Genomic DNA, 137,295 nt, shown 5'->3' on the forward strand with positions numbered 1-137,295 from the left:
TTTTATTTTAGTAGTAGTAATTCTTAATGACTTGTATTGGATTTCTTTATTTAATAAACAAAGCCTTCAATAAAAGACAATTTTATTCAACATATTCCATACATCAAACAAAACATAATTAAAATCAAAACAAAAACTACAAACAAGGCACAATAATAAATAAAAAAACAACACAACCAAACCATAAGCAATACTAAACAACACAACCAAAACATAAGGCCTAAAACATAACCAAAGCATCTATGCTCCATCATTCATCTTCATTCCCTTTCACCGTCCATAAATGCTCTATCAAGTCAAGTTGACGGCTTTCATGAATATACGAAGATTGCATCTCTGTATATCGATCTATCATCCGGGTCATCATACGATCGTCCCTCACCAACGGTTCCGGCTCAAACGGTTCTCCATTTGGCCCCATGGGCCTTTCATAAATCCGGGTCAAGGCCGTGTTTATTGGATCCGGTTCATAGACCTCTCCAGCATCATAATCGTACTCATCCTCCACAATCATATTATGGAGGATGATGCAAGTCATCATAATGCTCGGAGGATCTCCTCATCAAACATACGGGCCGCACCTCGAACAATCAACCATCGAGCTTGAAGGATGCCAAAACACCTTTCGACATCTTTCTTGTATCCTTCTTGATAAGTAGCAAATAATTTTTGCTTTCGGATCGGGGATTGAATGGATTTGACAAATGTGGTCCACCTTGGGTAGATACCGTCAGCTAGATAATACCTCGTCGTAGACTGTATTGTTGACTTCATAGGTAATATTGGGGCCTTGACCGCTCAAAACATCGTTGAAGACCGGAGATTGACCCAGGACGTTGAGGTCATTTTAGGCTCCGGCAACTCCAAAGAAAGCATGCCAAACCCATGTGTCGAAGCCAGCAACGGCTTCAGGATGATACTTTTTGTGCCTTTCCTATTTCCGTAATCACCTTGCCAGGCAGTTGGGCAATTCTTCCATTGCCAAGGCATGCAGTCGATGCTACCAATCATTCCGAAATCCTCGAGCTTCGGCTTTTTGTAGAAGCCGTTGGAGGTCCCGGGAGTAGGTCTACGCAGGTAGTCCCTAGTGTACAGATTTTCAACTGCATCACAAAATCTTACCAAAGCCTCCAACGTAGTGGACTTCCCCATTCGGGCAACCTCATCCACCTGATCAGAGATGCTCCATACGCCAACATGCGTATAATTGTAAGCTTTTGCTCAAAGAAGGCCCAAAACCCCAGTAGCATCACACTTTTGAACAAAGTATGCATCATAATTGCAAATATCATGCATGATTTTATTGAACAAGTAGGGTTGCATTCTAAATCGCCTTCGAAAATCAACATCAGAGTACAAAGCAGTTGGGATAAAATAATTTTCCAAAAGATTCTTACCCGAGAATGCTTATGTCATCCACATTCCGGCGACGGCCGACTTGTGAACCACGGCGGCGACCTTGGTTCTCTTCCTCTTCCATTGCCACTGCTATGAGAACTTGTTCATCAACTTGCCTCTGCAACTCATTGATTTCATCGGCTCTACGGTTTCTCTCCTTTCTTTCTCTCTCATGCCTCTCCAAGCATCTCCTATATTCTTCCATTGAGAATGAATGGAGTATGAATTCTAAACTCTAATAAATGAAATATTGAAAGATGTGGTGTGAGAGGTATGAGGTGAGCCTTTGGTTTTATAGAAAAATTTGGCAAGGTAAAGATGCCACGTGGCTTGATTTGATTGGATGAAAATCTTATCTGAAATTTGAAATTCATCCGAAATTTGAACCTAAATGTATCTGAAATTTGATTTTTGAAATTCATCCGAAATTTGAATTTTGAAATTCATTCGAAATTTGAACCCAAAAATTTATCTGAAATTTGAATTTTGAAATTCATCCGAAATTTGAACAAAAAATCTTATCCCGAAATTTTATCCGATTATGAATAGTCTTGACACGTAGGAACCCGTAAATCTTATCCGAAAATATTATCCAAAATTAATTATTGAGGTAAATAAAATTGTGAATAAAACAAAAAAATGAATAGTAACTGCCCTTAGCTAGGCAATGGGTGGAAACCCAAAATTCTGATTTTAAGGGCAACCACTATTCACGTGAATAGTGGCTGCCCTAGCTCCCCCCCTGCCATGGCTAAGGGCAAATTGGTGGAATTTCTCTAAGGAGGGGCCTTGTGAAGGATCGTGAATTCTTTTGACTACCTCAGTGACCAATTTTTCAAAAGCCATATGTCCGGTAGTCTCATTGATTTCGCTTCTGCCTGAAGCAGTACAGTCAATTTTCCAACATAAAGTAGTTCCTATGCCTAAAAAACATATTTATATATATGCACAAAAAGTATTTAAAATCCTCAAATAAATGTTGTTTTTAAGCAAAATGCTTAACCGTAGGAAGTAAGCTAACCTCTGCAAGACAGTTGCTTAAGAGTTTTACCTTTTCAAGCAATATTAAGAAAAAAAGAATGTGGTGGTGCCACTATTGTTATATTTTAAAAAATAGCGAGTTGTCATTGATTACTTTAAATAAGAGATGTTATAAATGGCCCACTACTGTAATGGTTTGGAACAATTATTCTCCCAGGAAAGATCTTAACATCCGTGTGTAGTGTGTGTGACTTTAATATACTATCTCACCTCTCAATAGAAAATGTTTTCTTAAAAAAGTAAGAGAGAGGTTAGACTACATTTAATTGAGAGTTGTCTTGATTCCTTTTGTAGCAGATTTGGTTGAAGTATGCAATATGTAACCGTCCAACATGACACATAGCAGTGAGTAGTTGTCCTCAATCCAAAACCTAAAAATTCAATCATAAGGTAAATCTAACTCATTTCATTTTGAAAGTTTGAGTCCATCCATGTATAAAACGGAAAATCACTATATCACATTAGGCCAAATCTGACATAAATAAATATTGGATTTATGAATATCTATAGTCCTACATTTTTTTAGGCTTATCTATTGATATGTCCCCTGTGCTTTGCTTATCATCTCACTATGCCCCATGAACTTTCAACTTACTCAATTTCCACCCTATACTTACATTTTGTCTCACGTTACCTCATTTCGTTAATTTCTTTAGTAAAATTGTTAAGTCGTGGACATCGCGTGGACATTTTTGTAATTTGAGCTATTATAACATTTTAAATTCTTATTATAAAAATAAAATTGGTATAGTACCTAGTTTTTTTAAATCCACAAATTCATCAAAACTTTTGTTAAAATTGGTCACATGACAACCTAAAAGGGGTATATTTATTAAAAGAGTAATGTTAGCTTATTATTACAATTGTACCACCTCTCTAATAGAGGTGGAGCCCACCAATACAATGAGGCTCACCTCTATTAGAGAGGTGGTACAATTGTGGTATGAAAAATGTTAAACCTAGCATTTTCCTTATTAAAACATAATTCATCCACCCAAGAGACATAATAAAACTCACGTCTTTTGCTCAACAGTGTTAATGCTTTATATTTACGATTTCACATTGGGATTCCATCATCAAGGGGATCAAATGGCCTTATTGAACAAAAGACAGTATCTTTATTTTGTCTCTTAGGTTGATAGGTTGTATTTTGAAAAGAAAAAAAATGTCTTTAAAGTTGGTCACATGACCAAATTGATGTGAGGTGATTGATTGATTTAAAGGTTTTTTTTTTTTTTGTCGGAATTAAGTTTCATGAAATAAAAGGTCAAAGCTAGTTATACCAAAATGAACTCAAAAAATTGAGTTCACACTAAATGCAACACAAACATGCATCGAACCCACTACAGTCATAAAACTTACAAAATGCATAAGCACACATAAAGGCATAAAACCCACATAAAGGCAAAAAGCCCATAAAAGACAATGGCCCAAAAAACACATTAGGGAATCGTAACACAAATAACATATATGTGTCGCACAATCCAACAGCCACAAGCCGTGCCACCAAAGCAAGTCGACAACCACCAAAGAGAAACCGGTAACCAACAAAAAATGGTTGTGGGCAAGCCACCCATGCTACAACCAATAGCGCTACTATAATCCAAGCAATAAGTGCCATTTGCACTTTAAGTGCATCCCAACTCCATAAGTGCTGTTGAAGGTAAACGACAGACGAGACATCCGTGAAGTCAGGAGCCGATGATAGTGGTTGAGACTAGACGAGGAGAAAATGCATAGCAAAAACCTGTAAACACACCACCAGTAATTTAAAATAAATAAAATAAATAAATTAAAAAACCGATGCCTTTGCCTAAAAGAGGAAGCAAGTGAAAATCCCTTCTTGTATCTCTAAGATTTATAAATTTCATTTTCCTTATAATTTTATGTAAGTGTTAAATACCTCCCTTGAGGAGAAGAACAAATATCATAAAATGATATTCCAACTTAAACTTTCTGCATGGCATCAGAGTGAGGTTGCCATAGAAAATTTTACAATCTTGTTTCTCACTACTACTGTTGTCATCAGCTAAACCCATCTGCCAGCTTTCCCTACCCTCTGGCTCATCATTGTTCGGTTGGTCTTACCTTCTTTCTTGACGTAATCTACTGTTTTTCCTCTACCTTAGTTGTTTTTTCTTACCGTAATCTTAAACTACTATTTCGATGCCCACTTGCTATAAATTGACAATATTACCTCAGATTACCCATGTTCTATAGATCAAATCTAACTGAAAGTACCCATATTCGTAACGAAACATCATCCCAGAAGATACTTTTATCTACCAAAGTTCTTGCCCATACTTAACCCCCCAAACTTTGGCTATTTTCCATGTCCTATTTCATTTGAACTTCAGACGATAAGCAACAACAACGATCATAAGGTTATATTCTCCCACTAATTCTTCCCTCAACCATCTGCAACTGATCCTGCATATTCGTAGGAGTATTGCTTGGCTCCTTAAAACTGAGGAGGAACTCTTCCTCACAACAAATAGGATTTTAACACATGTTAAATTCCAAAAGACAAGAGTTAAAAGATTAAAAAGAGAAAAAAAAGTTAAAAGAATTACATGTGTCCAAACTTGTTTTGAGGAGCCAAGTTTTTTCCTATTCGAAGTAAGTGGTGCAACCGTAACCCCTACTGTAGTAGGTTCTTTGCTTTCCACCTTGAACTGCTAAGGATGTTTGGGATGATGTAGCCCGAACATTTTTTTTTCTTGAGCAGATAGCCCAAACATAGTGTGATGGAACCAATCCTTCTCTGATTGTGATTCGATCCATTTGATTTGGTTTCATGGTTTTGTTGAGCTTTGAATAACGTCTCTGGTCTTAATATTGGTTGGTTTCCCCGCTTGCTTGGTTTGGTTTTCTCCTGGTGTTTGCTAAGCCTGTTGAGTTTGTTCTCTTGTTCCCTATACCTTTCGGCTTTGGTGTACTTGCCTTTGCTCCTCTGTTTTGGGTTAGTAAACTCCTTTATTCACCAAAACAAAAATATGATGTTAATAATTATATTTTACATGACAGTACTTCGAACACATAAGCAGAGACATTTCTAACAAGTTATCACAGTCAAATAAGCTATAAACAAAAGTCAAACAGATCTTCCTCAGTTCCTACTTTAAGAAAACAACCCTTCTACACAAAGGTCTGATTACCCCATCATGCAAAGCCTTTATGTCCATCAGCAAAGCATGCACACAATACCCATTCAAGGTGGCAACTAGAAAATCAGACACTTGAAGCCTAAGAAGGTTTTCATGAACAACCAGATTTTATTTCCGAGCACGGGTTAACTTGGTTCATCCAACTTCTGTCTGGGACCTGTGGTTGACACTTCAGCCTGTGGCTCCTCCCTCTCCCTCATGCTTTCCTGCAAAACCTTGTTGATGTTCCAGCCAAAAGAAAAGAAAGAAACTCGTTGAGATGTTTTAATCAGCGTCCATGTCTGCAATAACGTTAACTACTAAATTGCTTAATGAGAATGTTAAAGATTGGTTTTACCTGCAACAGCTCAGACATTTTGCCATTTCTACTGTCCTCCAGTGGTTTTGAAACTGGTGTAGAGTGGCCTTTCGGCTGTATGGCTTGCAGAGGCTCAATTACGAGGGGTTGATCCATATCGTTCTCCATCTCATTGCCAGTTGACTTGCTACCCTCAATGTGAATCTCAGTTGATTGTAAGGTGGCTTGTGAGGGGTTATCAATCCTTTTAACTACCTCAGTAACCAATTTTTCAAAAGGTATATCTGGGAGTCTCATTGATTTGGCTTCTTCCTGAATTAGCGTCTCTGTTGGTGGTTGATTACAAGTACCATCATCATTTTGTTCACCTTTGAACACTGAAGACTGATTTCCAACTATTGGCATCTGGTTGGAGGGTATCGACCCATTTGATGGAGGAACTGACGGAACCTGTTTAACTCTTGAAGTTGCCAGATCTGCAGCTTGGGGTGCGACAGAAGTTGGCTCACTGGTGAGTGGCACCTGGTTAGTGGGTATCGACTCATTTTTCGGAGGAGCAACAGAAGTTGATGAATTGGTGAGTGGTACCCCATTAGATATATTACGAGGTTGCAGTATAACAGGCAACAAGTTTCCTCTGGACAATAGTGGATTAACAGTTTGGGCTGCCACAGGGGGCACATGTTTGCCTTTTGAAGCCACGTGATGAACAGAGCGGATGACATCTCTAGAACGAGATTTCTGACCATGTGCATGAGAGTAAATCTCAGCTGGAATGGGAATTGCATTTCGCCTGATCATTTGAACATCTGGGGCCACATCATTCTCTGCTGAGACAGAAGTGTAACGTCCAGGCTTGAAGACAACGCCCCTCAAAGTGGTGTGAGAGTTGCCAACCCTAACACTAAGTAAATATCCTCCATCAAAAGCTCCATCAATGACACCAGAAACTACTGTTCCCACCATGACATCAGTTGTACTATTATTTGGAGCTGCATGATGGGACTGGTATTCGTTCCTCCCATCAAATCCAGGAGGAACAGGAGGAATACCAATACCAGCATTCACACGTGAGTTCAGATTCTGAGCATTTGGCACACGAGTATCCTCTTCCAGATTTAGTTTTGGATATTTCCGTGGACGGCCACGTTTGCGCTTCACATGGATGTTTGACGAGGCATCAGGGTTGTTCCCTTGATCAGCTTGGCTCATCTTCAGGTACTTTTAGAAAACTCTCTTGCTCTTCCCACAAATTCTACCAAAACTCCCCTCCCTACAGCAAGAGTAAGGCTTTCTAGTGAGTTTTAAAAAGAAAATTGATGCCAAACATGATAGAATTTAAATTACATATCAAACTTCTGTGCTTTTTAAAGTTTAAATAATAAGACTTAGCAAGTATATCCTGTACAGAAGCCTCAATATATTGATTTCTACCTTTAAATAACAAACTTTTACCCATACAAAAACAAAAAAATTCTGGACAACAAATGAAAAATCCACTAATTATGTAATAGTGCATTACTTGCAACATTGAGCCCAAGAATGAATACTAACTGAAAATTGAAGAAAAAGGAATGTTTTACAAGTAAATCTTGGATAATGAGTAGTTTTTCATGGGCTGATTTTCTTGCTGAATATTCTGTGGGTTTCGGGAGAAGCAGAGCTAGGACATCAAATACAACATTTTTCAAGAAGGGCAATACACACGATTCAATTATTTTCTCGAGCTGACTTTGGTGTCGTCTATCTTAACACTTCTCTACCAAGTGGTGAATAACAAGTAATCAGAACCTCAAGGGAACCCACTCTGGGACCACTTGTTAGGACTTACAAGTGCAAACTGAGATTCAAAAGAATGACCACTCAACGGTTCCTAATGGAAAGAAATAGATGAATGAGAAAGAAGTTTGTAAGCACAATATGTATGTGATATGGAAAATTCGTGTCCACGTCCACCAGATATACATATTATTCACTAAATTGTAACTGTATAACTTGTATAAAACATAGTTGAGTTAAAATCACATAACACAAATACAAAGAAAACCCTTGAACACCAACTAAAGAGAATGAAAATTGCACCACAAGATTTATGTAATTCACAAAATTCTTGTCTACATATATAAATAGTAGAAGACACAATAGAGTTAAATCACACAGCACAAACACAAACACAAAGAAAACCCTTGTACAGCCACTATCTCAATATCCCAAAGAAAACGTTATATAACACAGTCATGTAAGAAGTACCCATTATTCTCATGGTGTGGTTTAACTTCAATTGTTCCCTCACAAGGCTCCCATTATGTGAACACTACTAAATTGATAAATCGCCTAAGAATACAGGCTAGCCTCTGCTATAAACTCAGTATGAGCAACCAAGTTATCAGAATGCTCTGGGGACACTGCAGAAGCAAGTCAGACGACAGTATACCCCACTTATGATTTTCTCACAAACCCAATTCCTAATCATCAAAAAGTGACTGCTTCAAAAGCAGAAAATCACTCAAATGGATAAGCATGATTGCTAACTGTCAACAAAAAGACAACAAAAGAAATAGGAAAAAGCAGTGTAAGCTACAACAGATGCTAGTGAACCAAAATGCACAATGATAGTGACACTGATTGTACACAAGTAACTGAACTTAGCGGCTGCACTAATGGAAATAAAAAAGACACCAACAAACAAATTAAAACTCAGGCACTAGATAGTTCCGGCTTACAAGTAAAGCAGAAACCTGAATAGCAGCAGGCAATGGAATTGTATCACAATCGCCATACAGAACCAAAAATAATCTTACGCATTTAAAACCAAAGTTCATAAAAACCATACTTTAAAATATAAATAATAAATAAATAAATAAACCCTAAATTTCCACCTGGTTGCTGAGAAATACTAATAATTTTTTTTAGAAAATAAAAAGTGCATAGAAAGAAATTAGAAGAAGTTTAAAACTTTTCCATAAATAAACATTAATTCCACTTCACCTCAGCGAACCACAGTTTCTTCTTTATTCGTTGTATCTTTTTTTTCAAACATAACAGAAACTGCGGAACAAAAAACAACATAACAAGCAGTAATTGAGAAGATAGACCAACAAAAGAAAAAAAGTTCAAATTTTTACTTGTACCCAACAAAAAAAAGTAAATATTTACTATCAATTAAACCCAAGGAAAGTTTCTGAACTCTGATGAAAGCTAAGTAAGCGAAGACAAGAGAGATGCATATATTGAACAAAGAACAAAGATGAGCTAGGGATTGTGAGAAATTGGGGAAGAAAGTGGCAGTACCTTCTCTTAGTGCTCCGACGACGTCGTCTAGCAGTGAATAAAAAGCTTCAGTGGTTGGGAACTCGGAATTGCTTTTAGGTGCTGTGAAAAAAATTTGATGCTACTGTTTTCGGTTTTCGCGTTTCGGGTTTTGGGTTTTGGGTTTCGGGTTCTGGGTTTTTTTGGGTGGAAGGGACGAGGTGGGAAGGAAGGAGTTCGGAAGTAGAGAATCAGAAAATGGAGCGTGCTTTTCACTGCTGAGTTATAAACTACTGTGTAGAGACACTTGACATGTTTACTTGCTTTAAAGGCATGCAACAGTTTGGTGACACATAGTCATCATGATTATTTTTTTTCGATAAGGTCATGGGTTGTTACTTGTTCTTATCTTTTGTTAATAAAAGTGATAGTTGAAATTACTCTAATTTAATAAAATGGAGATTAGAACTTGTATGCAAGGAACGAGCTTACTATTCTGACCAAATAACCTAATTAATGTCTTCTACCTTTCGATCGAGGGGTTTACCTCAGTAGTGAGGTCCCTTTCCCTCCCTCCCTTGGTCACCACTTTAAATCTCAGGAAAAGTGCCCCCAACCCACATGCCTGCATTCCACACACACACACCAAAAAAAAAAAAACAGGCAAAAAAAAAAGGTCTACTACCTTTCATACTTTTCACCTCTAACAAAAATCAACCCATAAATGTTTTCCCCAAAACAAAAACAAAAAAAAACCCATAAATAATATCATGCAAATAAATGTTTGTGAGTTTTATCATTATTATTTAGGAGACCTCAAAGATGTGAAGTATCGCTAAATTTTCTATTAAATAAAAGGCCAAATTATATTTTTCTTCTTTGAAAAGTTGACTTGTTTTAAATTTGGTTCATGCCATTTTGATTTTCACATTTTAGTCATTTATATTGATTTAGTTTGCAATCAAGTCCAAACCATCAACTTTGTCAAATTAATAAGTGACATTCGATGTGGCAATATGCAACAACGACATATGAGGTTACTTTTGTCTCTCCAAAACAAGTGCAATCTCGTCAATTTTTCTTAACAATTTTAGACGTGTAGGACTTGATTGTTAACTAAAGAAAATGATGAGACCACAATTGCAAACATTAAAATAACAAGGACCAAAGTGAAAATTAGCTGAACCACAAGAACCAACGAAGTGATTTGACCTAAATAAAATAACTCTAATTTTAGGTGGTCATGTCCATTAAAGTGCAAAGTTACACTTTTAACATAAGTCTTTTCTTTTAATATAAACAAGGCCAAAGGTCATGTCCATGAAAGTGAATTGTAAGAATTTAGTTTTGCTTGGGGTCAGCCACCAATTTACCCAAATTGGTGGTGCTCAATTTCAATGTGCCAATTTGCATGCATCCGTTGGTCTCTTTGCCTTTCAGTGCTCATGTCAAGAGGATCAAATCAAACTGTTACACAACACAACTGAGTTATTGTCACCTTTGCAGGTTCTCTTGATCTTCTGCTTCTCTCTCTAGTAACAATGTTAGCTTACATTTGCTGCTTGAGATGCTTCCGAAGGTCTCTTATGTTCTCTCTTAGATGGGCAGCAGTCACGATCCATTTATTTTCTCAGGGTGCCTTTGGTGTTGTCTGTCTTTACACTTGTCTACCCAAATGGTGAATAACAAGTAATCTGAACCTCAAGGGAACACACTCTTGAGACCACTTGTTAAGACTTACAAGTGCACAACAGTATCTATGCGACATGTAAAATTCTTGTCCACCACCACCACCAGAGATATTTATTCTTCACTAAGTGTAACTGTGTAACTGTGTAACTTGTATGAGACATAGTTGAGTTAAAATCACATGACACAAATAAAAAGAAAAAACTTGAACACCCACTCAATTCATAGTGGAAATAAATAGATGAACAAGAAAGAACATTTTCATCCACAAGTAGAAGACAGAGTTGAGTTAAACCACAGAGCACAAACACAAACGCAAACACAAGTTGGATGAAGAACAATCAGTATTACACTAATAATTTAATTTAATAATTAAATTAAACAATAAATAAAATTACGAAATTAAACAAGGCAGTAAAATAAAAACTGACTGGTTTTTCAAATAGAGGCTTGCAGATTGCAATGTTCTTGAAACATAATTTCACCCTTACTCAATGCTTGTAGTATACAACTATCTAAAATCAAAGTCCTAGCACTAGTACAGGACCAATAAATATTAATTCCACTTCTTCTTTTGTTCATTCATTAGGGAGGGAGGGGGAAGGGTAAGTATTATATTGGGTTGCCTCAAGAGTCTCCAATGTGAATCGAACCCGAATGCACTTGAGAAAAAGGAAAAGTTTCACTCACTTTTCCGTTGTGGTGCCGCATGTGCAAATATTAATTCCACTTCACCTACGTTTTATCTTTTTTATTTCAAACATAACATAAAGTAAAACTGCGGAACAAAAAGAAAAGACAACATAACAGCAGCAACTGAGAAGACGGACAGCCAAAAGTGAAAAGTTCAAATTTTTACTTGTACCCAACAACAACAACAAAAAAGTAGATATTTACTATGAGTTAAACCCAAGGAAAGTCTTTTGAACTCTGATGAAAGTTAAGTAACCGAAGACAAGAGTACATACTGAACAAAGAACAAAGATGAGATAGGGATTGATTGGGGAAGAAAGTGGCAGTACCTTCTCAAAATGTTCCTACGACTTCGTATAGCACCGTGTGGTTTTCACTGCTTCTGAGTTTCATTCCATACACCTTTCTCTGTCTCTCTCATCACATGCACACATGCGAGACGTCCTTTTACTGTCGAAATCCTTCTCAAGGTTACTTTTCTAATCAAATCTTTTCTTCAAGTTAACAGGTCCAATAAGATTTGGGCCTAGTTCAAGTAAGGAAAGTGAATGCATTGTTAAGAATTATGACAATACATTTTTATATAAAATAAATAAAAAAGTAATTTAACGAGTCAATTTCAAAGTACACAATAATCATATTAAAACAATATTTTTGTTCAAGCATAGCCATGCAGCTATAGCAGAAGATGAATAGATTATTTTCTTATGTAAATGAATAAATTTATAAGAGAAACTATCAACACAAACAAGATTGACATGATTAAAGAATTGACAAACTCTTCTCCACTTGTTGATTACAAAAAACAGAAACAAGATTGATATGATTATGAACTCACAAACTACCGCGTTAGTTTCTTATCGCTAAGCAAAGGCTAACCAAAGATCCTACTTTTAGGCATAATCAAGAACGTTTAAATTTTTGAAATAAGATGAAGACTAGAGTAGTGTTATTCACTAATTAAAAACGTGTAGATGATCTAATGGTAAAGGTATCATCTGAAGACGGTCTCCAAATTGGGACACATCTAAAGTATGTATCAATGAGATAGGAAGGGCTAAGATTAGACCAACCACATCTTTATATCCCAAAACTTTAAAACCCCAATCAAGACAAACATGTTCATCCGAAGTTATTATTACATTAAGCGGTGTATGTCGATTTGAAACTAATACAATTTAGTCAATTCATATCCGATTCAATATAGATTGGATTGCGATTTTTTCAATTTGATCCAATCATATTAGATATTTAAATCCTATCAGATTCAATCCAATTGATATTGGATTGGATTGTATGATCCATTTGATAATGGAAAAATACAATAATGAAATATTAAACATTTATCCTTATGTTTAATCTAATCAAACATATTAATAGACATAAATGTAAAATATAAATGAAATAAAAGATAAAATTGTTTTGATTATATAATATATTAAACATAATTTCATTAAATGATTTAAAATATTGACAATCTTTTCAACTACAAATACCTACAAGAGCAAAATAAGCATAAAAATAATTTCATTTGATTTGATGGGATTGTCATAAGCAAATCCATCATCCGATCTAATCATGTCGGTTTTGAAATTTTACGGATCCAATTTAATCCGCCAAATCATCAAAATTGATTGAAATTGAATTAAATCAGTCAATTTGGACGGATTGAATTGGATCTTGTGCTATTAACAAAGCGGCTCCCTTGTAATTGTTTAAAGAAAAACAAATTGGAAAAAGAGAAGAAGGAAAACAACGAAGCCACACATTTATGGTGCCCTTTTTTTTTTTTTACAAATTTATAAATAAACTCAATCCTACATATGTATTTATAAAAAAAACTCAAGCACTATTTAAAAATATAAACACACTCAAAATCAACCTCAAAGTCAACTTTTTGGGTGTGTTTATAAATGGGTTTTGAGTGTATGTAATGATGGGTTTTTGGTGTGTTTATATGTTTAAATAATACTTCGATTTTTTTATAATTTCAACTCCCATTTTGAGTGTTTTAGTGAAACTCCATTTTTTTTTTTTGGTCAATAGATGGAAGATTTTATTGAGGACGTAAATCAATGTTTACATCAAAAGCCAAAATGTTAAAGAGCCATTCAGGCCACGGCAAATCCCATAAATGGGTGCTTTTTTTTTTAGAAAAGAAAAAAGGAAAAAAGAAGAAGAAATGGCGTTGCTGCAAATAATATTTGCAATATTTGCAATCAGACCCTCGTAAATTGAATAAATTGAAGAAATTTATCAAGGAGAATATGATGTTGTATATTCTGCATTGCGAGCAAAGGGCAGAGTTTTTCTCTTGACCAGTCTCTTCCTCCCTTTGTAATTTTTAATTTTCATGGTTTTCTTTTTCAACTTCTTTTCGGAGCGTCGTTTCTCAAACAGGTAATTCGATCACTTTCCCCAGCCTGCTGAATTCATCATTTTTGTTGAGATTTTGTTAAAGGAATGTGCGGATTTGATTTTGAAATGTTGAACATTTGCGATTTGTTTGGTTTCAGAGAAAATTCAAGACAAGTAAATTTCTGTTTGAAGGTTGAGTTTGAGTTTCTGGGTCTTCTTGTTTTGGTTCCTAAGCGCTGAAAATGTCAGATTGAAATGTACTGATGGCAAAATTTAAGCTTAGCTGGGTTATGAATTCGATTAACGTATAACAACAATTATTTGAAATTGTTTTTTGTCTTATGTTTTCAGCAATTAACTTTGTTAGTGTTAGTGGAGAAAACAATCAGATAAAGCTTGTTTAAACTACATACAATTCACCTTTTTTTTTTTTTTTAAAAATAAATTTAATTCTGTTCAATTTTGGGGTTGAATTATAGGTTTTGTGCAACAACTTGAGGAACTTGGTGGAAATTTAATTGGTGTCCTCAGTTTGGTGCTGAAATTTTGTTAAATATGAGTGTGGTGGGGTTTGATATTGGAAATGAGAATTGTGTAATTGCGGTGGTGAAGCAACGGGGTGTTGATGTTTTGTTAAATGATGAATCAAAACGTGAAACACCAGCTGTGGTTTGTTTTGGTGAGAAGCAGCGGTTTTTGGGGTCCGCTGGTGCTGCTTCTGCAATGATGAACCCAAAATCAACAGTGTCTCAGGTGAAGAGACTGATTGGTAGAAAATTTTCAGAGCCTGATGTTCAACGTGACCTTCGAATGTTACCCTTTCAAACTTCTGAAGCCCCAGATGGTGGCATTTTGATTCATTTGAAATACTTGAGTGAGACTCATACATTTACGCCGGTTCAGGTTACAGCAATGCTTTTTGCACATTTGAAAGATTTAATAGAGAAGAATCAGGAAATCCCCATTTCAGATTGTGTGATTGGTATTCCATCATACTTTACAGACTTACAGAGACGTGCATACTTGGATGCTGCAACAGTTGCTGGGTTGAAGCCTTTGAGATTGATGCATGACTGTACTGCAACTGCTCTTAGTTATGGGATTTACAAAACAGATTTCCCCAGTTCCGGTCCAACTTATGTGGCATTTGTTGACATTGGTCATTGTGATACACAGGTCACTATTGCATCATTTGAGGCTGGGCAAATGAAAATACTGTCTCATACTTTTGAAAGAAGCTTGGGAGGTAGAGACTTTGATGAGGTCTTGTTTGGTCATTTTGCTGCAGAGTTCAAGGAGCAATACAGAATTGATGTGTACTCTAATGTCAAGGCAAGTATCAGGCTACGGGCAGCTTGTGAGAAGCTCAAGAAAGTTTTGAGTGCGAATGCGGAGGCACCACTTAATATTGAGTGTTTAATGGATGAGAAAGATGTTAAGGGTTTTATTAAAAGGGAAGACTTTGAGACGTTGTCTTCAGGTCTGTTGGAGAGGATTGGTGTTCCTTGTAGCAAAGCTTTAGCTGATGCAGGTTTGACTGCTGAGAAGATTCATTCTGTGGAGCTTGTTGGGTCGGGGTCTAGGATCCCAGCTGTTGGTAGAGTTTTAACTTCTGTATTCAGGAAAGAACCTCGCCGGACACTGAATGCGAGTGAGTGTGTAGCACGTGGATGCGCTCTTCAATGTGCAATGCTAAGTCCAGTTTTTCGAGTCAGAGAATATGAGGTTTGTATTCTGAAACAAATTATCATTTCTTGGTTTAAAAAATTCACTACTTTTGTGTCACTTGAGAATGCCATGATTTATTTGTTCATACGCAAGGCAACACAATGCTGTTATATGCAATGTACCATGTATAGCTAGCTACATATCCTCTCTTTTTTGGCTCTGTTTTTTGAAATTTTGAGAAGTATGGGTGCCTCTCACAAAGCATAAGCTTAGGGACTATAAACAACCTTAAAGAAGCATTTATTTCCAGTTCTAAGCGTAGCAGCACTTAAGCAGGCAAGAAAGCACAAAATCTGTGATGGATGCTTGCTTGATTATATGATTTTATTGTTTAAAGGTAACAACCTCTTACTTGCTCTGGATATGCTCTACATTTCAAAAATCCCTCCTCCTAGACTCGAAGAATCAAAGCACTAACTTTATAGCTTTAATTTTCACAATGTAGAGACATTCTTTGTTATCTGGATAGTTGCCACAATGAAAGTAATGGTTTTCCTGGATCTATATGCAGGTTCAAGATTCAATTCCTTTCTCTATAGGATTCTTATTGGATGAAGCTCCAATTTGCACAGGGTCAAATGGCATCCTGTTTCCAAAAGGCCAACCCATTCCAAGTGTTAAAGTATTGACATTTCGACGAAGCAGTTCATTTCATCTGGAAGCATTCTATGCTAATCCCAGTGAAGTGCCTGCTGGTGTATCTTCTAAAATTAGTTGTTTTAAGGTAATATATTTTGCTCTTTGTTCTCTTTTTTTGGTGGGCTAAAGGGAGGAGAACATGTGGCACACACAATTTTGTCAGTGAGGATGCAAGAAAATAAAGTCAATAAAGGATGCCTACATGAGAGAAGTAATTGAAATCAAAGGCAATCATGTTGCCACTGAAGACTGCAAAGCTCAATGTCTAATCTTTGCAGCGTTGGTAATAATCCAGGATCATGGAAATTGCTTTTGGTTAGACGGATTATAGAACACTTGGGGAGACAGCTTCAGTTTACTATCTGCTCAATGCAAATGTCATTTTGATCCTCTCTATGCTTACTTTCTAAAAATGAGCTGCTGTTTATGTAGATTGGCCCTTTCCAATGCTCCCATAGTGAAAAGGCAAGGGTTAAAGTTAAAATTCAATTAGACCTCAACGGTGTTGTCTTTGTTGAATCAGCTATGGTAAGTTAGAAGTCTGATCTTCTTTCTTTTATGGCACCATAATAACTTTGTCATTTACTCATTGACTAGGATCATGTTTTTGTGGTATAAATCTTGTAATGGCATTAGGTGATTGAAGAACATGGAGATGACTCTTCTACAAGGGGTGTTGCTGATTCAATGGACCCAATGGACATTGATTGTGTAACTGCTTCTGGTTCTTCTGAGGCAGTTGCAGATGGATTTCAAGAAAGTAGTAGTATGCAGTCCAAGTCTTCACATGCTAGTGTAAGTTTGCTTTCAACTTCATTAGTTGCAGATTTGTAAATTTAGTTATTTATTTATTTGTATTGTTCATATTTCATGTCAGAAGAACTAGATATGAATCTGGAATTTGGATATATGCAATAATTCCCTTATAATTTATTTATAGTAATTGTGTCGTTTATATTTAATGTGCAATTTATAATGGTTAGACTTATTTTGTTTTGCAAAGATTTAAATTCTGTTCCTGTCAATTTATTTAGTTTGTGGAGTAGATTGAGAATCATTTAAAGATATGCACTTTTCCAGGGTGATGGGAAAAGAGACAATAAATCCACCAGGAGGCTAGAGATACCCGTTACTGAAAATATATATGGTGGAATGACCAAGGCTGAACTTTCAGAAGCTCAAGAAAAAGAACTCCAGTTAGGTCAGCAGGACAGAATTATGGAACAAACGAAAGACAAAAAGAATGCCTTGGAATCTTATGTATATGATATGCGTAATAAGGTATAACCTGTATTATCTTTCCATCATGTTTGCTTTGGTTTTGTGATTCAACCAGCTCAAATAATTAGATTTAGCATTGATTTGAAATACGCATTTTTCCAAGCAGTATAAGGACTTAAGACTAACATTCCACTTATAATATTGGAGTTTGTATTTGTTTATGAGGCCAGTTTTTTTTACCCCCTAAATGGCCTGAGAGTAAAATATCATCAACTCAACTGATGTAGATTTGATGCTGTTTGTGATAACGGTCGAAATGTATAATGGTGTATACTGCTGTCTAGTAATATCAGGATTTAGGATGTATGACTACTCTGTATTAGCTTTAACCCAACAATTCTTTTAATTGTCTTATAGTATGGGATGATCACCAGTTCTATATATATTTGGCAAAAGATCAGTCCCTTATTGCGGTCCCTCTGTTCATCTCATTATCCATACCTGAGCTTGCTTGACTATAACTTAGTCATACTCTTGTAGATCTTTTAGTTCATGCTCATTTGCTGCCATAGGCTGGCTTTTAACATAAGGACATGCATGTGAATAGCTCTTCAACACATATCGAAGCTTTGCAAGTGATGAAGAGAGGGAGGGAATCTCCAGGAGCCTACAGCAGACTGAGGATTGGCTTTATGATGATGGAGAAGATGAAACTGAAAATGCATATACTTCAAAGCTGGAAGATCTTAAGAAGGTTCTCTCCACTTTTTGAAATTTGACAATTTAAGTTCCTATTATCTTTCTCCTACCTTGATGTCTATTGGATAATTACAGATGGTGGATCCAATTGAGAACCGATATAAAGACGAGGAAGCAAGATTGCAAGCTACAAGAGATCTATTAAAGTGCATTGGGGATTACCGGATGGCTGTGAATTCACTTCCACCCATGGATAGGGAATCGGTATGACAATACAGCTAGTTACTTATGCCGCATATAAATGTGACTATAATTTTTCCTATGATTGACTTTCGGTGTCTCAGATTGTCAATGAGTGCTATAAGGTGGAGCAGTGGCTTAGAGAGAAAAACCAACTACAAGACTCATTGCCAAAGAATGTTGACCCAGTCTTATGGTCAAGTGATATTAAGAGCAGGGCTGAGGAATTGAACTTGTAATACTCTTCCACTTATTAGATTGCAACTTACTTTTTTCTTTTAAAAAAAAAGTTTGCAACTTACTTGCCTAGAAATGTAATGCTCAATTTTTGTTAATATGCTTTTAATGATGTCAACATTGTATGTGACCTCTTAAAGTTTAGGACTGCAAGATTAATAACCGTTTGCCCAAATCAATGCCCTTCTATATTTTTTTATCTAACCTTGTAGTGGTATCTGATATATCACATTGATGGGTTAAATTAGAAACAGATGATATTAGGAGAATTTATGATTGTGGGGTAACTCTTTCCTTAGCAAATGCACTACAGTAATTTTTACTCGTTTCCCTAGTTTCCTGAAGGGTTATCCATTCACTTGCTTCCTTCTGTAGTTACTGTAATATTTGATTTTCAATCTCTACAGTTAATCATGCTACACTAATCATTGCAGGAGATGCAAACACATATTTAGATCCAGGACTTCTAATCGAGAGGACTCCAAGGGTTCTAACCAGCAGGACACTTCTGATCACAAATGAGTGGAATTATGCAGGGTGCGTACAAAAAAGATTTTAAGGCTTAGGTGTCTTGTTTGTTCTGACATCTATATATCTTTTGCGGTCGCCTTTTTTTCTCGTTGAATAGATGGGTAGCAGGTACTTATCAAGCACATATTACTCAAAATTGGCCCCGTTTTTTTCTTCTTCCACCGAAGACCTATGACATGATATTGTCTTTGAGCAAACTGTTTGACATCTCATGAAGCGTGTGAAGGAGTCATTTGAACATTTTATTGCTAACATAATCCATGGTTTTTGCAAGTCCTGGCCATGCTGGAGAATGCTTTTTGTTTTAGAAGAGCATAAAATGTTGTATAAGAGGTTTTACTTCAAGGGCTACTTGTTTTTTGGTTGGTTTTAATTTTGAGGGGGAGAGTATTCCCAAAGAAAAAACCAAAAGTTGCTATCCCTTTTATCCAATGAATTGTTTTCTTATGTGCTTTTGTTATGCAGCAAATAAACTACAATGTACCTACGTGATTGGCAAATTAGGATGCTTGAACATAGAACGATTGTTGCTTTATTTGACAGCCTCTCACATTTAGTTGTAGTCTAGTAACCAGATCATTCACATAATTCGCTTTGAATTGCTTCAAAACCTTGAAGGGCATTCATCTACTTGGGCTCTTGACACTACATCTTGAAAGTTAACTAGGTTTTGAGGTGTAAAGAAATAAGCACGGCATGCCAGTTTTTTTTTTTATCGGACTGATTTGAGGGTTGCAACAGGTTTTCTTCTGACCAAGTGAGAGAACAATAAAAAGATTGGATTTTTCAGCAAGTGCAGCCTAGTACAGACTGAGATATGCATATATTTTTTTTTTAACAATAATCTATGAGGAGGGTGATTCGAACTTAAGTGCAAATGGTTGGTTGCCAATTACTCTAATCAACTGCAAACTTATCTTCATTGTTATAGTCAGAATCATGGTCTTGGTCGTAGCACCCAAATACGGAAAAGAAATAACTATCTTTGTATTATTTCAAGGAATAAATTCTCTCGAAAAGTTGGTCAACATTATGACGACCATATTACATGGGGAAAAAAAAATCTAAAACGGTGAAATTATCGACAAGAAATGTTACAGAAATACTTTGGTACATGGCAATGGCATCAACTCTCAGCCTCACCTCTTCTTGGAACCTTTTTCTTTTTTTCCTCTCGTTTTTCTGGCTTTGACAGACCGTGCTCCACTTTCCTGTCCACGACAAAGGTAAAAAATGAGCAAGCTGCACAAAGAGAACGAAACATTGAAAAGTATGGATTTACATGTACCTTCCGATACAGTCTGTATGCTGTTGAGCCTGTCATTTCCTGCCCAGTTTTACTTACATAAACCTGATGATAAAAACTAAAAGCATTACAACCTGTACATGATCAAGGCAAGGAGAGATATATGCATGCAGCAATAATGTCAAAGACATTACAGAAAATTTAGAACTACAACGCCAACCAAGTCACTTATATCCATGTGACCGCGGATAAGAATGCCTGCATAGGGTCAAATGAAATCTCACCAGCAATATCAAATTCTAGTTTCCTATTACTAGAAGGAAGATTCAAGATGAATCACAAATTAACAGATGCTTGCAACCAAAATAAAGTATCACACTATCTCACTTGATCGCTATCTACAGAAGGAAAATTTACACTAGACAATGTATAACGTTATTCAAACCGGACAAACATTATAACCAAGGATCCAGCAATTTTTGCAGAAACTCTATCACTCCGCTTCTTTTGTAAAGTAACAATAAGATAATATAGGATTTAGTACACTTTTACTTTAGAGATTGTAAGCATAATAGCATAATTCATTAACAATGCAGTCAGTTTTTAGAACCTTTTATACTGTCCACATTTGCTATCTATCAAGTACAAAAAGGACCGGCTAATAGCCATTAACATAAGATCTATACAATAAAATCATCAAAATGAAGTGTCTTAACATACCTTCCTTCCACCAGGGCCAGTATACCAATGACCAAGCAGCTTGCCCACTTACACTGAGCGTAGACCATTGACCAGAAGGTTGTGCATTTGCTTGAATCCGCTTTGTACTGGCATTGCTTCTGGGTTCCACCCAGTTTCCAGAAGTATCCTCGACATTTCCAAAATTTGATTTGGCTGACCTATTTCTTCCCTTTCTTGAGCTCTTATTGACACTACCTTTCTGTGCTGCTTTACCTTTTGGATTCATCCAGCCTCCTGAAGCATGTAAGCCTTCTTCAACATTTGATATGTTTGATTTATTTCTCCTCTTAGAGCTTTGGTCAAGGTGAATTTTTAGATTCACTTTCTGCTTTGAAGCTTCTCCATTGCTAAATTGACCCCTGAAGTGACAATGTGAAACATGTCATGACATAACACTCAAAATGAAAGTTTATAAAAACCAGAAACAACCGGGAAAAAAAAGTGTTTACATGTAGTCAATAACTGATGAACCATTCTGTTGATTTCCTCTGATGTTAATGACGAGTGGAAAAAAATTGGGTAAGCGACTGCAGACTAATTTCCGAATATTTGGATCGTCATGGAAAAAGTAATGATGAGCAGGTGGAAGGGGATCAGCCACATTCCAGAGTTGTTCAACATCTTGGACGCAACATGTCGTTTCTTGAAAAACTTCATTCGTATGTAGACACGAATCCCTCTCCAATTTCTGAGTAGTCTTATCCTTCGCGAATTGGAGAAATTCTTGACATACCTCATCCAAAGCAGGTGTTGGAATGCTAAACTTCTTGATTGGACTGAAATCTTTCCACAGATCCACATCACCTGCATCTTGAGGCACTGATAGTCTTCTTTGTTTCTTTGCAGAATGGCCGGAATTGAAGTGTTGCTTCTTTGAGGATGGATCAATGTTGCAAGTAACCCTGCTCCCATTTCCACTGACTGAAGGATCATCAGAATCAGAATCAATTAACTGGAACCTTCGAAGAGGACTGGTAGTCAACTTTGGAAACATCAATCCTTGGCGGTTCATCTCCATACCCACAGAAGCTGAGACGTCTGAAGCAGGTTTCCTTTTCCTTCCCATGCTATGGCAGGATGATTGAGAGGTTAAAACCCCACTTCCATGTAATGGGATCTTTGAACTACTGGAAACAGTTTGGTATTGTGTTGGCCGATATGCATCTGCTACAAATTTTGGCAACCATTAATCTAAACACATAACCAATAGGGTAGACCCACACACACACAAGGAAGAGAGAAAGCACACTATCTGAAAATGAGTCAGATGAAAGATTATGTGCAAAGCAGACCTTCCTAGCAAAAAATCTAAAAATGATTATATTAACTTACTGAGAAAGTTCTCCTAATAGTACTACAAATCAAAGGACACAAAACTTCGTTATTCAATGTGCTTGCTTATGCTTCTTGCATATAGCTTACAATTTTTGCCACTATTTATCAACCCCCAGATTTAAGAACCAACCCCATTGCTCAAACCAATTAACTTACCAAATAAAGTCCCAACTAGTACTGCTACTCCTAAAAGGCATTTCAATTTTCAACCATACCTACCCATTTTCCCATCTCAAATTTTCACCTTTTGCATAACCCTAATCCCCCAAATCACAAAAACCATTAGTTTTATAAATTAAAAAATTCATTACATTGACATCTGCAAATCTAACAAAAATGCTACTTTCTTCTACTTAACAACTTACATCGAAATATACTTTAGAATTACTTCCCTTCCCCAAACCATCTGCAAACAATGTATTATTATATATTTTTCTTTTTTTAAATGGAGATAATCAACTCCACCACATTTCCCCCATTTTATTTCCCAATTTCATCAAAGACAACATAAAATAAATCAACTTTTTCAACTCCCATTTTCACTAAACCATAAATAAACAAAATTACTAAAACAAAAAAAATGAAAAATCTGTACAATACCTCGAATAATATCTTCCGGAGAAGAGAACTCTTCGATATCATCGTCAATATTACGAATCGGCGTCGCGGGCTCCCGCTTCAGAGCCAGTCCTCGCTTGAGCCGCTTGAGAGGCCGAACTGGTTGGGGCCCGATTTCTGGATCCGGACCAGTGATTTGAGGCCCGATCTCTTCATCTACGTCAAAGGGTTTAAGGGCATCCGAACCGCGCGAAGGGTCTGGAGCTGGTGCGGGAGTGGAGTGATCCGTGTCAGCTGTTTGGAGCTCCGAATCGAAACCCAGATCGAACCCAAGAGAGAACGAGGGAGGCTCGTAGTCGGCCATGGAGAGAAACAGAGCAACTAGTTTTGGGACTTGAAATTGGAGGGAGAGGGAAAATGGGGGGGAGAGAGAGTGGCTTTTATAGGGTCATATTTGAATTTGGAAAAATTGGAGGGATTCCAAAATAAAAAGTCTCCTTTTTATTCATATTAGATATTTCTCTCTCGCATTTCCATTTTTTCTTCGTTTTTGGCGGGCTCAGAAGTTCGATTTCGTGCGGCGTAGTGGAGAAGAGTCAGAAGATAGTTTTGAGCATGGGCTTGGGCTCTGGCGGGATTCATAGATTTGGTCCTGAGGACATGTCTTAAAAGCCTTTGAGGCCCAATACCCCTATGAACCTACCCCATTCTAGGCGAGACTATAATGACGGGGTACTTAATTGTCATCCCGTCAATAAAAATGTTTAAGTTCAATAATTTCTTTATGTTCAGTCATTTCTTTATAGTATTAGACGGTTGAATTGAACCCTTCAATAAAAATGTTTAAGTTCAATAACTTCTTATAGTTTTGGACTTATAGTCAATACACCTCCTCAACATTTGGACGATTGGATTGAACCCGTCAATACACCTCCTCAACATATAGCCCTTGTTATAGAAGCTTCCACCCACCGCTTCTTGGACCGGTGGGTTTGTACTCTTTTTCCGGTTTACTGTAACATGTTTTGGTGAACATTATCACATTATGTAAATGGTCACTGCCACCTGCTCTTGTAGCCAAGTTAGTTGTTAGGTTAGGTCCCTTTTTTAAGAGTAGGTCTCCCCCTCCCCTCCTTGTACCACCAAAAAGAGCACCACTTTTTTTGAATTATATATATATATATATATATATGTATATATGAGAGAGAGAGAGAGAGAGAGAGAGAGAGAGAGAGAGAGATTGGCAAATTTGAGGCTTTTGTGTTGAACTCTAAAGTATATAATGTACAAAATTAAACAAAATGTTTACAAGGGTTTTATGACCCCTTTGATATTCCCTTTGCAACTACAATAACAGCTTCACATATACAAAAAGGCAAAATTAAGGGATTGAGATCACCACCACAATCACCACTAATCATATCACTAATCACCTGATTAGTTAATTAACCTCAGGAATACTTTGAAGGGCAGGCCTCCAAGACCGTTGATGGGCCTCATATCGATCACCAAAGCTAATCAGCTTAGCCAAAACCTGTTGCACTGACATTTGCTTCAAATCCACCCTACCCAGCAACTCCTCCAGCTGCTTCTTTGTGATCTTGATCTTCACCTCTGTGGCTCCACCAAGTTTCTTAGCCAACCCAGCTGCTCCCAAATCTTCAAAACCCCTCTGGCCCTCCTCCATCTTGATCTTCTTCTTCTTCTTCATGATCTCCTCCATGTCCTCTTCATGATCATCTACACCATTTGCCATGCAACCCCAATCATCCCCTCCCCATTGCATAGACGGCTCATGCCTTATACAATTCCCCATATTTTTTTCTTTTTCTTCTTCTTTTTTTGGGTTTTGGGTTTTGAGTTTTTAATGAAGAAAATATTTGAGCAAAGGTTTGGGTGCTGTTTTGGAAATGGAAATGGAAATGGAAATGAAGAGGTATGCTTGTGTGCTTTGTGTTTTATATATAGAGGATTGGAGAGAGGGAAATTAATAAAGAACTGGTGAGAGAGAATATGGTGAGGAAATGGGAGAGAGAAAAAGTTTATGAGAGGAAGAGTCAAACCTAATTTGTTGCCACGTTTGATGACATGCTGTCCTACGTGGCTGGTGGTGGGAGTTTTGACCTCTTCACCCCCAACCTAAAGCTATATTGATGACAACATCACCATATGCGCAAAGCTGATCAGCTTCACTAGTTAAGCAATAAAAAAAAATATTTTACTTACAAGAAAAAAAGAGGTCAAAATTGTGATGCCAATCCATTTGGCTTTATCAATATGTACTGACAAGGTAGGTTTTGTAGCTTTTTAGCTCAAGTGGTAAAAAAAGCATTCATTCATATCTATGATTAGAGTTCTCATGTAAGCACAACAATAAGATTAATTATATTAATTAAGTGACCTATCTTGCAGTCGTGTGATCCCACTATTAGAAATCTTGTCGTAATTAATCAGTTAAACTTCTTTAATATTAACGAAAACGAAATATTCAGAACATGTAAAGAGTATATTCGACATTCAAATTCGTGACGTAATGAATAAAAGAAACTATATCAAAACACTGAATAAGGAGCCAGATCATATCTAAAATGTACTTCTTCTTCTCGAACAAAAAAAATTGACATGTTATCGTAACGTATTGGTTAAATTGAAATCATTGATTAGGTAAGTTTATTGACCATTAACTAACAAGGGTTACCAGAGTATTTAAACGGCACCAACTAGAGAGTAGATAAGACTCAAAAGCGGCAAGTCAGGTGTGAAAAGGGTTTAGAATGGAATCTTTTGTCCCTTAATAAAGTAGGTGTGAATGTGAACACAAATTAGCAAGGGGAATCTTTCATCTAGGTCTCATTGCTCTACCACGTGCGCTTGCACTTTCATTTTCATCATTACCCAATTATTCTGATTATCTTATCCGTCACCCTTCATCTCCTTCACATGCAGGGAATTCAAAACTCGAATGCTACCTATAATTTTTTCACACTCCACCTTTTCTTTTTCAAATCATTTTCATTTCTTTAACATGCAACCTTTAAAATAAATTTTTATTTTGATTCTGGAGATCGAACTAGGGTGCCATGGGAGGAAAGGGAAAGCCACCGCCACCGATGTGGTGGTGTGGAACCCATTGGCTGCTAGGTTACCTTTTGACCATGCCCTAATAAAGAAAATTTTCAGGTAATTTTTTATTATAAAATAATTATGGATATGCTTGTTGTGAAAATGAGGTCACCCTTTTTTCTTTTTCTTTTTTTAAATTCCCAATTACTGTACTGTACACCTAGATTAAGTCAATTCAAATTAGTCATTCATTACTTGTCAACCTGAGGATTTAAATAATACTTTAAAACATTGATATAATCAAAAGCTAAGACCAATTATTTTCTATTTTGGGAAGAAAAGTCTAGGAGGGATTGGCTACTCTCACTACCAGTGCTAGAGCAAACCCACAATTTTAAGACATAAGGACTTACGCTAGTATTCAATCACGCCACTTATATGGATTTATGTAGAAAATTACAGCACCAATAAAGATTCTGGTAACGAGACTCAAACACTAATAGAGCTACATACAATGCAATGAGCTTATCAATTGAATCAACCCTCTCATTGACAAGACCAATTATTATTTCAAACATGATAAAACGTTGATATAATCATAAGCTAAGACCATGCCCTCATGAGACCAAGTTGAGCTGGAGAAGCAAATTCTTTTGGGCAAAAAAAATATTTATAATTAATTAAAAAGCTTCGCTTTTCGTGTATGGCAGTATGGGAGTAGTAACATATAATATATAATGTGGTTGGTGGCGAGTCTAAATTTGGCTTCGTCTTCTTCTTCACCGACCTTCACGTTCAAAAAACAAACTCTTCGATTATTCGATCTCGTCTGTCGTCTCCATGCTACGTTCCAAAACCATAAAAAAACCTCAGTGCCTCGACGACGAACCACTCACATGATTCTTCGGGTCTTTACACGTCACAAGCAATTTTGATGGTTGAGAAGAGAGCTAATATAGTCAAGAGACTATTTTAGTCACCGCTTAGTGCATTTTCGAATTGTTGAGATTAATTTCCGGGAATTTCAAACGTGGACAAACTCGTTCTAATATCATAATCATGAAACATGCTATAGTGGTGGGTGCAACTACTAGCACACTTCCAATTTTTTGGCCCTTTTTTGTTTTTCAGTGGCTTTAATTGACCAAAGTAATGATGTTACGGCTTTGGAATGTGGCATGTGATATAATGTCTAGTAATTGATAGTTGATGCAGCTTGTTTTAGCTTGTTTGTATTTTGGGTGTACAGGAGATGGTTGGTTTGATGATGCTTGCCTGTTCGAGGCCGTCTTGTTTCGTTTTGTATTGTTCTACTTTTTTGGCTTAGTCTTTGTGGAATTTGAATATTTTGATGGTGATGTGGCAAACTTCAAAATAAGTTGGAAATATTTTTGCGCACCACTTTATGAGATAGAGATGACAAGTTGCACGTAAATTTCTCTTCCATTTAGGGCCCTTATGATTGGCCCAGAAAATGGAAGTTTAGCATTGGAAATAGATAGGATCTAGGAAATGCAAGATCTTATTATATATTCATATTGGGTAACACAATATGATTGGACCATTCATCCCAAAAGCAATAGGGAATAAATGTTGTGGCCTAAAGTCTACTAAAATATGAGAACCATGAGAGAATATTTGTTTATAGAAATTTTCTGGACATTCTTCTCCTTGTAGGAGGTCATATTTATAATACAACGGAGACTTAGTGCTCAAGTAAATAATAAATACAAATTTAGTTATATACCCAATCTTAGACATAGTCTTATAAAGAAACCTTATACCATTTAAAAACTACAAACACATCCAAAAAAAGAAACCCAAAAATCAACAGTTGTCAATTTTTTTCAATTTAATAGCTATTTTTTAGTTTATTTGTGTGTGTAAAATACCTATATTGCCTTGTACTATGGATTTGAGAGAGAAAAATCATATATGCCAAAAAACCAAAGCAGATCTGCTAAAAAACCAAATCTGTCAAAAACCAAATCTGCCAAAAAACCAAATCAGATTCATTTTCTCCTTTCTTGCTAGTGCTTTCTCGGTGTTTGAGTAAGAGGAGCTTCCATTGAAGCTCAGTCTTAGGTTCAACTACATTCTTCATCTATGATCTACAATTTTCAATATTTCACCTTTGATTTCTTGTTCAAATATTGTGCTTCTATCCATATTTTTTTTCCAGATTGTTTGGAACCTCGAACATATGCTCTTAGCTCTACTCCTCTTTCGCCACATCGTTGTAGTCATTGTCGTCATCATCGTTATTGTTGTTGTCGTCGTTTGGTTTGAACTTGAGATTTTTGATCTTTTGCTTCAATTAATTATGTGTTTCTTTTCAGATTTTAGTTGATTTTCATAATGTATTTTAAGCTTTGATGATCAATTTATCTTTTGTTACTATTTCAGTTATGGATCTCATTTTTGTTTAAAAAAAAAATGTACTTATATGACAGAGTATTAACAATATACTTCTATGACATAATAGTATTAATAATCTTGTCGGTTTGTTTGAGTTGGTCTGGTTTGTTCTTTCTTCATCTTTTCTTTGGTGGGCATGTATTAGAAATAGCAACATGACAAGCATTAATCAACATGACATCAAACTAGCAGTGTTATTACCCTAGACTAGAACATTAGATGGGTAGATATGCACTAGAAATAGGATGTCATAGTAAACTAGCAGTATTATTACCCTAGACTGGAACATTACAGGGGTAGACGTGCATTATAAATAGGATGTCATAGGAAACTAGTAGTGTTATTACCATAGACTGGAATATTACAAGAGGTAAACATGCATTAGAAATAGGATGCAATATGAAACTAGTAGTGTTATTATCCTAGACTGGAACATTATAGCCATTAATCAATATGACAATAAACTAGCAGTGTTATTACCCTAGACTGGAACACTACATCCATTAATCAACATGATAGTAAACAAGCAATGTTATTACCCTAAACTGAAACATTACAGGGGTAGACATGCATTAGAAATATGATGTTATAGGAAACTAGCAGTATTATTACTCTAGACTGGAACATTACAGGGGTAGACATGCATTAGAAATAAGATGTTATAAGAAACTAGCAGTGTTATTACCTTAAACTGGAATATTACATAGGTAGACATGCATTAGAAATAGGATGACATAGAAAATTAGTAGTGTTATTACTTTAGACTGGAACATTACAAAGGTAGACCTACATTAGAAATAGAATGTCATAGGAAACTAGCAGTGTTATTACCCTAGACTGGAACATTACAGTCATTAATCAACATGACAGCAAATTAGTAGTGTTATTACCTTGACTGGAACATGACAACCATTAATCAATATGACAGTAAAAGTGTGGAACATTAACATTAATCAGTCATTAATCAACATAATGCATTAATGAATTGTTTGGGGGTTTTTTTTATTTATAAAATTGGGCTGGGCTTGTTTTGTGTGCTTTTTAAATTTTTTGTGTTGAGCTTCTTTTAAGTTGATCAATGGCAGTCACATAATTTATAGGAACTTCAATACCAATTTCTTATATAGTAAATGAGTTTTGGGTGTGTTTCTAAAGTGCATTCCATGTGGGGTTTTTTTTTAAAAAAAAAAATAATTCAGCCCCTATTTTGGGTATATTAGTGAAAATCCCAATAATAAATTCATATTTTTATTTACAGTAGGAAATCAGGAATAAAAGTAAATCAAATACAATTATAATGAGAATCCTTAGTGTGTAAGGAAAGACAATCAATGATTACAAATCACGTTAACAAAGTCATATCCCAACGTAAAACTCTCAACAAACATGACCAACAATATTGAGAGAAAAGTAATGTGCAAAATTCTTGATTGACATATACACTTTAACATTCAAGGTGCTACATGCAAGGAAACTCTAGGTAATATTTTCATTACTGAACAATTATAACCAAATAGGACATGCGAGGAAACTTTAGGTAATATATAAATATATTGGTGTCGTGAGTTTTCGAACCTGAAATCACTGGATTAAAAATCAAGATCATTTTTTACTAGGCTAAACTTGGTTGGCAAACTCTAGGTAATATTAACCAAGTATAGGTTTTTCATTCTTCTTGCATTTTTGATGTGGTTTATTAATCATATATGTAAGTGGGGTATAGGTCAATTGGTTATAAATGACTTCATTTAAAAGCAAAGTAAATAAAGAACATCGAGGATCCTCTACCATAAATAATGTTATACTTAAGCTAGTTGGTACTTAGACTTGAAAGTTAATGAATATAACATATGGATTTGTTAGTTAGGCCGACCAATATATAATTAGATATTTGAACTTTGGAACGTTTGCAGCACATGACTTTGCATATTTCGGTTGCTTTTAAATAATTAAAAGTGCTCGTGACAACATTTCGTATAAAATCTTTAAAGTGTATCTAGATTATAAAATATTGTGCTTCTAATAAAAGTTTTTCTATGAGCCGAAGTATTTGCTATAGAAGCATTCTTAGTAAGAATTGGATTATAGAATAACTTTAATTGAGTCGAGGCTAGTATTGAACACTCTCTAAAGAACACTCTTTGTAAAAGAAGCACTGCAATTCACAAGAAAGTTTCAACCAAATTATATTACCTATAGTATAAAAAAAACAAACAAAAACAAAAAACTTGGGTCACCAACGTGACATGTTATTTGTTTTGGCTACAACTTGTTGTCCACTAATGGCTTCACCAAGAGTTGGCCTCCTACTACCAATGGTGGAAAGCTCAACTACAGTGTGCGACAGAGTTCCCAACATGTTTCTTGAGTCATGGTACCTCACATGTATATATGGACCACACTACCCAACTTTAGCTAGCTTCCACTGAAAAACTGGCTCATCATACCTTGCCACAAGCTTTTGATTTCTGCCAAAATGTTCACATGAGATTATGATCTCTTCTTTTGACCACCATATTGTTTCATTGCACCACACAAAAAAACGTGGCAATGGCCATTATTATTTGGTGATATTTATTGGAGTGACTAAAGCCTTTAGTTCGAAATGTCACCAAATAATGGTGATTGTTGCCACTTTTTTTGTAGTGTTGATTTCTTATATTGAGAATTAAAGTGTGTGGTACTATATAATGATCACGTCGGATTATAACAAGTGAACAAATTACACCACGAAACCGTATATTAGTACCATACAATAATTTATATCCTGATTGAAAAATTATTATAAATTTTCACTTTTCAGCAATAATTAGATCATTAATAGTTTTTTAAACGAAAAAAAATACATAAAAGTTATTATCTGATAGAAACTTGTTCTTATTCAATTTTAGGTGAGTTAATCAACTCAATCTTATCTTCATATATATATATGAAGATAAGATTGAGTTGATTAACTGCGTGGAAGGAACAAGGACTTGAACCCTTATCTTGAGTTTCTGCTTAACCAAGTGATGATTAAGTTTGACAATGATACAATTTTGACGTTTGGTCGGTTTCGTATTTAGTGTTTAATCTAATAATTTGACGATTTCAGAGAAAGGTACGTACGTACTTCATACTTTCAGATCCTCTAAATATTTATCCAAAGCTTACAGAAAGTTCCAAAGATAAAGAAAACCAAAATTGCCGGCATGGCATTTTAGTCACTCTCATGTGGGCTAAGTTTCAGAAGATATGCCTTGGGCTTGACACTAAACTTCCAAATCATGTGAGAAATTCAATATCCAGTAGTTCTGGGGCCTTATGGAGTAACCAATCCAAGTGATAAAGAGGGTGGATTTTGCAGCTCATAGGTAAGTGATACTTCTTCGTCCTTTTGGAGAGCCTTGGAAGTTGGAGGAGGCATTGAGCTTGCAACTGAGTTCAATGGTGGCCCATACAAGTCATGATGCCAAAGGTGCCGTGATCATTGAGCAGTACTACATTTCAAATTTTATGATATTAACATCTTTATCCCACTTATATCTACACTATATATGTTCCTTGAGCACATGCATATGGTGTCCCTTTTATCAGTTTGGTCGCTCTGATCGCATTCCATCAAAATATTCGATAAATTTGGTCATGTAATGGCACGGGACCAACTTTAAAAAGGTATTTTCATCAAAGTGCAACATGTCTACCTATGGGGGAAAAAAACTCATGTATTTTATGATAAAGACTAGATGCTCTCCTTCATGAAACCCAATATAATTAAAACTCTTAATAGAGAGAAGATGACATGGTTGAGCAAAAGCATGAGTTTTATAACTAAATTGAGCTACATCTTAATGAAAATATCATTTTAAAGCTGGTCACGTGATCAAACTTAATGAAGAAAAAGGATCAAATTGATGTGTAGACCAAAAGATAAAGGATCACATTGATTGATTTGAGGACAGCCCACTTTGTATATCAGGTAAACATCATTGAATTTATTTTAATATCCTCTTTAGTGATGATAATTCCAGATATTTGCAACCAGCCATTGTGTCATGACTCATGACAGTCACCTTAAAAAGAAGGGTAGTTTTCATTAATTGAAATCACATATTTGGAAAGAAAAAGAAACATATCTGAAATTAAAGTGATTTTCTCAACAAGAAAAAAAGAAAATCATGTGATATGATAATTGCTTACAAAAAGATTTTGTTTTATCTGTGCATGTGATCACCCTTGGGAATATGTCTAGGCCCAAATCGAAGTATTAAATTATTAAAAAAAATAATAATAATAAAATTAAAAAATTAAAAATCTACGCGAGCAATCAAGAGGTTTCCTGCATGCATAATTAGTTTGTTTGAAGAATCACACCAATGCCCTTGAATTATATAACCATCTAAGGCCTACTGTTCAAGTGGGCATTGGTCTTATTTTCCCTAATAGGTTGCTCGAATGGCGGGCTTCTCACCCAAGCTGCAATCAAGTTTCCAAAATTTCTTCAAAGGTTGGTTTGACGCCAGTGGCCGAAGGGCAGAAATTGGTACTAATATTTCGCCTAACATTTGGTCAATGGAAATTTTGCGTAATGCTCACTAGCTTCATGCTGCAACAAAAGAAAATGTTTAGAATCTGTTTGGATTAGCTCGAGTGGTGAAAGTGAATGAAAAATGAGTTATTTTATTACCGGTCTCTCTTGTACTCGATCACTTTGTTAAGTATCCTTTGTCACCCTAATAACTCCACCGGCCGGTCGGATTCTCATTAACCGCGGCAAACACCAGCCTCACCTTCTTCCTTCCAAAAATCATGGTTGATGACTTGTAAGAAACTAAACTTTAAAGAACTTACAATTTAAGGGCAAAAACCCATTAAGAAAACCCTAAGGAACCTCTTGTAATGTCTGGCATCAAATGCCTTAATTTAACTCATTGATGTGTCCAAAACAAAGGTTCAATGTCTCTGACAGAAGAACATTAAAAAAATAAACATTAAAAAAATAAAAAATAAACCAAGTTTCGTGGGAATGGCTTAGATGGCTACGAATAAACTACCAATGGCCTCTTTATCATGTCCCTAAGTACTATATATATTCATAAATAATAGACGTGTCAAAGCGTTCATGATGGTAAAAACCTATAGTTCTCAAACATGATAATGGACAACCAGTCCCCACCAAACGTGGCCATCCTCACCTCTCCAAGACATGCAAGCCACACACACAATACCTAAAGGCTTGTCCATTCCGGTAAAGATTTGAAATGGTTAGCCACTTTTTACCCCCAAAAAAGATAAAGGTTAGAACTTAGAACACTCTTGTGAAATATACTTTTTTTTTTGTTGGACCTTGTGAAATATACTTGAACAACGTATAATCTTAAAAAATTGAAAAAATGATGGAGAATCATTAATATTGTCTTTATTATTTTGAAATTATTAGGTTTTTTTTATTATTGAACTAAACCCGTTGACAACCATATATTGTTTAAGCTTGAAAACTAAATATTTATATTGTTAGAAATTTGGGTAGAGCTAGAAAACATTAAGCTAGCGTCTTTTTTTTTTTAAAACCGTGTTTTAGATGTATGACGTTTCCTTCTTGATAATTGTCGCCATACCCATCAAATTCAACCCAATACAATTTACTTTTATCAGTCCCCTACCATCATAGTCATGCTTCTACTTTTTAGATGTTCCATTGTATAGTCAATGTCATGCTTTGCAGTAGTGACCAAAAAACAAAATTTCTGATACCAGTAATATCTATAGTTAAAGAGTTTAACATATTATATTGTCAGACTGTTAAATAATGTCGTTTTAATCGAATATAAGTATATATGCTTTGATGAAAATTTGATCGCATATAATATATGAGGTTAAATTATTTGGAAAGAAAACAATAGCCTTCTGTAGTTATAGCTGTCTCTCTCTAGGGCAAAGATGGAGACAGAAAGGAAGAAAAGCTCGCACAAAACTTTCAATTTCAATGTTTAGGCTAAGGAACAATAATGCTTCAAAATCAAAACCAGATCCATATCGAAACCGAACTATTTGTTGATATCGATAGGGAGGGTCCATTAATAATATATGTATATAATGTACTGTCCCGAAAACAAATTCAGCCTGCAAACAATAATGCACAACTGCCCAACTCTCTCAAATCGTTATGCGATTGGATACGACTTGGTTCTTGCACAGCACTTCATTGGTGCCCCCACATCACTTGGATCAATTCAGGACTGACTGTAGCTGGGGCCCCGTTTACCTTGTCCCACATTTAGCATATCGCACTTGGGTTCGTATATATGGTTGGTTGGAGAAATACTTGTGTGAAACGGGTCAATTATGGCATGTTATGTATGATAACTTATTTACATGGTTTTTTGTGGTTGATTGGAAATAGTAAAATAACGCTAATGCCATCGCTATAATTTTTTTTTTCTCCATAATGCTCAAAATACCTTAGGTCGGAGGCATCAATGTCATCTCAAACCTACATGTGACTTTTGCAACTAGTTGTTAGTATGTGAGATTTGATTAACAGTTTAACAACGTAACATGTCAAATATTTAAGAATTATACTATTACTCAAAATAATTACTCACGCATGCACGTTGATGACTTTAATTATTCATACATTATGAGACTGTATAAGTGACTTTTAGCCATTAATATATATATTATACGCTATTAATAGAGTGACTGTCCCTACCCTAACATCCCTCAACATTAACATTACAGTAGAGATTGTTGGTTGGCTTCCCAATTGACAACTGCCTAAGCATAGTTGACCCAAAAAATATTGTCCAAATAGAGAGTCAAAATAATTGATTTAGATCTAAAACCATGGCAGCCGCACCATGAGTCCATGACCATGCTAAAGCTTTAGTTTATGTGGGTTGGCTCACGAACCGAGTTAAAACCTTCCCTCCTTCCCTGCCCACGTGGGTGCATTCGTCGCCTAGCAAAAATTTGCATAGGATTCAAATGCATGTAGACTTGGCCATGGCTGCCACGTGTATGCCGGTGTAGCATCCACGTGGTGACGCCCTCGGATGCCTTTTTTTTGGCTGTGGAACTCGAATTAAAAAAAAACAGACAATAAAAATACAGAAAACAACACGAGTAGATTGTAGATCTATGGCTGTCTCATGAACCTACAAAATCTAAACCATTTTTTCCCTTCTTTACTAAAGAGCAGTAGCAGACACAAAAATGAACGGCAACACCACGCTCACTTCGAGCGCGTGTATTATTAGCATTTGGAAATAATTTCTCCTATTTTTTTTTTATCTTCAATGGGAAGAGAAATTCTATACAAAATACAAAATAATAATTGTCCGCAGGACCTGCACTGAAATTTAGAGAATCAAACGCAAACGGATATGATACTCAATAGTAAAGGTTCTTCGATGAAAGATTATGAATTTGAGTCACAGCATCCGAATAGCGTGTGTAAATTTAGAACTTAAACGGTGCTATTATTTCTGTACAACTTTTGTTATTGTTATCGTTTTATCTCTTTATGTTTTGAAATTTTGGAATTTTCTGAAAAAGACTTTATTCACGTAGGGTAAATCTCTCAGACTTTTATTTTTTATTTTTTGGTGTTGATTGATTGATCCCCTTCTACTTCTATTACTTCATAAGCCACCCCCCACGTGTTCTTGTTAATTGTAATGATATGACCCGATTTTGCATGCACATTAAGTAATCTCACGATGTATGTATAAAGAAATACAATAACTGTTTGATTTCTGGTTGCAATTATTTTCACTTTCTACTTAAAATATACAACTAAAGAAGGAAATAGTATTTCCACCTGTTTCACTGTTACCTTGTAATGAGGAATGCAGATACAAATGTTTAGGTATATCTATTTGTTTGACTAAAAAGAAAAGTATATGTTTGTAACGAAAAAGAAAAAGAAAAATGCAGTAATAGTGGCTTGGAAATACTAAATCAAGCGAAGGATCCCTCACTAATGTGGTCGTTTGGAATAATTGCTCTCTCAGGTAAGGTTATGGGTTCGAGTCATAGTATATGTGTAATGTGTGTGCGTTTAATATATTATTTTCCTCTCGATATTTATTCAAGGCAAAGAGGAACTTCATCCAATCATTCATGGTGAGTTTTCAATGAGGAAGCTTCCCACATAATGAGTCCAATTTTATTAGCATTTAATGAACCAAAAAGATCCACAAAACTTAATTATCTTGACAAAATTAAACTAGTGCAATATCTTATGGGAGGCCATTTATAATGGAAACATAATGCTTTACTTACAAAAAATGGTATATGAAATCAATTCAGCATCTGCTTTCCCTATCTCTGGAGAAATGTCCTATTTGATAGAACATTTGTGATAGCAATTTAATTTATCAAATTAAATGTGATTTTATTTCTCGCTTTATGTTATTTTAGTTATTTTTGCTCGTCGCAATAGAAGGGAATGAACATTTAACCTAGTATGGTTTTAAAAAAAAGGGTAAATATTTTAACTTCCAAAATAAATTTATTTATGGATTCTCGTTTTGGTTATTAAAAAGTTCTACGCTAATAATTTAATACTCTTCAAATTACAACGTGTTCTTCCAAAACGATGTCGTGTAGTAGCTGTCTATGTCACCAACCTCGAACTCCAAGTGGTTGACCGTATGAAAAAAGAAAGAAAATACAATACATAGATTTTCACGTTCGTATGTCTACTCTTACACCGTATTTCTATACCTGTCTCTCTGCGTGTGTCTTTGTCTCAGTGTCTCTGTGCGTCATTTTCTCCAGCAAACAAAATCCATCAAACTCTCTCTCTCTCTCTCTCTCTCTCTGTAACGCTCATCAACTCTGTACTTCCTCCTTCCCATTTCACACACTACACACACACCACATACACTTTTACACAAACACTCACAGCCTCTCTCCCTCTCTCTCTTGCTTTCTCTCTCTAAATGGCTGAATCTCACTCAAGAAGATGAAAATACCCAGCAAGCCCCGCCACCCCTCGCCGACATTCCCACCACCAGACTCGGATCTTCACCCACCCAGGCCCAGCAGCGCTCGCAGAAAGACCCGAGCTCCGGGTTCGGCCCGGTTGAAGCGGGCCGGACTCCCGACCGGAAAGCGGAGCCGACCCGAGACGCCTCTGCTCAAGTGGAAGATCGACGAAGTCCAAGAAGACCACCGCGGGGATAGAAGAAAAGACCAAAATGCCCCTGAGGAGGAGAGAGAAGACGGGGGAAGGAGGAAGGGCAGGAAGGGAAGAGAGGTCGCCATGTCGGCCAGGAAGCTCGCCGCCGGGCTATGGCGGCTGCAGTTGCCGGAAAATGTTTCAGGTGTACCAGGGCGGAGTGGTCAGCTAGGGTTTCAGGTGAGTTTGGTCTCGGAAGTTATCTTCTTTCCAGTCATCAAAGATCTGAAAGTTTTTGGTAAAATGGGTCTTCTTTGAAACCTTGATGAAATCTCATTTCATTGGAGTTTGACCTTTTTTTTTGTGTCAAAAAGTTTATTTATTTATGTATTTTACTTTTGGAAAAAAAAATATGGTTAATGCATTTGGTGTTGTTTAATTTGCAATTTTAAGTTGGATAAAGACTATTGGTGCTGATATTTGTGGTACTGTTGTTTTTTTCCTTTTTCTTCATGATATATATATATATCTTGGTTTTTATTTTTAATTTGGGGTTTAAGAAACCAAGCATTGTTACTCAAGATTTGATTGATCTTACAAAGAAAGAAAAAGCCTTCTCTGGGTTGATTGATCTTACAGAGATTGTGTTCTTTAAAGCTTTAGAATGAAATGGTTCTCTTTGATATTTTTAACATGATGATGATTGTGTTCTTAAGTGTTTAGGATGAAATCTGTGTTGAGGTGGTAATGCTCGTAAGTTTCCATCAATGTCCTGCTGAGTATCTCTTACTTGGTAATTAATTGGTTTTGAGATATTTTCAGACCTGCTTTCTTAAATAAGATTTGCGACGTTGCTTCAAGTTAATCTGAATGTATTAACATGGAACTGTGAGATATGGTGATACAGTGGTAGGACATTTATGCATTTCTTTGATGCATTATGAAAATTCCGGGTCGTTACACTTTTCTTTGATATGTTCTGAGATAGTCCTTGCGTGCTGTTTTAGCACATCTATGTCATAATATGCCTTAATCTCAACTTGCCGGTATTTATGCTGTTGTATACTGTGGATTTTGAGTTTCAATGTTGTTGTCTTCTATGCAGCCTGACGTCGGCCATATCAGCGTACCGTTTCTCCGTAATCGCAACAGCAAAGCATATGCTTCTGAAGCAAATGATTTTTTACAAAGCCCTAGTTCTACCTCAAGGAATGGATTCTTGTCCAAGGTATGATTCTTCCTTGATCACTTACAATGAATTGTCAATGATCTGTAAATTCTGAAGGAGCATCATACGTTGTGAACTTCAGTACAATATGATCCCTTTATTGTCTTGTACACGTGTCACACATGCTTAGCTCCATTTAAGTCAAGCTTCCTGGCGGAACCTGCTGTAGATGACTTACTTTCCTGGGATTGATGCTATATACTTATTAAGAACCATCTCCTTCGGGAATAAAATAAAGTTAAAGATGGTAATCCAATCATCTTTCTTGTTTTCCACATGAATAGAATGTTATGGAAAATATAGAAGCAGTGTTACTCTTAGGATTTCCCATGTGGGAATATGTATTTAAACATAGAAGCAAATACACATTAATGCTCATATTTGGATGGAAAATAAAGAAGAAAAGATTTACTTGTATAAGAAATTTGGTGTAAATAGATGTATACCATATTCTTTTAATTGAATCAAAAGACGTAAGGTCTTTAATTAGCAACATTGTCTGATGGAAAACAGGGGGAAAATATGGAATTTTGTGAGAGGGAGAAGTATAACAAAGGCTTGGTGGACTTTCCAACTGTAGAGAAAAGGGAGAAATATGAAAATTTAATGTTATATGTGATTTATTTTCTATTAATGTCTTTTTTCTCAACCATTAGATCAAATATGGACGACTGAAATGCATTCAGGTGCACCTCAGCCGGCTGGGAAGCATGTCCTTTTTAACTATCTTATTAGAGAGTAACTCATATATATTTATTTAAAATTCTAGAACAAGCAGTTTAATCTGTTTAACTTTTTTCCTCTTTTCCATTGGTTTCTCAACATCTCTTATTTGAGATCTGTTTTCCCCCTCGAGCAATTTAAGGTCTGTTTTTTTTTTTTTTTGCTTCTAATTTTTAGCTCAAACGTTAATTTCAGTTATCCAATTCTGCCATGGAGGGGCAAACAAAATGGGATCCTGTCTGCTTGAAAACATCAGATGAGGTACGACAAATTTACAGCCAAATGAAGCTTCTTGATCAACAAGCAAGTGCTGCATCAGTGGTATCTGTACTTGAAGCTGAGTTAGAGCAGGCTCGAGCTCGAATTCAGGAGCTTGAGATGGATCGGCGTTCCTCAAAAAAGAAACTCGAACACTTCTTAAGGAACGTCAGTGAGGAAAGGGTTTCATGGAGGAGCAGAGAGCATGAGAAAGTCCGTGCATTTATTGATGACATCAAGGCTGAACTGAATCGGGAAAGGAAAAATCGTCAGAGAACTGAAATTCTCAATTCCAAATTGGTTAATGAGCTTGCTGATGCTAAGTTATCAGCAAAGCGATACATACAGGACTACGAAAAAGAAAGAAAGGCGAGAGAATTAATTGAGGAAGTATGTGATGAGCTTGCTAAGGAAATTGGAGAAGACAAGGCTGAAGTTGAAGCATTGAAGAGAGAATCCATGAAACTCAGAGAGGAAGTGGAAGAGGAAAGGAAGATGTTACAGATGGCTGAGGTCTGGCGTGAAGAACGTGTTCAAATGAAGCTGGTTGATGCTAAGGTGGCAGTTGAGGAGAAGTATTCTCTGATGAACAAGCTTGTGGTAGATCTAGAGAATTTTCTGAGGACAAGAAGTGCAAGCCCCAGATGTGAAGGAAATGAGAGAAGCAGAGTTTCTTCGACAGGCTGCTGCTACCGTGAATATTCAAGACGTCAAGGACGTTTCTTATGAACCCCCCAATCCTGATGATATCTTTTCTGTGTTTGAAGAGGTTAATTTTGGTGAGCCTAATGAGAGGGAGATTGAGCAATGTGTTGCCTACAGTCCTGCTAGCCATGCTTCCAAAATTCGTACTGTGAGTCCCGAAGTTAATGGAATCAACAAGGACCGGATCCAAAGACATCCAATTGCATATGTTGGTCATAATGGTGATATTGAAGAAGATGAGAGTGGATGGGAAACTGTGAGCCATCTTGAGGATCAGGGCTCAAGCTACTCACCAGACGGGAGTGCCCCATCTGTCAATAAGAATCGCCGAGAGAGTAATGTCTCAGAGAGTGGAACAGAATGGGAAGACAATGAAGGTGAGGAAACACCAATCACTGAAATCAGTGAGGTTTGCTCGGTACCAACAAAGCAGATTAAGAAGGTATCATCAATAGCAAGGCTTTGGCGATCCGGCCAAAATAACGGGGACAACTACAAGATAATCTCTTTAGAGGGAATAAATGGCAGGCTTTCGAATGGAAGGATATCTACTGGGGGTATCGTATCTCCGGATCGGGGTTCAGGTAAAGGTGGGCTTAGCCCCTCTGATTTAGTGGGGCAGTGGAGTTCTCCCGAGTCAGGGAATCACGTTCGAGGAATGAAAGGGTGCATTCCTCTTGGGGCGCAGAAGCATAGTTTGAAGGCAAAGCTTTTGGAGGCAAGGTTGGACAGTCAAAAAGTTCAATTGCGTCATGTGCTTAAGCAGAAGATCTAGAAGTAGTGAGGCAGAGCTTGCTCATCCAAAATACTCACAAACCCGGACAAAAATAAGTAGTTCCATTTCTCACCGTGCAAGGTACCAACTTTCTGCTACTTGAAACTGCTTGCATGCGGTGGGGATGAAGAGTCTGAATAATGCAGATGATAATGGACTCTCACATCTTGTTTCCCAATTTACACCCATAATTATGCTATGCTTACAGTTCCATGATAATCTGGATGAACAACCAGGCTAGGTTATCTTGTGTCATATGAGGGGCTGTTGGTTCTGCTTGTTTTGGGGGTCTTTGCAAGTGATCCAGAAATCAAGTCATTATTTGTATCATTTTTAGTCTAGAGGACACCATTTGAGGAAAATGGGAGACAAACGAAAACATTTCCCTATCTGTAATATGTATTTTGTTATGAGAAATGTTCGATTTAGTTTCTTGTAGGAAATGGAAAATCTCTGGTCCATGTGATTTGGGAAATATAGGAACTAAGACTGACAAACCATACTGGTTAAAAGCGCTACTAACGTACTAAACAAATACTTTTGTCTGCTCGCCATTAGGGTATAGCTAAGTTGGATGAAAAGGTTGAGCAATGCCCCTGAGTTATAGGTTGTATTCCACTTTGCTCTTTGAACTTTCAATTTGGTTCTAAAACTCCTAGAACTTTCAATTTGTGTCGATACCCCTCCTGTTAGTTATGTCCATTAATCCATCAAATTGAGGGTTCTTTTTGTCCCCTTTAGTTCAAACTTGTTTTAACTCACCTTCACCATGTATGATCCGAGTCTCTCACCCAATTTCATGACTTGCGTGTTGAATCGAGAATGAGGGTTTGAGGTTGAGAATAATGAGGGTCTGAGGTTGAGAATATTGGGGTCAATGCTTTGTTAAGACATCAATTGGGGTCAATGCTTGGTTAAGACATCAATTGAAGTATACGGCCCCAAAAATTAGTCATGTGCGTTGTGCATGATGGAAACTAGCGGAAATTTGTAACAACGCTGAATGTTTGAGGGATATTGACACAAGCTCAAAGTTGAGAAGGAAAAACAAATTGAAAGTTCGGACATTGTGTTCCTTATTGTACACGTGGCTTTTATACTTTATCACGCGTATTTTGAACCAAGTCACAACACCGACCTTCATTTTGAACATAAAAAAGAAGACCGTTGGCGCTAGAACGCTTCCATTCCCCTCCTTTTATCGTCTCTCTCTTTCTCTCGCTCTGTTTCTCTGCAAACCCTAAATCCTGAACACTGCACTGCACTCCTTAGTTTCCAAAACTCTCTCTCTCCCCCATTCTCTCTGTTCTCTGCAACGAGCGAGGAGAGTTTTGGGTCGAGTGGTTTACGAATCAACGAGTTGTCGCTCTGTTTGTCTGCAACGATCGAGTGGTTTTCTGGGTTCAAGAAGGAGCGAGTTCTCTCTCTTCTTCTCTGCAACAATTTGTAATTTCTGGGTTTTAAAAGTAGCGAGCGAGTTCTTTCACTCACTCACTGTCCAACAATTATGCGAATTTTGGGTTTTGGAGTCGAGAATCGAGAATGGCGTTGTCTACTCGAAATCGAAAGCGTAAACAATTGGGGGATGGCGTGGCTCCGTTTGAGTTTCAGTTTCAGACCCAGAAGATCAAGAGGGTTTCTAGGATTTTTGAGACCCAACAGAATTTAGCCGAGGAGAAAAAGCCGACTACTTCTCTTCCTCTGCGCAAGGGTTTGTCGCCCAAACAGGTAAAGACCATCCCTTGGGCTTCGTCTCCTAGAAAGCATAGAAAATCGGAGGAGTTAGGTTTTGATGGTCTCTGTCAGACCCAGAAGATCAAGAGGCAAAAACTAGGTTTTGAGTTTGATTGTTCTGAAATTTTGGGGTGTATGATGAACCTCCGCCATGTGAGTAGGTACTTTGAGAAGCCTGTGGTCGATCCGGTTTATTTCCATGACATCTGGAGACGGATGGATTTCGGTACTGTGAAATCCAAATTGGAGAGGGGTGTCTACTCCAGCCCTGATGGGTTTGCTGCTGATGTGAGGCTTACCTTGTCAAATGCTTTAAGATATTATCCGCCTGGGAGGATTGAGCGTGCAGCAGCCAAGCGTCTCAGTGGTGTTTTTGAGAGCAAGTGGAAAGAAGGCCTGGAGAAAAACCCCAAGTCTGTTTGTCCTTCTCCTCTGCCCAAAGTCAAGTGTTTGGCAGTGTTACCCAAACTGATATAGGTCAAGACCTCTTCTCCTTCTAGCGTTCTTCAAAGTCAAGGGCTTGGTGTTTCTGATTCTCAGTCAGTTGATTCAACCAAACACGATGAGTTGGCCACCCTTGTTGAGGATGTGATTTGAATTAACAATTTTTTTCCAAGTTGAATGATATTATTGAAGTTTCTATTTCTGTTTCTTCTCTAATTGGAATTTGTTTCTGGCTCTAAGGTGGAAATTATTCCTTTCCAGGTAAATTTTGGCCATATACGTTATACAGACAAGGCGTAATGCATACCCTTCTAGGAAAGTTCGTCTCCGATGGATTCAAAGTCCTTCGACTCTGATGGATTCAGGGGATTCAAAGTCCTTCGACTCTGATGGATTCCCCCTGATTTGGTTTACGATAGCTTGTAGTAATGGCCGTTTGACATCAATCACTGTAAATGATGCTGGCCTGGTTGGTGAGTTCAGCTCTTCAGCCATTGCTGGTCTTAAAATGTTTCCCAATTTGTAGATTTCAAACAACCAGCTGACAGGAACTATCTCAAAGTTGAGGTATAAATTTGTTCGAGCTAATGGATTTCTTGGGAGAACGAATAAGAATCAAATAAGTTTTGAGGGCAACAACAAACAAGGTAAAGGGTATTCAATCGATTCACCAGAACATACGACCCATAAAATGATGGTAAAACCTGCTACAACAGTAATTTTCTATGTTTGTTCTTTTTGTTGGTACAGTACAACATTTCCCAGACTACATAAATCGCGACGTCCAACGTTATACTTTTTGACAGACATTGAAACAATAAGTGAATACAAAGGAGTTATACTGCAATGAAATTGGGACTATGTTTCTGTTATCTGTATTCTTGAAAGTTGACATGCCCTGTCGCTCGTGCATGCTCCACAGCCTCCTGAATATTCATCAAAATTTATTCAGTATACTAAGAATAAAAGAAATCTCATGCGCACAACCACAAACATTTAGAAAATCAAAAGAGGTAAGTCAAGAAATAACCGTCTGGCCAACTAGTCCAAGTTGGCACACCCCACAGCGCAAAGTGAAGTTGGCAGTGTCGGTGTATCTCCTTTTACTGAGAAGCAGCATCATGGTATTAAGGCATAATCATGCTATGCCTGAGCTATAAGAGTAGTAGGCGCACAAAATGGAACTAACAGCGACGAAACACGCATGACCTCAAGCATTTTGATAACTTAGTCAGCAAAACACCAGAAAAAAGTTTACAGAAAATTAATCTTTTTATCCCCTTTTTTCTATTGGATAGGCATGGATTAAAAACTTTACATACAGGCTAAACACATCTGACATGCCCTATAGTTCTCAATCATCTTAAGTCGAGAACAATTTTATTGATTATTATTTTGAAATGTTCATAAAGCAGACTTTACATGCACAGAGTAATAAGCATGCACTGTAGTACTATTCAGGTTCAACAACTAGGATTCCCTCAGTACATAGAGATCAGGAAATTTTTTTCCAAGACTGTACTAGAAGTTAAAAACTATTGTCTCTTCAACTTGTATAGGTTTGTAAACTAGGTTGGTTGATGTAAAGTGAACTAGAAAACTTCTGCACACTGAACTACATGTGTAGAGTGGAAGTATCAGAAATAATCCCCTAAATCACATGCTCTGTATCTTTTATCATCTCAACGTGCTAATTCCAGACTCAAAGCCTAAGGAACATTTCATGTTTTCACATATTATGTGTAGTAGTATTTGTGCGTGCACTATGGATATAAGCCACCATGAAACCATAAGCACTACCTTTGTTGCTCTTTCACAAGATTAAGAGCGAGCCCCTCAACTGGCCCAATGGTACTGTCCCTAACTGCAAATATAGTCTGATCAAACTCCTCTGGAGCTCCCTCAAAGGGTGACATCTGATACAATACAATGCAGAAACCAATGACCATTAACTGGAAAAATTAAATCTTAACCACAAACAGTGGAGAGCTAATGTCTACAAATAAAATAGCTTTAAAATCAGTATCTATCTTCGTTTTAACATATAATGAAAAATTATTTCAAATCAATTAGAAATCAGGAAAAAGTACAACTCGAAAAGAGCAAGAGCCAAGACCTATGAGGCAAAGTCTCTCAGCACATAGGTAAAGAGAGCGTGGGAAAAAGGGAAGATTCAATAGCCATTGAGCAGTATGTGTTGTTGTGAAAGAGATTAACATTAGATTCATTAGGGAGATACAGAGGTGTGGCTCTCAGGCTATTTGAGTCCTATGTGCTTACATGTTAAAAACTCAAAAAACATAGGGGAACTTGGTTGGATGCTGAAAATTTGGATTTATTTAAGGGCATTTTGGTAAATAAGGAAAGCGCATATGTCCAAAAATTGGCCCTACTTGAGGCCATAGTGAAGCCATTTCTTAATTATCCGTCCACATTGATAACCAGTAAAACTAAGAAACAGAAGATTAACATAAATCATCAGAACCACATACAGCTAAAGCATCGTAATGAAGTCCATCATAGATCAGCAGAGCCCTTTCGGAATACTTCTTCTCCTGTCAACAGTACCCCATACAAAAATGAGCATAAACATTCAGAAATGGAAAGCTGACAAGATTAATATACATGAGAACTCACTACTAATGCTAACCTGACCATACAAATCACAACGTGTAGTTTGAATATCATATGCTGCAATTTCACGCCCATAATAATCTGCTAATATTGAAAGCTCTATGGCACCTGAACAACAGATTTCAAATTAACATTCAACAAGCGAAATCTAATGGTATCCCAAGTGCTGTGAAGTCAACAATAGAAGAAAATCATTTGAAGTTAATCTTATAGACAAGTAGCTACACAAACTATTTCTTGAACCGTCAAGGCAAAAAAACTTTGTCAAATATATCAATAATGTTCAATACTGTAGAAGAAGACATAAGCCAGTATTGTATAATTAAGGTTTGGAAACTTAGTTGGCTATCAGAAATAACCAAAACTTTCACAGGAAAAGCTTTTCATTTTGCATTTTGTTTAGTAACCAATATTCATATACATAGGAAAAGGAAAGTTTATTTATTTTTAACAGACCTCCCCACTTCTCAGAGTCAAGAATCCAAGCACAATACTCTTCATTTGGTTTACCGAGAAATGCTTCAGAATAATTAGTTGGATCACTTGCTACGGTTGCTGCTATAACCTTCACATCATGGATGACCACAAAATGGTCAGGAAGTATCACACTTATGCATGCTTAATACAAACATGGAGCTATATATGCACAAAAACTCATGGTTTATCGATTGTTGTGTACTTTTAATCCCTAAATGTTCATATACCTGTCTCAACTCAGGAGCTTTTTTCTTGTCATGGTCCATAACATACCTACAAATGAAAGGTGACTGTTGAATAGAAAAATTGACCTTAAATGACGCAGTTCAGTTCATTGCAAAAAACAATGGATAGAATGGAAGGTTGTATTGGAGCTTACCCAACCGCATTGAAGAGGCAACTATTGTCTGAGGGAATAACCCTTCTTACTACAATACCTTCCATATTTTAAATATTTATATACCTGAAACATTTTAACAATTTGAATATTTCAAACGATGATGGTTTTATAATAGACAAGCACAAGCCAAAGAGCTGACATAAGGAAACACATGAATATTTAATACAAAAATAAGGACCCAAAAAGCATTCAACTCCATAGAAGTGGTTTGTGTGAAGAAGGAACCATTTGTGCTTACAAAGGAAAGGAGAACAAAGGTTATTAAGATACAAAAAAAAGATAGGAGTCCAATCAAAAGTAAACAGCTACAGAAAAAGAAAAGAATTACACATCAAAACTTCCTTAAGACTGAATCCTAAAGTTACACAAGTATGAGACTATAAAAAAAAGAAGGCTGAGGACTCGAACAAAACCCAGCATCATATACTCAGCAGCAGACAACCAAGTACCAACCAGAACCAGATTCAATTACTGGTAGCGGCAGGACATGATTGAAAACATTAAAAGAAAAGGAACAAATATAGTGTACAGAAATGAAATTTTACAAATTTGTATTAGGATTGAATCTGAAATGAATGAAAAAAAAATGAACTTTAAAGAATCCATACTCTTTATCAGTTCTTTAAGGTGCCAATAAATGAAACTAATATGTCAAAAGCCTACCCAGAAAACCACCCAAGTTATGTGCACCCATAAACAAAACATATTATCGAAATAAATCCTCAAATAATTCCACAAAGGAACCAACCTTCAGACTCAGAAACCCAATACCAAAGCTATAAAACAAAACCAGAGCTGGATTTGAAACCACCCAAAAGCATAAATTGAAAGAAGATGACAAATAAATAATGTGGCAATGAAATTTCCAGATCCAGTAATAGTATTTGTACCAAGAGCAGCATATTCAAATAGACATGACACAATTTGGAAGAGAAGAGGAAAACAGATAAGAAAAAGAACTCACTCTGTTTCTTCCTTTTTGGTCAATAAGGTAACGGTAGTTGAGCCAATAGTTTGACGATGAGGTGGTGGTTGCCTGCCTGGTTTTGGCTATGGCCTCCGTATTTTGATGTCGTCTTCCTTTTTTCTTTTCCCTTCTTTTTATCGGTAGAGTGGGATGATTACAAGTTAGAACCTGATGCCCAGGTCCCACTGAGCCTTAACGGGAGCGAATCTGCTGTCACCAAATTACATGTACCATTGTGTCCCCTATTTAATTATTTGACACATGTCCACCCACTTAACCCTCAATTAACACCGTTAACTTAATAAAATTTCGAAAGCAAAAACCAACACTATAGCAGCAGCAACCACTCCTCGTGACCTTCATGCCACTTCCCCTTCCTCCCCTTCCCTGACCTCCTCCCTTAGCCACAAAATCACCATATACCAGTACTCTCAATTGAGAAACCCAAATTTGAGAGGAGATCGGGAAGAAGAGGAGGAGGTGGTAGTGGAAGAGAAGTGGGCAGCAGGGTGGAGGTTGTGTGTGGGTTAGGTGAGGGGGCTGGAACCAGCGAGGTTTGGTAAAAAAGTTTATATTTATATATAATAAAAATTAATATATAAAAATTATTTTATAAAATAAATATAAATCATAAATAAAAATAATTAGTTTAAATTTCTTTCTGGTTTCTTTTTTTAACTATTCTTTGTTTTATTTTTCGTGATTTAAGAAAGAACTTTGAGGAAGGTGGGTCAAGGTTTAAGGAGCCTGACGGTAAGTCAATAGGCCTTATAATGGATCTCATTTTTTCAAGAATTAAATCTTCCAAAGAACAATGCTTTTTTCAAATAAGCCAATTCATTTGGGACCCTGCGAATCTACTCTTTTTCCTATTCAAAGATCAGCCTTGGGTACTTGGGTGGGGAACTGGGTTTAATTTCTTTAAATTTTTATTTTATTGAAAGTAAAATTAACAGTGTTAATTTTGGGGTTAAGTGAGTGGCCACATGTCAACAAATTATACAAGGGACATGAAGGGACATTAAAAAGAGAGACAACAGATCCCCTCCCGATGTGAAATTGGTCCTATGTTTTACCTCTTTGGCAAATTTAGTTCGTGTTTTTCAAATTTTGTCTCGTATTGCTAATTTTTTAATTGATTTAAAAAATATTTATTAACTTTTAACAGAAATTGGACACAAATATTTATTAATATGTAACCATGAAATTGGAACTGAAACAGAAACTGCAGCCCAACCGATTCAAGCCAGTTCAGTTGGACTCATATAATAATAGAGAGATAAATAACCAAGCTAAACCACCCTAACCATCATTCCGGTTTGGTGGTTCCGCTGGTTCATCAATTTTTTTTGAGATTTTCTATTTAAACCCCACACTTCTCTTAGTTCACCCCATGTTCTAAGTTCACCCCAACTTTAAATTTAAATTTTTATAATTCCTAAGAAAACCCCACTATCTTCCCAAACTATCCTTAAATACACCTCAAACTGAAAAAAATAAGAAATAAAAGAAATTTTCTATTTAAACCCCACAAGCTACCCTTAGAGGAGGAAGTACATTCTGCAAGCTCTAATGCTAATTCATTAATTTTGAATAATCTCTAGAACATACTGTGGTGTTGGAAACATGCTGAGGGTCATCTAGTAGCACACGAATGGCGTCCACCAGAATCTGTGCCTGTTTGTCCAGCCTCAAAACTATTTGCATACGGGGATTCCACGGGAGGCTATACGAGATGGAGGTGGCAAAGTATTTGCTGAAGCATGGCGAGGTTTTGACTAAGGTGACAATCTGTTATACCAATGATTTGGGTGTAGCAGAAGAGATGAGGCGGGAGGAACTTTCGAAGTTCCCAAGGGGTTCAAAGACTTGCCAAGTTGAACTTTTGGAACTCAAGTCCTAGGTCTTATGATATATTACAACATTTGTGAATAGGGTACTTTCTTTTTCGATGAAACGTGAATTTATTAATAGTTTTGGAGGAATTGGCGTATGACCTTATTATATATAATCAGTTTTGCAAAGAAATTCACAAGATATGTTTATGGTATATGATCTCAAGAAAAAATAATTCAGGAAACAAAATAAAGATTTCGGACGAAAACTATTCAAACGAATAGACAAGTAAATCGCCAAACTATGTGATTCTTGAACAATAAAATCTGCAACAGTTAATATTATTTAAGAAATACATAGAAACTGTGTATCAAGAACATCTCCAATATTAGAAACCCATATTTAGAGCCCTCGATTTCTAATAAAGCATTGCAACCATGCATATATATATATATATATATATATATATATTCACATAAAACAGATTTTTTTTTTTTTTTTTTTTTGGTCAAGGGAAACTCTATTCATTAATAATGGGAAACATTACAAAATGAGAAAAACTCAATCCAAATGCAGCCCAAAACCAACAAATACAGCAGGCCCAAAGATACAAAACCAAAAAACAACAAAGCCCAGAAAACTTTAAACAAAAAACCCTAGATTTAGAACACAAGAGCAGCCGCCACCCAAAGCAAGCCAACACCACCACCAGCAGATCCACCACCACCAAGGAGAAGTAAATGATACCAAGGGGTACCAAAGAGGCCGACGGAAGATTGGAAGCGCTCCCTAAGAGCAAAGGTGGTGGATTTGGCCAAGGGTGAGCGTCATCACAACAAAGGAGAGGCGAGGATAGTGGAGATGGAAGAAATGGAGGGTGGACAGTGAAGGTGGTTGGGGAAGAAAAGAGAGGGAGAGAAGGAGGAGATAGGGTCTCATAGAGGGGGCTTAACTTAGGGAAAAACAGAAAAACTAAAGGAAACCGAAGTGGAGGCAAGGAGCCCCAGATCTGAGACAGAGCTCAAGGGAAAAACACCCATAACGGGTGGGAAGAAGCCAAAGACTCTCAAAATAGAGGAGGAGGAAGAGAGCTCTCACTAGAGAGCTCTAGTTTGGTCACATAAAACAGATTTATGCCCTTATCGTTCTTAATATGAAGAGTAGTGGGGTGTGTGTATAGATGTACTAGAGTTAAATATTAAGTTGGATGACCTTTTTTGTCTTTTTACACAATAATAAAACTTACAGCTTAATGATTTAAGTATTGGGGTGAATTAAGAGAAGTGTGGGGTGTAAATAGAAAATCTCTTTTTTTTCCCCACCTCAGGCGCAGCTAAAAGCCAAACAGAACAAATCACAAGAAAGCCTGAGAAGAAGACAAACTCATTAGAACATACACAAACACAATAAAGTGAAACGTATGCGATACGCAAACACATATGGAGTGGTTAGATGTTCATCTGCAAAATCAAACATAATAGATTGGGGGCTGACTTGGAAAGGTCATTTGAGTTATCTGATGTGACAAAAAATTGCTATATACAAAATGAACGAGACACATTGTCTAATTAATTTACATATACAAAACTCATGAAACATATTGCCTACTGTCATAAGCTTTAGCATCCTGAATATATAAACAGTGTGGCTCTAGTCCCCTTTTAATTTCAAAACCACCAAACAGGCGAAGAAAAAGAGAGGCACAGGGGACAGTTTCATTGGATTATTCTCACGATGATGGAGGAAATAATACTGCACTGCCGAGCAAACACATTGAATCACGGCAAGTCCCAATCCAAAAATGTCAGGCAACGTACCGAAAGCAGGTCTATTCGGAGACGCATCTTTGTCCTTTATACCATTGTGAATGAGCTCCAGGATGCAAGTAAGTACAGCCGCAATGGCCAACAGCAAACTGATTAGTGCATAGAGAGGCGTACTTGCGGAGGAAACCTGATCGAAACCGGCTGACAACATTTCTAGGCTCAAACCAACAAGCATAAAGATCAACCCTAAGGCAGTTACCTACATAGAAGTTAATAATCACTTCAGTTCGAAATTAAAATGGGTGTCAAATAAACCTCACAGGAGATATTAAGAAAATGCTATAGTTTAATATGAGTATAAGTTTTGAGCATCACCCTTGTCCTGTGATGTGGCTGGCCAAAATCATTATGTTCATCCTGCGCGATGTTAATCGCTAGATACTCACTAGGATTTGAAACAGAAGGGCCCTGCCATTATGAACTGTAGCCTTATAACTACTTATAAGTCAAATTAAAATCAAAAACTGCTTATCGCACAAGAAATAGTGAAAAGAGGGAGTTGATTATGGTCGTGAGTTTTTACCACTTCACTTGCCAGATTGCCCGGTTCGTCATAGTCGGTGCCATTGCGAGGACCACTGCTCGGTAAAAGCGAGTCACTAAGGTTGGAGTCATCAGATCCCTGATCAAATAAGTTCAACTGGAACTATAAAAGTGTTGCAAGATAATGTCAAAGTTAAAAGTTTGGTGTTGTTATTGTTATGGCCTTTGACCATTATCCTTACCGCACTGTGTAGCCCATCATAGTCAGTACCAGCATGGGTACTATTGCAACGTAAAGGAGACACACTCGGATCGGAATCAACAGAGCCGTGAAACTGAAAATAAGTTCATGTTGTTGCAAGAATGTATGAGAAAAAAAAAGGTTTAATTAAGGTTATGAGTCTTTACCAATACCCTTGTTACATTACCCAGCTCGTCTTGGTCAGTGTCAGCATGGGGACAACCGCTCGGTAAAAGTGACTCGGTGAGGTTGGAATCCACAGAGCCCTGAAACTGAAAATAAGTTCATGTTGTTGCAAGAATGTATGAGAAAAAAAAAGGTTTAATTAAGGTTATGAGTCTTTACCAATACCCTTGTTACATTACCCAGCTCGTCTTGGTCAGTGTCAGCATGGGGACAACCGCTCAGTAAAAGCGACTCGGTGGGGTTGGAATCATCAGATCCCTGAAATTATAAAAATGGTTCAATGAAGTATAAAAATATGAAACAAAAATGATTTTATCATGATTATGAGGTTTCAACATTACTGTGGTCTGGTATTGTTGCTTGTAATGGTTGCTGTTGTCATCATGGGAGCCTTTGCTAAGCAAAGGCAACGTGCTGAGGTTCTTCTTACTATTAAATCCTGTACAACCATACTACACAATGAATAGAAATCATGTGTACAATCCATAAAAAGCGAGAGAGAGAGAGAAACCACACTTTTGCTTATCTTGATTTCAAGGGAACTCACCTTTGATCTTAATTTCAATTTCGGCTTTTGAGAAATCCGGACTGTAATCTGCATCATTTCCTACAATATACAGGGTTGGGGGACAGGAGTAAGTCCTGTAATCTGAAAATACACGGACGAATTTTGCAAACAATTATACAAATTTGCTAAGGTAATTCTTCTGCACCGAAAATAGCCTGCAGAGTAGACTTTCAAGGCAGGACACATCAAACTCCAAACAGTAATCCCTACCTCTAAATAACAAAAAGGGAAAAATAATTCAATTCTTGCTAAATTTTGAGCGGCTAGTCTAATGTATGAGAACCTAATTTGGACCTTTAAATTGAAATTTATAGGTGAAAGAAAAAAACCTGAATTGTAGTTTAAAGAGCAGCAGCGTTGTGAAGTCCGGAGAGACTGAGATTGTCGAAGACACAAGGACTTGCTGCGTGCCAAGGCTTGCAGAGATTGAGGTTGCTGCTGCTGAGGAGAAGTACGACACAACATGGTTCCAATTCTCTGGCGGACAGACACAGTCGCGGAATAAGAAGAGGTGAAGATAGGTGATCTGGTGACAAACATGACGATCTTGAAAGGAAGGGGGTTCCAATTCAGGGGAGGTGAACCAGAGTTGAGGGCAGCCCTCGTTAACGAAAGGCAACGCCATTCGAGGGTGCGAGGGTGCGAGGGTGCGAGGTGGTCAAGGAAGCTTCCTCATTCTTCACCCACGCATATATCTTCTTTATTATTACTATTATTATTGTAGCTGTAATTTCAGAAAAGAGACTAACAAACAAACAAACAGTATGTATAATGTATGTAGTATTATTTATAACCACACATTAAATGGAAGCAAAGAAAAGGAGAGTTAATATATGAAGTTTCTATTCAGTTCACAACAAAAGAAAAAAGAAATAAAAGAAAGGAAGAGCCTATAAATAAATTCTGCAGAACTTGGTAGTTGGCTCATCAGCTAACAAGGGTTATTTACATTTCCACAATTCCACTCTGCCGTGCTAGAAAGGGTTATCCGATGTGACAAAATATTGCTATATACAAAATGAATGCGACACATTGTCTAATTAATTTACATATACAAAACTCATGAACCATATACGATAAGCTTTAGCGTCCTGAATATATAAACAGTGTGGCTCTAGTCCCCTTTTAATTTCAAAACCACCAAACAGGCGAAGAAAAAGAGAGGCACAGGGGACAGTTTCATTGGATTATTCTCATGATGATGGAGGAAATAATACTGCACTGCCGAGCAAACACATTGAATCACGGCAAGTCCCAATCCGAAAATGTCAGGCAACATACCAAAAACAGGTCTATTCGGAGATGCATCTTTGTCCTTTATACCATTGTGAATGAGCTCCAGGATGCAAGTAAGCACAGCCGCAATGGCCAACAGCAAACTGATCAGTGCATAAAGAGGCTTACTTGCGGAGGAAACCTGATCGAAACCGGCTGACAACATTTCTAGGTTGAAACCAACGAGCATTAAGGTCAACTCTAAGGCAGTTACCTACATAGAAGTTAATAATCACTTCAGTTCGAAATTAAAATGGGTGCCAAATAAACCTCACAAGAGATATTAACAAAATGCTGTAGTTTAATATAAGTTTTGAGCATCACCCTTGTCCTGTGATGTGGCTGGCCAAAATCATTATGTTCATCCTGCAAACCGATGTTAATTGCTACAGATTCACTGGGATTTGAACCAGAAGGGCCCTGCCATTATGAACGGTAAGAGCCTTATAACTATTTATAAGTTCAATTAAAATCATAAAACTGCTTATCACACAAGAAATAGTGAAAAGAGGGAGTTGATTATGGTCATGAGTTTTTACCACTTCACTTGCCAGATTGCCCGGTTCGTCATAGTCTGTGCTAATGCGAGGACTACCATGTGATAAAAGCGAGTCACTGAGGTTGGAGTCATCAGATCCCTGAGCAAATAAGTTCAACTGGAACTATAAAAGAAGTTTATAGTCTGTATAAGCATGTAACATGAAATCCCTGATGGTGATTTAATTAAGGTTGAGTCTTTACCCCCATCCTTGGTACATTATCCAGCTCGTCTTGGTCAGTGTCAGCATGGGGACTAACGCTCGGCAAAGGCAACATGCTGAGGTTAATGTTCAAACTAGTAAATCCTGCACAACCAAACTACACAATGAATAAAAAACATGTATACAAATAACTCAATAAAAAGAGAGAGAGAGAGAGAGAGAGAGAGAGAGAGAGAGAGAGAGAGAGAGAGAGAGAGAGAGAAAAACCCACACTTCTGCTTATCTTGATTTCAAGGAAACTCACCTCTGATCATAAATTCAATTGTGGCTTTTGAGAAATCCGGACTGTAATCTGCATCGTTTTCTGAAAATACATGGACGAATTTTGCAAACAATTATACAAATTTGCTAAGGTGATTCTGCTAAACCAAAGTATGCCGGTTACTCAGAAATTCTCTTTTTGCAAGTACAAATGCTAAGCTCAGTTCAACTCTTCCTTTATGCAAACTATTTCCACCTACTTAAGATTATCTCATTTCTTATCATGTGCCTCCTGGTGCCGCTACATATTCATCTTAACATCCCCAGATCTCAACTACACTTATTATTTTAGATACATGCTGTTTGATGCCCCAAAATTCTGAACCATAGAACATGCTGTTGAGATCAAACTCCAAACAGTAATCTCTACCTCTAAATAACAAAAAGGAAAAAAAAAAAAAAAAAAAAAAAACCTGAATTGTAGTTTAAAGAGCGGCAGCGTTGTGAAGTCCGGCGAGACTGGGATTGTCGAAGACACAAGGACCGGCTGCGTGCCAAGGCTTGCAGAGATTGAGGTTGCTGCTGCTGAGGAGGAGTAGGACACAACATGGTTCCAATTCGCCGGAGGACAGACAGAGTCGCGGAATAAGAAGGTGAAAATTGGTGCTGTGGGTGACACCATAATGCTTTTTTTTTTTTCTTCTTTAATTCTCCAAAAACTTCAAGGAAACTTCCTCGTTGCTCAGACCTCCCAAACATGCTATGCCTGGGTTGCAATCCTGTGTGTAACAAATTACAAGCTGGGGATGACATTGACATGAGAGTAATTGGTTTTTTTCTTCTTCTTTTTTCTATAGTAAGTCGTTACCAGGTTGACTAAATTACATTTTAATGGTATTAAAACTAAAGGTCTGTGTTTAGGGATTGTGGTAACTCATTACCATTTAGTATTATTTATTGGCCAGAAAACTCACAACCACACATCAAATGGAAGCAAAGAATAAAAAGGAAAGTTAATATGTGAAGTTTCTATTCAATTCACAACAAAAGAAAGGAAGAGCCTACAAATTCTGCAGAACTTGGTAGATTGGCTCATCAGCTAACAAGGGTCATTTACTTTTCTAGAGCTATATTATCTATGTATGCTGGAAGGAAGGAAGCTTCTGGAGGAGAGCTCCCAGCTGCATGCAATGCAAATACTGATTCCACCAGCAGATTGGAAACCAGAAACTGGATTCCAATCTCCAGTCACCATTTCTTTAGAACTGACTCTGAGTAGTGAGCTTAATTCTTTACTTTTCCTCAGCTCATCTTTTATGGGCACGTCTCTCAGCTGAGTCAAAAGTCACCGACTCTGGATAATGAGAGCTGAGCTCTCTACTTTTTGTTTTTTAGAACCAAGTTTTGAATTTTCTTCTCCCATTCTGAAGTTACGCTTTCATACTTTGAAAAGACCCAAGTACCCTTTCAGACAGGTACAACTTTAAACAACTCGCACTTTATTTTACCGCTGGAATTGGAACCTAATTTTTACCATTTAAAATAAAATTAAGAAAATATAAAAATCAGAAAAAACAAGAGACGTGCAATCGCCCACCCCAACCCAGTCACCTACTCCCTGGTCTCTCTCTAACTGCTAAATCATATCTAGGTTTGCCTCTCAACCCTTTTGGTGGCTATCGCAAGATCCATCTATATTTTCTCATTGATGAAGTTCTCACTGGTTTGTTGACTTCTAAATTATAGATTGCCATTAAATGTGAAGAAGGTTGTAATGGGAGGTGGGTGTATCAGAGACAAGCTACAAATTAACCAATAGGAAATTGATATTGAAAAAGTTGATTGTGTTGGGTATTATTTTTGGTTCTCGGTTGTGGATCTAATAAGGCCCATCAGGTATTAAGATTAGATAATTTTTTTATTCATTGACAATGATGATGAAATTTCCTGGTTGTAACAATTCATTGGGTTATGGGGATTTGTCTTACTTGTACTAATGATTGTTGATGATAGGCAGAGAAAAAAGAAGACATATGGGTGGCGTTGGGTTGCTGGGGCATTCTTTTTTTCTAATTTTATTTCAGTTGATATAAATAAAGTCAAGCTACAAAAAGAATAATTATTTCCTTTCTAAAATGACACATGACATATTTTGAGTGAAAATATCACAAATTGACGTGGTAATACTGTACTCCTCTATAATTTCTCGTGACTTGACCAATGAAAAAAAAATCAAGGATGATGACAATATTTCCATGCATATTATTCATTAGAAATACAAAAGCCAAGCATAAATTACATCAACCATTTCTATTTAAACAACTAATTAACCACGAAACATGAACCTAACTTAATCAACGAAGGCACCAAATACACATCGATCCAGCCGTAAATGTCGTCATAAATTCCCATTTTATGATCAACAGTCCTTCCAGTAAAAAATGAGTAATGCTAGGAACATGCTCTGAACCATGATTCAATCACAAATTTTTTTATTGAAATTTCAATAAAATCTACTTTGTTTTTAGGAGATTTACTATAATACCCAATATAAGAGTCAAAATTATAGTAAAATTTAGCTAAATTTCACTGAAAAAATATGGGACATTTTGGAAAAAGCAAAAGGAGAGAGAAAAATTTTAAAAGAAGCAAAAATGGACAAAAATGTCCTTATTTATTTTTAGATTTCCTAAGGAATCCAATACATTTGCATGTTTTTGATTTGAAAGTTAAGTGATTTTTTTGTTTTTTTGAAAAAGCTTTGGCTTTTTCCAAAAGTGAAATTTTTTTTATGTCTAAAACCTAAAAAGCCTAAAAAATATCCACCATTATTATTTGCTTCAATTCTCCAAAACCAGGAAGCTTGGGCATTGCTCGCCTCCTAAACGTAAAGATGCTGCTGTTCGGAAAGACTTTTCCAATTTTGACAATGATTAGACTTTTCCAATTTTGACAATGATTTGATATTAAGATTAGATAATTTTTTTATTCATTGACAATGATGATGAAGTTTCCTGGTTGTAACAATTTATTGGGTTATGGGGACTTGGCTCGCTTGTGACTAATGATTGTTGATGGCAGGCAGAGAAAAAAAGAAGACATAGATGTGGCGTTGGGTTGCTAGGGTATTTTTTTTTTCTAATTTTATTTCAGTTGATATAAATAAAGTCCAGCTATAAAAAAGAATAATTATTTCCTTTCTAAAATGACATATGACATATTATGAGTGAAAATATCACTAGTTGATGTGGTAATACCGTACTACTCTATGGCTTACTCGTTGATGTTTTAGTTGATGTTTGTAGAGGCTTTTCTCTGTGGGTTTCCTACTATTTGGTATTAAAATAAAAAAAGGATTTAGAATTAAAATAAGAAGCAAAATAAGAGAAAGAAAAAGAAAAGAAGAGAATGAAGAGAGTTGGGCTTGTGAAGTGGGGAGGGGGAGAGTCACGGGCTGACTCAGTGAGAGCAACTCCACCCATTTGTCCTTAGCCATGAAGCTAGGGCAGCTACTATTCACGTGAATAGTGGTTGCCCTTGCAAATCAAAATTTTGTGTTTCCACCCGTTGCCCTTACTAAGGGCAGTTACTATTCATTTTTTTGTTTTATTCACAATTTTTTTTACCTCAATAATTAATTTGGATAATATTTTAGGATTAGATTTTAGGGTTCCTACATGTCAATACTATTCATATCTCATAATCGGATAAAATTTTCAATTTCAAATTTCAAATAAATTAAAAAAAAATTGGCTGGTATTTATAGAAAAAAATTCATTAATTTTTGGGTATTTTTTAAAAAAAATTTGAATTTTTTCCAGTATTTTATTGCAAAAAAATTGGCTGCCGTTGGATTGGAGGAAAAAATCAGATCGGAGAGCCCAGATGATGCCACGTGGCAACAGAGGGAAAAAACAAATCAGTGGTATCAGAGCGATCTTTGTAGCGACATCAGGCCGACATGAGTTTTGGACCTCGGTTGAAGATGCCTTGCCACCTGAGTTGGTGGGTCCCACACCCCCGGGCTGCTCACTGGAACACAATTTTTTTTCCCTCCTAGCCTTGGGCTAGGCTCATGGATGGAAAGGCCCTGAGAGGAGGAGAGAATCTTCTTTTGTTTGTTTTTATTTTTATTTATTCTTTTTATCTTGGGTGATAAAATTGGACTGGGTAAGGAATAACAGGCGAGTCCAATTTTCCTGTTACCAAATTTCCTGTGCCCTCCTGTTTCCTCGTTAATTTTGAAAGAAATTTGAGATATGTTTATTTAACCAATTATCTACTAATTGTTAGAAATATAGGGAGAGAATCATACGTTGTTCACTATACTAATTTAGAACTAGATGATTTTATTGTTTTATTTAGTCTGAATATTGAGGGATAAAATGGAGTAGGAGGCAAAAATTAGATAGATTCTTCATCTACTGAATTAAAAGTTGAAGGATAATTATGATTCTTTCTGGTTCTAGAACTATTGGTCTAATAAAATATGCAGGATCGTTTGATTAGCCTTCAATTTTGCAATTGTATTGTATGCGATGGCTCCAAGACCAGTAGCCAAAAAGGGGAAAGAGATGATCGAACCAGATGCAGGGGATGCGGATGCAGTGTGTAGAAGATCGAGCCGTGCAAACTCGTCTTTTGGATGGCATTGCACTTGCTAAGCTTAAGTTAAATTCTTGACCAGTCAATTCAACATGAAGAATAACCAACAGTTAGTAATTTACCCAAATTTAGAGATGTAATGGATACAAACAACCCTAATGGCATGGGAGCTATATTTCTAGTGTCTCATTTTCTACATTAGGCAGGCACAACTAAAAGCCAAACAGAGCAAATCACAAGAAAGCCTAACAGAGAAGAAGACAAACTCATCAGAACATACATAACACAAACACAATAAAGTGAAATCTCCACAAGTATGCATGGATCCAGGGACACAAAGTACATATATACTTCTCATGTTTCCTATTTTGCATTCGTAAGCGATACGTGAACGCATATAGAGTGATTAGATGTTCATCTGCAAAATCATTATGTAATTGACAAAAAGGTCATTTGAATTATCTGATGTGACCAAAAATTGCTATATGCAAAATGAATGCGAGACATTGTCTAATTTATTTACTTATACAAAACTCATGAACCATATACTGTCATAAGCTTTAGCGTCCTGAATATATAAACAGTGTGGCTCTAGTCCCCTTTTAATTTCAAAACCACCAAACAGGCGAAGAAAAAGAGAGGCACAGGGGACAGTTTCATTGGATTATTCTCATGATGATGGAGGAAATAATACTGCACTGCCGAGCAAACACATTGAATCACGGCAAGTCCCAATCCGAAAATGTCAGGCAACATACCAAAAACAGGTCTATTCGGAGATGCATCTTTGTCCTTTATACCATTGTGAATGAGCTCCAGGATGCAAGTAAGCACAGCCGCAATGGCCAACAGCAAACTGATTAGTGCATAAAGAGGCTTACTTGCGGAGGAAACCTGATCGAAACCGGCTGACAACATTTCTAGGTTGAAACCAACGAGCATTAAGGTCAACTCTAAGGCAGTTACCTACATAGAAGTTAATAATCACTTCAGTTCGAAATTAAAATGGGTGCCAAATAAACCTCACAAGAGATATTAACAAAATGCTATAGTTTAATATGAGTTTTGAGCATCACCCTTGTCCTGTGATGTGGCTGGCCAAAATCATTATGTTCATCCTGCGCGATGTTAATCGCTAGATATTCACTGGGATTTGAAACAGAAGGGCCCTGCCATTATGAACTGTAGCCTTATAACTATTTATAAGTCAAATTAAAATCATAAAACTGCTTATCACATAAGAAATAGTGAAAAGAGGGAGTTTATGGTGTCATGATTTTTTACCACTTCACTTGCCAGATTGCCTGGTTCGTCATAGTCGGTGCCACTGCGAGGACTACTGCTTGGTAAAAGGGAGTCACTGAGGTTGGAGTCATCAGATCCCTGATCAAATAAGTTCAACTGGAACTATAAAAGTGTTGCAAGATAATGTCAAATTTAAAAGTTTGTTTTTGTTATTGTTATGGCCTTTGACCATTATCCTTACCGCACTGTCTAGCCCATCATAGTCAGTATCAGCATGGGTACAAGGAGACACACTCGGATTGGAATTCGCAGAGCCCTGAAACTTAAAATAAGTTCAAGTTGTTGCAAGAATGTATGAGAAAAAAAAAGGTTTAATTAAGGTTATGGAGTCTTTACCACTACCCTTGTTACATTACCCAGCTCGTCTTGGTCAGTGTCAGCATGGGGACTAAGGCAGTCGACTCGGCGGGGTTGGAATCATCAGATCCCTGAAATTATAAAAATGGTTCAATGAAGTATAAAAATATGAAACAAAAATGATTTTGTCGTGATTATGAGGTTTTAACATTACTGCAGTCTGGTATTGTTGCTTGTAACGGTTGCTGTTGTCATCATGGGAACCTTTGCTGAGCAAAGGCAACCTGCTATTGAATCCTGCACAACCAAACTACACAATGAATAAAAAACATGTATATAAGTAACTCAATAAAAAAACCACACTCAATAAGCAAGGGTTTTTTCTCAGGCCAATAAGCACAAGTCCGTGGTCTTGTGCTGCCTACGGCGTTCAAAATCGCAATGAACAACCTTAATCACATCCACAAACTTGGTAGGAAGGAACAGTTGAGATCACTGAACCGAAAATAGCCTGCAGAGTAGACTTTCAAGGCAGGGCACTGAACAGTTGAGATCAAACTCCAAACAGTAATCTCTACCTCTAAATAACAAAAAGGGAAAAATAATTCAATTCTTGCTGAATTTTGAGCGGCTAGTCTAATGTATATATGAGAACCCAATTTGAACCTTTAAATTGAAATTTATAGGTAAAAAAAAAAAAAAACTGAATTGTAGTTTAAAGAGCGGCAGCGTTGTGAAGTCTGGAGAGACTGAGATTGTCGAAGACACAAGGACTGGCTGCGTGCCAAGGCTTGCAGAGATTGAGGTTGCTGCTGCTGAGGAGGAGTAGAACACAACATGGTTCCAATTCTCCGGAGGACATACAGAGTTGTGGTGGAATAGGAAGACGTGAAGATTGGTGTTGTGGTGACACCAGAATGCTTTTGTTTTTTTTTTTCCTTCAATTCTCCAAAAACTTCAAGGAAGCTTCGTTGTTCCGACCTCCCAACATGCTAACATCAAAAAGATTTCCAGATTCAGCATCTGTCTGGGTTGCAATCCTCTGTGTAACAAATTAAGCTGGGGATGACATTGACATGAGAAGTAATTGGTTTTGTTCTTCTTCTTTTTTTGATAGTAAGTTATTGAGTTTAAAAATAATTAGCTATAAAGTAAAGCAGCTCCATGTTTGGTAAACACTATTTTTAAAGTGCTGTTAGTACAAAAAGCAGTGTTAAAACCGTTTGGTAAATTTTAATATAAAATTATTTATGAATAATTACTAAAATAGACATGATGTTAAAAGTGTTATGCACTAATCATGTGGTGGTAGTGGTAGTGATAGTGATGGAGTGGAGTTGATGGTGGAGATGAAGGCGAAGTTGATGGTTGTGGTGGTGGGGATGACATTGGAGGTGGTGGTGGTGGTGGTGGTGGTGGCGGCGGTGGTGGTGAATGAGGAGGAGGTGATGTTGGAGGTGGTGGTGGTGGAGGATGAGGAGGAGTAGGATGCGGTGGTTGTGGTGGTGGTGGTGGTGGCGGTGGTAAATGTGGTGGTGCAAGTAGTGGAGTTGGATGTAAAAGTGGAGGTGGTGTTATTTTTTAAAATAAATGATGATATTTTGAGAATTAAAAAATTCTTTTTTTGATAGTAAGATATTTTAATTTTTTTTTAAATTAACTTTAAAGTTAAGCAGGTTAAAAAAGCAACCCCAAACGGGGCCTAAATTACATTTTAATGGTATTAAAACTGAATCAAACTAGCATTATCATTATTATTATTATTATTATTATTATTATTATTATTATTATTGTAGCTGTAATTTCAGAAATGCAGAACCAAACAAACAAACAAAGAAACAGTACGTATGTAGTATCATTTATTGGCCAGAATACTCACAGCCACACATTAAATGGAAGCAAAGAATAAAAAGGAAAGTTAATATATGAAGTTTCTATTCAGTTCACAACAAAAGAAAAAAGAAATAAAAGAACTTGGTAGATTGGCTCATCAGCTAACATAGGGTTAATTATTTACTTTTCTAGAGGTATTATCTATACATGCTGGAAGGAAGGAAGCTTCTGGAGGAGAGCACCCAGCTGCATGCAATGCAAATACTGATTCCGCCAGCAGATTGGAAACCAGAAACTGGATTCCAAATTCCAGTTAACAGTTCTTTACTTTTGCTCAGCTCATCTTATATGGGCACTTCTCTCAGCTCAGTCAGAAGTTACTGATTCTGAATGATGAGAGAGAGAAGTTACTGACTCTGAACGATGAGAGCTGAGCTCTCTACCTTTTCGCTTTTTCGAACCAATTTTTGAATATTCTTCTCCCATTCTAAAGTTGAGCTTTCATACTTTGAAAAGACCCAAGTACCCTTTCAGACGGTACAACTTTGAAAAGGCATTGTTTACAAGATTGTTTGTTCCATCGTAGACTTGGAGATTGTAGAATAGTACGGTATTGTGAAACTTCTACTCAAAATATAGATTGTTTGTTCCATCATGGACATTTGAAGATTGTAGAATAGTACGGTATTGTGATACTTCTACTCAAAATATAGATTGTTTGTTCCATCATGGACTTGGAGATTGTAGAATAGTATGGTATTGTGATACTTCTACTCAAAATATGACATGTGTCATACTTTTAAATAACTCACACTTTATTTTATAGTTGGAATTGGAATTGGAACCTCATTTTTACCATTTAAAATAAAATTAAGAAAAAATACTTTTAAATAACTTACACTTTATTTTATAGTTGGAATTGGAACCTAATTTTTTCCATTTAAAATAAAATTAAGGAAAAAAAAAAAACAAGAAACGAGCAATCGCTCACCTAAATCACCTACTTGAGTCACTTGCTTTGTCGCTCTCTCTCTCTCTCTCTCTCTCTCTCTCATCAACTGCTAAATCATAGCCAGATTTGCTTCTCAACCTTTAGGTGGCTACCCCAAGATTCATCTATATTTTCTCGTTGATGAAGGTCTCACTGGTTTGTTGACTTCTAATGGGAGGGTTGTAATGGGAGGTGGGTGTATCACAGACAAGCTACAAATTTACCAACAGGAAATTGATATTGAAAAGGTTGATTATGTTGGGTATTATGCTGGTTCTCGGTTGTGGATCTAATAAGCCCCATCATATATTAAGATTAGATATATTTTTTTTATTCATTGACAATGATAATGAAGTTTCCTGGTTGTAACAATTTATTGGGCTATGGGGATTTGGCTTATTTGTGAAAAACGTGGCTTTAAAAAGAGAGAGAAAATATCGGGCGGTCGGGCCGGATTTTTTTAGAAAATTCAAAGCCCAAGCCCGACCTATGAGTCGGGTGAGAAAGTCGGGCTAAGCCCAACGGGCCTACTTCATTCGAAAAAAATCATAAACTTAATCATAAGGGCATTTTATTCTAAATTTGAGATTAAACTCACTTAATTCCAATATTTTCACATCAAACCAAATTCATAAAATACCCAATAAAGTCACACAACTTAATAAGATCTTCCACAAAAATAATAAAACAAAGTATTATTTTTGATGTTATTACATAATTAGACCGTGATACGTTTTAAGAAATAATTTTAAAAAATAATAAGTATCAAAAAGATATTTTTTAAAGGATGGTATAAATAAATATGTAAATGTTTGGTGATGTGTTCAAGAAAAACATGATTATATTTGGTGGTACGATTATGTTTCGTGATATGATTATATTTAGTGATATGATATATTGTTCATCTTATTTATATATATATATATATATATAATTGTTGTATTAATAATTGACACAAATTAATGTGCTAATCATCCAATTATAAACTAGGAATGAGTAAAGAAAAGTAAATGAAATGAAACAAATTATATATGTGATTTAAGTGATATAATCATAATCCTAAACTTTTATTTATGCTAGTTGTAACAATTTATGGTGGGGCTATGGGGCTTTTTCCAATTCGCCCATGAACCCGCGGGCCAAATGATGAGGCCTATTTGTGACTAATGATTGTTGATGGCATGCAAAGTAAGAAGGCAGCACATGGGTGGCGTTGGGGGTAGGCGTTGGGTTGGGTTGTTGGGGCATTTTTTTTATTTATTTCTAATTTTATTTCAGTGGATATAAATAAAGTCCAGCTATAAAAAGAATTATTTTGTTTCTAAAATAACACATGGCATATTTTGAGTGGAAGTATCACTAGTTGATGTGATAATACCGTACTACTCTATAATTTCTCGTTACTTGACCAATAAAAAAAAATCATGGATGATGACAATATTTCCATGCATATTATTCATTAAAAATACAAAAGCCAAGCATAAATTACATCAACCATTTCTATTTAAGCAACTAATTAACCTCGAAACATGAACCTAACTTAATCAACGAGGGCACCAAATACAAATCGATCCAGACGTAAATGTCGTCATAGATTCCCATTTTATGATCAACAGTCCTTCCAGTAAAAAACGAGTAATGCTAGGGACATGCACGGAACCGTGATTCAATCGGAAAGTTTTTATTGAAATTTCAATAAAACCTACTTTGTTTTTATGACACTTTCCAAATTGTATATAACAAGCACATCAACCAATAAATTAAGTAACACAACTTCCATTAAAAAACACATTGCTCCAGACTTTGGAAAATTGCTATTATTTTGGAGAAGGGTTTAAACTGATATGTTCATTCTTCTCTCAAAGAGAGATATATACTACATACAGAGTGGGTACAAACAACCCTAATAGCGAGTCATATTTCTAGTGTCTCATTTTCCACATCATGCGACACATGTAAAATGAAAAACGAAAAGTAATGGTCTGAGTGAGTTCAAGCCAGTTCGGTCCAACTCATATAAAAATAGACAAACTAAACCACCCCAACCAGTCCGGTCGGTTGGTCGAGAATTCACAGCCCGACGGTTCATCTCCCACGCACCCCTGAGCCATAACTGACAATGCCAATAGATCGAACAAATCAGGCAAGAAAGCCTGACCAGAGAAGAAGACAGAACTCATCAGAACAATACCAAACAGGCACACACTAAGATGAATACTCTGCCGAGCAAACACATTGAATCACAGCAAGTCCCAATCCGAAAATGTCAGGCAACGTACCAAAAACAGGTCTAGGGATACCGAATGAGCTCCAGGATACAAGTATTGGAGACTGCATAAAGAGGCTTATTGATCGAAACCGGCTGACAACAATATAAATATACGGGTACTTTCAGAAGCGGGATCATGAGCCGCTCAATGCTTCCTATTTATGCATTACATAATACGATACTGTCGCTTCACATATCGAGGTCGTTACTTGTTTCATTTGTGAAAATCAAACCCTGTTCGACTTGGGGCTGATTTGTAATAGACAAAAAGAAGTTTATACCAATTACCAAGCATAGGAAAACTATCTAATCCTGCACAACCAAACTAAACAATGAATAAAAATCATTTATACCAATTAACTCAATAAAAAAGAAAAAAGAAAAACACCCTTCTGCTTATCTTAATCTTGACGAAACTCACCTTATTTCAGAACCATGCTTATAAAAGATTCTCTTCGACTTCCTATGAACGTTACAGTGATACAACACTTGAAAAGCAGTTCACTACTTTAGTCCATGACACTTTAATTCTTTGATAACATCCTCTTCAATCTGTCCTTCATTAGGGATCATGTGGTCACCAATCTTTACTGTGTCCTGTTGTCTATTCCTAGTTAAGCTAAAGTTACTCCACATACCAAGTACTTTCTCTTCTGTGCTTCTAACTTCACACTTAACCCTAATTTGGTTTTATCAACTAACACCATGTCATATGTGAATAACATAACAGTAGTTCATAGCCAAGGAAAAATTACAAAGGCTTAAGGTCAACCCTTGATGTAAGCCTAGAGTATTCAAAAGCTCACTAGTTATACTATAAATATTCTCACACTAGTCATCACCCCATCATACATATCCTTAAATCACATCCACAAACTTGGTAGGAAGGAACTCCTTTTTCTACAACACACCACATATCTCTGCTTCAGACCCTATCATATATTTTCTCCAACTCAAAATGAACACAATATGAAGGTCTCTCCTCTTTTCTCTATAGCTCTCCATCAGTCCTGCATAGTATATTTTCCTGGCAGGGCACTGAAGTTGAGATCAGACTCCAAATAGTATGTTCTACCCCTACGTCTATTCGATCGAAAGAAGAGTAGCCAAACTCAGCTGAAGCTACATAAATAACGAAAGGAAAGAGTAATTCAATTCTGAGGGGCTAATGTAATTTATGAGAACCTTTCCAATTCAGATCCCTCAAGAACCAGTATTAGTTGGCTAGATTAGTCAAGGATGTTCCAATAATAGAAAAGAGACAGGCTCATGTCCTTGCTGTTGGAGTAAAATGGGAATAAATTTAGAGGTGAAGAAAAAACCTGAACTGTAGTGAAAAGAGCGCCGGCGTTGTGACGTCTGGATAGATTGAGATTGTTGAAGACTGGATGCATGCCAAGGCTTGCAGAGATTGAGGTTACTCTTGAGGATAAAAATGGTGACTGCAAGCTACGGAAATGGTGAGGCCATATGCAGTGAAGGGAAAGAAGTGAAAGAAGAGGGCAGATATATATGACAGAGCAGAAGAAACAGAGGCTTTGTAGCCAGAGGGCATCAACAAGAGAGCTATGATTGAGAAACAGAGTAATGGAAACGAAGGGGGTAACCCAATTGAACTTGAGGGTATTCCAATTACCGCAGTAGACCATAACTCCAAGAACGGACCCGGGGCTATCTTCATCCTTGAGAAAACTTCTTTAGAGGTTGCTAAAGTTGGAAAGACTTATGAGCTATTAAATTCTGATGGTCACACAATAATTCCATGGCTAGTATGTGTGTTGATTCTCTTTCTTTTCCATTGACATGGAATTTCAAGTTTCATAGGAATCTTCATGATGAGGAAGTGGGGGGACTTTGCTTTGCTCTTATCACAATTAGAGCGTGTTTGCATCATGCAGCCGTTTAGGCAAGCTAAGAGGTTGGAACTTGGAAGTTGGACACATGAGGGGTTGTAAATCCTACTTACGGTTTCTGAGTAATTTGGATGGAACGGAATACAATACAAGGGTGTTTCATGATGATAGGGCCAGGAGAAGGAACACAAATTAAGTCTTTTAATCTATAATCATTTGAGAAAGTGATGACAAATATATTTATGAAGTATGAAGACATTGAGGGTTATAATCAGCCTAATCCCAGAGAAAGATGTTTTAATATCCAGAAAATCTCTCTGCTGAAATGAATCAAACAACAAATGAAGTAGATAGCTAGATTAAAGAGAGGATGATTTGATTACCTCTGGCTTTGAGAGTGGCACCACATCCACCACACCTGTAGACCTGAAAATCTGGCAACTCTGGAAGAAGCTGCCGACATTGAGGACATCTAACCAGTCGAACTTTAGTGGTCAATGCAGACAACATAGTTTGTCCCGAAAAGCAAAGGCAAAAACGAAAAAGAAAACAAAAACTTGGGCTTCCAGCACAAAGTTCCAAACTTAACAATCAGATTCAAGCATGACAGTTAATTTGTCCTTGTTGAGAAACCATGAGGGTCACACACAATCTGCAAAGTAATCAAAAGATGAACGTGGCATGCATCAGAACAAATGCTTAAATCTATAAAAAGAAATGGGATTTTAGATCCATGACAGTAAAGGGTATTTGTAAACAAGCTACAAGCTGAGAAATAAAAGTAACATAACATCAAATTCTAAATTAAAATTGGAACAAAGCAATGAAGAGCCAAAATTAAAGAAGCAGTACCTGAATTGTAGTGAATAAACTCAAAGCCAGAAGAGAAGACATACAGAAGAGGTAATGAATTTGTTTATAAAAAAAAAGTCTGAACTCCTATCTCTGGTGTTCTAGCTAAAGCTTTAGTCTTGGGTTTTTGGTTTTTCTTCCAAAATTCCAAATCAAATGAACTGCCCTCAACCAGCCAGTGAGAGCCTCCTCCTCCTCTCTTTCTCTTTTGTCTTCCTCTTGGGTTTTCTTTCTGCGAAATTCAGGCTAAATTTCACTGAAGAAATATCCACCATTATTATTTGCTTAAATTCTCCAAAACCAGGAAAGCTTCGGCGTTGCTCGCCTCCTAAACGTAAAGATGCTGCCGTTCGGAAAGACTTTTCCAATTTCGACACTGTCGGCCTCGGTTGTGTGGGGTTGCTTGCTTTGCTCTGAGTAACAAATTACAAGCTGGGATGACATTGACATGGGAGTATTTGATATGTTTATGCATATGTAATATCAATGGTAACTCAATTGAAGAATATATACATGGAGATATCGTCATCGTCCATGCTATCATTGCTATGCTGGAACAATCTTGTAAACTGATGAGGAGTACATTTTTACACTAAATATAATTTTTGATACTTGTCAAATTCCAAAAGAAAAAGTTAAAGAAAATTGACAAATGTCATAACCCCATTTATTTTGAAGAGAAAAGCATCCTCATGTAAAGAGCCAAGCTTTTTCCTTTTAATTGAAAATGTAGGTTATGCTAGTTTGACTTGAGTAATTATAGTGCAAATGTAAGTTATGTTGTTAATTGTAAATGTAAATTATAATACAAATAGCTATTTATTGATATTATTCCTTAAAAAGTGGAAAATTATGTTGTCCACCCATATTATAATACGCAAACAAACCATATCGTGTGGCCGTTGAATTCAAATTCGTATTTAACTACCCATGTACTAAATTAGCAACACTTTTATTTTTCTGACAAGAACGATATTCTAAATTATTCTAATGTACATGGAGATGATTTGAACTCGAATACAAAGGGATTGGTCACGGCACACACTGCCTTGGCCAACTAACAAATTAGTGAAATTTAATTGAAGGCCTTTTGTTTTCTAAATAATTTGCATTAGTTTGGCTTTGGCCTCACTATCATTAGTAGCGTAAATGGTCCAAGAGTTAGAATTGTTCAACTTTTCTTCTGGTTTCGAGTAAAAAGGTTGAGGCTGGTTATGCACGTCAATTAAAACAAAAGCACAAAGAAGACTACAAAAAAGGAGGGAAAATTAAAAATTTGTTCTTTTTTTTTTTGTGAAATAGACGGACGCGCCATTTTATCAGCCTTAAGATTGTTTGTGAATGTGAGTGAACCAAGCAAAAAGCGAAGACTGGATATTGCCTTATTGGATAAGAGCGGGAGGGCCAGGGGCAGGTTGAGTCAATATTATTATCCATACCATATCCACCCTTTCAATTTCAAATCAAATCCTTCTCTTCTTAAAAAAACATGGCTACCGGTCCTCTGCCTCCTCCAATACCCTCATCTCTCATCTCCTCCTCCTCCTCCTCAAACAGCCATTCTACTTCTTCTTCACGTTCAAAACTGCCCCCACTTCTCTCGCCTTCTCCATTGCCTCCTCGTCATGTTTATCAGCAGCAGCAGCAGCAGGCACAGAGTAAAAAACGAAGAGAGTTGTTGTTGACAGGAGGACTTGGTCTGCTTCCTCTTGCTCTGGTTGAGTCAATATTGAAAGAGCCACTTATTGTGCCGTCAGCAGAAGCTAAGGAGGCGGTGGTGGGCTCCTACCTCCCACCCTCACCTTCCGACTCTTCCTTCGTTCTCTTCAAAGCCTCTGCCAAAGACACTCCCGCTCTTCGCGCAGGTACTTACTATACTTCATTTTTATTTATTTATTTCTTTAATCATTCACTCATGTCTTCTTCAATTTTGCTCCACTGAACCTACATTTTGATTGCTGCTTAATTATATATAATGAACAAGAAGAAGAAGAAAAAGGAATTTGGGTTAGTTAACAAGTTTCTGACTAAATTTGGAAGTAGGCTTGAGGGTGTCTAGGACTAGGAAATGATGTAGCAAATCGTGCAATTCCTTGCTAAACGATCCAGTTATTATATCACTGCCTTAGCTATCAATGACAGAAATATTATGAAAGACAAGTCTGCTAGTTGTGGAAAAACCGGCAGCCTGCGCTACGTTACTTCTCTACACCGAAAGACTAAATGTGGTTTCTCAAGAAGAAGAACCTGGACAAATCTTCTTTCTGAAATGTAAGTATGTGATGAGTCAGTTGTTTGATTGGGATAGGATATGCCGTTACAGTTGGTTAGTTCATAATCTAGAGCATTCGAGCTTCATTTTGTACCATCATGGAGTCTGGTATTAAAGAGATTCCAAAATCATAATCATGGTTTTTACTGAGAAGCAGAGAGAGCATCATGCAATTACAGGAAGATTTTCTATGTTTGGTTTTGAAGAGTGTCCAGGAATCTTATACAAATAAGAGACTGTATCAGAAGTGGGGTTTGGGATTTTTTAATTTTTTCTAGGAATTAGAAACATTTTGTTTTGGTTTTGTTTGAAGGTGTAGTATGTTTGTGTGGGTGTATATCTACTTGCATTCTTTGGTGCTTTTTTGCTCCTTGTTTGAGTAACGATAGGAAAGTATCAGAAAGCTTTGCAGGTCAATCAATCCTGGCCTCTCTGTACTGAGGTGATGGTATTAAAATCTGTACATCGAGTATGTGTGTGTGAGAAGCTAGTTCTTTGTTAAGACTTCTTCAGTGGAGGCTAAAGACTCACTTAGAATCTGCAATACCGCATTTGAGGTATGTTTTGCTTTAGGAGCAAAAATGTCCAGCTCTTCTGAATCGCCGAATGAAAGTTTTCTACGGTTTGATTTCTCAAATATATAATCCTGTTTGAAATGTAAAGTGAAGGAGGAGTTTAGCTTACTGTGGTCATAGGAAGTTAAATGGATCCAATCTAACCTGAGAGAAAACTAGATAAGTGACACTATTACTCTGGATGAAAAAGAGAAGAATGTTAGAAGGTATCACGAAAGGTACAAGAGAATTAATGTCTGCTTCATAACTTGAGGGATGATTTGAGTTGAAGAACAAGCCAAGTCTGAGCCTTGACTAGAAATTGTAATAAAATGGACACAGAATATATTCAGATTGTGCAGAAATAGCTAGTTCCTTTGGATGGGGTACTTGTCTATTTATAGACAAAATTGATGTCGACAATGACATAGTGGTAAGGAGAGGTGAGGATTGAGTGACCTGCAATCTTGTAGCCTGAGCATGAAGATTTCAGCTGTGAAGAAATGCTTTCTCTACTCACCAGGTCAATCAATCTTCTAGCCTCCACGAAGAAAAAGTGGTAAGGAGAGTGTTCAGGAGCCGACAATAAAGGGGGAGCAAGAACTGTTGAGTTTCAGGATTGGACTTTAGAAGACTAAGAAGAGTGCCTCAATTTTCTAGAAAATGACAGACGAAGTACATTAGCATCCGAGCAGAAAATAAGAGGTAGGACTCTCAGAGGAATATCAAAATGCTGACATGATTGTTCTTTATCGTTTCTGTTTGTGCTAGCTAGCCATTTTACAGAGAACAATTGGTTTGAAATCTGGATGGTTGTGAGCTTCAAGATACATATATACTAATAGAATATACATAACTCTTTTCCAAAAAAAGGAACACTTTAGAGAGCTGCTGTTTCTTGAAGCTGGAGTACAAATGATGTTTGTTTTGTCCATGCAAAGTTGCTTTTCCGTGGGTAGTTTCCTGAGTTTGTAGTTTCATTTTTACCCTCCGAAGTTCCCGGCGCAGATTTTAGGATTTTGGGTTTGTTATTGGTCAATGGTCTTGTTGCATTTATCCGGATCAAATTCTAATTTGCCTACAAGTATAAGAGAAAATTAATAGCATCAACTCATTTCTTAGTTGAAATTTTATCTCTTTTGATGATACTAGAAACTCTGCTCTTTGCAGGAAATGTGCAGCCTTACCAGTTCATTATTCCTCCAACCTGGAAACAGATGCGTGTGGCGAACATTTTATCTGGTAATTACTGCCAGCCAAAGTGTGCAGAGCCCTGGGTGGAGGTAAAATTTGAAGACGAAAAACAGGGAAAACTTCAGGTTGTGGCTTCACCTTTGATACGCCTGACGAATAAACCCAATGCAACAATTGAAGATATTGGCAACCCTGAGAAGGTGATTGCTTCTCTTGGCCCTTTTGTTACAGGAAACACATATGATCCAGATGAGCTTCTTGAGACAACAGTTGAAAAGCGCGGCGATCTGACGGTACAATCTTTCTTGGCCACCCAGCTTGGCATTGTCTTATACTATCATTTTTCCTCCATGTTTTTCTCATCACATTGTAGTATGTTGATTTGATCTGTTTTTGTGTATGCTTAAGAAGCTATCTCTTTTTCTACCCTTACCTGAACATGAATTCTCTCTGTTGGTAGCAATTTCATGCAAGCTTTCCTCTGTTGTTTTTGTATGCAGTACTACAAGTACGCGCTGGAGACCCCGTTTGCTCTTACAGGTTCTCACAATCTTGCAAAGGCAACAGCCAAGGGAAACACTGTTGTATTATTTGTGGTAAGTGCAAGTGACAAGCAATGGCAAGCTTCTCAGAAGACTCTAAAAGCCATGCTTGATTCCTTTCAAGTGTAGTTCACTGCTGAATGAAAGGGAAAAGAAAATTATTTTGGCTTTTGGAAGCACTGTTCTATTATTTTCATAGAGCTACAATACAAGAGGCTGCATTTACACGAAATTGAGTTCCTCTCTGGGCTTTTAGCCTTATATTCAGCTTTAGATTTTCACCCTTCAAAATACAACTATTCATGTATTGCCTGAACTCAAACAGTTTTTTCCCTCAACCCTCCAGACTCAAATTTTTTGAGTCCATAGCCTTATTAAATTGTTTAAAAATAGTTTAACTCTAATTTTTTTTTTTTTTTTGGTGTGGTTAATTTTTCTTCAGCTATTTTTATTTTATTTTATAACTTCATGATTTATTTTTCTGAACATTTTAACCTAACAAACTTAATTTTATTTCAATTAAAGTGAAAACTTGTATGCCATTATCCCACATGGCTTGAATTATTTTCTGACTTGGTGGCCGTCTCCTCTTGTTTTTTTTTTTTTGTTTTTTTTTTGTTTTTGTGTGAAAGAAGATCTCATTGATAACAATTAAGAGGATACAATCATGTCATCGTTTACAATTGATTCCAGCCAGAAGGGAACCTCTTCAATCCAAGTTACCATAGTATTACAATTAAGAGCATGCCTTGCTAGAAAATGAGCTACTTGGTTACCCCCTCTTGGACTAAAAGAGATACTAACATCTTCAAAGTGTTGCAGACTCCTCTTAATATCATCAATAAGATGCCCATCTGATGCCCATGACTCTTCCTCATCCTTCCTTACATCATTTATCACCCCTTGTGAATCAGACTCAATTAAAATAGAAGAAAAGCCAGCATCCCGAGCAAATTTCATCCCGAAAAGAAGCGCCATAATCTCTGCATGTTTAGATGAGGTGGCACTGGCAAGAGGAAGGGCCATAGCCGCCATCACTTCCCCTTTGTCATTTCTAACAACAGCACCAATTCCACCCACACCTGTTTCGGGAATAAAAGCAGCATCAACATTCAGTTTATATTTACCAACTGGAGGAGGAGACCATTTGGTTGGTTTCTGTACAATTAATTTAGGTTCCCCTCTCACAAGACTTCCATATTCACCAGCCAAGTAATGGGCTCTGTTAAAAATCACATCTTGTGCACAAGAACTCCTCTTGTTTTCTAGTAATTATTTCTTACATATGTGCCCATCTCCTCATCTCTTCCTTAAATTATTATCTGACATGGTTCATATCCCCTCTTGTCTTGTTGCCATTATTTCATGAATGGTTGTCTTGTTGCCATTATTTTATGAATGGAAATTTTCCTTTACCCTACATCATATCTTCCTAATTTAATAACAAAATTGAGGTTCTATTCTTAAAAAACATCCTAATTCTTTTTTCACAGCAGGTATGTGACTAGTCTATAGTTGAATGACAAACTCCCTACCCTCCTTCAGCCTTCATATAGCATGCGCTGTTCAAGATGGTCAAGATTCTCTAATTCTGGATTGTTGTACCACTCCCATACCGTGGGGATCTTTCTTGTGGCAGTTTGTCTGGGTTTATTGAGTTTATTTGCTTTGCATGCACCTTTGTTCTGTCGCATGGCTCTGCTTGTCCTTTTCTTTGAATTGTAATCTTTTTGGATTTCTCTCCTGTTACTGAAAGTTCTTATTGACAAAAAAAAAAATAGTCGAATGACAAACTCATTTTCACCATAACTGGAGGAGTTGTTTGACTAGAAAAGAATTTGTGCCCAAGTATATGACTTATATAAAGATCAAATATGTTTGGTATTCTACGTAGTCTCATATTTCTTTACTCAATTGCAAAATTTTAGCATCCTCCAATATCTTAATTAATTCTAGTAAACTAATACAATATCCCGTAAGATATCACCTAATAATAGCATGAAAGCAAACCTTCCATCCGCTTACAGATCTCTCTCTCTCTCTCTCTCTCTCTCTCTCTCTCTCTCTCTCTCTCTCTCTCTATATATATATATATAAGAATTATATAATTAAGGTTGTTACAATCTAAATCTAATTCTAATCCATCCCAATTCAAATCTAATTATCCCATGAATATTGAATAATAATCTCTCTAAAATCATGGTTGCCTGGCCACTATTAGTACCAGTACTACCGGAAGCCAAAGCCAAAGTCCGATAAGCCACCAACATCTCTAAAATCATGGTTGGCACTACTAGTACTAAAACTACCGGAGTCCAAACAGCCACCAACATATTAATCCCGGCTTCCGCTTCTAATGATCAGCCTACACGACAACCCTTCTTCGACTGTGAGGATTTCTTTTGCATCATGTGTTTCGTGGTCCCCTATTTCATTCTAGCCCCATTGGCCCTCACCTTGCTCTTGACCTATCCAAGAGGGTATGACCCTGAGTTCCTAGTCCACTCAGCGCGGCCCTGCAATACCCACGCAACAATACCCCCTCCGAGTTCAGCGCCATGTGGAACCTGACGCTCCTAGCCATGAACCCCAACAAGAAGTGAGACATCTACTGTGACAGCCTTCAGGCCTCGCTCTTCTACTACAGTCCCGTCTACCAACATATTACGGAGCTAGATGAAAAGTACCAACGTGTGCTGCTCGCAGCAACGTCGTTGCGGTCCCTTGCTTCTAACCACCACAAACCAAACACTAGTTAGTTTCAAACTCTCCACGCTCGATGCTTATGTGGCTGATGACGTGGCCAACAAAATCTCGGACGGTAACACCACAGATGTGTTTGTGCTCGAGATTTCGGTTTGCTACAGGTATAGGCATGAGCCGAAAGACGTGAAAAATCCAGAGCCCAATGTTCAGAACTACTACTGCAACGTTCCAAGTCCAAGTTGGAGTATTCTCGGATGATGATCATAATAACAATAGGACTTTGGCGGCCAATGAATCAATCGCGTGCAAGGGAGGGAGAAATTTTTATATGTTTTAGATACACCACGTGGCTGGTGTACCATCCAATAAACATAGGACACGTTGAATTATTGTTTAAATTACTGCATTTCTTTTATAACATCTGGCTGCATTGAAAATATTCCATATGCCTTCCATCTATTGGATAGACACCACCACGCATCTTAACACCCAAAAATTACTCGAAGGGAGGGGTTTCAGTATCTTTCTTTTTAATAAACTTTTGCATCATGTCATTCCCAAAAATAGGTTAAGAATTTGGGTAATTTTCCATCCATCTCTACTGTTAGAATCATCAAATATATATTGCAATTAAATAAACTTAAATTGAACTGATTTCCAATTACACTTCTTTAACCAGATAACTCAGTTGCAACTGAACTGAAGTAGTGAATTCCTTATTCTGCGGAGGTTCCAAACAGGATGTGAAAGAAATTCAACTATTCCAGACAATCATACTTACAAAACTCCTCAAACTACACGGCCCATTTTGTGTAGTTCATCCTCTTTTCTTTTTTTGAAAACAAATGATAGGGAAACAATAACATTTTGACCTTTTTGTAAGGGATGTGAATTACTATTAGATCCTTGTCCCGACACTTTGACACCTTTTTGAAATATGTTTTTTGAAAATAAAGTGATATCTACCGATTATTTCCACATATTACCAAACGTAGGAAATGAATATTCCATTTCCATCCCTTGGAAAATGACATGGGAAATGATTTCCCCTCAAATCCGTTCCGTGAACCAAACTAAGGCCGTAGAGAAAACTGATTTAAAATCCATGTAAATATTTATATTATTATAACTTACCAAAAGTAGAAATGAGCCCAACTACAAGGATTCTATTGACACCACCCATTACCTTTTTTTTTTTTTTTTAGCGATAACTATATATATCCCTTTTTTTTTTCTTTCAGAAAACATATTTTGGATAAGTTAAAATAATATAAATATTTACATGAATTTTTAAATCAATTTTTTCTACACTTTTAGATTAGATTTAAGAGTGAGTGACCACAAACTCCTTGGAATGCAAATTCTACGAAAACGGGACTATATGTAAATATCCCCAACGACTTAACCTATACTGTGGACAAAACCTATAGAATCCTAAAAACCTTATCACTTTCATTAGGCACCAAAACCTAGCCATCTCTCACTTCTTAATCTTAAGTACCAACCCTCCTTCACGTGTATACCCTCAAAGAAGTTTATCAAATTTTCACAATGATCAAAGAAGTTTGATTAAAAACAACAAAAATTAAGACGTCGTACCTGACTAAATGACTTTTATCACCTATCCAAAGTAAAATATCCTATATCATCGTCCCCAATTGTGATCTATCTAAGTAGAGGCATGCCCATCCAAAATCCAATGTATCACAACATCTATGTGATTGTTGTCCAATGCCAAATTCATTTTCCTCGGTAGATATCATATGTATATAATGTATGGTATGACTATAAAATATTGAGAGTTGGTATAAAACATGATAAGTACTATACTACTAGTTTGTTTTCCTGCTTTCATATTATGATATTTGGTGATATCTAATGAAATATTGTTTTAGTTTATTAGATTTATTAGAATGAATTAAGATGTTGGAGGATGCTAAAATGTGTGAGTGACAGAGAAACTTCAGTAACATTACCATAAAAATTGATCCCTCCAATTTCAATCTTGGCATCCAGTGGCAATGCCTGAAATGTTGAACGAGTTGGGGCTGGTGACGGAAAATCTGCAAAACAAAACCATGTAAGTCAAGTTAAATGAATAAGGCCAAATTGAGCAAAATATAGGATGGTGTCACCACCAACCAACAGTTGTTCTAGACTATAACCATGTGCAAACTTTAACAGGTATGTGCAAACTTTAACAGGTATTTTGATGGTAGATATGCATAGCAGATTTTCTCTATATAACATCGATATAAATTTTGATCGTAGATACAAATTAACTAGGGTTTTGATTCTTACATTATTTTGTTTTTAATATTGTCTTTCTTAGTTTCAAAATGTGGAAGGCCTCATGAGAAATTAAGATATTCTCTTGAATTTGATGATTGGGGACAAACACATTCTGAGCAGGAGATATAATTTGTGGCAGAAACACCTTCAATCTATTAGCCATGATTTTTGAAATTATTTTGAAAGGGAAATTATATAGACTAATTGGGCAAAAGTGGGAGACACCCTCAAGATTTGGAATTTCAGGAATAAACACAAGATTGGTGTTATTCAGGGATGATGGGCTTCGGTTGTTGACAAAGAAATCTTCCATAATACCACGAATTTCATTGTGGATTATATCCCAATATTTGTGGTAGAAAACACCTTGATATCCATCCGGCCAGGCGCCTTTTATCCCCCCATCTGCATTATAATCTCTTTTATTTCCTCAACATTAATTTCCTGCAACAAGTTGTCATTAGTAGCTTGGGTAACCACACAATCCACAAAGTCAAGGATATCACCGTTATTGCGTCGCGCCTTAGTAGTGAACAAGGTTTTGAAATGCTCCTCAATCACCCTTCTAATAGCATGGTCATCTTCATGCCACTGGCCATCATCGCCTTTGATTCTCAGGATTTTATTTTGTCTTTAGCGGGCTAAAGTTGAGTGATGGAAGAAAGAAGTATTTGCATCCCCCTTCAGCAACCACTTAATCCTTGAATGTTGTTGCCAGCATTTTTCCTCTCTTACCCATGTTGCGTTTATCTCTTGAGTGATTCGCCTAATCTCTGCCTTATTATCATCCCACCGCAATTGGTTTTCCATGAGATCAGCATGTAATATCTCCAACTTTCTTTTATTGTTCGAAAAATTTTCTCTGCTCCATTTTTGGAGTGTGGTAGTGCAATGTTGAAGCTTAGTATGCCACTTGTGAAACCAAGAAACATGAACCTGTTTGTCCTAAGCTTTTTCTATAATATGCTTTGTCTCCTCCTCATTTCCCCAATAAGCTTCAAACTTGAACTGCCCTCTCTGCTTTTTGTGGTGCCTGACCGTTTCCATGACTAGTGGATTATGATCTGATATAATGGCAGGATAGTGAGTAATGGATGCGTTTGGCCAAGCTTCTTGCCATTACAAATTCCCCAGAACTCTATCCAATCTTTCTTGAACGAAGAGACAGTTTTGTCTATGTGCTCTCCAAGTAAATCTCGAACCCTGATACCCCATGTCAAAGAGATTTGCCTTCTCCATGAAGCTGTGCATATACCGAGATCTGTGTGAGGGGTGCACAGCCCCTCCATGCTTTTCGAACGACCAAAGAATTTCATTGAAGTCACCTCCGTAAAACCAAGGTAAATTAGCAGGCCTTAACACATCTTCAAGAAGGTACCAACATTCATCTTTCTCTTTTTTGTAAGGAGATCCGTAGACCCAGGAAGCCCTATATTTCATTTCCTTTTGCTTATCAATGATAAAAGTGTCAATAAAATTCTTTGAGAAACCCTTCACCTCAAATTCGATGCTCTCATCCCACCATAGACATAAACCTTTAGCACTGCCAATTGGGGGAACACAAAATTCCTTCTGAAAACCACAGCTACGCTTCAATCTTTCAGTTATGCTATTTTTTTATTTTGTTTCCAGCAAAAAAACAACAATGGGCCGGAATTTACGAACCAAACCCCTGAGGGTACAAACTATCAAGTCCGGCCCAAAGCCTTAACAATTCCAGAGAATGTAGCTCATGGTTGATGCGCAACTGTTGAAGGCCAGCCGCCACTACCTCAATTTTCCTCGCTTGTTCTTTGATCATTTGTTTTTGTTTGAACCTGTGCCCAATCATCAACTTGTATAATACTAACCTCTGTGAGGTTTGCATTCTCAAATAGACCTCGAGTTCTACCTCTCACTCCCTTAGGCTTGTTGCTTTCACCTTGTGTTGTCTTATTTGCCTTGATAAACCTCTTTCTTTGTGACCCTTCAACCCACTCCTTCCCCTTCCCAATAGTTGCCTCTTTTGTTATATCTTCAACTTCTTCTAGGTTTAAAGTAGGCCCATGCCCATGTTTCTACTTTTTCCCTGGCTATTCCAAGTTACAAGTCCTCTCCATCTCTGGGTTCCGCTTTAACCCCAGGCTGTGGAAGGTTGTATCCACATGTGAAATAATTCTTGTTGAGGCAAGATGGATTTCGATGCAAGATGGGTGAACTTGGTGATTCAGACTGTTCAGTTTTCTATTATTCTCAATTTTGGGGGGAGGGGGGGCAGGGGAATAGCTTTACACCAACAAGGGGCATTTGATAGGGAGATCCACTTTCCCCATACTTGTTTTTTTATTGTAAGTGAGGTTTTATCCCTCATGATTAAGAAAGCATGTGAAGCTAGTTATTTGCAGAGCCTCAGTTTTGGAAGGAACAGACCTACTCTCTCTCACCTCCTCTTTGCAGACGACACTCTCCTATTTGTTAAGGCCAATACTCAAAACTGTCACATCATGAAGTGCTTGCTAGATGACTATTGTAAAGTGTCTGGGTAGCAAATCAACTTTGGGAAGTCTAGCCTTTTTGCTTCAACCCAAACACCCCAGCAAACCTGTGAACTGAATTAAGGGCCATCTTTGGCATGTTTGCTGTAGAGGACCCCGGTAAGTACTTGGGCCTCCCAAAAATGTGGGGGAGGTCAAAGAGAGACGCTTTGCAGTTTGTAATTGAGAAGTTATTGCGCAAGATTAGTGGATGGAAACAATCACTTCTCTCCCAAGTTGGAAAGGAAGTTCTCATCAAAGTTGTAGCGCAAGCTGTTCCGACTTATCCAATGAGAGTTTTCTTATTCCCCAAAACTTTTTGCACAAGGATGGATAAGGAGATATCTAATTTTTAGTGGGGTCAGATACATGAGATTCACTGGGTGAGCTGGGTGCATTTAGGTCTGCCCAAGCATGATCGCGGCATGGGCTTCCGTGATTTTCATGACTTCAGTCTGGCCTTACTTGCTCAACAGTGCAGATGACTGCTCACCGAACTTGAATCCCTTTGGGCTCAGCTAATCAAAGCTCACTACTATTCGAATTGTAATTTTCTCGAGGCCAAAAAAGGTAGCAGGGCTTCATGGGCATGGGCCGGCCTTATTGAAGGTAGAAGGGTGATCCTGAATGGAGCAAGATGGCAAATTATGAATGGTTCAAAAGCGTGAATCTGGTCAGATAAATGGATTACCAAGGTGTCCATATCCAGATGCAACTATTGACCGAAACGCTACTGTGGAAACCATAATTGATTGGAACACTAGATCATGGAATATGGACTCAATTTGCCCTTTAATTTTGAATGAGAAGGCTAATGCAATCCAGCGCATCCCCATTGGCATCACTTCAAAAGCAGATCGTTTGGTGTGGCCGAGCAAGAAGAACGGAAAGTACTCGGTCATATTTGGCTATCACAACATTCACACTTCTCATCAACAAACCTCCCTGAGAAAGGTATCTCCATTTATCTTGATTGACTCAAAGGTTTAGAAGTTGATTTGGCATGCCGACGTCCCACCAAAGGTTCTACATTTTCTTTGGAAAGCTCTAAATGGTCACATTGCTATCTCCTCCGTCTTACATAAGAAGAAATTGTGACCCTTCCTCTCTATGTCCTATTTGCAATGATGAAGAGGAATCGGTTGGGCGTATGCTCTTTCTCTATCCTTGAGTCGAGTTGATATGGTTTGGAGGTCTTTTAAACTATAGAATCGACATGCATGGCATCTCCACTTTGCATCAGTAGCTGTGAGATTGTGTTACTGTGGGCCTTAACACCAACGAGGAGAGAAATCGTGTTCTGGATCATATTACACTCACGTGCTAGACTATATGGAAGACTAGGAACAGGGTGTTCTTTGACAACTGCAACCCCCATCCCCAAATGGCTTTTAAGTCTATCTCGAACCAAGTGAACGAGCGGTTATTACTGAAGCATAAAATTGCTTATCCCACTTCAGGGAATAACCGTCAAACTCCACAAGCTAGGTGGATTACTCCTCCCGCTTCTTTTGCCAAAATAAATGTTGACGTTGCTTGGCATCAGGGCTCTTGTCGTGCAGGGGCTGGCATTATTATCAGAACTCTGAAGGGAGTTTTAGGGGGAAAAATCTGTCTCTTTCCATGCGGAGACTGCATTGGATGCAGAGGCAGTTGCTCTTTTGGAGGGATGCAAATTTGCAAGAGAATGAAATTTCACTAAGGTATGCTTTGAGTCTGACTCTTTAGAGCTAATTAAGTGTGTCAAAGGGAATATTGGTAGAGGGAGATGGAACCTTCATCATGTCTTTACCCTCATTCGTGAGGAACAACAGGGATTTGAGGGGTGTTCATGGAATTGGACTAATATGATTGGCAATCAAGCGGCAAACAATCTTGCGTCGTTGGCACTGTCAAGGAGGAGTAAGGAAGTTTGGGTTGAGAGACCCCCCACTTCTCTTGTACACATTCTAAGCAAGGACGACCTTCCCTACCCTTATCTCTCCTAAGTGGGTTGCGACTGGTCTAGATATTGTTTTAGACGTCCTTGCTTTTGGATTGTCTGTCATGTTTTTTTCATCTTGATCAATTTAGTTTGTGGCATGGTATCTTTGTTTCATGCGTTTCTGTTTGCATGGGCTGCTTTATTATTGATTGGACTGGTCTCCCTTTCTTCAGTAATGAAATCATCATCTTTCTTCCACCAAAAAAAAATTTTATAGGGGAAACTCAAATAAATTAATTTACAAGCCGGCCACCTCGGTTCGGAGCCGAGCCGTTTGCTTCACATCAAATCTATTAGATGCTCGGTGGTTGGAGTTCGTCCACGTCCTCTGCTCATGATGACCCTGCTATACTTCAACTAGGGGGCGGGCGTGGGCAGAGTAGCCTATTGCGCATGGCGGCAGTCCCATATGGTGAGTTAGCGAATTGGGCGGTTCACACCTGGCTTTCGAAGGGATGTGGGCACGCTTGATGAGGTAAGGCGAGTAGGCGGCCAGAGGGGGTCTTGTCATCGACGTGGCTGATTTGCATCCTCTTGAATTTCCGAAGGCAGCTCAAAGTCCGAGGCTGAGGGAGATTTGCTCGTTTTTGTCGGTGCGGTGCACAAGGCCCACGTGTCGTGTTTTTATTGGGCGAACCAGCTCGGTGCATGCCGACTGTCAACAGCATGCATATAAGGATTCCATATACTTTTTGGCTAAACAATCTTGGCATATAATGTATTATATGCAATCCTAATGCATGTGTGGCGTCCCAAACGCTAGCTTTATGGAAGGTTATGAGGGGTTTCGGGCTTCTTGGCCAGGTCTACCCTTGTTGATTTTAGGCCCCGCTATCTAAATTATTTACTTAATGGACAATGGCGGATCTAAAATTTTAATTTTATAGGGACGAAATTATATGATAACAATTGAGAAAAACAAAATTTTAGGATATAAATATAACTCAAACATAAAAATACAAAGTAAAGCAAACCTTAATTACAAATGGAACCTCCAAGAAAATAAGTTCAAAACAATTTATACGCACACAAATATATAAAATAAAATAAAAAGAACGAAAATTATAGACATTACCAAGATTACATATACAAAACGTGAAAAACGAAAAAAAAATAAAATACAAGTGGGGCTAATAAGATTATATTTAATAAAAGTGAAAAAGAAAAGAAAAGAAAATACAAGTGGGGCCTCAGTAAAACATGCTTTATACTTAGGCATTGCGAAAATTCTCTTAGTCCTCTAGAGGCAGACCAATTCTAAAACCAATGTATCACTACACTCATGTGATTGTCGTTTAATGCCAAACTCATTTTTTCGTTAAACATAAAATGTATATTTTTTTTTTTGGGTCAAAGACATACGATGTACATTGAGCGTTGGTATAAACATGACAAGTACTATTCTACTAGACCTACTGCTTTCATGTTTATGATATTAGCTGATATCTTATTGGATGTTGTATTAGTTTATTAGAATTAATTAAGATATTGGAGGATGCTAAAACGTCGGGAGTATATGTTGGGGTTGCTGACCTTTAGGATGATCGCCAACATTCTCCGCAATCATTCTAATCCATTTATAAGGATGATCATAGAGTGAAGTTAGCAAAGCTAAATGAATCAAAGGATATTAATACCAGTGGGGGCTCCTCACCATGGTTGCAGGTGGGACTTGGTTCAACAACTGATGTTGGAGCTGAACCATAATTTCATGTCAAGGAAAGTGAGATTTTCTCAGCTTTCTCTATTTCCTTTATCTCAAAGATTTTTTTATATGTACCAAGAAAAACTGTAATTATATAACAAAACAGTTCATATAGTTCAAGATTCTTTTTAAAATTTAAATTTTCCTTTTGAATTGTTAAATGTACATTATAGTGGGTCAATTTAATTAAGCCCCAATCTCATTTCATGCATGTGCATGGCGTTTATACCTCTAATAAAACATTGTAATTTTCTATATAGTTTTTCTTGTTGAAAAATTATTTGATAAAGAAAAAAGCTCCAAAACTACTGTCATGATATGTAGGAAGAATTCATTAGTGTCACCACCACACACACAAACTTTGTGAAATTAGGAATCTTGGGTTCCTAAGGAGACCTCTATGTAATCTGCTTTAGAATTCCCAAAAAAAAAAAAAAACTTGGACTTTAAGAACAGAAACCATACCTTATGAAGAGATTCAAATGTCTAAAACCACCTAATTGGGTTAAGAAATATAAACTAGCAGCAAACTAATGAATAAAAATTGGCCCAAGGTTAGTAAAATCCATGTTACCGTTCCAAGGTTTGAAAATAACCTAGCCCAGATGAGGTTTGCTTGGCCGCATGATTGCTTGTTTAGTAGTCAGAAACGCCCTTCCTTCTTAGCCCGAAAAGGGTAACACACAATACGAAACCAATAATATATCATGTTATGCTTTTGAAGATCACTGAGTGTAGTCTGATGCCTTACATCCAGAGTAGTCTGATTCCACCAGGTATTGCTTTTCAAGAAGAGCATGGTATGCTGCTTGGAATTGGAACAACAAGTTTCATCTTTGCTTTCTTAGGTTCTTCCATCTCACAAACAGAGACATTGCCAGAAGCGTTCACTGCATAAAATTGTCCCTTATGATAAGTTAAATCAGAATAAATATGATATGGTCTTCCCAATGCATCATCCGCTATGGTCCATTCGTGGTCTCCTGGTCTCCAAAACCCAAATTTGCCCCAACTATGAATCATGACAATGTAATCTGATGTGAAAGAAGGGATTGATGATAAGACGAATTTCCTTACAATGAATTTGCCCAACACTAATGCTATATTTCTTAGTAGATCTAGATGAGTATGATGAGCCAAGATCCGGAAGCTCAACATGGGCATGATTTAAAGGATGCAATAGATTGAATTTTGAATCGTTATCAGACTGAGTAATTAGCCATCCTAGGGAAGAATAACACAGCTTTTCCTTAGCTAATGGTGGCAGATTAAGTTGTGAATCTTGCCTTTTTTCAGGTTGTAGAACTCTCAGATTGTGGCGCCCTCCCTTTCTGGAAGCATAAGCAATGGAACTTGATGTGATGTTCTAGTAAAGTTTTCCTTGATCGTGACTGATTTCCATGATCTACAAACTGTACCAAAAACAGTAAAATCCTCCAAGACAAACAGAAGTTTGGCAATGGACACAAGAAGATCGTGAGGAAGATTCGACCATTGAGCCATCAAGATAATAATCATCAACTCAAATATCAAAAGGTTTTGTAGGGAAGAGCGTGCCCGAAATTAGAATAATAGAAAGAATTAATTTCTAAAAGAGGACACAAAAATCTGAGAGGGCAGAAGGGCAAAGACTGAAACCAAATAAATAGTGTAAATTTAGGTTTCAGTCAAAAAAATAAATAAGGGCATTTTTTGTCCATTTTGACTTCTTTTAAAAATATTTTTCTCCTTTGGACTTTTCCAAAATGTCCCTTCTATACTTTATTTAGATCGGGAAAATCGTACGGTTTTCTAAACCATGTGCTATGGCTCGAATCTGTAGTCAATCCTATTTCTGATAGGAACAGTTGATAATTGAATCCAATTTTTCCCATTATTTTCGTATCCGTAATAGTGCGAAAAGAAGGCCCGACTCAATCAAGAATAGTGGCGTTGGGTTTTCGACCCTTTGCCTTAGGATTAGTTTCTATTTCGATGGGGGGGAAGGATATAACTCAGTAGAGTGTCACCTTGATGGAAGTCATCGATTCGAGCCTGATTATCCCTAAACCCAATGTGAGTTTTTCTATTTTTACTTGCTTCCCTGCCGTGATCGAATGAGAATGGATAAGAGGCTCGTGAGATTGACGTGAGGGGGTAGGGATGGCTATATTTCTGGGAGCGAACTCTTGTCAAATCAAGTATAGCCGCCCGGCTATACCATTTATTATTTTTTTAAAAGAGTTTCCGTCTAGCGGGTGGGCGCCGTGAGGAAAAAGAATAGTTGCATGGCTATACTATTTTGAAAGATTAAAATTAAAAACACAGAGTATAGCACTATATTTTTAATTTACCAGGTAATACATGAGTAGTTGTATTTTGAAAGGGAAAATTTAAGTTTAGTCCTTTAGAGCATTTCCAGCAGTGGGGTTTGGGGAGGGTGAGGGGTTTAGGCCGGGCAAGATGGTGGGAATGTCCACCAGCAATTATGTGCCATGTGTCATGTCCTAGGTTCTCCGATCATAATTTTTGCTCCAATCCAAACAATATTTTTGTAATAAAAAATTGAAAAAAAATCCGAAAAAATTGAAAAAAATGCCAAAAAATTACTTTTTTTCTTCTCTCTATACCTTATTTCCATTTTCAACATTTAAGTAAATGTCTTTGTCCTTTTACTTTTATTTATTTTTATATTACTCCATTTACTTAAGTTTACAATGTAAATAAGGAAGTACCCCCCATTTGGATTCAAATAAAAATACTAGAAAATCAAATTCCCACCAAATCAAAATATGAAAAATCGGTTTTAGTGAAAAATACGATTTAGGCTAAAAATGATGGCTCATTAAGTCAGTATATACTTCATATTAAAATCCCATAAAATCAAGTTTTCTTATTTGATGTGTAAGGAATAAAAGCCGCCAAAAATTATCTTGAGAAAATGATTATTCCGAAAAACCATTTTTCATACTTCGTCAATATTGCACTTCCGCTAAAAAAATTCCGAGTTCGCTAGTGTCTATAAATACCAACCAATACTCTTCACTTTTAACACCAAATCCTCATACTTTTTTTTTTCTATAAATACCAACCAATACAACTAATAAAATAAAATCTTATCCAAAAATATTATCCGATAAAATAAAATCTTGCCTTTCATTTCTTAGTTTGCTTGCCTTTCATTTCATTGTGTTTTTTTGTTTTGTTTTAATAATTAGTGGTCATTCATGTATTTTATTTTATTAGTTGTATTGATTTATTTGAATTTTGAATTTTGAAATTTATATGAAATTTGAAACAAAAAATCTTATCCGATATGAATAGTATTGACACGTAGGAACCTAAAAATCTTATCCGAAAATATTATCCAAATCAAATGTTTAAGTAAACAAAGTTGTGAAAAAAAAAAAAAATGAATAGTATTTGCCATGGCAAGACTTGGAAACACACTTTTTTTTAGGCAGCCACTATTCACGTGAATAGTAGCTGCCTAGCCATGGCAAGGGCTAATTGGTGGAAGTGCTCTTATGGATGGAGATTACCTAACCTAAACAGTTTAAAGGCTTTCAAATTAACCATGTTTTATCAGATAATTCAAACTCGTAAGGTACACAATTTATTAAATGTAAATAACTTATGCAACTCCGAAAGTAAGAGCAAGTAATTTGATTGGAGGGGTTGAGAATCGATACAATTTAACAACAAAAGGATCGATAGACATTATTATTGAAGGTGATTCTTAGGTGTCAATCAAGCTTATGCAAGACATATGCATCATCACAAAATAGCCACTGTCACACTGCGAGTACAATAGAAAAACCACCTAATATTGGCAGTACCTTTGACAGGGTGAAAAGTTCCATCTTAATATCAAAATACTAAGCTGTGCTTTTACAGAAACGATGGTACAATGTGTAAGGGGTGGAAATAAACAAGTCAAACTCAACGTTCAAAGATGCCACCTCCTTCATTATTATCTAAGTTTCTGCTAAGAAATTTTATATTTAGGAGGTTACAGTGCTGCAATGCACTCAATTTCAATCTTGGCATCCAACGGCAATGCCGCTACCTGAAATGTTGAACGAGCTGGGGCTGGTGACGGAAAATCTGCAAAACAAAACCATGTAAGACAGGTTGAATGAATAAGTACAATGGTTGTCACCAGCATGTTTCACATAACTTTATAATGAAAGACTCAAAGACCGGTTGAGCAAAATAAAGGATTGTGTCACCACCAACCAACAGTCATGCTTCAAGTGTTCTAGACTATAAATTAGACAGAGTAATCATGTGCAAACTTTAGCATGTATTTTAATCGTAGATATGCAAAGGAGGAGATTTGCTATATAACATCCAAAATTGGAGTGTTAAAGTCAATTGCATTCTATCCAAGTCTCTTTTTTGTAAGACGTAATGGAAGTCCTATGAATACCAAGATACCCTTATAGTTTTGGCAGATAGATGAAACATGACCTGCAAAGTTGGAAGACCTTTTGCTATATACATATTTTGCATGCCACAAATTAAAAATTCAATCTTCGGCATCAAAGTTATATCTCCATAAAACTCACATTTAGCATAGATCTCATTGACTTTCTTGAAGTCTTTCAAGTCAGCCAACCTGCATGAACATAAGAAAGAACAAATTGCATCTCCAACAATAAAATTAAAAATCAAAATTGAGCAAAGACAAAATGGATCCATACAGAATTGTTGTTTTAACCACAGAAGAATAGTTGGCGCCACTTGCTTTCAGTATTTCCCCCATATTTTTGAGAACCTGCAATAGTTTCATAAGCCCAAATCTGTCAGAAACAGTCAGACAACCAATGCCATCATCAATACTCCATGGCAAAGATGATGAAACAAAAGAACATAACTAACTACCTCGCTTATGAGTTCATAACGCAACAGGTTAACTTAAATAGAAATTGGGATAAGAAATGTAACTTCTCCTTCATGAAGGTTTGTGAAAAACATTAGTATAAGCTTTGGTTGCAATGTTGCACAGAAAAACAAATATCAAATTTTTATTTTTTTGAACTTCTGAACAATTGAGATAGTAACTGTTATAAATTCAGCAGAGATACCAAGTGGATTGATCAGTAATGTAAGATCCCACAACCACCAAATTCTCCAACTTTCACTTCTAGATCATCAGAAAGTTAATTGGTTTAAAAGTTACAGCTAGACCCTTGAGCAGTAAAAACCATCAAGGAACATATCACCAACCGAATCCATAAAAATATTTAAATGAAAGCACAAAACAGGTTTATGATTACATCAAATCCAATCAAAATAAAAAAAACACCTATACCTAATACATCAGAACATAGTAAGACATGTACAAGCCAGTAACAATACCTGCTCTGTCTGATCTTCAACATTCTCAGATATGAACTTCCCAGTCTGCATTTGAACACAAAACATAAGTTTGTTTATCTGATGTATGTGGGTACGAGGATGGGAACATTGATGGATTAAAGAGACGAGGAAAAACATAACGTCATGAAACAAACCTCGGGAATCAGACCAAGAACACCAGACACATGGACAAAGTTGTTGGCTTTGATGGCCTGAGAATAGGGTCCCAATGCAGCTGGGGCCTTGTCTGTGTGAACAGCTTCCTTGATTCCTAAAATCGAACCAAACAAAACTTACCCATGTTAAATTCATAGGCAAAGTTTGAATCTTTTATCTAAAATTCATCAAAAGGAAATTCCATAAGCGAGAACCAGCTTATACAACCAAACAAAGGAACAGCCTAAGCCGGCTTTCTAATCCAAGCAACCAAACGAAATGAGAAAACTAATTAGTAAACGAAAATCAAAAGAGAGAAAATTTCAAAAACAAATGGAGATTACGAGCGTCAGTGGAAATGGCTAAGCAAGCGAAGCGCGAAGAGGGCTTCGATGAAGCCAAGGATCGCCAAAAAGTGGAGCCAGCCGCCGAAGCAAAGCCCACGCCCACGGCTAACGGAGCCCGGGTGCGCAATGCGCCCAAGTCGATTGTCGGCAAGTGTAAGCTCCTCGCAGCACACCAAGCCATCGCTATGTCTCTCTGTTGCTCGCTCTGTGTCGTCTCACTTGGTCTCTGCTGACTTCTTGTGACTGCCGATGGTTGGTCAATGGTGCGAGTCAGTCACTCGCATATACGTTCTTGCTTTTTTGGGTCTGTTCTATACTGAATCTCTATTTTCTCTGGGCTTTTTCTTCATTTGTATTATTGGGCTTTAGTTTTGGGCCAACTGTGCAGAAAATCAATTTTGTATTGCACTTATCGGAAAGGCTATAATGAGCTTAAAGTGAGGAGATTATTTGAAGAGGTCAAATCTCACCATCAACAGATGTAAAGAAATCATGGGACTTAAATATTTTAAATGTTTTGACGGTCGGATCGGTCTCCTCACTTTAACTCTTCATTGTAGAAGCTCCCTTGCACTTATAGCATCTTATTGGAACTTAAAATGTTCTTAGGTTTGTTGTGTATAGACATGAGCTTAGCCAAGATGGTTAGAGCGGATGTACTTCTTATTCTACATCTCATTCCCGTAGTTTAGATTAATATCGCAAGTGTCATAATTACGTCTTTTGAATTCCTAAGGAGCCGTTTGTTACACATACTTGGTTGAGACTAAATTTAGCACTATGTTTGTTTTATCTAATCCTAGTCTTAGATGAGATTGCTAAACTCATGTAGAAATGAAGAATTAACTAGTCCATGCTCACAAATGTATAAGATGCATATATTATACTGTAATAATAATAATAACATATATTACTATTAATATTATAATAATAGCATACATGTATATATGTAATATATATTGTATATTATAATACATTGATATATATATTATATATATATATACACATATATATATACATATTCTATGTGATCAACACATATATTATATCCATGTATGTATTATAATATAATATACACACGTATATACACATATACATTATAAATGTATAATATATGTAAATATATATATATATATATTATAATATACATACACGTATATACATGCATATTATTATTATTATAACATACCCATAATATGCATATATATATATAATATTATAATATACATATATACATGTACATATATGTTGTATATATACATGTACATAATATATGTATTTATACATGTATAAATATATATAGATATTTTTGGAAAAATAAAAAAATCTAGCCCTAGTCCAAGCATACACCAAACGCAGGATAAGTGTTATTCAACTTAAACCAAGCCAAGTAAAGACAGTCTCTAAGCATAGTTCATGTCAAGATAATCTTGTGTAACAAACAAGCCCTAAGTGTACTAACGTTGCTATTTCCAAATAGAAATATGAAAAATTGTATTGAAAATGTGTTTAGTATGTAATTGTGTTTTTATTATAGGCAAATGTATTAGGAATGAAGAATCATTCATGCAAGTATGTATGATAACAAAAATATTCACTAAGGTAATATACATGTATAAAATTTGTGCGCTTTAATTAGCATTACAAAATAATTAACTACTTGCTCTTGCAATTTTAAGAGTTGAAGCCAATAATTAAATTGCAATTTTTCAAGAGAAATTCGGAATCTAACTCTCCATAATTCATATGGTTTAGTAAACAAGGAATCCGGAATCTAATTCTCCTCAATCCAACTCCTCCTCAATTCAATTCCTCATAATCTAATTATGGATTAATAAACATGCCATTAGAGTTTAAACGTTTTCAGTATGGACACGTGTTCTGCACATAGGGCAAGAAGATTGTTGCTTTAGCCATTGGTCTATGCAGGCCATGTGAAAGAAATGCCTACAGGTGGGAAGTTCTCTTGCACATTCTCCCTCCTTCAGTTCCTGTAAATATAAACATCAAAAATCAAATTGTGAGTAAATAGTGATAACTCATAACCCAACATTTGGTTAATCCTACGCCATATAGAAAAGGAGGAAAATTATTTGCCCGAAATTATTCTATGTTTTTTTAATTACGTTGAAAGGTATCAAACCATTGACGTATTCTAATTCTAACTTGTTTTTGTACCTTTCAAAAACATTGTATACACTTTAGTAAGTGGAGCAAAAATTTCAAAAAAGGTCACATTTGCGTGTCTCACACATAAAATATTTTGAGAGTGTGCAAAGAAGACACAATTTTTTGTAATCTATATGCTCTATGCTATTGTGAGCTCCCAATCCCTTGTACTTTATATGCGAGACACCCAATATGAAAAGGAACTGTGAGCTCACAATTTAATGGAAAGGTACAACAACTTTTCAAACATTTTGGATCCTAATTTGGGTTGCAATTAATAATAATAATATATATATATACTATACGTATTTTGCCCCACCTGCAAGCAAATTGAGCAGCAAAAGTCATTGCAAGATTCAATCATATTGCTAGAACGAAATGTACTTCGAGGGAGCCTTTGAATGCATTCGTGGGATAAGCCCTTAGCTCCAGCAATGTCATAAATTTCAGAAATGTCTCCATAAGTTGTTTCCAGATTGCTAACCTGCTCAACAAATTTGGCATTGTAACTCAAATTAATTACCATATAGAAAAGAAAAAAACAACTACTCATTGCATTGCTGGTCTATGAAGGGAAACACTTACTTGCCAGTGATAGGCTTTTAGCACTGCAAAACTTACCCATTCCATAAACACCTTCCCATTTACCATACCCCCCAAGAGAGCAACCTACAAAAGAAAAAGTTATTATAAAATCCAACACGAAGACGGAATCTTAAATATCCAAGTAAAGCAGGAAAACGAGAGTCGAACTCTGTCATATGTGTGGTTAAGTGCTCTTCCACTAGAACTACAAACCTCAAGACGAAAACTCATGATTCGTTGTTACGTTGTGGTTCATTGGCTTATGCATATTATAAGCACAAAATGAAAACTTACACAAGGCATTATACCTTAGATAATGATTGGCCATCAACTCCCAAATCCATCAACTGAATGGCTGCAATTGCCCCTGCCAGACAACCTATTCCGGCTCCAGTAACCAACCCGGTCTCTGTCGTCTGGCCTGTGACGGCTCCATGAATTGCTCCCATTATAGCCCCTCCTACAAAACCCACAACTGTTTACAGGTGACTGTGTGTTCTCAATAAATTGGCTAAATTTGCTGTCACCCCTTCAAAACTGAGACACAGAAGAAAACCAATGAAATGAAGGGTTATAAACATACCTACTGCAAGAATGCAGGTAAATGCAGTAAAAACAACTCTGTTTATAACACTTATCAAAGCCCCACCTCTTGAACCATGGCCAATTGCAGCCAAAACCCACAAAGAAACAATCTCTTTAGACATGAATGTGGCTTTCAACAAGCCTGAAAACCATCCCTTCATCATAGAAGAAATGGGCAAGCCAGACATGGTGTTTTTGAGTGGGAAGTGGGAGAACACACTCAAAAGATGAGGCTTTAAACGGTATTGCTTTTGGGAGTGAAGTAAGCAACCAAAGGATGAGTATTTAAAGCGTAAGGAGGTGAAGGGCTAGGCATTTAAGAGAGCTAGGAATGGAACCAATTGCCACAATTTACAAGTGTTACATATTATTTTACTGAGAAGGCGACTTGGAGAGCAGGAATGAGACAACACGAAATGCCACTCACTTGAGCAAGCAACCCTCTATGATTAATGCTTGTTTAAGGCATGATTTGCTTTTCATTTTCGTTTTGCCTTTTTTTGGCACTTTAGATCTTTTGCAATATAAAACAATTGCGTCGTACGTTTACCATATATCCCATTTCCTAATCAGACTATTGTAAAACAAAATTTGATATTAAAAATGGATTATGGTAAAGTGTGGTATTGGTATTGAGAGACTTCATGCATGAGGAGGGAAGAATGTGGTATTGGTGTTTTTCTTTAAATGAACAATAGATATAGGAATACCATGAGAACTCCCTTTTCAAGATTTTTCTTTAAAAGGACAATATATAATAACATAAACTTCCTTCCAATTTTGGGATTGAATTCTCAGTCTAGTGGTGGTGTAAAGTGACATATATACCATGTTCAAATCTTCATGTGCTAGCAAGAAAAAGAAAAAAGAAGACTTTCTACCATGATAGCATTATAGTAACCAACTCAAAACTGTTGGAAATTTAATAATTATAATATTAATTAAATATTATAATATTTAAATTTATGGTTGAGTGAAAATATACAAGAGTCCGTTTTGCTCGAACAATTGCATTGTAATTGATATTATTTGTTCGCATTCAAAAGCAATTGCTTTGTTGAATGCGGTTATCAAATATAGAAGCATCTTTTGCTATCAAAAGTTGTGTCTATTGATGGATACTTGATGGGTTCTATATAAACCCATTACCTTCTTCTTCACGATATAGGAGTTTTTCCCCACCCATGATATGTTAGAGTATCAATCTTCAAGTTTCCTTCCTAAGTGTTTTGAGAGTACAAATATATAATTGGTTCGCCAGAGTCTTAAATTGAAGTGCTTCAATTTAGGATTATCGAGAATCACGGACGCCTATAAAAGAAAAAGGAGCGAAATCTGTCTTTAGGTCATTGCAATTCTTGCAAGCCTCAATCGCTAAAATTGTTAGTATTTCTACTTGTGTTTGTTGATTTACATTAATTTCATGTAAATTTGTTATTGTATTTGATTATTACAATTTTGTTGAGAATTATTATTATCTTTAAATTCATATTTCATATTGTTCCACCAACAAAAACTACATTTGACAATAGGTAGACAAGTCCAGTACATTATATAATGCAAGACCACAGTTTTATAGATACCGGATGGAGTGAGAATATGAAGAGATGTCACACATTGTCACGTTGCCAATTGATTTTGAGGTAGACTTCAAACCAAAAGCCACATTTCCTTCATAGTATTAAAGCGGTTTTGCCCACGTGTAAAGCCTAACGGGCGTATACCCTCAAACCAAAAGCCAACAAAAAAAGTACGGTACTAAAAACCAGTTGAACTGATTCCTTCACAATGTTTCATCTAATTCTCATTGGTGGTTTTTAAATACTAGTGTCATCCAAATGGGTAACTCAATCCAATGGGCCAGTTCTTGAGCAGATAAGGTAGCCCCTGTGCCCAGTTACTGTCCACAGCATGATCAAGTTGCAGAGTATATTTATTATTGTACCACAAAGATGGGATTTGATTTCCAATGGTTAAGTGAAGCCATGGCCATCCATATTGGTACCCGTACACAGTTCTAGTTCTTTTCTTGTCAGCATACATCAATTCAAACGAAAGGGGAAATCTTAATATCTTGGCAGTTTAGGGTTTACGTGGTTAATCTAGGGTGGGGTGGGGTGGGGTGGGGGCTAATTGAAGTCTAAAACTGAATAGGAAATTAATTAAGCAAAACCAGGTGCTGGGATTTTGAGCTTCTGTGGGCTTCAACTTTAATAGTAAGGGAGGCAAGTGGTGGTGCTATAATTAATTATGGTAGATATAGAATATAGTAGGTATGTGATATTTGAATGGTGGATCTATAGTTTTATTTTTTAAGCAAACTTGGGCACCCTTTTTTTCTCACCCATTGATTGCTATCTTTCTGTCTTGTTTGATATTTCACCAAAATAAATAAATGCAGAGACTTGGGTTTCCAGTTTCCAGCTTGTAATGCTATCCACAACGCCAACCACCCCACAAAGATTTTGACAAGACATTTCTGTGCTGGAAAAAAAAATATGTTTAATATTGACTAATAATTTAATTGGTGTTGCATGAAGGAAAACTACTCGACAAGCAAAGGTAATCCAAAGACAGAAGAACTTTGATGAACATCCACTACATGTGGTCTGTCTGTGATAATTAACTTTATTTGTGGAGAAACAAGGAAAAACGAAAGTGTAATTTCCGCTCGTGTTTAATTTGTTTTGCACAATAAAGAGCACTCAATTTGTCAACCAAAATAAAAAGAAATAAAATTACAATCATCATGTCACATTATTTTTTTTTTAATGCAAGCGATAGTCTAAACTACAAGGAGAGAGGAATTTCTCACACATATACTACCACGGTGTTATGGGAGTTCAAACTTGAGATCACTGATCTGTAAATCAAGGCCATTTTCCACTAACCCATGTCAAACACTCTTAATAATCTATACTATAATAATGAAAAATATATGATCCTTTAACCCTAAATAGGTATAATAGACCCCATGTGCTGAATTAGATAAGACATCTACAATGGGGCTCTAAATGGACTCTACCACCATGGGTGATCACATTTTAGAGACTCATTTGGGATGTTAGGGCGTCTACAATGAGGCTCTAAATGGGCTCTTCCATCATGGGTGCTCACATTTTAGAGACTCAACTGGGATCTATGCCCATTTGAGCCTCTTAAAAATTCTCACAAGCTCAAGAGTGGGTTCCACAGGAAGAGAAATTCACATGTGGGTGCACCCGCATAAAATCAGGCATGGCCGATCCATTGATTTTGGAGGCCCTCTACAAAGGGAGATGTTGAGGACCTATACATACAAGTAAAAAAATACTTGCAATCAATAAATTGAACCAAACACATCCTTAGTGACATCAATTGCACCGCAATACATAAATAGAACCAATTCCATCCTTTAACTGCATCAACTAAATTTATTTTCTCATCGGTGTTCCAAGGATTACATATAAACCCATGTGATGCAACAAGTATAATGATAGTGCCAGTGGGGGAATACTGGGTGGTTGTCATGCCCAAAGCTCCGTTGATTAATGAGCTACCTAGACCCCTGACCAAGCTAAACAAGTCCATGTGGTATGGAAAAAACCTCGGCATTGTTTTGTGAAAGCAAATTGTGATGGGGCTTGGGTGGCGCAGACAAAATGGGAGGTTTTGGGTGGGTGATTCATTGTAGGTTGGATGATGCAAGCAGGAGTTCAAGGAGATATGCAGTATGGGTTTGCTCTCGTCGTTAAAGTAGATCATATCCATGCAGTGTTGATTGCTTGCCAGCAAGGGAGGTTTTGCTCGTGTCATGGTGGAATCTGATTCTCTAACTGCCATTCAGATAGTGAACGGGGAAAGACTAGTGGATGTGGAGGTGGATGGTCTGCTTTTCGACATCCAGGCTGTGACTAGAGAACTTCAAGAAGTGATTTTTATTCATGCCCTTCGCAGTTGTAATAAAACATCTCATGAAGTTGCATCTTTTGTATGTAAGAACAGTGGTATCCACCATTGGGATTTTGTTCCTCCTAAATGGCTTTTTAATACCTTTGCTTTTGAAGCCAATGTAAGCTTTTGGTTATAATAATATTAGTTCTTTTTCTGGAAAAAAAAAAAGAAAAAAAAAAGCTCACTCAATTGTATTTTACATTAAAAAAAAATATTGACAGTTCAAAAACTAACAAAAAACAGCAAAATGAAGCAACAAACACAAATTAGTAGTGTGTTTATAAGATTATATTTGTACTTTTTTTTTTTTGGTCAACCTATTATATTTGTACTTTCATTTGTTTATAAGATTGAGTTAGGGAATTGAAAACAAAAAGAGGCCCATTTTCTTGTTTTCTTTTGTGAAAAGGCCTTTTTTATATTCAAAAAGTAAAGTTTAGATATGTAAAGGGCCTCTTTTAGTTTCTTTTATAACTGGGCCTCTTTTAATTTGGAAGCTCCAAATTTTTGGGAGCCCTGTGCAGTCACCCAGCCTGCATAAGCTATGGGCCAGGCCTGAAATCAGGCCAAAACACATGAACACGATGTTGGACTATATACTCGCACAACAATAGTGATAGATACATGCACGCTCATCAACCGCGCCAGAAATTCTGTTTAGTTGCTAAATGAGTCTCTACAAGTGGTGGGAGCACCCCAAATTTAGAGCCCTCCATTGTTGATGCTCTTAAAGTCGCTTAACGCAAACCCTCATATGTCATCATATGTTTAGTTTAAATGGATTCTATGGACGCCCAAGGACTTACTTAAAAACACCTATCAAAGTCGTCTAGCCCAGTAGAAAAGGTCTTAATTTAGACTTGTTGTCTCATATTCGAATATCATAACACATTAGTAGTGTGTGTGAGAAACTCTCTCTTATAGTTTAGACTATCGTCCATATTTATAAATAAAAAACACCCATCAATAATTTTTATTTATTTATTGATAAACCATGCACCTATATAAAATTACTACACGACTAATTGACACCCAAATTGAACGCCCACACCACCAAACTCATCAAACTTTCCCTTATGAAATGTTGAAAAAGATCAAGGATAATGTGATTTTATTGGGACCCTTTTTTTTGGAGACCTAAAAGCATTGGGCTCCCTAAACCATCTCCTAGACAAACCACTTCAAGGACTCTAAATCGAGAGAGAAAACTTTCCCTATAATTTAATCTGCTTTATTTAATGAGTATTTCAAACTTTTATTTAATGCTAATTATTTTATTTTTAATAGAGATGGACCAATTAAAAAGAGGATTTAATGCAAATTAGAGATGGTTGAAGTTGAAATTGGAGACCTTATATTCTTTTTTTTGAGAGCATCACTGTAGATGCTTTAACATCGAATTTTTTTTCCCAAATTTATGCAAATGGTCCAATTTCCCAAAAAATTAATTAATTATACTTTATTTAGGAGATATTTTTGTGATACTTGTAGTTTATTTTTGGTATCCAGAGAAAACTTCACACCTTTTATCATGGTGCTTGAAGAAACCCGAAACGGACGCCAAAACAAGTTTTCAATTTTATTTGAGTTCACCCATAGATCCGACAAAACGTAAAACATAACTTCCTTTTAATTTCTTTCGTCTTCCCGTTCTGCTTTCAGCCATTAACGACCAGTCGAAGCTGAATCTGTGGTGCAGTGTTTAAGAAGCAAAATTCGCATATAAAAAAATCCACGAAAGGTACGTAATATCTCGACTATCTTATCACTTATAATTATTTTTTATTAAAAGTATAAGACTGCTGTTCAATTTTTTCTCCTTCTTTATGGAATACGAAAAGAAAAGAGAAGTTACCATTTTTTCCCCTGGAATTGGATTTTATGTTGTGTCCGTTTAGGAGTGTAGGGTATTAATTTTTAATATTTGTACAGAATTAAAATTTGACATGTAGAATGCTATTTTCATATTGGTACCTTTGTTAGCGACTGTGAATTCAGAATAAAGTTTTTTTTTGCTGGAAAATTCAGAATAAAGTTTCTGTTTTTCAGTTAAGTTTGTGGGCCATAGCTTTTTTTTTTTTTTTTTTCTTTCACAAATGCTGAGATGGTATGGGGCACCATAGGGTCTCAAATTTAGTTGCTTCAATCTTTTTGTTTAAATTATTGTTCTTTTGGTTTTTCGTTAAGTTATAATTGTCTTTGCGATGATGGGTATCAAAAACTGCAGCAAAACTGTTTCACTTGTATATGGGCTGTGATGGGATGTCTTGGGCTCCCATAGAATGATGTGAATATGGAGCATGGCTTTATCTGTGGTATTTAGTAGTATGTTGGAAATGGTTTTCTAGTTTTGGAGTGTTATCATTGAAAGAAGTTGGCATGTAGAGAATTTAGGGGGTTGTATTTGATTCGTATTGAAAGAATTCAGAAGTTGTAAGTATGGCTACTTTTATGGTTACTGGAAAAAAGTTACGAATGATGCGTCTGCAGGTGAATATATAAATTGTACTTAGTTGTGAATTCTTGTACTTACAGTTATGTAGGGCATAGAGTGGGAAAATTAAGGGTTGACAAGAGCTGCATGAGACTGGTGAGGGATAAAGAAAATTTAGTTTCTGTGTAGTTATGCTCCAAAAATGGTTCCAAATTGCAATTACTACATCATTCTAGCTGTGAAAATGTGTCCTGATTCTCGTGCGTATAATTTGAGTTGTAGTGCTCTTTGGCTTGAATTGGAAAAGTGTTGCATATTGATGTTTGTCGTTACCATGATTAATTTTTTGCATTCTAATGGATTAGTTACGTTTTAATATTTTTCACAATGCTAACTTGTTCTAGATGGCATGTTTAGCTTCAATTATATTAGAAAAGGTTCCTTTACAATGGTAATCTTTTGTTCACTTTCTTTTGGAGTGAAGGTGTGGACTTAAGAGGGGAATTGAGACCCCCACCAATTTCTATTAGTTGTAACAAGGAATTGCTCATTTCAATTCTAAATCTAATGGAATTGCGCTTTACAAAATGATAGTTTACAAGTAGCAGTTTTAATTGGTTTAAAATTAAATATGATTCAGTTTTGCCTCAAAATTTATACATGGGAGTTGAATATGATTTCTTTCAGTTGTATGCACAGATGTATGTTATGCTTATTACTTATTATGATTGAATAAATTGCAGGGATACTGGTTTTACCAGAGAGCACATGGAAAACATGGATGATTCAACATTGGCCAGAGAATCAGACCTTAACTTTGCAGTTGATAACATAGAAAAGGCTTATCGTTATGCTGATGAAAAGAGATTTGAAAGAAGGGATTGTTTCAATGAGGATCTGAACCAACATGAGCAACAGAGTCCCCCCTCAATCCATGCAGATGTAGATTTCAAATATGAAATTTCAGAATCTCTTCCAGAAAAATCTTACCCTGTCCCAACTGAATCTGATCAAGACAGTGCTATTGAAACAAAATTTGTCCATGAGCAAGAGAGGACTGAGTCTCCATTCAAGGACAATAACCATTACCAAGGTGAGATGGATCAGTTGCATGGCAGTAATTTTCTTAACCCCTCCTCTCAATCTAAGTCGCAAACTTTCCATAATGAAATGGGAACTGAAGATTCTGCTCATTCACAGGACTCTCCTCTGACAGAACGTGCAAACCAGGGAGTGGGAGAGGATGATTCTAACGTGGGTATGCCTACTGCTGTACCTCCTGCTGGAAGAGCGAAAATGATTTATTCCGAGAGGTCACAATATGAATCAGTTAAGTCTTCCATTCATGAAGTTGAAAGGGAAGCTAGTGATCAATGGAAAGAGCAATTGTTATCATCTCCTAAGTTGCACAGGTGGGATAATGAAAATCAGAAAGATGAGTCGCCAGGTCAGAACAATAACCCAGGCATCGGCAGTTCTGATATTCAATCTCTCGGAAGAATCATCAGAGGATCAATATCTCCTAGAATAAAAAGACAAATGTCACTTTCACCTGAAGACTCTCCTTCATCATGCCACTCGCCCAATAACCATGAGCATTTGCCTTCTCATCAAGGTTCTCAAGACCAGTCACTTGCACCAAGATCACATAGCCAGCATATTTCTTCACCTGATCATTATCTCCCGCCTACACAGGGCATTCTACAATTTTCCCACCCTAGGGATGGTTCTGCTCTGAAGCACATACCTGCATCTCCAAGGTTGCATGGGTCACCCCCAAGGTCGCATGGCTCACCCCCAATGTCGTATCGCTCACCCCCAAGGTCCCATCACTCACCCCAAAGGTCCCATCGCTCACCTCCAAGGTCCCATCGCTCACCCCCAAGGTCCCATCATTCACAATCAAATTATGGGAGAAGGGACAGATTGGAGTCACGATCACCCATTCGGCATAGAGATTCTTATGGTTACCAGAGGGCATATCGTGAGAGATCTCGATCAAGGTCCCCATGTTCAAGAGCTCATCATAGATCGACAAGGTTAACTTCTATAGCCTCTCTGTTATCTTATGTTAAAATTCTACTAGTATCATTTTCAAGTGGCAACAATTTAATAATTTGAACAAGTTGTAAGACATCTGAAAGTGAAAGTTTTGGTTTATGGATTTCATTTGGTACTCTTATCCTCTCCAATGACCAACTCAGCAGTTAGAAAACTGCATTTTTGAAACACCCATGTTATCTGTCCAAATTACTGAAAATATGATTGTAACACATCAAACCTTCATCAAACATCATATATGGTGGGAACTAGCTCTCTATGAACAATTTTTCTTGTTCTTGTGAAATATGTCAAAAAGATTCCTTATCCCTAATTCATATGCATTACCGTTAACTCAGGATTCTATACATTGAATAGTGCAAGGTTTTAAAATTAAATGGATATGTAGCTTAATGAGTGGACCTTTCACTCTTTGGTTGTGGCAAAGGTCTTTATCTGTCCATCTATCCATCTATCTGTCTGTCTCTGTCTCTTTATCACCTAGTTTGGCCCCCTAATATTTTGTCCTTAACTTATAATAGGGGAAGGCATTCTCCAATGCAAAGGTCCCCTTCTCCAGAGAATCATTCTCGTCACCAATCTCCTAGAAGGAAACCATGGTCACCACCGCCTAATAGGAAAACTGGATTAGGGAAACCTGGAAGAAATTTATTTGTTGCAGGTTTTAGCTTTTTGACTACAGAGAGAGATCTGGAAAGGAAGTTTTCTAGGTATGGCCGAGTACGAGATGTTCGTATTGTTAGAGACAAAAGGTAATTGTGCAGTTTATAGTTGCATACGATAACAATGAGGTGTTTGACATTGATACTTGATGATGCATTCTTTTGCTTTCTTCTTTGAGTTGAGTTTTTTTATGCATATTATGTTGTTCTTCTTAGGTCTGGAGATTCACGTGGATTCGGATTCTTGACCTTGGAAAGGGATGTAGATGCCGATGCAGCAATCAGAGCTCTAGATGAGACTGAGTGGAATGGTCGGATTATTCTTGTGGAGAAATCCAAAACTTGAGAGGGCATGAAACTCAGCTTTATCACAGCTCTTTTCAGTTGGTTAATTTTCCTTTTTGAAGTCAGTTCTGCCCATCACAATGTTCTTCAAAATTTATCACACATCAAATACACCTCAGAAAAAAAAAAGCTTTTTTCTCTTCATTTTTCTGGTGCTCTCTTTATTTCTATATTACTTCAATGGATCAATGTTTCCCCCATTTCATCTCCTTTGTGGAGATTAAATGGGTCAAAGATTCAAACAAACCAGTTGGTCTGAATAAGTTTAAACTTGAATGTAAACAAATTAATCAGATTCAACGTTTCTACGTATTTTAAAAGATTTAACTACTTTAAGTGATTTCCAAGAAGGAAAACACTTGCCTCCCTTCCTGGATGTAAGAACTCTTACTTTCCTATTAATCACAATTTGACATGTGTGTTGAGATTCTTCTTTTTGTGTTTTTGATGAATTATTTTTGCATGTATCAAACTTTGATTTGAGAGAAGTAGGAATGTCTCTTCCAGATAAGGAGAGACGTAGTGTCCTTCCCAAAATCACCTAAAGTGATTACGTGAAGAAACACGTAGGAGATGCTTTTCTCCATAACTGATTTTAGCCCTTTCCCAAAATCACTCTCTAACGAGCCCTTAATCTCTGGTGGTGAAAACAAATAAATACAGAGGTGGGGTGATTATTATGGTTGGTACAAGCTTGGCCATCTTGGCGATTAAAATATGGAAGATTAGAGACAATGATTATTTGTCTCAGTGGATCGGGCATGATCAGTTGGCAACTTTCGGGTTGGGACTTGACCAAAGCAAATGAATAAATCACGTTTAACGTAGTGCTCACGAACTTCTCAACGAAAATAATTAGTGCTAAGTGCTAACTAATCATGTTAATCATTATTCAATATGTTGTGGCCTAACACGTTATACATGAAAAATGCTTGCTTTTAAAGTATTGGTAAACCAACTTTTGATCTAATAGTATTGTTCTTCACCTTATTAGTTAATATCTTAATTAAGTTCGACTCATATGAATGCAAGATCGATTCTTTTGTAGGTATCATGTGGGAAATATGGGAAGCAATCACAAAATCAAAAGCCGAAAAGGTCTACTTTCTTAATTTTTGTTATGTATATTGGAAACAAAAACCTCTCAACCCTATATAAATCCAACTTTAGAAAAAGCACAGAATGACGTGCTACAAGACATGATAATGAGATAAAGTTGCATGAGAAACACACAAGGCCTTAGGGCCTGAGGCAGTTGCTGCTGAGCTACAGAATTTTTGCTTGCAAGCTACATTACTGTTAGCTTTTGTTGCTTCTGAAAACTTCTTAGGGTTTTTACTCAAACCTTGGATCTTTATGCGAGCAAAACTCAATAATAAGCCCAACATCAGCACACCCAATACCTTTTCCCACATTATCTATCCCACGAGAAAAATATTTGGCAGGCACTTATGTGTGTGAATGATTCTCAATCGTTGATAGTAACGATCGCTAATTTAATATATATTAACGGTTAGTAGGCTTTGGCATTACATATGTGGCGATCGTCCTAAGCATCTCATTCCCACAACAACTATGTTTCTATGAAACTCACACTCCTTTTTTTATATTTATTTTTGGTGATGCTTCTAAGAGAGAGAGGGACTTTCCTTCGTGTCTGGGGTTTGGGCATGGCAAACTGGGTCATTGCTTCAAAGCGTGTGGAAGCACAAGCACATAGCATTCAAAAACGCGTACTTGCAATTTGCAAACGTCCAGTTTCCTTTCAAAGTCGCAATTATTTAACGAGTTGTTCAGCAGAGTTGGTAGAGAAAAACCCATGCGTGGTCCCGCTACCGTGTACCGATGCACACGTTTTCTGTTTCCCGTTTCTTATCGAATCACGACAAATACCCATGTGGCCACGTGTCCAATCCAATATAAAAAAAAGAATGCTAACGACATTCTCTCTAATGAACTTTCTTCATTTTCCTAATAACATGTAACTCTTCTCTCTCACTCAAAGACAATGTTTTTAATTTTTAAAAAACATTAAATTGTATTTCCATATATACCTTGACAGAAAACTAAAAAGTCAAAAATCCTTTGAGTTTTCACAGCCCGATCCCAAAACACAGCCCGACCTCTCTCTCTCTCTCTCTCTCTCTCTCTCTCTCTCATTTGTGCAATGAGAAAAAAAAATCCAATATTTTTTCTCTCTCTAACCTCTACAGACCCTTTGCTTCCCAAATCATGAAAGTTCAAACACTTTTTTTTTTATAAACGAAACCAAATAAAAATAGAAAATAGTGCTTTGGTGGTGAGATTTGAGAAATAAAATAAAAAATTGTTCAATTACAGACAACAGAGAAAGCGAAGGAGGTGGGAAGGTGGGGGGCTGTTGGGTAGGGATGAGGGAGATGTTTGGTCGTAATGAGGAGAGGAAGTGGGTTTCTTTCATATGCTTATTTGGGTACTGGTCATGGGTCATTGCTGGGATTTTTTTTCTCATTGCACAAATGAGAGAGAGAGAGAGAGAGAGAGAGGTTGGGCTGTGTCTTGGGATCGGCTGTGAAAACTCAAAGGATTTTTGACTTTTTAGTTTTCTGTCAAGGGTATATATGGAAATACAATTTAATGTTTTTTAAAATTAAAAACATTGTTTTGAGTGAGAGAGAAGTGTCACATGTCATTAGGAAAAAGAAGAAGGTCCAAATGAGAAGGTTAGAGAGAAGATTGCTAACATTTCCTATAAGAAAGGAACTTGTGAGATATGAATATCACTGTTTTGCTATTCCCAATCAACCACATACTAACACGTAAAAAATTATCATGCATGATATACCCTGATTAGTTGAGAATAACACTGTTTTGTTATCTCTTTCACACAAGTGTTTCTCTGTACTCGCTACATCTTTTTTGAGTGATACATGCTCCATTTGAGTCCCACTTATTTTCAGTCCCTAAATTGATCGGATGGCTTGAAAATTCCCATGTTCATGACCATGTTTAACCTTGTGATGCACAATTCCTCATTTTTGCATTTTGGGTATTAAGGATGAAGAAGTTTATTATACGGAAAATATTTGTCTCTTTTCTCGTTAGTGAGTCACAGTTTAACACGTATGTATACATTTTTTATTATTATTTTAAAATTATTTTGTATATGTGTCAAATTATGATATGCATAAATAAGAGAAATGTCTTTCCACTAATATTTTGTGTCCATAGTAAATTATCACACTCCAACAACCACTCTATGATTACTCATCTTCTTGAGTCGTCATACATAAACCAATTAACTATTAGTCTAGCGATAATTTTGTCCATTTTGTTCGAATAAGTTTAAAATTAAATCCCCCTTCTCTATTATCCAAAGAAGAAAAAAAAAATCGACTACCTTACTTTGCTTTTGTCAGATTATATTATATGGTAGTTAAAATTTAAATTATTTAAATTCCTCTAATATTATGGTATAGACAATCTCTTCATAAAAGCATAAAACAATGGGCCAAAAAGAGCAACCATGATTGAATTAGCATCAAGAGTTCCCTTGACACTTTGATATTAATGAATTTGGTCATCATAGACTTTGTAAATGCAGTCTTTTTCTCCGATGGCTCATTATGGTCTTCTTCTTGATTGGTCTTTGTGTTTTGTGAGTTGATTCATAACAATTTTTATATTCCAGAGGATTCAATTATTTTGGTTATATTTTACAATAACATGTGCAAAGTGGGTTTTACTAAAATGTTTAATGCATTTAAAATTGGGGTTAATGGTAGTTTAGTGCCTTCTGTTGATGAATCACATACCATCCAAACCAAACCCATGTTAGATGTATCATTGAATCAAAGTATCAGCCACTCTTCAATGCCTTCCAAGTTCCAAGCCTTCACCATCTGTATCTTATAAACTACTTGAATATTGAGAAAGAAGATAATGATAAATAAATTAGTCAACTTTGATTCCTTAGCCAACGTTTAACGAGAAAGACTTTCATAAAACAGAAATAACACTATTTAATTATTTTTAATTCAATAATATAATACGCGTAATAATATTTTCGTGGCATAACATTATTGTTCTAGAATAACAACACATTGTTGTTCCTGTAAATTTTTTTTTTTTAATTCTTCTGTTTTCATCAGCCCAGTCGCTGTCTCTGTCTCTTCGATGGAATTCGGAAGCCCTGAAATGAATTCGACAATTCCACTTCATTGAATAGTTGACCAAGCTCTTCTTTACCTTGTATTCTACTTTTCTCAAACACCAAAAGTCTGATCCTTTCTCCTTTAAACCCTGTCCAAACTGAAATCCCAAATTCCCTTCTTTATCACATGCTCTGCAATAAATTTCTCCAAATCCTCATCTGCGCTCTCTCTCTCTCTCTCTCTCTCTCTCTCTCTCTCTCTCGACCTTTTCCTTAAATTAGCAACTTCTAGTTCAGCTGTTATATAATTTCTGATCCAAAATTCTTTTGCTTTCTCATCCTCTGAAATTTATTATATTTCAGCATAATCTTCATAAGTTCCCATTTGCATTTGGGTCTTTTCCATTCCTAGGAATATTCAACTTCTGTTGTACTTCTGAGTTTCTGATCCAAACCCATTTGCTCTTATTCCTGCAATTTCAGCATAGTTGTATTTGAGCAATAACAACAAATGGGTAAGTGTCTAAGCAAAAGCAAAGATTCAGAGCCACAATATAACGGTTACAGATCAGGAGGGGGGGCTGGGGCACACTACCAGAAACCTCATGAACCTGTTGCTCCCCAACCCAAAGCCTCTGCTCAGCAAGCCCACCACCAGTTACCTGAAAAACGTGGGTCGGCAGCAGCCCATCAAGAACTCCAACCAGCATGGAAGCCATATGTTCCAGTCAAGAGCCCCAAACCAGTTTACAGGCCAGACACAATTCTTGGCAAACCATATGAGGATGTTAAGCAGCACTACACTATTGGTAAAGAATTGGGTAGAGGTCAGTTTGGTGTGACTTACCTTTGCACTGAGAATTCAACTGGCAATAAATATGCTTGCAAGTCAATCTCAAAGAGGAAGCTTGTCACCAAGAATGACAAGGAGGATATTAAGAGAGAGATTCAGATTATGCAGCATTTGAGTGGGCAGCCCAACATTGTGGAATTCAAGGGTTGCTATGAGGACAAGCAATCTGTGCATGTTTGTATGGAGCTGTGTGCAGGTGGTGAACTCTTTGATAGAATCATTGCCAAAGGTCATTATAGTGAAAGAGCAGCTTCTTCAATATGCAGGGCAATTGTTAATGTTGTAAACATCTGTCATTTTATGGGTGTGATGCATAGGGACCTCAAGCCGGAGAATTTCTTGCTGTCTAGCAAGGATGAGAATGCACTTCTGAAGGCTACAGATTTTGGGTTATCAGTTTTCATTGAAGAAGGTAAATTTGGCTACTTTCTTTCTTTTGGTCATTTGTGGTTCTGTTTTGTTTTCTTAAAGATCATTGGATAGTTACTTTACTTGCTTGAAAGTTTACTACTTTTCACAAGGACATTAAAGTGGAAGGCACTCAATATTGATTTATATCACAGCAATGATAGTTTTGGGTGAATAATGCAGAATAGTCTTCGATCAAAACAATTTTTTTTTTCATCTAGAATTCGGTTGCATTCTAAATGATTTCTAATAATTTAATACTAAACTCGCGCCCAAAGTCAATTCAGAACATAGTTGGATTTCATCGGATATTAAGTATATCTGGCAGAAGATTAGACCAGGGCATGTTTAGCTGGCAATTGAGATGGTAGATAGGCATTTTATCAAAACTTTCTTCTAAATATTGAGTTTATTAGCTTTAACAATGGCAGATAAAACAGATCTTTTTTTTTCAAGAAGGCAGACTGGAATTGAATTTCATCAGTTTAGAAATCACTGCTTTGAATTTATATTATTGTGCCAGGTTTAAAACATGGTACACAGTGCACCAAACATGTTTCTACTGCCATATTTCCATATTGGCTTCCATTATTTTCTTGGAAGTGAGATGAGAGTTCAAAAAAAGTGTCATGGAACATAAGAAGTTAATGGAGAAGGGAGGAAGAGATGAGTCTTCAATTAAGGACACGTCTGCGGTCGTAATTCTGTAGCTTGATCTTTGAACAATAATCTGAGCCACATTATGTTTCTGTATGGAGGCCGGACCTGTAGTTTTCCCACATTTAAGTTAACATTAATTTGTTTAACAGTGTTAATAGGATTTATATTTTAACAGTTTTGTTGAACTGAGTACTTTTGGAACTAGCCAAATTTTATAATCTGGTTTGCAGACCTTCCTACAATATTCTGTAGTCTCATGAAATTCATACTTATCCCTTAAGATGGCATCATGGAAACATATTGTGATACTCTTAAGATCTAGATTGTTTTCTTAATGAGAAACTCAACTCCTATAGTCATTTTGGTATCATTTCTTTTGTCTTTTAAAACTAGCAAGGTGTGGATTCTGTATTTTCTTTGTCATTACTGCAGATATAAGTAGTATGCTTGACAACTATTAGCCTTTTAGTGAACATTTATCTTTATTCTGTTTCATATGCATCCACTTGTAGCATAGCTATTCATATATCTTTCCATGGCCATCTCTTGTCAGGGAAGGTGTATCGTGATATAGTTGGGAGTGCTTACTATGTTGCTCCTGAAGTACTGCGACGCAGATATGGCAAGGAAATAGATATTTGGAGCGCTGGAGTTATATTGTATATTTTACTGAGTGGAGTGCCTCCATTTTGGGCTGGTAAAAGAACACTTCTATACTTGTTTTGTTTAACATTGTTAGATTTTGTACCACTTACGGGTTCTGTATCTTTCTGTTGGTTTGATCAATAGCTTTTAATGACTGATGCAGAAACGGAGAAGGGGATATTTGATGCCATATTGGAGGGCGAGATTGACTTTGCAAGTCCACCATGGCCATCTATATCAAGCAGTGCCAAGGACCTAGTCCGGAAGATGCTTACACAGGACCCTAAAAAACGAATTACTTCAGCTCAGGTTTTAGGTACAAATCTCTTAAGCCTCAATTGTGCCCAAGTTTCGTTTTTTTTCCACAATGGTTTTGAATCTCTTAGTATGGCTTTAAACAATTGCATCTATTTTTACTTATCCCTTCACTTGTGTGTGATTACAAGGTAAACAAAGATAAGTTCCTTCTTTAAGTGAGGTTTCATAATCAAAATATGGAACTAGTTAGGTGCTGTATCCACAAATTATCCAAGAGAAGCTACGAGTGTTGCAGTCTTTTGTTTTTGGTTTTGGAAGAAGACAATGTAGGTGCCCTAGAAAGCAAGATTATGACAACATATGCACACATTTCACATATGACACATATTAGTGCCTTGCTTAAAAAATTACACCGTATTGCAACTTTAATATAAAATTTAATACGTATTGACATTTCTTTGTGAAAAGATAAATTCACTTATTTTTCTTCCGGTCAACAAAAAATCTGGATTTTCAAGAAGTAAAACGCTGTATTGAGTATGGTAATGACCAGGACTCATTTCTAATAATAGGCTCATATAGATAGCAGAGTCATCTTTTCAAAAGTATAGTTCCTTTATTCCTGTAACTACTATTCATGGTAGATTGTCGTTCTTGCAAAATCCTTTTCCTTTTCTTTAATACTTGGATTATGTGTGGTAGATTTCTCATCTAACTGAAACTTTTGAATTTGGATGGCCAACTTAGAGCATCCATGGATCAAAGAAGGTGGAGAAGCGTCAGACAAACCCATAGACAGTGCAGTGCTTTCTAGGATGAAGCAGTTCAGAGCAATGAACAAATTGAAAAAACTTGCATTGAAGGTATATTTGTCCAGAGGTCTCTCACATGGAGTACTTTCATTTTTTAATCTGCGAAGCATTATATAAGGGCATGAGTCGCTACAGAAATACATACATTGGATCTGGTTGTGCTTCCCTTCTAATACAGTATACAATTTATGAATATGATTATAGGTTATTGCCGAAAATCTTTCTGAAGATGAAATCCATGGGCTGAAGGCAATGTTTACAAACATGGACACTGACAACAGTGGAACCATCACTTACGAGGAACTGAAGTCGGGATTGGCTCGACTTGGCTCTAAGCTTACGGAGGCTGAAGTCAAGCAGCTAATGGAAGCTGTAAGTTATTGACTTCTTCAAAATACCCCAACTTTTTGCTACCTTTTTGCATCCTACCCAACTCATTCAGGTTTTTTGCGTTTCAGGCAGATGTAGATGGGAGTGGAGCAATTGACTACATTGAATTCATCACTGCTACAATGCATAGACACAGACTAGAAAGGGACGAGCATCTTTTCAAAGCCTTTCAATATTTTGATAAGGATAATAGTGGGTAAGTTTTTGCTTCTTAGCCTCTAAGAATTGGCCGCACATTCTTGGTCACTCATTTTTTATACATGATTACCGATTGATATGTCTTGGGATTTTAACTTTCGGTTGAGTATAAGAGAAACATGCATCTGGAATTAGTTTGGTGCACAGAGGCACATTAAGATATTTTGTCTAGAGAGGCAAGTTGATTTGGATCTTAGTTTCACAAATATAGACCAGGGTTCTAGCAGAATGCGCGAGCACCAAGAAACTGGATGGGATTAGGCTTATGAGGCATTTGGGTAACCATTAATGATTACTAACTAGTCAATGCTTTGTTCTTTATTACAGTTTTATCACAAGAGACGAGCTAGAATCAGCAATGAAAGAGTACGGAATGGGTGACGATGCGACAATTAGGGAAATAATATCTGAAGTTGATACAGACAATGTAAGTTGACCTCCTTACAAATCATTAATTTTCTCCGTTATCATGCACATTAGTATTCAATTATGTTGGGCTTACAGGATGGTAGGATCAACTACGAGGAGTTCTCCACGATGATGAGAAGTGGAACGCAACCGCAGCCCAAGCTATTCTAGAGTTTATGATTCCATTCTCTGACTACTGCAAACCATAAGTTCCACCCTTAGAAATATGTGTAAATTGAAGAGGACTTTGAACCATATGAGTGGGTAATACTTGCTTCCAATTGCTTTCCAGCAGTCCTTGATAGTTGCCAATGAAGCCTTCACTTGAATTGGTTTTGAGTTACAAGCGCATAGAGCCACCATATCTATTTAATTTGTATTCATCTTTGTTTTGTTGACTTTATTTTAGTATGTTGATATTTCGAGGAATCAATGAAGAGAAAGCTATTTAGTTTTAGCTTGCATGGATGGGTCTGTGCCTAACTGATGCGTGCATCTTTTCACGTATCTTTTTAACACTTGGTTACAAATGAAGGTTTCGTTTTTTTCTCCCTTTTGAGAAACTAGGAGACGGATTCGAACTTTGGACATTTTTCAACATCAAGAAGAGAAATCGAGAAGAGAAATACTATAAAACGAATAGCTAGTCTGTAAAAATGAATAGATGATCCTACTACGTTTGGATAAGCCTTGATTGGGAAGAATTTATCACATCGAATTCTAGTGAACTAGTACATTGTTCCTCAACCCAAGTTCTCCAAACACAAACAAACATTCGATTGATGACCAAAACCAACTGGGCAGATGAAAAATGAAGTCCCATAACATTCAACAAAAATCACCATCAACAACAAAAGAGAAAGCAAAAAGAAGACCAAGCACAGAATTACTCCAACAAGGAGAGAAGTCTATAAATTCAACATGTATATAGACACTTCTGTTATTACAGATTTCCCAGAGCCAGCGCAGGGACTATTAGGAGAGCTAGCACATAAAACAAGGGTAGCAAAACTAATCAAATTTTAAGCCCCCTCCCTCCAATTTCCAAGCTCCAAGTCTTCAAAAACCATGCATCTTTATCTGCTCCTTCTTCACAATCTTGGCCTGAACAAGAAACTGAAGCACGTTCTTGCGTTGATCACCTTGGAGCTGAATTATCTTGCCAAGCTCTTTGTCCTGGACAACATTGCCGTTGCAGCAGAACTCTTTTTTCAGATCCTTGAGGATCTTCTCGTAGCTGAAGTCTTTCTTCAGCCCTTGAACTGTTGTCAGGCACTTCTTTCCATTCCTCTGCTGCACCCGGATATGCACATACTCCTTGGCTCCGGGGGCATCGGCGTCTTTGGCTTCGGCGAACGGGTCAAAAGCAGTTGGGATCTGGACGTCTAGTTCAACCATATATGTACTTTTTGTTTGGATTGAAAATCTAAACAAATTGAGCTGAAAAAACACACCGAAAAGAACAAATTTATTGTTAGTCCTCCTTTCAATATCAACGATCACAGTAATCAATCAATAATGATTCCCTCCATTCCAACTAATTGAGAATCATGTAACATCACAAACTCAAGAAATTCTTGAATTTGATTATAAAGGGTGTATACAACATCTATCTGTTGCTCAGAATGACGCGTTGCAGATACATGTATGATGTATGTAAGAACTTTTATCAAAAAGAAAAATTGTACGTGGGTTTTGTTTAAATCTTAAAAGAAGACATCATAAAAATGATTGGAAACATGCAACATGATGCATGTATTGAATTTGTATCCAAGTCCACATGAACAATATTCTCAAAGACATCACATCAAAGAAGGAGATCAAACACAGCCGAAGGAAATCATCATATACATGTAGCAGAAAGCAGGAAATAATTGATCGTACCAGAAGAATGAAAGTTGAAAAGGGTACGGCGTTGTTGGGGAGCCTTACCCGAAAAGACAAGCAGCTTTGGAGACGAGGATGGAAAAAATCTGGGAGCCTTCGGGTCCTTAAATATAGGCATGGAGGGCTGTTGGCGGTAACGCCTCAGCCACAGATTCAACAAACCATGGTAAAGCTAAGCTGGAGTTCGATTGGATTAGGATTAGGACAACTTAATTATACACGTGTACGGTTGAAATGGAGTGTCTGGGGCAGGGTAGAGATCATGCAGACATGTGCAAAAAAAGAAAATAGTGTTTAATTGATGGAGGGAACGCGTAGATTGAACGCACCCACTCATCCTCAGACTGGCAATTCCATGGAAAAAAGGAGGGAAGAGGGAGGGTGAAATTCGGTGGAAGATAGAAAGGAGAGCAACGAGTGTGGGACCCACCACCAAGAAGAATCCAGAATATGGAACCTGGAACATTGCAGAAAGAAGAGGAACAATGGAACATGGACCATCCATCCAATTGGCATATTAAGGTACGTATGACTTGGTTCATGCCTCATACCAATGATATTATTGGTGCTATCCAAATCCAATCCATGGGATAGAAATTTGACCAAAAAATTAAAAAACAGAGAGACTGATTAAATTCGGCATGCCTAATTCCATTCTTATGACTAAATTAGTCACCATCCAAATAACATCAACTAAAATTAGGGATCTTTTTAGCACACAAACAAAAAGAAATTAGTTCAAAGCGTGAAAACTATTAAAGAATCATTAATCCTAAATCTTATTAAGTCGTAGATGACCAATAATTTACGTTAAAGCGACTTCGCCGAGGCAACACTCTTCCCTTTAATTAATATATTTAACACCATAGCTCTTATACTATGTAGACACTTACTAGTTCATAAAACTTAGGCGATCACAACATGAGCCAACATTGTACATCAAGTTAAAATGTGAGCTACTGTTAGTTTGCAGGAAGTGGAGGTGAACTTGTATTGATAAGTTTTGAACACTTGTAGTTTTATAACTTTGATACTGAAATTTTGAAATTCTCTTAACTTAGTGGTTATATCGCCTTGTTTGATTTTTCTCAAAACTTAGGTGCAGTGCAACCTTAAGATGGATAAAGCATGGGTGCTTCTTGGGTAGATCAGATTAGCAAATGCATATCTAAACTTTAGAGGTGAAAATGGAATTGGAGGATCTGGAGAGGAGGTTACTTTGTTGTCTATTATCGAAACATAAAACTAAACCATCTGATTTTTTCTTATTCATCAGCATGATCTCTGAAGACTTCATGTTTACTTTGTTGTTTGCATCTGTAAGGTAATCAATAATGAGTGTGTTAATAAATATTGAGCTTAGCTTTCCCCTTTAAAAGTTATGTTTTGAATTTTTAGCCCTAAGTTATTAAGTCCACAGCATACCATTGACTAATAAGACTGTAATAACTTGTGTAGAAATATATCAACTATTTTCAGGTTTAAGAATGATGCCCAAAGGAAATGTAGATGAAAAGAGGCAATTGATTGACAAAGTAACTAACAAGAGCAAGAACTGCTTTATGCAAGTTCTCTTGAATCACGATAAATAATCAGATGTTCTTAGCTGTCAAATCTTTGACAAACTAACAGAAATTCAGTAGGAAAAGCCCTTGAGATTATTGTAGTTTTCCTAGTGCTTGCACGTATAGCGACAAACAAATGCATATGGAACATGTACACCCAATCCTAGGGATTATCATTTGGCCCTAAGTTTAGGGCCCGAATTGGGTAGTTCGAGGCTCGATGGGCCAAAGTCTGGCCCGACTTACTCTTGACTAAATTAGTGACCATCCAAATAATATCAACCAAAATTAGGGATATTTTTATTTAGCAAATAAACAATAAGAAATCAGTTAATATGTTTAACACCATAGCGCTTATACTATGTTAGACAATTACTAGTTCATAAAACTTATGCGATCACAGAATGAGCCAACATTGTACATCAAGTTCAAACACTTCCTCACATATAACCTTATCTTGCACGCATTGGCTGACCTAAGAATTTTTCATGGGAGGGGCAACATTCAAAAGGCTAAAAGTATGCGAGGGAAATCCAAGTGCAAGGAGTCCATGAACCCATCTACATTAGTCGACAAGGAAGAGAGAAACTTTGAATAAATAAACGTGAAATTTGTATAAAACAAAATTAAATTATAAGTTGAGAAACTAAGAAATGACATATGCCAAATAAGGGGGATTAAAGCTCATGGATATTTATTAAATAGAGATACACCATTAAGGGAATTTTGGAAGACAACTAGTTTATGTGAAGTAGAAATCAAATTGAATATTATAAAGTCTCTTTTACATATTTAATTCGTTTTGCCCTTTTTTCTTACTCATGTGTAGGTCCGCTTGTGCTTGCACGTAAAGAGACAAACAAATGTGTATGGAACATGTACACCTCATCCTAGGGATTATCATTTGACCCTAAGTTCATGAGTCGAATTGGGTAGTCTGAGGCTCGATGGGCCGAAGTCTGGCCCGACTAGCTCTTGATTAGATATAGTTTGGGCTTAGAATTTGAAATCCTTGGCCCACCTAGACCCGTTTGGCCTAGTTGGGCCCGCTAAGCTAGTTTAGCCCGACTCATCTAGGCCCTTTTTTTTTAAATAAAAAAAAATTTAATTATAAGGATTTAATTGATACACTCCTTAATCTCATTTTAGACTTAATCAAAATAATATAATATGTAGAATAACTTAATCAACTTTTTATTTTATTTGCACACGTTATGAATTAAGTTAATTTTTTCAATGTTGTAAAGAAATTTGTAACAAAAATTTATAAAAGACATTGAACTACAACCCACATCCAAGTGCACTTCCTAAACTTATTGTACATTTAATTAAAATAATGTAATATGTAGCATAATTAATAAACCTTTTTTTTTAAAAGTTTTTTTAAATTTTAAATATGTTATGAAGTAAGTTAATTTTCTTAATGTTGTCTAAACATTTGTAATAAAAAGTTATAAAAGACTTATTAACAAGAAAAAAAAGGCCCCTATAGGCCCATGGGAGGCCCGCCTCGGCCTGATAGGCGGGCTCGAGTCTTGACATTTAAAACCTCAGTTCGAATTGAAAAATTTTAAATGCTTGTGAAGCCCGACTTGAATCCAAAATTTTAGATCGGGCAAGCCCGATCCAGGCCTATGACGAACACTTACCACACCCTGCAACACTGCCACCTCTGCCATTATCTTATATCCCACCACAACAAACTATCAACCTAAGACAAACTCGAACGACGATTAACATACCCTTCTCATACCAGTCGACTAACATTTATGTTGATCCTTGTCCACCTTGTTAAAGAAGATTGTTGTGTAGTTTTTGCACTCATATTTCCTCTTATACCTTTGGCGATGGACAGTCTTCTCATGATCCAACAACATATTCATGAAGTTGAACTTGCTTCCATAAAGGTAACAATTATGCTTAGACGACTCCATCTGTGAATATAAAAAACAAAGGAGATGTCTCAGTGTTGTTTTCGGTTGAAATGAAATGGAAAGAGAGTTTTGTAAGAAACAAAATATATATGTTTCATATATATATATATATATATATATATATATATATATCTCTCTGTTTCAATTACTCTCACTTTGCCTCTATTTATAGGCAAGATAATACGAAGTGGATAGGAGCAACTAATGTGATAGAGAGAGACCTGCTGGGCTGCATTGCCTACTTAGGCTTACTAAATGTTGTCTAATAGTCATAACTAGTCACAAAGTAGATGTGAAAACTTTCCTCTCACAGCCTCAAATCAAATGAAAAATGGGAAAAATAATAATAATTTGGCCCCATGGTCCACTTAGTGGCATAGTGAGAATATGGTTCGTCATAGCCTAGTTTGAAATTTTTGGGTTCGAATCGAAGTTTCAAATGTCAAGGCAGGAACCCACCTATAGGGCTGATCCGGGCCTTCCATGGGCCTAGAAAAGCCAACTTTTTTTTTTCTTTTTTTCATAAGTCTTATATAACTTTTTATTACAAATTTTTAACACAACATCAAAAATATTAACTTAATTCATAACATATGTAAAACAAAAAAATAATTTATTAATTTATGCTACATATGACATTATTTCAATTAAGTCTACATATTAAGGTTATTAAGTTATTCTACATATTATATTATTTTGATTAAGTGTAAAACGAGATTAAGGAGTGCATCAATTAAGTCTCAAAAAAGGGCCTATATGGACTGGGCCTAAACGGGCCTAGGTGGGTCGGTTTGAGGGTTTCAAACCTAAGTCCAAGCCTTATCCAATTCAAGAGTGAGCCTAAAGAACAGACCAAGTTTTGGCCCATGGGGCCTTGGGCTACCCATTTTGCCCATGGCCTTAGGGCCAAATGATGAACCTTACCCCATCCTATGTTAGAAAATTTAAGAAAATATGTTTACTGTTGGAAGAACAAGAGATAAGAAGTTATGTTAAACTAAAGTGATTCTTCATTGATTGATGAACAACTTTAAATAATATGCACCGATGGGCCGAAGTCTGGCCCGACTCGCTCTTGATTGGATATAGTTTGGGCTTAGAATTTGAAACCCTGAGCCACCTAGACCCATTTGGCCTGGTCGGGCCCGCTAAGCCTGTTTGGCCCGACTCGTCTAGGCCTTTTTATTTTTTATTTTTATAATTATTATAAAGATTTAATTGATGCACTCCTTAATCTTATTTTAGACTTAATCAAAATAATATAATATGTAGAATAACTTAATCAACTTTTTATTTTGTTTACACACGTTATGAATTAAGTTAATTTTTTCAATGTTGTATAGAAATTTGTAACAAAAATTTATAAAGACATTGAACTACAACCCACATCCACGTGCACTCCCTAATCTTATTGTATGTTTAATTAAAATAATGTAATATGTAGCATAATTAATAACCTTTTTCTTTAATTTTACATATGTTATGAAGTAAGTTAATGTTCTTAGTGTTGTCTAAACATTTGTAATAAAAAGTTATAAAAGACTTATTGACCAGAAAAAGAAGGCCCGTCTAGGCCCATAGGAGGCCCATTCCAGCCCGCCAAGCCTATTTAGGCTTGGCCCGATAGGCGGGTTCGGGTTTTGACATTTGAAACCTCAGTTCGGATCGAAAAATTTAAAAAGCTCATGAAGCCCTGACCGGAATCCAAAATTTCAGATCGAGCAAGCTCGATCCAGGCCTATGTCGAACCTAACCACACCCTGCAACACCGCCACCTCTGCCATTATATTATATCCCACCACAATAAACTATCAACCTAAGACAAACTTGGACGATGGTTACATACACTTCTCATACCAGTCGACTAACATTTATGTTAATCCTTGTCCACCTTGTTAAAGAAGATTGTTCTGCAGTTTTTGCACTCATATTTCCTCTTATAATTTTGGCAATGGACAGTCTTCCCATGATCCAACAACCCATTCATGAAGTTGAACTTGCTCCCATAAAGGTAACAACTATGCTTGGAGGACTCCATCTGTGAATATGACAAACAAAGGAGATGTGTTTTTAGTTGAAATGAAATGGAAAGAGAGTTTTGTAAGAAACAAAATATCTATGTTTCACATCTCTCTCTCTCTCTCTCTCTCTCTCTCTCTCTCTCTCTCAAAGTTACTCTCACTTTGCCTCTATTTATAGGCAAGATAATATGAAGTGGATAGGAACAACTAATGTGATAGAGAGAGACCTGATGGGCTGCATTGCCCATTTAGGCTTACTAAATGTTGTCTGAGAGTCATAACTAGTCACTAAGTGGATGTGAAAACTTTCCTCTCACAGCCTCAAATCAAATGAAAAATGTTAATTTTTTTTTTGGCCACATGGTTCACTCAGTGGCATAGTGAGAATATGGTTCGTCATAGTCCAGTTTGAAATTTTTGGGTTCGAGCTGAAGTTTCAAATGTCAAGGCACGAGCCCAACTATGGGGCTGATCCGGGCCTTCAATAGGCCTAGAGGCGCAAACTTTTTTTCTTTTTCTTTTTCTTTTTCTTTTTTCAATAAGTCTTTTATAACTTTTTATTACAAATTTTAAACAACATTAAAAATATAAACTTAATTCATTACATATGTGAAACAAAGAAAATAATTTATTAATTTATGCTACATATTACATTATTTCAATTAAGTCTACATATTAAGGTTATTAAGTTATTCTACATATTATATTATTTTGATTAAGTGTAAAACGAGATTAAGGAGTGTATCAATTAAGTCTAAAAAAGGGCTTATTCTGGCCGGGCCTATGTGGGCCGGTCTAAGGGTTTCAAATCTAAGTCCAAGTCCTACCCAATTCAAGAGCGAGCCTAACGAACAGACCGAGTTTGGGCCATTGGGCCTTGGGCTACCCATTTTGCCCATGGGCTTTGGCCAAATGATGATCCCTACCCCATCCTATGTTAGAAAATTTAAGAAAATATATTTGCTGTTGGAAGAACAAGAGATAGGAAGTTATGTTAAACTGAAGTGATTCTTCGTTGACTGATAAACAACTTTAAATAATATGCACAAGGCAACATACTCAGAAAATAAAGCAACAATTAGGATACCCCTACTCATTCCCTTAACATGGTATCCTTTCAATTTCATTGATGACAATTGTTTGTTTAATGGTTCGTTCAAATTTTCAATGTATTGATGGGAGCGTTTTAGAACCAAAACAACTAAGTTGATGAAGCTTGCTATTCGTGTCATCACCCACACTTGTAGTGCATCGTGATGTGAGAGTAATTGAACCACATTTGAATTGGTAAATTACTAAATTATTAAGTTTATAGGTGAATTTTATCATTTATGACTTTAAATGTTTGATGTTTTTTTACTATATCTATTTGTGTTCATTATAGATCCATACATAAACTATGACTAAAACGTTTTGAGACAATTTGGTCTATTTAAGTGAATTTTTGACTATACATGAAAGGTTAAAAAAAAAATTAAAATTAACATTTATGAATTTAGATGCTAAATTTTGGCTAAAAAATCACTCCACATTTTCTACCGCCGCTATCGCTGTATAAAGTAAATAAATAGTATATTTAGAGTCGCTTTAGCGGGTTGTATTTTCAGAGCCGTTTTCAAAAAGCTGTGAATCTCTCTCTGTGATTCAGTTTTGCTGGTTAAGCTTCTTCTCGGTGCAGCCAATATGCAGGTAACTAGATATCAACCCTAACTCTCATCTCAATTCGATATTCTCGTCCAGTTAACGGCTAATTAGAAAGAAGGGACAAGAAAATCAACATCCTCAAGCTCTTTCCTTTTGGGGATCCCAAAATCATAAACCCTAATTTTTCTTCATCCACTTCAAATTAATGAGCATAGCTAACTTTTTTTCTTTGATTGGGTTCAGGCCAGTGATAGGTTCAACATCAATTCCCAGCTTGAGCATCTTCAAGCTAAATACGTCGGAACCGGGCATGCCGACTTGAACAGATAGTGAGTGGAATCTTCTCTCTTGCTTTGTGTTTATAGTTTCTTCTTATATGATTATTTTGGAATTCTTAGATTCTTTTGCCTTTGAAATATGCAGTGAGTGGGCCGTGAATATTCAGCGTGATAGCTACGCATCCTACGTTGGCCACTATCCCATTCTTGCATACTTTGCTCTTGCCGAGAATGAGTCAATTGGAAGAGAACGCTACAACTTTATGCAGGTTCTCTCTACTGTCTTGCTTTTATGCTTTTGTGACTAGTAATTGATTGTATTAGGCTTAGGTTTAGCTACCGTAATCTGGATATGTTTTCTTGCTTTGTTGCAAGTGCTTTTGGATTTTCTTACTTGTTCGTAGTGTTAATGTCCATGTGTGCTTTTCCTCTGCGTGTCTGTGTGTTCGCGTGAGTGTGATGTTGTAATTGTAGTGTACATTCAAATATTTGCTTACCCAGTGCAGTTTTTGATTCAAGGGTTGTCTTTCGTGAATTCATGCCGGAAGTGATCCTAACATTATAATGATGGATTTAATATTATGTGGTATGTGTGAGATCATGGTCGGACTCTTGAGGGAAGAGAAGAGTAGTATTAGCATCTTTGTAGTGAACTTTGTGCCACCTGGTTTGGCTAAAGCTTGCTTTCTTTCCTTCTTTCTTTTGGGTTACATGGGGGCAAGCCAGGAAACAAAAATCAAAACAATCATCCTTGGCTGAGCCTTGCCAGCCTTGTCGTCTAATACAACTAAAGCTTCCTTTTGTGTTTGAGCAGTTTTAGTTGAAGTAATCCCTGTCTGCTTAGTTTTCTCTTTGATGGTAGGTGCAGCTTTTGTAACCAACCAGTAACCAACCATAGGAAGCATAGTCTTTTTGATTTAATATCTAGTGGCTAAATAGTTTTATGGACAGCTAGTAAGCTGCATGGATTGAGATTTTACCAGTCTTGTTTATAGGTGCTTGATCAAAAAGAGGATGATCTTGAATTTAATAGTACTGAGACAAGAACGGGTAAAGTTGGATAATGAACTTCTGAGAAGTTCCAGATAGTTTATTTTAGTAAATCATGAAGAGGAAGTTCATTGGATGCTTTTGTTATTGTACTGTACTGGTCACAAGTAGTTGGGATATGGTTTTCCTTAGCAGTCCGCAGTTTTTCCACTCTAAGTCTGCCTGGCCTCTAGTCTTGGAATGTGATGTTGTCATCAGTGGCTTCCCTCAAGGTCTATGTAATTTAAGGCTGTGAAGTTTCCAAAATCCTGGGAGAAATGAGTCTTCTTGTTGCATATTGTTAAAATAGACGCAATTCAACAATGCATGATCCAAACTACTTGGCCGACTATGTCAATGCCTCTATTGAATCCTGTTGACCAGCGTGTGTGGGACAGGGCCCATATGTCTCTTCAATTTTCAAGTAAAGAAGTATATTATCTCAGTGTGTAGATTTTAAATATATGCTACACTTCTCATAAAATTTGTGTCGACCATCTAGAAAATTAAATTATGGCAAAAATTGGTTTCAGATATGCCTTCTAAAGCTCATGGGATATATTCATGAGTTTATGAAGGGGACATTGTGGGTATAATGTTGAATTGTAAGTTTATGTCACTAGACTTCAAATTCTAGGGGTTGATTATTTTGTCTCAGATCTATTTGTTTTATTTGTGCGCACACATGTCTGTGCAGATCCATTCATTTGTACTTTTGTTTAACGTTGTTAACATCACTTGGTCCAGTTTACCCACGCCCAGAGTCTTGCTTGTTGCGCAAACTGTTCACTTTTTTTTCTCCCTCTATTTGTATGTTTATGGTCTGATGTGTTATATGTAATACACATGGTGATCTTATTATGTGGGCTGTAGAGAGATTGTATAATGTGTCAGTCATAATTTTCAAGCCGATACTTGTCTTATTGATGTATGAATTGATTTTATTCTCTCTATTGTGCAGAAAATGCTTTTGCCTTGTGGTCCTCCCCCAGAGAGGGAAGATGATTGACCACTGTCATAAGGACTCTGTTAATGATGACCATGAACTCTGGTTATATGCACTGGATTTGCCATTTGTACGTTTAGCTTTCGTAAGGACTCTGTTTTGACCATGAACTGGTTATTGCACTATTTGCCCACATTTTACGTTTAGAGTTTGGGTCTATGCGGAAGCGATGCTTCATTGTAAAACTAATTTCTAGGAAATGCTACATTTTGCTGTGGAATGTATACAATATATATATTGTCTGGGCTTTCTTTTCCATTTATAGTCTGATTACATGCTTAGAGCTTCTCGAGGGAACTGATAAGTATTTTAAGGTAAAATATTTTCCAACTTGCCATAAGCCCATCTCTCTCTCAACTTGCATGTTTGTCATGTTGAGCTAATGACATCATGATCATTAGGTGTAACTGGTTATAGAAGAAATGTTAGGTGTAACCAGTTATAAGTACAACGGTGATAGGGAAAGATTTCTCCTCTGTCATGGCACCATGATTTAAAAAACAAGAGAAAAAGGAAATTAGACCAGATCTGCCTAACCTAACCATCCTTGTCTATTATGACATCAATTTTGTTTATGCCGTTCGTTTCCGTGAAAAAATATGTTGGCTTGCTGGTGAGGTACACGAGTGGCCCAAAAATCCAATGAAAAAAGAAACCTTTTATAAGAAAGAAAAAGGGATAAAAAAGGATAAAACAGCATAAACAATTACAATTAGCTTTGAACGGTGCACCCGAAGCTGCTATTATGAGAAGAAGAAAGCCCAAGTAACAAAACGCCTAAAAAACAAGAGGGTTCTAGGCATTGGGTTGATCTGGGAGGTGTTTCAAGTCCATTTCAACCTGGTGGATCGTCCATTGCATATTTTCCAATTCCTGCAATGGAAATGTTGACATTAGAGTATAGCACAGGAACGAACCAAGTAATGGACAACTGTAAGCATAGCTATTACCTTTACTATATCATGGTACTGCCTTGCAATTTTATCAAAGTGAGGATCAACATCCTGGTACTCACGAAGGCGGGTAATCTGGTAGAAGAAGATGAAACACGGTTCATAAAAAGCCAGCAGGAGAGAGATGCAGTTAAAACTAACAAAACAATGGTAAGGTTAAATGGCTAATTAAGTTGGATACACATTGTCAGAGAACGTTTGCTCAGCATATCTTAACTCATAGCTTGGTTGGTAACTACATTCCCTTAGAAAACCCAATATCTACCAGAATTCAGTTTGGAGCAACTCACAGCTTGATAGTTGGTAGATTAGGATTTAAAACAGCGACTTACCGGAGGCCAAGGAAAATAGACAAACAACTATTGAAAAATTAACTAGCCAAGAATGCCCCAAAAGAATGCATTACTACTTGAAGTAGCCTTCAGCACTTGCAAGCCTCATTTTAAGTGGCACTATATAGGGGCACATTAAAATGACAACTCATGATCAGGAACCATGTAGGAAAGAAACATATGAGAATTAGAATAACATACCGCTTTATCATATGTAGCATCAGCTTCTTTTGTAGCATCAAGAAGATACTTCCTAGACATGAGCCAAAATTATCAAAACAATCTTGAATTAGTATGTTGCAAATACTTTCAAAAGAGTAATCAATAAGTACCGTATTTTATATAGGGCCGGTACTGAATCCTTTGTATATGTTTGACCAAGGACAGAATACTTCAGTTTCCTGAAATTAAATGGGGCATATTATACTCATTACAGAATCAATTAATTAGATCATACTAGAATAAGTGAAAACCATGAACACGCTCAGTAACTGAACCTTTTCTGTTTGCATAAGAATCCAGGCAACAAACCTCAATTTTGCACTCATTGTCTCACACCTTTTGCACAGCCATATCTTTTGCTGTTCATCCTATAAATATTGTTTACAATAAGTTTCAACTGTAAAGAAAACAGAATCCTATAATTAAACAAAATGTAAGGCATATCCCCAAATGTTAGAAGCTTACATATTTATGTTGATGTTGCAACTTCAAATCTTTGACCAGCTTCATAAGAACCCCCACTATCTGCTCTAAGACCTAGTTTGTGAAAAAAGACTTTATGTCACATACCCTCACAAGAAAAATGAAGCCACTAAGAATTTCAGGAAAATAAAACATAGATTGTATATTTTCATACATTATAATACTCAGAAAATTTTCTATCTGCAGAATATAGATCTTCCTGAAGAGCTGCTTCCTCCCTTTCCATTTCCTCGATTATCAACTTTATCCTGATAAAATCGCAAGAAAAGTCCAACATATTATAGAACACACCATCACAGACACATTTAGAACACAGTTTCTAGAAATTTAAAAATTCACCAAAAGCATTGGTTTATGGCTGCATTGCACTTGAGAGAAGTACAGAAAATAGTTGAAAACTGTAGTCACTTGTATATATAAGCAGCGTTAGAATTAGTAGTGTGAAAATGAGGCAGCCAATGATCTGGAGAATTGACATATAATCATTTTCGTAGAAAGAGGAAATGAAATTCGTTAAGCCATTGAGTAGTTAAACATGTTTTAAAGTACTTTTTCTATTACAACTACTCATGTCAGCTGCTAGCTCAAGTAACAGACTATATTACATGTCAAATAAAATTTACAAACATCAGTAGAAAGAATCTTGCTCCGTGTAAAAGGGAATTGTCTTAAGATAAACGTTGCATTAAGAGAGTAACCGAAACCTTTCTGGAAGCGGAGCACTTGAAATTTGATGCCCGGGTGATGAATCTGCAGCAAGAAAACAATGGTGTTAATTTACGCCTATTACCACTATACATAAACATATTGCCTATTGGTTATATCATTGGTATTAATTATGCCCAGGAAAGTATAAAGAATATAGATACTGTGTATTAAATTTCTAGGATACTAGTAAACTTGATCCTCATGATCCTCTCCAGGAAAGAGAAAATCATAAGAGCAATGATTGCATTGGAGCAGTGAATCTGGGGTATCCTTTCCCAGAATGAATAAGACAAAAAATAGAAATGATGCGGATCAACAGTTTGGCCTGCAGATGACAGTTGACTTTTCATACAGAAATTGATTAAGTGGAGGCCCTGAGAAGTACATCAACAAGTCAACATGTTCATCACAAGATTGTAATGGCTATGGAATCTGGATTGCGTTCATATATGGGTGGGAAGAGAGAGTAAAAAACAAGAGAGAGAGAGAGAGAGAGAGAGAGAGAGAGAGAGAGAGACCTATGTCCTCCATTACAAAGGCATCAGATAACACATCACATTTAGCTTTCAAGCGAGCCTCAATCTCATGGGAAAGACACAACTGGTATTCTGTCATATCCTGCAGTTTAAGCATCACAGATGTATCTCAAAAATTCCATTAATAAGGGACAGCTTCACCAAGGCTATATCTTCATATTAAAGGACTATATACAGAAAAATAACAGATTCTCTAAGAAAAGATGTTTAGAGCAGAAAAAAAAACGTAAACTATAAATAAATATGTAAAAGAAAAGGACAACTGTTTGAATGCCAGAACCATATGGACATTGTACCATGGAGAAGGGGGTTTGCTGGAGCTGTGTTTGCCATAGATAACCAGGTGTAATCCCAAGAAAGCGATTGGGTACACCACCAATTGCAGGTTCCACAACATCAGCAGCACTAAGAGACATATTGTTGTTTGCTGCGCTAGTGCTATTTGCAGTAGTACAATTTGTCGAGTTGGAACTTGAGCTGACTGTAAAACTGGTGCAAGTGCTGTCAAGGGAACTCCGTGACATCATACTGCATTTTTCAATTTCGTCCTCATGAATTTCACCATCCTTGGAGATAAGAGGAAGCCTCAACCTTTGAGCTGCTTCCGCAATAGTCATACGATGCTCTAATGTTTCATACAGCTGATATATACATGAAAAATTAGGTTCTCATCAGTAGACTACTTACATGGCTCATCTGCATAACAGGATACTAAGGGCACATTACATTTGAGCATCCAGTGAAGATTGAATTAGCATGTCGTCTTTTGAAGATAACCTAAATTCTAATACACAAGTCTATCATTGTAACTATATAAAGTTAAGGTAATGATTATATTAAAAATAATAATGAACATTCTTCCATGGAAAGCAAATTTTTGCAGTGGTTTGTCAGTCACAATTCAGACGGAGTTTGTTTTTCTTTTCACTTCATTTCTTCTTCAAAATGGAACAAATAGAAGGAAATAATTCAATTCCCATGTAAGGAAGGAAAATACACCCTTTGATTCTAAACACTACACATTGCAGTTTGGAGTGTCTCTCATACTTCATGCATAATCATGACCTGACAACAGATGATGTGAAGCCAATTTGAAAAGCAATAAATTCAAAAAGAAAAAAATGGGTAGACTCTAGAGGTTAGAATTGTTCCAAACTTGCAATAATAAAGAAAGCAAATTCAAAGTGTGACAAAAAGTGAAACCTGAGGAGAGTTGTTCAAGCCTTGTTCATACTCCTCCACCATTGCAATTGCCTCACTGTAAATTGCCTACATCAGAATTCTCACACAAATTTAAAATCCTTGTCAAATAGGAACTCCATGAATGTAGGAGAATGAATTACCATGGCTTCCAAGTAACGCAGTCTTTCGTTGGACATTTCCTCCCTGGCCTGCAAATTTGTCAATAATTCTAAGAAATAGGAATTGTAGCCAGCCACATGTTCTAGGAAACCAAACAAAGCAGGGAAATGTGGAGAGAGAAATATATATATATACAAGTTGGAGGTCGAAGTAAGCGGATTTGGAGACGATGGAAGCATCGGGAGCCAGGCAGTGGCGCTCCAGCTGATCGATGAGATGGGTCACATCGGGTGGCAGGTTTTGTTGTCCTGGTAGTTGCAGCCCCTTCACCATTTCTCTCGATCACCAACCCAGAACGTTGTCGTCTTCGTTCGTCCGTTCCTTCTATATCTTCTTCTTCTTCCTTCCTAAGCCTAAGCATTAGGCTTGCGCACTCGCAGGAGGAATTCAAATCAGTTACCAGCTTGATTTACTAAAATGCCCTCATCTTCGCGGATAGGAAGAAACATTCTCATCCAGTCCTAGTCACATAATAGGGGTCGGTATTGGATTGCTATTGGGCCAAACCAGTTCCTTACCAAATTGAGATTTGAAAAACAAATAGTTTTCTGGAACAATTAACAATTTTGAAGGCCCAAATCAGTAGGCTCAAAACTGAATTTCCAACTAACTTATACTATTTGGGGTGAAGTTTGCTCGGGATGCTGGATTTTCTTCTATACTGTAATTGAGTCTGATTCACAAGAGGTGGTAAATGACTTAAAGAATGGTGAGGAAGAGTCTTGGACATCAAATGGGCATTCATTGATGATATTAAGCGGAGTCTGCAACGTCAAAAATGTTACTGTTTCTTTCAATTCAAGAGAGTGCAATCAAGTAGCTCACCTTCTAGCAAGGCATGCAAGATCTAGCAATATATTGCTAGTGCTTACTTGCTGCTCTGTCATTTGGCTAACCTCTAAAGTGTGAGAGAATGAACAAACATTGAAAAAATGCAATTGACAAATCAATATATTAATTGAAAGTTAGTACCTTAGTCTTACCCAACTCAATTTTCTCCAAACGTCATAGAACTCGAGCGCATCTTTTGTGGGTTCCTTGTAAAAGAAATATTCATCCACTTTTAACCAATCACTTGTACAAATTAGGGCCTCCATCATTTTTGGAGTCAAAGAAACATGCAAAGGATTCAACCATCCAAAATGAATGCAGATTCTAACAATTTAAGTTGAGGATTTTTAGGATTTTAAACATCCCACCACAGCTACTTATCCACTTCGTTTCTTATCTCAACCACATCATTCTCTTGTCTCAACTTCATAAACTCAGCGAGTCTTTTGACCTCAGTATCTTCGTCATCATTTATTATAAGTTTATATCCCTCATCCTCTCCAAAATAGAATCAATGTAAGCTTGGGAAGCCTAGGGATCAGCTAGTCCTCATATATGCGTTAAAAGGTTGTTACATTTTTTGACCAAATGCTATATTTGCATTAATTTTCACTCTACCATTGGAGTAACTTCCGGCAACTCTGGGTGTAAATATCCTTTACATTTCCCTTTACACCCCTGCAGTGGAGGAGATGCTCTCATACTTAACAATTTGAAAGGAATTTAAAATAAATAAATAACTAATATACTGTACCAAGTACACTAATTTCATTGGCTACCTGAATTCTAAATTTGTAGGGGAAATGAAGGTTGGTTGAGTTGGTAAAGATCGTTTTCTTCGCTATCAAGGCCTACGTTAAGTCACGCTGTCGCCAATCCCTCTTGATGGGTAATCTGTAAAAACAAAAAAAGGAGTTAAGACCCCTTTTGTAAGTCCTCAAAGAAGCCTTAGTATGCCTGACCTAGGGATTGGGTAGCCTCCCCTCCTCCTCCCTAAACTTTTCCTTCATAATAATAATAATAATAATAATAATTTGTGAGGTATGCATCTTTATTTAAAACGAAGGTGGAGATTAAAAGTTAAAAACTACTTAATTGTTGTCATGTAAATTTAATATAATAAATCTCATTACACCACAAAACATAATAAGACATTGAAATATGACCCTAAATACAATGGCTATGAAATTGAACACATAAACATTGCAACATATTTGTGCTCTCTGGCATCTACAACAAACAGTTATGCATTTTGAGTTACATCCAAAAGAAAATTCAAATGAAGAATCGTAAATACATCCATAAATCTGTAAGAGTTGAGTAAACAAAACAAAACCCAATAAGAAATATTAACCAGAGACTTCTGTCTAACGAGTAACAAAGAAAGTTTGATGTCTCCTCCTATTGAGTATATACTCTAATACTGGTATTAAAAACCTTGTTCAGCATATTGCAGCTTCAAAAGAATAATAACTAAGACCAAAAAAGAGATTACAAATTACTTCTTTCTATTTTTCTCATTCTATTTAGGTGAAACAAGGCTCTCTAAGTAGGTTTCAACACTACCAACTTTGTCGATTCCACGAACGCATAGATTTCGAAAGCTATGATTGTTAAAATTGTACTTATCATTTACCTCTTTTATTAGTGGAATTTTCTTTGTGACAAATGATAGTTTAAGTACAATGATGTTTTTACAAGAAGTCAATACACTCACAACAAAGTTACATCATAGTAATTGAGCAAGTCATAACTATGTATCAACCTCATCAAAAATATATATTGTCATCGATCTGTATAAGTCGACTGAAATCTCCTCCAACTAAGTAGTAAAGAGAACTACAACTAGATAAAAGGCTAATTGATTATTCAGAGGAACGTAAAGTCGCAAAATCCACCATCAAGTATATATTAATAAAGGTGACTACCAGAATCACTAATAACACAAAACAAACACACAAAAGGAGGAAAAGAAAGGAGGTAGCGTTCCTACCCTAACGTTTTTCTTCTCTCCTTCGTGTGTTGGATTATTTATCCTCTATGCAGTGAAAATAACACAACTAAACGGCACAGTCTCTAATTAAGCAAGAGAAATTGATGCCACTATGTAAAACATTTGTATATGCTCCAGTAGCTCTTTGGCATGTCTTGAGCCCTTTGTTCCACTCTTGAAAACAACTCATTGCCAAGGTGCTCACCTATGTGTGCATCAATGAGCACTCCGGTCGCACTCCTACAAGTATTGGCAAGGGCTCGACCGACTTCAGCTGCATCATCTGGTTGGTTTACTACAATGGGGCTTCCTCCTTTGAAAATCTCAAGCTTGTTTATGGTGAATGAGCCATCAGCTTCCACTACTTCCCTGAAATCTTGCAAGCTTGAAGCATACACAGGAATGTTGAAACTGTCACGTTTCTCACTATTGATAAGACCCTGCAAAAAAAATTGATAATTAATATATACATCACAAGTTTATGTCAAAAGTAGTAGTATAAATTATACAAAAACATAATCTAAAGCTAAATATTTATTTGATTAAATTTATCATCATGTGGCCAATTGGGGTCTAGTTCAATGGAAAAATGCATTTATTTGCTTACCAGAGGTTTTAGGTTCAAATCCTCATATAGCATCATAGTTGTGTGTGTGTGTAAAACATTATCGATACATTATCGATTGTACTATATATATATATATATATATATAAAATAAATGTGGTACATGAAACATTACTTATATAAGGTTGTAGCTTGGACTGCATAGTAATATTATTTATGGGAGAATTTCACTCACGTCCCCTAAGTCTAGGCATAATTAGAACAGACCCCACAGGTTTGAGGAAGGGGTTTGTGTTTTAATTTCGTTTTTTCAGTCAATTAAATTATTAAAGGTAACTAGAGGGGTAGAATTGACCTTTCATCCGTCAAACGTAATTTCCCGTTAAAATCAACTAACAGAAGGGGTGCCACTGCAATAAATCAAACCTGTGGGATCTGACGCTAATTATGCCTAACGTCAGAGGTAGAAGTGAAATTCTCCCATTATTTATTAGGGCCAGAGCACGATTTTCGCAGAAAAAATATGCAATTTACTCCACCGGCACCAACAATGAATATTCCCATTGTAATATATAACCAGTGTCAACGAGCTACTCAATTGATCCCATGGTCAAGATCATCCCAAGCACCCAGCAGCCAACAAGAGTTATTATTTTGCGACAATGTATATCATGATTACCTCTTGGACAAGATCATCCCAAGCACCCTGAATGTAGGTCCCTAAGAGAAGGCCTAGGCCACTTTGGTCAGTGGGGTCCGCTGAGGTCCTGCCCAAACAGACAAGAAACATAGAGCCACCTTTCTTGAGCTCCTTGGCTCTTGACCTGAGAAAGCTTGCCAAGTCTGTCTGGAACTGCTTCTTGTATGCATTGGCTGTGCTCTCATCTGCTCCATGAATAAACACCCTTCCATTGTTGTAGGCTGCTGATTTCATGTCTAGCACACTCTCTGGCACCTGGGTCCCACGCAACACATAAAAGAATTATCAACTAAATATACTAGAGGGAATCTTGAAACAAATTCTAATGGAACTTGCTCAAAAGAGAGACTCTACATAAATTTGCCGCCAGATTATAATTTGAGCTCAAGAACTAACGTTATGTTTAGTCCTCTTTACACAATAAACATGAAGTAACAAGAAGACCATGCATGCTCTCTTTTAAGTAAGTTCGGTGAATATCTCAGGAAATATTAAATAGTTTGGTTAATTTCAGTTTGGTACCCCTCTAGTTACTCTTAAGGCATTTTTCCGTAGAAAAATAAGCTGATGGGCTGCAGATAAGGAAAAATAAGTTTCAAGTGAAAAACCAAATTTACTATTGAAAAATTAACCCTAACTATTTCAACGGTATTGTTTGCACTACATTTGTCATCAACCACCTAGAATTTTGTGCGTATTATATTACATTATGAACAATAATTGCTTGGGAGAATGATAAAATATTCATTCACACAAGTCAAAATGTTAAAATGATCCAGTCCCTTCAAAATTGGACAAACCGGTCCAATGACAATGATATGAGGAGCTAGACCATTTTATCTTGGTGCCCTCCTATTCGTTGTTATATGGTAAAGCCCCTAATTGCTTTGTACTTTTATTTGGTCATCAGTAGTTCTTATCACTTATTCTTAAAAAAAAAAAAAAACAATAAAGTGATTAAGTGACTAATTATTAGCTAGTAAGTATCTATCACAACCACTAATGGATTAATTACCTGTGAGAGCCAATGCAAAGAAAACGCCGAGTGAAAAACGTCAATGGACCTTGAAGGAAAAAGCCGCCGGTAGAAGGAGCCGGGTACCCCTGCAGCGAAGTAGGAGCGGTGGCTGTCGGCTGCGACGGTCTCCTCCATGCTACCACCGTGGTTGGCCATAGGAGGTAGGAACTGGAAGAGGGTGTTGAAGTCATTGCTAGGGAGATCAGAGAAAAAGGCTGCGAACTCAGGCGGGTGATATCCCAAGGCCTCATAGCGCTTGGCCATGTGTTTGATGATCACGTCTATAATGTAGATGGTGTTGCTTCCACTTGAGCATCCAAGGTCCACAACCACAAAGGGGGCTTCTGGAGAGCTCAGTTGCACTCTGTCTAGGGTTTCTTTAAGCAGGGGAAGCATGGATCTTGCATGTTCGGCCTGAAAAATTAAAGACACAATTATTTGGGCACAGAAATGAGAAAACTTTGAAATTTTGAAGAAAAAAAAACAAATAATATAATGGAGTAATTACCTGGGATTTGGAATTGTTAGCATAGCTCAACTCTCCTTTGCCTCCCTTCATGCTTAGTATCTTCTCGAGCTTTATACTTGAAACTATAACATTGTCTCCCTTGGGAGCCATGAATATGATTAATTAATAAGATTAATACTGTGGTAAGGGTGTTGAGTGTGATATATAAGGGAACACTGAATTTTAGGAAAGTATTTTCATATAATTTCATTTATGATAATGGCATATCCTGTAAATGTTTTAAAAATTATGAACATACTAATTGCTTAATTGGTGAGACTGACTGCAATTGAAAAGAGACATGTGGACTGCATCTTGATGAAAATGAAAAGAAAGTGCCAGCATGTGGACTATTGCAGTAATCAACCATTACATCTTGATGAAAATAGAGATTTTCTACCTATCAAATCACCTAAAAAAAAAATCAATTATGAGGAGTCCCCTCTATAAAAAATTTATGACTCCGCATCAAACTCCCAGCTCCAAGAAAATGAGCTGGGACCACACTTCATCCAAGCTCCCAGCATCAAACCACTAAAATTTTCCACATCAGAGAGCGTCTTCTCCTCCAGAAAATGAAAACCCCAAACCTCGTAGAAAAAGACAGACATGGCAGGTACAGGAGGAAAGGGAAGAAACACCAGCAAAAGCCAGTGAGTAGACCCTAGAGCAACCTAGGGGAGATAAAAACCTTGCCAGAAAGTAAGGGGACCAAAAGTATCCTAAAATTTGTTTACACTCCCATTTCATGTCATAATTCAATTTTTATCCATTATAAGAGAGAGAGAGAGAGAGAGAGAGAGAGAGAGAGAGAGAGAGAGAGAGGAGGGTGGTTGGAGCGGCTTGGAGGGAAAGGAGGGAGTGGACCTGGTTGCCATGGGTGTTTTCATTTATCTTTTTGGTTTTTTAATAATAGAGAACGTAATTTCCGACGTAAGTCCCCCACAAAACATGATTTATCAGAAAATTTAATCAATGTGGTTAATTTGCACCGAAGTTCAACTTTATATGGTAAATTGCCAAATTTTTGTATTGGGTGGTAAATGTACACACCCCTAATTGAAAGTCAAAAATAATAATAATGCATTTGTTGAGTTTTAAAGTATAATTAGGATGAAGTTAGCTTCAGTCAACTCTCCGTCAAGAGTAACCACACTAGAGTGTTTGAAGGTATGTGTTGGATCTCACTTTAAGTGTCCAAGTGTAAGGGTAGGATTTCAGTCATCAATTCCTGCAAGAGAATAAGGAAATGTCACGGAAAAGTGGTGGTGGAGGAACCACCAACCACCCTCTGATACCTAAGTGGTAAGAAAAGTATTGTACTTAGAATGGAGGAAGTTCAAATTACCTTTTAAGTGGAGAAGTACGTCTGTTTTATAATTAAGGAGATGGTTTCTATTCTTATGTTGTTTCGACGAGGGATTGAAGATTTGTTAGTGAAGTGTAACCTTCTGGGTGGTTGGTCAATTGTGGGCTGACATATGTCTCTCCTTTTTGGGAAGCAAGAGTTGGTGCAATATTCATGGGATGATTGGTCCTCTTAGGAAAACTTGACTGACATACTAATAGAGGTATGAAAGTGGTAAGAATATCAAATTTTAGGCATCAAAATTGACATGAAAAAACTTCATGTAGGAAAGTTTGAATCTAGTGAAACTTGAGCGTAGTAAAGTGAAATTTACCCTTAAAAATAATAATAAATTGGATTGGTCTACTTTGGTTTGGTCCGATTTTCTGAGGTGTAAAACCGACATCGGAACTGGTTTGAACCTCTATGGTTTGGTTTTCGCCTTTTTTTGTCAACTCAGTTTTCAACGATTTTTTTCAATCCAGTGTGACTCGGTTTTCTGTTCTTGATGCCCACCCCTACTTAGTCCATTCGTAAAAAATTTCGTTAACTCATGAAGTAGCAATTACTAGACCCATAAATTATTGAAAAATAACAAAATCATTTTTTTTTAAATTATAGAACTTCGAGAAATTGTAAATAAAAAATACAAATAAAGGAAAAAGCAGTGCAAGTGTTTAAAATGATTAAAAAGTATATGAAAATAAAATAAAGTTATAAAAATATTAAAGAGTATCCAACCCTCCGGCCTACCCCATGTTCCCCCAGTTCCGTCGTTAGGCCCCCTTCCCTACCCACCCAACAGTACGCAGCCATGCCATCCCCTCTGTATGCGTCCATCACTACCTAACCCTTTAGCCCGCCGCCACACTTGTGTATTAACTTTACTTTTGTCCCTAAGGTTTCGAGCCATTTTTGTTTGCCATTAATTTCAGAAAATTTCTTTACACCAAGACATAGAGCTCGTCTCCACGAGCGCATAGAGGTACTCATGGAGGTAATAGATTTTTTCTGACTTTGTAGATGATTTTTCAAGAATGACATGGATAAGGCAAAAATCAGAGATCTCTTTATTTTTAAGAAGTTTAAGGTCGTGGTGGAGAATCAAAGAGGTTTGAAAATTAAAACTCTAAGAAGTGATAGAGATGGTGAGTACACTTCAAATGAGTTCGGAAAGTTTTGTGAGGATACAAGACTTGAGGGACAACTCACTACATCTTATACTCCACAACAAAATGGAGTAGCTGAGAAGAAGCACATGACTATTGTTGAAATGGCAAAGTCCATGTTACTTGAGAAGGGCCCTATGTGTTTTGGGGAGAAGTTTATACTGATGTGTATTTGACACCATTTGAAGCATACAGTGGCAAAAAATCTGTGAGTTATTTGAGGGTGTTTGGATCAATATGCTATGCCCATGTTCACAAAAACCTTAGGCACAAACTTGAAGAAAAGAGTAAGAAGTGTATCTTTGTCGGGTACAACAGTCATACAAAGGGTTATAGACTCTACGACTTGAAGAAAGAGAGAGTTATAATTCGAGGGATGTTATTGTAATGAAGAAACATCTTTGAATTGGAAGAAAAAATTTGTCTAATGCTTTATTTTTTTGAGTACAAGCGATAGTCTAAACTACAGGAGAAGAGGGGTTTCTCATACTCACACACTACTGTGACGTCATGGGGTTCGAACTTGAGACAACTGGTTTGCAAACGCCCTTTTCCACTGGGCTAGACTCCATTGGTATCTGTCCAAGGTTCTTCACTTCAATTTAATGATGGCATTGAAGTAGAAGAGAATGAAGAAGAAGTTAAACATGAAGTTCCCCACAATCTCCTCAAGTA

At 36.7% G+C, this 137,295-nt stretch overlaps 18 protein-coding genes and 2 pseudogenes across 60 annotated transcripts in view; 7 read left to right on the forward strand and 13 right to left on the reverse strand.

The window, feature by feature from the left end:
- Positions 1 to 3,787: 3,787 nt before the first annotated feature.
- LOC103326468 (AT hook motif-containing protein) lies at positions 3,788 to 9,451 on the reverse strand. 8 transcript variants are annotated; one of them, XR_016125481.1, is made up of 5 exons: positions 9,196 to 9,449; positions 5,944 to 7,177; positions 5,598 to 5,821; positions 5,013 to 5,413; positions 3,788 to 4,186 (listed from the first exon to the last, which is right to left on the reverse strand). XR_016125481.1 is itself a non-coding variant. In XM_089049036.1 (4 exons), exons 2-3 carry the CDS (start codon positions 7,114 to 7,116, stop codon positions 5,732 to 5,734), a joined length of 1,254 nt encoding a protein of 417 aa, XP_088905162.1. In that variant the 5' UTR covers positions 7,117 to 7,177; positions 9,196 to 9,451; the 3' UTR covers positions 4,925 to 5,413; positions 5,709 to 5,731. The 8 variants fall into 8 exon arrangements, 6 of the variants coding, with proteins under 6 accessions (XP_088905162.1, XP_008226917.2, XP_088905161.1 ...); XR_016125480.1 differs by lacking the exon at positions 3,788 to 4,186 and having other exon boundaries at positions 4,925 to 5,413; XM_089049036.1 differs by lacking the exon at positions 3,788 to 4,186 and having other exon boundaries at positions 4,925 to 5,413; positions 5,709 to 5,812; positions 9,196 to 9,451.
- A 4,342-nt stretch (positions 9,452 to 13,793) lies between these two features.
- On the forward strand, positions 13,794 to 19,635 carry LOC103326465 (heat shock protein 70 (Hsp 70) family protein). Of its 3 annotated transcripts, XM_089048248.1 has the most exons (11): positions 13,844 to 13,935; positions 14,052 to 14,085; positions 14,373 to 15,618; positions 16,133 to 16,345; positions 16,693 to 16,788; positions 16,897 to 17,055; positions 17,341 to 17,541; positions 18,089 to 18,235; positions 18,316 to 18,444; positions 18,525 to 18,655; positions 19,092 to 19,635. In XM_089048248.1, the coding sequence occupies exons 3-11, from the start codon at positions 14,449 to 14,451 to the stop codon at positions 19,177 to 19,179; spliced, it is 2,334 nt and encodes a 777-aa protein (XP_088904374.1). In that variant the 5' UTR covers positions 13,844 to 13,935; positions 14,052 to 14,085; positions 14,373 to 14,448; the 3' UTR covers positions 19,180 to 19,635. The 3 variants fall into 3 exon arrangements, with proteins under 3 accessions (XP_008226915.2, XP_088904374.1, XP_088904373.1); XM_008228693.2 differs by lacking the exon at positions 14,052 to 14,085 and having other exon boundaries at positions 13,794 to 13,935; XM_089048247.1 differs by lacking the exon at positions 13,844 to 13,935 and having other exon boundaries at positions 14,060 to 14,150.
- Positions 19,636 to 20,155: 520 nt separating this feature from the next.
- On the reverse strand, positions 20,156 to 23,456 carry LOC103326512 (Rho GTPase-activating protein). The gene is given in 6 exon segments (XM_089048249.1): positions 20,156 to 20,399; positions 20,477 to 20,539; positions 21,155 to 21,187; positions 21,189 to 21,534; positions 21,625 to 22,342; positions 23,111 to 23,456. Coding segments are annotated over 6 exon segments (1,554 nt in total). The 5' UTR covers positions 23,433 to 23,456; the 3' UTR covers positions 20,156 to 20,327.
- Positions 23,457 to 24,308: 852 nt separating this feature from the next.
- LOC103326464 (protein expression protein) lies at positions 24,309 to 25,027 on the reverse strand. Its single transcript, XM_008228692.3, has one exon. The coding sequence runs from the start codon at positions 24,882 to 24,884 to the stop codon at positions 24,510 to 24,512; it is 375 nt and encodes a 124-aa protein (XP_008226914.2). The 5' UTR covers positions 24,885 to 25,027; the 3' UTR covers positions 24,309 to 24,509.
- Positions 25,028 to 37,285: 12,258 nt separating this feature from the next.
- LOC103326463 (uncharacterized) lies at positions 37,286 to 41,794 on the forward strand. The gene is given in 4 exon segments (XM_008228691.2): positions 37,286 to 37,895; positions 38,761 to 38,883; positions 39,802 to 40,500; positions 40,502 to 41,794. Coding segments are annotated over 4 exon segments (2,061 nt in total). The 5' UTR covers positions 37,286 to 37,499; the 3' UTR covers positions 41,345 to 41,794.
- A 155-nt stretch (positions 41,795 to 41,949) lies between these two features.
- Positions 41,950 to 43,720, forward strand: LOC103326509 (uncharacterized; annotated as a pseudogene).
- A 468-nt stretch (positions 43,721 to 44,188) lies between these two features.
- Positions 44,189 to 48,155, reverse strand: LOC103326462 (OTU-like cysteine protease family protein). 5 transcript variants are annotated; one of them, XM_089048192.1, is made up of 9 exons: positions 47,998 to 48,155; positions 47,013 to 47,096; positions 46,861 to 46,906; positions 46,613 to 46,721; positions 46,173 to 46,264; positions 46,015 to 46,077; positions 45,323 to 45,438; positions 44,553 to 44,628; positions 44,189 to 44,448 (listed from the first exon to the last, which is right to left on the reverse strand). In XM_089048192.1, the coding sequence occupies exons 2-9, from the start codon at positions 47,075 to 47,077 to the stop codon at positions 44,392 to 44,394; spliced, it is 624 nt and encodes a 207-aa protein (XP_088904318.1). In that variant the 5' UTR covers positions 47,078 to 47,096; positions 47,998 to 48,155; the 3' UTR covers positions 44,189 to 44,391. The 5 variants fall into 5 exon arrangements, with proteins under 5 accessions (XP_088904318.1, XP_088904319.1, XP_008226912.1 ...); XM_089048193.1 differs by lacking the exon at positions 47,998 to 48,155 and adding an exon at positions 47,924 to 47,946; XM_008228690.3 differs by lacking the exon at positions 47,998 to 48,155 and adding an exon at positions 47,782 to 47,899.
- Positions 48,156 to 51,297: 3,142 nt separating this feature from the next.
- LOC103326461 (uncharacterized) lies at positions 51,298 to 53,817 on the reverse strand. 11 transcript variants are annotated; one of them, XM_089048475.1, is made up of 9 exons: positions 53,470 to 53,817; positions 53,120 to 53,179; positions 52,914 to 53,011; positions 52,732 to 52,830; positions 52,554 to 52,658; positions 52,388 to 52,480; positions 52,186 to 52,308; positions 51,978 to 52,070; positions 51,298 to 51,861 (listed from the first exon to the last, which is right to left on the reverse strand). In XM_089048475.1, exons 1-9 carry the CDS (start codon positions 53,678 to 53,680, stop codon positions 51,487 to 51,489), a joined length of 1,257 nt encoding a protein of 418 aa, XP_088904601.1. In that variant the 5' UTR covers positions 53,681 to 53,817; the 3' UTR covers positions 51,298 to 51,486. The 11 variants fall into 11 exon arrangements, with proteins under 11 accessions (XP_088904601.1, XP_088904599.1, XP_088904600.1 ...); XM_089048473.1 differs by having other exon boundaries at positions 52,554 to 52,652; positions 53,120 to 53,221; XM_089048474.1 differs by having other exon boundaries at positions 52,186 to 52,284; positions 53,120 to 53,221.
- Positions 53,818 to 53,947: 130 nt separating this feature from the next.
- Positions 53,948 to 56,736, reverse strand: LOC148918909 (uncharacterized). 2 transcript variants are annotated; one of them, XM_089048484.1, is made up of 6 exons: positions 55,851 to 56,734; positions 55,421 to 55,480; positions 55,157 to 55,260; positions 54,955 to 55,053; positions 54,740 to 54,835; positions 53,948 to 54,629 (listed from the first exon to the last, which is right to left on the reverse strand). In XM_089048484.1, the coding sequence occupies exons 1-6, from the start codon at positions 56,194 to 56,196 to the stop codon at positions 54,255 to 54,257; spliced, it is 1,080 nt and encodes a 359-aa protein (XP_088904610.1). In that variant the 5' UTR covers positions 56,197 to 56,734; the 3' UTR covers positions 53,948 to 54,254. The 2 variants fall into 2 exon arrangements, with proteins under 2 accessions (XP_088904610.1, XP_088904609.1); XM_089048483.1 differs by having other exon boundaries at positions 54,010 to 54,629; positions 54,955 to 55,077; positions 55,851 to 56,736.
- Positions 56,737 to 60,411: 3,675 nt separating this feature from the next.
- On the reverse strand, positions 60,412 to 69,938 carry LOC148918910 (uncharacterized). 9 transcript variants are annotated; one of them, XM_089048487.1, is made up of 9 exons: positions 69,383 to 69,938; positions 68,914 to 69,182; positions 66,961 to 66,989; positions 61,799 to 61,849; positions 61,644 to 61,715; positions 61,469 to 61,543; positions 61,267 to 61,389; positions 61,059 to 61,151; positions 60,412 to 60,948 (listed from the first exon to the last, which is right to left on the reverse strand). In XM_089048487.1, exons 2-9 carry the CDS (start codon positions 69,038 to 69,040, stop codon positions 60,574 to 60,576), a joined length of 945 nt encoding a protein of 314 aa, XP_088904613.1. In that variant the 5' UTR covers positions 69,041 to 69,182; positions 69,383 to 69,938; the 3' UTR covers positions 60,412 to 60,573. The 9 variants fall into 9 exon arrangements, 4 of the variants coding, with proteins under 4 accessions (XP_088904613.1, XP_088904614.1, XP_088904612.1 ...); XM_089048488.1 differs by lacking the exons at positions 66,961 to 66,989; positions 68,914 to 69,182; positions 69,383 to 69,938 and adding an exon at positions 62,288 to 62,699 and having other exon boundaries at positions 61,267 to 61,365; positions 61,799 to 61,881; XM_089048486.1 differs by lacking the exons at positions 66,961 to 66,989; positions 68,914 to 69,182; positions 69,383 to 69,938 and adding an exon at positions 62,288 to 62,699 and having other exon boundaries at positions 61,267 to 61,383; positions 61,799 to 61,881.
- Positions 69,939 to 70,787: 849 nt separating this feature from the next.
- Positions 70,788 to 74,397, forward strand: PPD6 (thylakoid lumenal protein (Mog1/PsbP/DUF1795-like photosystem II reaction center PsbP family protein)). Its single transcript, XM_008228687.2, has 3 exons — positions 70,788 to 71,247; positions 73,379 to 73,695; positions 73,903 to 74,397. The coding sequence occupies exons 1-3, from the start codon at positions 70,872 to 70,874 to the stop codon at positions 74,071 to 74,073; spliced, it is 864 nt and encodes a 287-aa protein (XP_008226909.2). The 5' UTR covers positions 70,788 to 70,871; the 3' UTR covers positions 74,074 to 74,397.
- A 198-nt stretch (positions 74,398 to 74,595) lies between these two features.
- Positions 74,596 to 79,681, reverse strand: LOC148918911 (uncharacterized). Its single transcript, XM_089048729.1, has 3 exons — positions 79,678 to 79,681; positions 78,627 to 78,713; positions 74,596 to 75,026 (listed from the first exon to the last, which is right to left on the reverse strand). Exons 1-3 carry the CDS (start codon positions 79,679 to 79,681, stop codon positions 74,596 to 74,598), a joined length of 522 nt encoding a protein of 173 aa, XP_088904855.1.
- Positions 79,682 to 88,817: 9,136 nt separating this feature from the next.
- On the reverse strand, positions 88,818 to 91,268 carry LOC103326459 (endoribonuclease L-PSP family protein). Its single transcript, XM_008228685.2, has 6 exons — positions 90,988 to 91,268; positions 90,643 to 90,758; positions 90,488 to 90,532; positions 89,830 to 89,903; positions 89,695 to 89,744; positions 88,818 to 89,230 (listed from the first exon to the last, which is right to left on the reverse strand). The coding sequence occupies exons 1-6, from the start codon at positions 91,169 to 91,171 to the stop codon at positions 89,136 to 89,138; spliced, it is 564 nt and encodes a 187-aa protein (XP_008226907.2). The 5' UTR covers positions 91,172 to 91,268; the 3' UTR covers positions 88,818 to 89,135.
- A 1,394-nt stretch (positions 91,269 to 92,662) lies between these two features.
- LOC103326458 (RING/U-box superfamily protein) lies at positions 92,663 to 94,686 on the reverse strand. Of its 3 annotated transcripts, none has more exons than XM_008228684.2 (5): positions 94,328 to 94,686; positions 94,053 to 94,219; positions 93,781 to 93,828; positions 93,479 to 93,643; positions 92,663 to 92,981 (listed from the first exon to the last, which is right to left on the reverse strand). In XM_008228684.2, exons 1-5 carry the CDS (start codon positions 94,515 to 94,517, stop codon positions 92,844 to 92,846), a joined length of 708 nt encoding a protein of 235 aa, XP_008226906.2. In that variant the 5' UTR covers positions 94,518 to 94,686; the 3' UTR covers positions 92,663 to 92,843. The 3 variants fall into 3 exon arrangements, with proteins under 3 accessions (XP_008226906.2, XP_008226905.2, XP_008226904.2); XM_008228683.2 differs by having other exon boundaries at positions 93,745 to 93,828; positions 94,053 to 94,204; positions 94,328 to 94,673; XM_008228682.2 differs by having other exon boundaries at positions 93,745 to 93,828; positions 94,328 to 94,672.
- Positions 94,687 to 99,658: 4,972 nt separating this feature from the next.
- Positions 99,659 to 104,195, forward strand: LOC103326457 (uncharacterized). Of its 3 annotated transcripts, none has more exons than XM_008228680.3 (4): positions 99,662 to 100,003; positions 101,440 to 102,735; positions 103,279 to 103,509; positions 103,636 to 104,195. In XM_008228680.3, the coding sequence occupies exons 2-4, from the start codon at positions 101,465 to 101,467 to the stop codon at positions 103,763 to 103,765; spliced, it is 1,632 nt and encodes a 543-aa protein (XP_008226902.2). In that variant the 5' UTR covers positions 99,662 to 100,003; positions 101,440 to 101,464; the 3' UTR covers positions 103,766 to 104,195. The 3 variants fall into 3 exon arrangements, with proteins under 3 accessions (XP_088904322.1, XP_008226902.2, XP_008226903.2); XM_008228681.3 differs by lacking the exon at positions 99,662 to 100,003 and having other exon boundaries at positions 101,509 to 101,789; positions 101,897 to 102,735; XM_089048196.1 differs by lacking the exon at positions 103,279 to 103,509 and having other exon boundaries at positions 99,659 to 100,003.
- A 3,668-nt stretch (positions 104,196 to 107,863) lies between these two features.
- On the forward strand, positions 107,864 to 112,992 carry LOC103326456 (calcium-dependent protein kinase 2). Its single transcript, XM_008228679.3, has 8 exons — positions 107,864 to 109,161; positions 110,371 to 110,514; positions 110,626 to 110,778; positions 111,468 to 111,583; positions 111,737 to 111,904; positions 111,991 to 112,118; positions 112,448 to 112,547; positions 112,625 to 112,992. The coding sequence occupies exons 1-8, from the start codon at positions 108,408 to 108,410 to the stop codon at positions 112,697 to 112,699; spliced, it is 1,638 nt and encodes a 545-aa protein (XP_008226901.1). The 5' UTR covers positions 107,864 to 108,407; the 3' UTR covers positions 112,700 to 112,992.
- Positions 112,993 to 113,414: 422 nt separating this feature from the next.
- LOC103326455 (Translation initiation factor SUI1 family protein) lies at positions 113,415 to 114,601 on the reverse strand. 2 transcript variants are annotated; one of them, XM_008228678.3, is made up of 2 exons: positions 114,461 to 114,601; positions 113,415 to 113,968 (listed from the first exon to the last, which is right to left on the reverse strand). In XM_008228678.3, exon 2 carries the CDS (start codon positions 113,924 to 113,926, stop codon positions 113,588 to 113,590), a length of 339 nt encoding a protein of 112 aa, XP_008226900.1. In that variant the 5' UTR covers positions 113,927 to 113,968; positions 114,461 to 114,601; the 3' UTR covers positions 113,415 to 113,587. The 2 variants fall into 2 exon arrangements, with proteins under 2 accessions (XP_008226900.1, XP_008226898.1); XM_008228676.3 differs by having other exon boundaries at positions 114,413 to 114,547.
- Positions 114,602 to 121,540: 6,939 nt separating this feature from the next.
- On the forward strand, positions 121,541 to 124,225 carry LOC103326454 (uncharacterized protein At4g14342). The gene is made up of 5 exons (XM_089049449.1): positions 121,541 to 121,624; positions 121,823 to 121,908; positions 122,003 to 122,126; positions 123,848 to 123,977; positions 124,039 to 124,225. The coding sequence occupies exons 1-4, from the start codon at positions 121,619 to 121,621 to the stop codon at positions 123,893 to 123,895; spliced, it is 264 nt and encodes an 87-aa protein (XP_088905575.1). The 5' UTR covers positions 121,541 to 121,618; the 3' UTR covers positions 123,896 to 123,977; positions 124,039 to 124,225.
- A 196-nt stretch (positions 124,226 to 124,421) lies between these two features.
- The window catches only part of LOC103326452 (AUGMIN subunit 4-like), a 16,868-nt gene continuing 3,994 nt past the window's right edge, over positions 124,422 to 137,295 (reverse strand). Inside the window, exons 1-13 of one of the 5 annotated variants that reach the window (XR_016125681.1) lie at positions 128,624 to 128,897; positions 128,470 to 128,517; positions 128,330 to 128,395; positions 127,423 to 127,767; positions 127,109 to 127,208; positions 126,587 to 126,632; positions 126,037 to 126,130; positions 125,865 to 125,936; positions 125,675 to 125,767; positions 125,510 to 125,578; positions 125,379 to 125,430; positions 124,843 to 124,920; positions 124,422 to 124,765 (exon numbers count right to left, since the gene is read on the reverse strand). Coding sequence is in view for 4 of the 5 variants with exons in the window: in XM_008228673.3 (XP_008226895.2) it covers positions 124,688 to 124,765; positions 124,843 to 124,920; positions 125,379 to 125,430; positions 125,510 to 125,578; positions 125,709 to 125,767; positions 125,865 to 125,936; positions 126,037 to 126,130; positions 126,587 to 126,632; positions 127,109 to 127,208; positions 127,423 to 127,767; positions 128,330 to 128,395; positions 128,470 to 128,517; positions 128,624 to 128,761 (1,245 nt within the window). In the remaining variant the exon portion in view is untranslated. Of the gene's footprint in view, positions 124,766 to 124,842; positions 124,921 to 125,378; positions 125,431 to 125,509; positions 125,579 to 125,674; positions 125,768 to 125,864; positions 125,937 to 126,036; positions 126,131 to 126,586; positions 126,633 to 127,108; positions 127,209 to 127,422; positions 127,768 to 128,329; positions 128,396 to 128,469; positions 128,518 to 128,623; positions 128,907 to 137,295 lie in introns of those variants that run through there. The other 4 variants (XM_008228673.3, XM_089049448.1, XM_089049446.1 and 1 more) reach the window with 4 other exon arrangements.
- On the reverse strand, positions 131,220 to 134,295 carry LOC103326506 (indole-3-acetate O-methyltransferase 1-like; annotated as a pseudogene). The gene is made up of 4 exons (XR_016125271.1): positions 134,104 to 134,295; positions 133,593 to 134,009; positions 132,557 to 132,832; positions 131,220 to 131,752 (listed from the first exon to the last, which is right to left on the reverse strand). The product of XR_016125271.1 is annotated as an indole-3-acetate O-methyltransferase 1-like (transcript).

This window comes from Prunus mume, linkage group LG3 (genome assembly GCF_029339155.1).
Source record: "Prunus mume cultivar Tortuosa linkage group LG3, ASM2933915v1, whole genome shotgun sequence".
NCBI classification, from domain to species: domain Eukaryota; kingdom Viridiplantae; phylum Streptophyta; class Magnoliopsida; order Rosales; family Rosaceae; genus Prunus; species Prunus mume.

Excerpts from the sequence above, each read along its gene's own strand:
- LOC103326468 (XM_008228695.3), bottom strand. The coding sequence starts at position 7,116 with ATGAGCCAAGCTGATCAAGGGAACAACCCTGATGCCTCGTCAAACATC. Across the intron at positions 5,822-5,943 it reads AAATGTCTGAGCTGTTGCAG|GTTTTGCAGGAAAGCATGAG; the intron begins GTAAAACCAATC and ends AACATCAACAAG.
- LOC103326465 (XM_008228693.2), top strand. The coding sequence starts at position 14,449 with ATGAGTGTGGTGGGGTTTGATATTGGAAATGAGAATTGTGTAATTGCG. Across the intron at positions 16,346-16,692 it reads CTAAAATTAGTTGTTTTAAG|ATTGGCCCTTTCCAATGCTC; the intron begins GTAATATATTTT and ends CTGTTTATGTAG. Across the intron at positions 17,542-18,088 it reads TATATGATATGCGTAATAAG|CTCTTCAACACATATCGAAG; the intron begins GTATAACCTGTA and ends GCATGTGAATAG.
- LOC103326464 (XM_008228692.3), bottom strand. The coding sequence starts at position 24,884 with ATGGGGAATTGTATAAGGCATGAGCCGTCTATGCAATGGGGAGGGGAT.
- LOC103326462 (XM_089048192.1), bottom strand. The coding sequence starts at position 47,077 with ATGGAAGGTATTGTAGTAAGAAGGGTTATTCCCTCAGACAATAGTTGC. Across the intron at positions 45,439-46,014 it reads TTCATTACGATGCTTTAGCT|ATGTCACCCTTTGAGGGAGC; the intron begins GTATGTGGTTCT and ends GTATTGTATCAG. Across the intron at positions 44,449-44,552 it reads TTGGACTAGTTGGCCAGACG|GAGGCTGTGGAGCATGCACG; the intron begins GTTATTTCTTGA and ends ATGAATATTCAG.
- LOC103326461 (XM_089048471.1), bottom strand. The coding sequence starts at position 53,680 with ATGTTTGTCACCAGATCACCTATCTTCACCTCTTCTTATTCCGCGACT. Across the intron at positions 52,659-52,731 it reads GTAATGTAACAAGGGTATTG|TTTCAGGGCTCTGTGGATTC; the intron begins GTAAAGACTCAT and ends ACTTATTTTCAG. Across the intron at positions 52,309-52,387 it reads ATGATGGGCTACACAGTGCG|TTCCAGTTGAACTTATTTGA; the intron begins GTAAGGATAATG and ends ACACTTTTATAG.
- LOC148918909 (XM_089048483.1), bottom strand. The coding sequence starts at position 56,196 with ATGTCAATGTCATCCCCAGCTTGTAATTTGTTACACACAGGATTGCAA. Across the intron at positions 55,481-55,850 it reads CTCTTTAAACTACAATTCAG|AAAACGATGCAGATTACAGT; the intron begins GTTTTTTTTTTT and ends ATGTATTTTCAG. Across the intron at positions 54,836-54,954 it reads GCAATCTGGCAAGTGAAGTG|GGCCCTTCTGGTTCAAATCC; the intron begins GTAAAAACTCAT and ends TCATAATGGCAG.
- LOC148918910 (XM_089048485.1), bottom strand. The coding sequence starts at position 62,423 with ATGTTGTGTTCTACTCCTCCTCAGCAGCAGCAACCTCAATCTCTGCAA. Across the intron at positions 61,390-61,468 it reads ATGATGGGCTAGACAGTGCG|TTCCAGTTGAACTTATTTGA; the intron begins GTAAGGATAATG and ends ACACTTTTATAG. Across the intron at positions 61,152-61,266 it reads GCAATCTGGCAAGTGAAGTG|GGCCCTTCTGTTTCAAATCC; the intron begins GTAAAAAATCAT and ends TCATAATGGCAG.
- PPD6 (XM_008228687.2), top strand. The coding sequence starts at position 70,872 with ATGGCTACCGGTCCTCTGCCTCCTCCAATACCCTCATCTCTCATCTCC. Across the intron at positions 71,248-73,378 it reads CACTCCCGCTCTTCGCGCAG|GAAATGTGCAGCCTTACCAG; the intron begins GTACTTACTATA and ends TGCTCTTTGCAG. Across the intron at positions 73,696-73,902 it reads AAAAGCGCGGCGATCTGACG|TACTACAAGTACGCGCTGGA; the intron begins GTACAATCTTTC and ends TTTTGTATGCAG.
- LOC148918911 (XM_089048729.1), bottom strand. Across the intron at positions 75,027-78,626 it reads TGGAGGGATCAATTTTTATG|GTGTGGGTGGAATTGGTGCT; the intron begins GTAATGTTACTG and ends TTCCCGAAACAG.
- LOC103326459 (XM_008228685.2), bottom strand. The coding sequence starts at position 91,171 with ATGGCTTGGTGTGCTGCGAGGAGCTTACACTTGCCGACAATCGACTTG. Across the intron at positions 89,904-90,487 it reads TTGAAGATCAGACAGAGCAG|GTTCTCAAAAATATGGGGGA; the intron begins GTATTGTTACTG and ends AAACTATTGCAG. Across the intron at positions 89,231-89,694 it reads CAATGAGATCTATGCTAAAT|ATTTTCCGTCACCAGCCCCA; the intron begins GTGAGTTTTATG and ends TTTGTTTTGCAG.
- LOC103326458 (XM_008228682.2), bottom strand. The coding sequence starts at position 94,517 with ATGTCTGGCTTGCCCATTTCTTCTATGATGAAGGGATGGTTTTCAGGC. Across the intron at positions 94,220-94,327 it reads TACCTGCATTCTTGCAGTAG|TTGTGGGTTTTGTAGGAGGG; the intron begins GTATGTTTATAA and ends ACCTGTAAACAG. Across the intron at positions 93,644-93,744 it reads TAAAAGCCTATCACTGGCAA|GTTAGCAATCTGGAAACAAC; the intron begins GTAAGTGTTTCC and ends TTTGTTGAGCAG.
- LOC103326457 (XM_008228680.3), top strand. The coding sequence starts at position 101,465 with ATGGAAAACATGGATGATTCAACATTGGCCAGAGAATCAGACCTTAAC. Across the intron at positions 102,736-103,278 it reads GCTCATCATAGATCGACAAG|GGGAAGGCATTCTCCAATGC; the intron begins GTTAACTTCTAT and ends AACTTATAATAG. Across the intron at positions 103,510-103,635 it reads CGTATTGTTAGAGACAAAAG|GTCTGGAGATTCACGTGGAT; the intron begins GTAATTGTGCAG and ends TGTTCTTCTTAG.
- LOC103326456 (XM_008228679.3), top strand. The coding sequence starts at position 108,408 with ATGGGTAAGTGTCTAAGCAAAAGCAAAGATTCAGAGCCACAATATAAC. Across the intron at positions 109,162-110,370 it reads ATCAGTTTTCATTGAAGAAG|GGAAGGTGTATCGTGATATA; the intron begins GTAAATTTGGCT and ends ATCTCTTGTCAG. Across the intron at positions 112,119-112,447 it reads TTTGATAAGGATAATAGTGG|TTTTATCACAAGAGACGAGC; the intron begins GTAAGTTTTTGC and ends TCTTTATTACAG.
- LOC103326455 (XM_008228678.3), bottom strand. The coding sequence starts at position 113,926 with ATGGTTGAACTAGACGTCCAGATCCCAACTGCTTTTGACCCGTTCGCC.
- LOC103326454 (XM_089049449.1), top strand. Across the intron at positions 121,909-122,002 it reads CATGCCGACTTGAACAGATA|TGAGTGGGCCGTGAATATTC; the intron begins GTGAGTGGAATC and ends TGAAATATGCAG. Across the intron at positions 122,127-123,847 it reads AACGCTACAACTTTATGCAG|AAAATGCTTTTGCCTTGTGG; the intron begins GTTCTCTCTACT and ends TCTATTGTGCAG.